The 107,962-nt window shown below is 36.4% G+C and overlaps 11 protein-coding genes across 12 annotated transcripts; 4 read left to right on the top strand and 7 right to left on the bottom strand.

Annotated features, from left to right (window-relative positions):
• Positions 1 to 1,459: 1,459 nt before the first annotated feature.
• On the bottom strand, positions 1,460 to 2,095 carry LOC110629312 (anther-specific protein BCP1). Its single transcript, XM_021776218.2, has one exon. It carries the CDS (start codon positions 1,958 to 1,960, stop codon positions 1,655 to 1,657), a length of 306 nt encoding a protein of 101 aa, XP_021631910.1. The 5' UTR covers positions 1,961 to 2,095; the 3' UTR covers positions 1,460 to 1,654.
• A 1,211-nt stretch (positions 2,096 to 3,306) lies between these two features.
• LOC110629861 (T-complex protein 1 subunit epsilon) lies at positions 3,307 to 8,188 on the top strand. Its single transcript, XM_021777030.2, has 9 exons — positions 3,307 to 3,725; positions 4,394 to 4,712; positions 5,473 to 5,821; positions 5,970 to 6,102; positions 6,211 to 6,263; positions 6,587 to 6,689; positions 7,337 to 7,503; positions 7,599 to 7,712; positions 7,827 to 8,188. Exons 1-9 carry the CDS (start codon positions 3,527 to 3,529, stop codon positions 7,995 to 7,997), a joined length of 1,608 nt encoding a protein of 535 aa, XP_021632722.1. The 5' UTR covers positions 3,307 to 3,526; the 3' UTR covers positions 7,998 to 8,188.
• Positions 8,189 to 9,666: 1,478 nt separating this feature from the next.
• On the bottom strand, positions 9,667 to 12,000 carry LOC110629863 (probable pectate lyase 5). The gene is made up of 4 exons (XM_021777031.2): positions 11,834 to 12,000; positions 10,988 to 11,728; positions 10,337 to 10,475; positions 9,667 to 10,249 (listed from the first exon to the last, which is right to left on the bottom strand). Exons 1-4 carry the CDS (start codon positions 11,947 to 11,949, stop codon positions 10,028 to 10,030), a joined length of 1,218 nt encoding a protein of 405 aa, XP_021632723.1. The 5' UTR covers positions 11,950 to 12,000; the 3' UTR covers positions 9,667 to 10,027.
• A 4,396-nt stretch (positions 12,001 to 16,396) lies between these two features.
• Positions 16,397 to 20,443, bottom strand: LOC110629860 (ultraviolet-B receptor UVR8). Its single transcript, XM_021777029.2, has 7 exons — positions 20,125 to 20,443; positions 19,242 to 19,281; positions 18,825 to 19,106; positions 18,377 to 18,726; positions 17,868 to 18,269; positions 17,214 to 17,607; positions 16,397 to 16,887 (listed from the first exon to the last, which is right to left on the bottom strand). Exons 3-7 carry the CDS (start codon positions 19,047 to 19,049, stop codon positions 16,645 to 16,647), a joined length of 1,614 nt encoding a protein of 537 aa, XP_021632721.1. The 5' UTR covers positions 19,050 to 19,106; positions 19,242 to 19,281; positions 20,125 to 20,443; the 3' UTR covers positions 16,397 to 16,644.
• Positions 20,444 to 24,536: 4,093 nt separating this feature from the next.
• Positions 24,537 to 29,650, bottom strand: LOC110630387 (ALBINO3-like protein 1, chloroplastic). Of its 2 annotated transcripts, XM_021777863.2 has the most exons (11): positions 29,092 to 29,648; positions 28,888 to 28,998; positions 28,733 to 28,807; positions 28,489 to 28,549; positions 27,876 to 27,949; positions 27,660 to 27,764; positions 27,120 to 27,227; positions 26,532 to 26,635; positions 26,156 to 26,389; positions 25,728 to 26,079; positions 24,537 to 25,001 (listed from the first exon to the last, which is right to left on the bottom strand). In XM_021777863.2, the coding sequence occupies exons 1-11, from the start codon at positions 29,443 to 29,445 to the stop codon at positions 24,921 to 24,923; spliced, it is 1,659 nt and encodes a 552-aa protein (XP_021633555.1). In that variant the 5' UTR covers positions 29,446 to 29,648; the 3' UTR covers positions 24,537 to 24,920. The 2 variants fall into 2 exon arrangements, with proteins under 2 accessions (XP_021633555.1, XP_043805396.1); XM_043949461.1 differs by lacking the exon at positions 27,120 to 27,227 and having other exon boundaries at positions 29,092 to 29,650.
• A 1,082-nt stretch (positions 29,651 to 30,732) lies between these two features.
• Positions 30,733 to 31,544, top strand: LOC110630388 (photosystem II core complex proteins psbY, chloroplastic). Its single transcript, XM_021777864.2, has one exon. The coding sequence runs from the start codon at positions 30,859 to 30,861 to the stop codon at positions 31,438 to 31,440; it is 582 nt and encodes a 193-aa protein (XP_021633556.1). The 5' UTR covers positions 30,733 to 30,858; the 3' UTR covers positions 31,441 to 31,544.
• A 523-nt stretch (positions 31,545 to 32,067) lies between these two features.
• On the bottom strand, positions 32,068 to 37,126 carry LOC110630386. Its single transcript, XM_021777862.2, has 7 exons — positions 36,816 to 37,126; positions 36,541 to 36,608; positions 35,018 to 36,383; positions 34,573 to 34,863; positions 32,914 to 34,422; positions 32,600 to 32,654; positions 32,068 to 32,476 (listed from the first exon to the last, which is right to left on the bottom strand). Exons 1-7 carry the CDS (start codon positions 36,943 to 36,945, stop codon positions 32,335 to 32,337), a joined length of 3,561 nt encoding a protein of 1,186 aa, XP_021633554.1. The 5' UTR covers positions 36,946 to 37,126; the 3' UTR covers positions 32,068 to 32,334.
• Positions 37,127 to 39,306: 2,180 nt separating this feature from the next.
• On the bottom strand, positions 39,307 to 42,718 carry LOC110630445 (very-long-chain 3-oxoacyl-CoA reductase 1). The gene is made up of 3 exons (XM_021777952.2): positions 41,763 to 42,718; positions 41,576 to 41,645; positions 39,307 to 39,865 (listed from the first exon to the last, which is right to left on the bottom strand). Exons 1-3 carry the CDS (start codon positions 42,398 to 42,400, stop codon positions 39,611 to 39,613), a joined length of 963 nt encoding a protein of 320 aa, XP_021633644.1. The 5' UTR covers positions 42,401 to 42,718; the 3' UTR covers positions 39,307 to 39,610.
• An 11,034-nt stretch (positions 42,719 to 53,752) lies between these two features.
• On the top strand, positions 53,753 to 54,943 carry LOC110630074 (eukaryotic translation initiation factor 4 gamma-like). The gene has a single exon (XM_021777388.2). The coding sequence runs from the start codon at positions 53,753 to 53,755 to the stop codon at positions 54,941 to 54,943; it is 1,191 nt and encodes a 396-aa protein (XP_021633080.2).
• Positions 54,944 to 59,657: 4,714 nt separating this feature from the next.
• LOC110608376 (pinin) lies at positions 59,658 to 60,776 on the bottom strand. Its single transcript, XM_021747597.2, has one exon. It carries the CDS (start codon positions 60,774 to 60,776, stop codon positions 59,658 to 59,660), a length of 1,119 nt encoding a protein of 372 aa, XP_021603289.2.
• Positions 60,777 to 66,321: 5,545 nt separating this feature from the next.
• On the top strand, positions 66,322 to 67,230 carry LOC110630487 (eukaryotic translation initiation factor 4 gamma-like). Its single transcript, XM_021778004.2, has one exon. It carries the CDS (start codon positions 66,322 to 66,324, stop codon positions 67,228 to 67,230), a length of 909 nt encoding a protein of 302 aa, XP_021633696.1.
• The last annotated feature ends 40,732 nt before the right edge of the window (positions 67,231 to 107,962 follow it).

The raw sequence follows: 107,962 nt of genomic DNA, 5'->3' as shown, positions 1-107,962 counted from the left end.
AGATTTTAGAGAAATGTCTTTTTCTTGTGCATTCTCTGATCATTGTATATATATGCTGATTTTAAAATCAATATACTTCTTTTTTTTTTTTTATGTTGCTGAGTTTGCGATCTCACAATCGTGGGAAATTATTTTTGAAGCTATCTAAAATATAAATATGATTGCAAGTAAGATTCATGTTGAGATTAGGTTTTGAATCAAACTAATAAAAAATCAAATAACTTATACATGATAAAACTAATGTATTTTGGTTAAGTTTGATTTATTCGTTATTTACTAAAATATTTAGTCGCCTATGCATTGTTAACGTTTAACAAGTAAAAACATCAATCCACAAGTTTGTTTCATATAAAATATCTTTTAGGAAATATTTTTTATTTTTTTATTTTGAGATAAGAAAATTTAATTAGTAAAAAATAATTTTTGATTAAAGAAAAATTAAATTATTTTAAAAAAGAGATTTTTTTTTCTTTTTAATAGAAAAAGTTATTTTATTAATTTTAAAATTTTACCGATATTTTTATATATAAATTTATTAAAAAATATTTTCTTTGAAAAATGCTTTTCCTTTTTCTTTTTTTACTGCAAACAGAGCCTAAATATTTGCATTTCAACGATCAATAAAATTTAAACAGAATAAGTGTATAACAACCAAAATAAGTTTAAAAAAGGAAAAAAGATAGCGGGGCGATCAACTGAATCCAACCCCCAAATAAACCTTAACAAATAAAACCTAGACCTTGCTAAATAAGTTCAATTCACAATCCCAATTTAACATCTTAATTTGAAAGCTGAAAGGCTCATCGATTCATCACTCTGCTAACATACATTGTTCGATTGGGCAACATGATGAAATCTAAACTGCATCTGAGGATGTGATGGCGAGCGGATCAATGGAGCAAAAGGCCTACAAGTGGAAGAAGAACAAGAGTACAAAAAGAGCGAAGAGGCGCAACAGCAGTGCCAAAGAATGAGAGAAGAGATTCAGAGAACGACGTTAGGCTTTAACTGCTATACATGATGTTGGATTCGTTTTTACTTGGCTCTGGCTCAAGCTTCAAGTTTCAGCTCAGGTTCTTAGGATTTTTGGTTTTTACCATAAAAAATTCGAATCAAATCGAAATCTAAGTCACTGATTCACCAAAATTAAACTGAATTATATAATTAAGTTCAATTTTAACCTAAAACTAGTCGCCCTAGCTATGATCAACAGAGCATTTCATGGCAACTCAAGACTTATTGCTTAGGATGAATTTTTTTATGCAAAATAAAAAAGTTGTACCTGTTTGGTTGCTGAGAAATTAACCCATAAAATTCCTCAAGGAAGAGAAACAGAGAAAGAGCAAATCAAATTGGTGTATGTAAGATTTTTCACTTAATCACAATCTGTTCATTTCTATTCCTTTTTCTTACTCATGGAAAATGATAATAATAGAAAAAATAAAAACATAGCTTTGGATTGTAGCAAATAAATCAAAAGAGAAATCGAATTCCTTTATTCAGATGACTCCATGAATCTGGAGACTTGATCCCAAGTTACAATAACAAACAAAATCATAAAATCAACAAACATGAATTTTAGTTTTTTTTCTTTAACATAACAAAAGATAATAAATGCATATAAATATATATTTAAATTATTGAAAAAAAAAGCTTAGATGAAGTAGGCACCAACAGCTGCAACTCCAGCAATAGCAGAGACATGAAGGGCAGTGGCTCCACTGGCAGGTGCTTCAGCAGTAGGGCTAGTAGTTGATGAGGTTGCTGCAGTACTGCCTGCTGGTCCAGAGGCAGCCTCACCAGCAGCAGCACCTGGTGCACCTGCTGCATCTGCAGCGCCAGCGGTATCATTGGCGGCAGGTGCAGCGGCGGTGGTTGCTGCGGTGGCTGGTTCTGCTGCTGATACCACTCCAACAAGGGCAACAAGGAGAAGGGCAACGATGATAGCCTTGCTTGCCATTTTTCTGAAAAGGAGGGTTTTTTACTTTTTTTGGGAAAGGGTTTTTGGTGTTTTAAAGAACTTTATTCGAGGAAGCAAAAGCTCCTGATATACAAGATAAAACACAGCAAAAGAAGAAGGCGCTGATGAAGAATACGGAGATTACAAGAGTTTATATAGTAGTTTTGGCTATGGAGGAATGGACGAGAATGAGCTAAAAAGGTGGCAAGCTTTTCTCCCTGTAAGTTGGGATCACCTTAAGAATCACTAAATCAAGCTAATTTTACTTAATTTAGTTATTTTCAATTTAGTTATAATTTAAATAATTTTCACTTTTTTTAGTAAATTTTTCTCCAACTTCAATTATATTTAATTATAGCCCACTAATTAGTTATTTCCTTGTTAATAAAAAAAAAAACCTTTTCTTCAATGTTATTATGCTATTATTTTATTTTTTAATCACTTAATTATTTTTAGGATTAATAAACATTGCAAATTATACAATTAATTAATAAAAATAATTTAATTTTTCTTTTATGTAATTTATGTTGATATTTTATTTTTCTTTAATCACTAAAAAATAATGTCATATTATTGTTAAAAAAAGAAAGTTATTTGTTGTATTAATTAATGTCATACTATTTAATAATTAATTAATATTTATAATTCGTCAAATCTTGACATAGTTAATAGTTATTATAAATAAAAGATTACTTAACTTTAAATTTTTGCAGAAAAACAATTTTCAAACAAAAAATTAAAAAAAAAGAAGATAAATATTGTACAGAGAAATAGTAGTTCTAAAATATCTTATAAAATATTCAAAAAATCTCTCAAAATCTCTCCTTTTTCATATAATTTTTGCTAAAAAGTTTTAGTTTTTTTTCCCTAAAAACTATGTAAGTAGTAATTCTTATAATTTTTATTAAATTTAAATTGAATGATTAGATTGGTGATTCCAATTTCAAAATAATCTTGTCATATAATAAGGTGATTTTATTATGGACTTTATTATGAATTTACGTATAAAAAATAAAAAAATAATATGGTTTAATTAATATCGTCACAAATTAATTAAAAATTATTACTAATAAAGGTGAAAATTATTATAAGTAATTTAATTAGGAAAATTTTGAAAATTTTTTTAAATAAAACTAATACTTTAGATTTAAATTTACTAGAGATAAACTGAAATATTAAATTAAAAATAATATAAATAATATATATTACTATCGTTAAGTCATAATTTTATGAAAATATTTAGATTTTAAAATCTGGGCATTTCCGCTTTTGTTTAACATATTGGATTGAAACGGGCCTTTTCAATAGGCAATCTATCCAAAGTCCAAAGCCCAACTCAGCAGAAAGGGAGGCAGGCGCGTTCAAATGACTACAGAGTTAGGGCTTTGAGAACCCAGATCGAGCGATCGACTGAGCGATCCAGCTACTGCTGTAACACTGCTAGTAGTCCCTGTCACTGGAGCTTCTACACTCTTCCTTCATTTCCACATTCCGATTCCTCTGATTGCAGAGTTTGTGAGCCAAGTAGAGAAAAATCAGTGAAGAGAAGATCAGAATCCAAGAGAAATGGCGTTAGCCTTCGATGAGTTCGGAAGGCCATTCATTATATTAAAAGAGCAGGAGCAGAAGACTCGATTGCGAGGTTTAGATGCTCAAAAAGCTAACATTTCAGCTGGACGAACTGTTGCTCGCATCCTTCGTACCTCTCTTGGCCCCAAGGGCATGGACAAGATGCTTCAGAGTCCTGACGGCGACGTCACCATCAGTTTGTTCCCCTCTCTCTCAGTCTCTTGCTTTTACTTGATTTATATATATATATATATATATATATATATATATATATATATATATATATATATATATATCTTTCTCTTTTTATATTTTGATTTTGTGAAGTTCATAGTTGGTATTTTGATTGTTTAGGTTGCGTTTTGATCTGGTGTTAGTTGCATTTTCCATTTTTTTGGTTGGATGCACGAGTAGGGTTTATATAATGGACTCGTTTGATGAAGTATTATAACTGGTACATATTTACCATCTGCAATTCGAACTTCATAAAGAGGAGGATTTATCGTCTTTGATTAGAAGGTTACTATCATTGAGATCATTAAGCAGCTTGTGTTATTCATCATAGACATGCCTGAGATTAATCCTCTTATGTGCCTGGTGACTGCTATACTAGGATTACACTGCGCGGTCTTTGACTTGGAAGCTAGAACTTGACTTGAAAAAATGAGACTTATTGGGTCTTCTGAAAATAAGTTCGCATAACTTGTTATTCCTGGGAATGGGGAGGGGACATCCTGTGTTTGCTTATGCTATTACATGTCAGCATATGTTGCATATTGTGTATTAAGTAATTTTAAATTGGTGAGATTGATTGTCTACTAGGGTTCTGCATTGATGTGTGTTTTTATTTGCTTGTTTTTTCAGCAAATGATGGTGCTACGATCTTGGAGCAGATGGATGTGGACAATCAGATTGCCAAGCTGATGGTTGAGCTTTCTCGGAGTCAGGATTATGAAATTGGTGATGGAACAACTGGTGTTGTTGTTGTGGCTGGAGCACTTTTGGAGCAGGCTGAGAAGCTTTTAGAACGTGGAATTCATCCTATTAGAATAGCAGAGGGCTATGAGATGGCTTCTAGAATAGCTGTTGAACATTTGGAGCATATAGCACAGAAGTTTGATTTTGGAGTGACGAATCTAGAGCCATTAATTCAAACTTGCATGACCACTCTGTCCTCAAAGATGTAACTTTGTTTCTATTATTTTTTGTTATTACTTTTACTGGAAGTATACTTATTTTCATTTGTCATTTTGTCAATTGATCGTTTCTTAGCATTACAAGTAGCTTGTCATATTGGATGTCTTTTGGTTCCAATGCTACGCTGTACTCCGAAGCTGTCCATTTTTCTTTGTAGTTCAAAGTTCGTTTCTGTGTGTTCAAATTTTGTTGTACATGTGTTTGTTACCATGCAATAAACAAGTCAAGTCTTTTAATATGGTGCTTAACAATATGATTTTATTGCATGTAAATCGTATAGTTTTCTGTATCTGCACAATTTATAATATCTTGTAATATGGTGCTTAACAATATGATTTTATACTTCTACTACAAATCACTGTTGTTGCCTGCTAATGTCACTGCCAAATGTTTACCATGAAGTGAACTTAGAATTGGAGATTCCTGATAGATGCAAACCTAGTGAGGTTGATCCATTCGAATTATCTTAATGGGTTTGAAAGCCTATTTCATACCTTTGAAATTTTGCTTTTGTATTAACCTAGATAATGTCTCCGGAAATTCAAGTTATAAACTTCCCTAGCTTTCATTTTTCTTATTGAATTTTACATATTAGAAGGGTTATTGCTAATGTGTAGCTGAATTTAGGGTGTTTAAAATGAAGTGCTTTTCTAAATCCACACTCTAGATCTTTTCTTACTTTTGATGTGTATATGTCTTTCATGATCTCTGTTGTAATTTTAAAGCTTTTCTTTCTTTATTTGCAGTGTGAATAGATGCAAGCGCAGCTTGGCTGAGATTTCCGTCAAAGCAGTTATTGCCGTTGCAGATTTAGAGAGAAAGGATGTTAATTTGGATTTGATAAAAGTTGAAGGGAAAGTAGGAGGCAAATTGGAAGACACTGAACTAATATATGGAATAGTAGTCGACAAGGATATGAGTCATCCACAGATGCCAAAACAAATTGAAGATGCAAAAATTGCTATCTTGACTTGCCCATTTGAACCACCTAAGCCCAAGACTAAACATAAGGTGGATATTGATACAGTGGAAAAGTTTCAGACTCTGCGTAAGCAAGAACAACAGTATTTTGATGACATGGTTCAGAAATGCAAGGTTGTTTTTCCACTATTCAATCACCATAAAACTTGATGCAATTATACTATTGATGGGACTTGTTTTATTTTGTTGGAACTACTGGACAGTTGTTTGCAATCTGTCTATCTTGTTTACATCTTTTCCTTTCCATTAAATTTGAGTACAGGATGTTGGTGCTACCTTGGTTATATGTCAATGGGGGTTCGATGATGAGGCAAATCATTTATTAATGCACAGGAACTTGCCTGCAGTTAGATGGGTTGGTGGTGTGGAGTTAGAGCTGATAGCAATAGCCACAGGTTTGCGTCCCTTCAGCTTATAGACAAAGTTCTCAGCATAATCAGTTGCTACAGGGATCTAAATGGTTATCGGCAAAATGATGGTGCATTGATATCTTGTCTTTGTAGGTGGAAGAATAGTTCCGCGGTTCCAGGAGTTAACACCTGAAAAGCTGGGCAAGGTAATTTTTCTAATTGCCATTTTCCTTTCCATTTTTAATTTTAAATTGGCTGGATAGGCATGTAATGACATTTTATATATTATTAACCTATAGCTTTAAGAGGATGCCATGAGTTTTCTTATTTGGAATAAATATTCAGAACATAGTTATATTTATTTATTCACTGTGGTTCTAGAAAAAAATATTTAGGAAATTAAAAATTTTCATTTTATATTCTCTGCATTCTGAGATTATGCATTATTCATGCACAGTTGTACACTAGTTCTCTTTAGATTGCAATCCTTACCTGGTACTTTTTTTTTACCACATTTTATATGGTGAAGGCTGGTTTGGTCCGAGAAAAGTCCTTTGGGACAACAAAAGATCGAATGCTTTACATTGAACACTGTGCAAATTCAAGGGCTGTTACCATATTCATTCGGGGAGGTAGATTTATTTTCTCCTTGCCTTTTCTTTATTGCTATTGATTTGGTTTAATTTGTAGTGTTATAGTGATTGATGAGGCTTTGAGTTACCCTTCCAAGTTATAGTTGCATATGATTCAAGCTACTTGTAAATATTTTATTTTAATATCAGTTAGTTTCTGAAGGACGAGCTCCATGTGAGTCATTTGATCGCAAGAGATATCCATGAGGTTTGTCTGTTTGAGATGTAATCACCTAGATGATAGCATAATGCAAAACTGTTACTTTTAGTGCAATGCAGCACACTTGCATTTGAAAATACCTTCCATGCTCTTAAGAATTTGTTGGTGTTGTACTATCCAAATGGAAAGAAGGAAATTATTGCTGCTGTCTAAGTGATAGCACTACTGGTGGACTCGCAAGTTTCAATTGCCAGTTGGAATATAATTGCTTAGTAATATAACTTGTATTACTTTCATTGTGACAAGAAATGCATTTTTTGTTGCTTCTGTTTTATGTTTTGGCTCTGCAAAAAGTTTACACAAGAAAGGAACAGAAGGATAGGGAAACTTTTGACTAACTAGAAAGAATGCTAATGTGATAGATGACTGTGGTCTTTAAAGTTATTCGATTGATCTTACACAAGGCTCTGGTGCTTGGTGATATCAGGAAACAAAATGATTATAGAAGAGACAAAAAGAAGCATCCATGATGCTCTGTGTGTGGCCAGGAACCTTATTCGCAACAATTCTATTGTATATGGTGGTGGCTCAGCTGAGATTTCTTGCTCAATTGCAGTAGAGGCTGCTGCTGATAGATATCCTGGAGTTGAGCAGGTGTGAATTTTTTTAAAAAAATTTTATTCCTCTTTTTCCTCCAGGTTTCTCTTTTACTGTGAATACTAGTGATGTTTACTTCTTTTTATCTGCAGTATGCCATCAGGGCTTTTGCAGATGCTTTGGATTCCATCCCAATGGCACTTGCTGAAAATAGTGGCCTTCAACCTATTGAGACGCTATCTGCTGTGAAATCTCAGCAAATTAAGGTAAATGGAATATGGTAACTGATTTTATCCTTGATTATTACTTCAGTCTCCTATCATGTTGTCCACCGATCCATACTAACTATTTTAATTTTCATTTTTCTAATAAATATACAGGAGAATAATCCTCATTGTGGAATAGATTGCAATGATATTGGCACAAATGACATGAGTGAACAAAATGTCTTCGAGACCCTGATAGGGAAGCAACAGCAGATTTTGCTTGCAACACAAGTAGTCAAAATGATATTAAAAATTGACGATGTCATCTCACCTTCTGATTATTGAGTTGTGATCTTTATGATCTTTGTTTTATTGCACTGCTTAACCAACATTGGAACTCATAATACATTGTTGGCTTGATTGGTATGATGAGTCTCTTGAAGATGTTCATTTTATGGGAGCTTGTTTTAGCTTATAAATTTTGTACTGGCGTTCATTGGATATGTGGTATGAAAATTCTTACGTAGTTGAACTCATTACTGATTTGATGTGTTATAATCATGCATCTATGAAATGCATCCATCTTCCTCTCTGCACTTGTTTTAAATGCGTTTTGCAAATACTAGGGCCACATGTTTTGGATAGGGGGAAAAATAATTTCTAAGCAGAGGATTGTATTTATTGATTTTGGTTTGGTAGGAGATGCCTGTCGAGAAAAATAGCTAGCCTATTCAGGCCCAGAGTGGTTCATATACTTGAATCATTATAGGCAGCATTGATTGTGGAGCGTTGAAAGTTCTTTCTTTTCTTTAACTGGCTAGAAAGGGATAATTTAAGCAATGCACTTTTTAGCTCATTGATCATAATTAAAGTACATGGTACAAATGCATCTGTTAAGAAAACCCTTCGGCTACAGTATGCAGGCTGTTCTAATGTGGTTGGTTTGTTCCTACAGTAGTGACAAACTGGCAATACTGCTATTCCCTGTCCTTTATCTTTAACATAGACTGAAGAGTAGGAAAAGGGGTTTATGAAAGAAGACAGAAATGTGTACTTCAGAGAGTGTTATTAGGTGCATGTGTACCATGTTTTACATGGGTTGAACTCCATAATTTAAGTGGGATTCACCCTTAGATGAGTTTAGAACATATATTTTCACTCAATTTGTGCACTCTTTTCATTTGACAGACGTGTTTAGTATATTATTAATTTTATTTCCAATGTTCCGTTACCTTCGCGTATAGCTTTATACTTTAACTTTTTAAGCTGCTGTTAGCTGTGGCTTCCACAAATTCGTACATTTTTTTAATCGTTATTTCCCTTCAATAAATGCAGATCCTACTTTGTAGTTGTAGATATGTGATATTTAAAGAGTTATATTCTTTTCTAGCTGTTCTTCTCTTGTATTTGTCCAGTAAAAAATAGTCTGCGATGAAGTGCTAATTGCAATGGGCAGGATGATGGGACTTGTGAAAGCGGCTGGTATTAACATTGGCTCCTTGTGCGCTTATTTCATATTGTATTGATACAGGCATGGGTATGATCTTATAATTATTTAAAATCAAATGAAATCAAATGCTCTCTTATGGCTTTACCTTTATTATTGCACAAACTTTTTTATCAATAGTCATTCAATTTTAACATTGACAATTGATTGAAAAGACCATCAATTAAAATGGATTTTGGCAATTTTTTTTTTTTTTAGTTAAACCATCTGACATTGGAAATTTGCGTCGTTGATTTGCGGGTAAGTTTATTAAGGTGAGTATCTCTTTTAAATTCAGAATTTAATGGAGAATATTATTTGTTTGATTTTTTTTTCCCCTCTTCTGTAAGGGGTAGTCTGTCATTTATTACAATAGCAATTGTCGGGACAAGAGCCTTAATAATGGAAGCATTGAATGTTATGAGATGGGTGAATGGTCGGATAGAAATGTGACCCTCCCTTTTGAAACAAGAGACATAAGCATTGGATACCATTGCTACTAACAGACACAAGTTTCAAGCACTCCCCTAAGAGAAAATGGTTCCATTAATGAAGGTACCAAAGGCATTTTGTTATAAATTTTGTTACTGTTTCAGTACATGCTTATTGTATCATCCATGTACCATGTGACCATATGGCCCCTCACCTTGACAGAAACTATTTGCCAATATACTTCAATTTTCTCATAAAACCATAGTTGTTAAATTCATTTAAAATTTACTTCTAACTAATTAAAAGTGTTATAGAAGAAGATGACCCTAATTCCCCATGTGCTCACAATTGTCTTTATTATCTTCTTTTTTACCCTTCTATTTTTATCCTCTTACCCTTTCTTAGATGCTTACCCATTCCTGGTGACCAATCTTGGGCTTCTAAGCCTGGCCACTGATCAACAACGTTTACCCTTTTTGCAAAAAAGTGCACCTGCTTCTGCTGTGATTGAACCCACTAAGGAAGATGGTCTTGCACCCAAGCTAGATGCTCTAGCATAACTTGAAGAAGCTCCAGCTCCTGATGATGTAAAGAATGCACCATTTAGCATCAAATCCCCTTCAGACCTCCAATTCCAGTGCTTCCACTCACTCTCTGGTGCATCTTCATGTTTAGTCACCTGAAATTTTAGTAAACTTTTTTTTTAAAGGTTAAATGGTACTATTCTGGCCCATGGATTAGAAATCAAATCATTTAATTTTCCCACCTCTTTGCTGAATCTATCATTAGGAGCAACAAATCTGTTTCCTTGGCTATTTATTGTAGGAGCAGCACTCCCCCCAATTGCGTACATTTCCCAATGGGTGTAGTCATTGTTCACCACATGAAAATACCCATGTCTGCACCTGCAATTTTAGGTTTTAAAAAATAAAAATTATTATTTAGTCTTTATTATATTAAAAAATTCATTAGTTAACTTTTTTTATTTTAAAAAATATATTAAAATATCTCTGAAATTTTAAAAATTCTACTAATTAATTGTTTTATTAAATTTCTCTATTAAATTTAGCTATTAAATATTGTGAAAAATTTAAAATACTTTAAATATAAATAAATTAATTAATAGGCATTTTTATAATACTGTGGAATCAACTAATGAGTTTTATTATAATAAACAGGCTAAATAGTAAAATACTTATTGATTAAAACTAATGAACATATTAATTAGAAATTTTTTAAAATTTCAGAAATATTTTAATATATTTTTTAAAATTAAAAATTAACAAATAAATTTTTTATACCATATAAACTACCTAATAAATTTCTTTTTTAAAAAATATCTTAAGAATCATAATCACAGAACCAAAAAAAAAAAAAAAGAAAAGAAAAAAAAAAGGTATTGAATTGGACATTTTACCTTGGCATTCTCTGCACAAGCCCTTCTCCAAAATGGTTGAAAGCAATTGTGACCTGCATATTCTTATCTCGAGTATAGCCATCACTATGACCCAAAAGCATAACCTTGTTATGATGAGTCATATAATTATTAGAAATAGTAATAGCTGTGGAACCATGGATGGCATCAATCAACCCATCATTGCAATTAGACAAAGTACAATGATCAATCCACACATGACTCCCTCCAAAGATGGACACTCCATCACCGTCCGATTCAGTTCTCCACCCATAATGGCCTGGGGAGTCCCTCACATAAGTATTCCCTCCTTGCTTACAATCATGTATGTTTAAACCATGGATGATAATATTAGTCACATACTGTATAGTGATGCATGGACCACCAGCAATGTGAACACTAGCTCCTCTTCCATCAATGGTCTTGAAAGAGTTCATTATGAGCTCTTCCTTGAGCTTGATCACCATGTCGCCGGCGAAAATTATCCAGAGAGGCTCATCTTGGATGACACCATATCTTAAAGTTCCTGGTTTGGGATTCACAGGATCATCATCACCTGAATCTGTAACAATGTATATCTTACCATCTCTTCCTCCAATGGCGTGCTTGCCAAATCCAATTCCACAATCTGCTAATCTCTGCCTGTTTTTCTCCCATTTGGGATCACATCTCCAGCAATCATCTATTGGATTCCCTGTTCCACAGGAGAGAAACCCCAGATTCCTCCTGGAAGCATTGATCCTCCTGAAACAAACAAACAACACAAAAAAGAGAATGCATCACTAGAAATCCGAACTGGAGACCTTGCATTTTTAAACTTATTGGTGTAAGAGAAGTGTGTGCATATACCTGTGTACTTCTTGTACTAGTAGTTCAGGATCCTGAACTGGGGAGGAAGAAGAAGAAATGAAGCTTGCAGCTAGTGCTAGCAGAAAAAGACTTGAAAGAGAGATTGGGATTGTCATTGGCTTGATCCCTTAGCGTGTAGGATGAAGAAATGGGCAGTGGATATAAAGAAGGTGGGGAAAGTAAATGCAATTTATATAATATACCGGAAGCAGCACGTGCTACGTTGAGATGATATTTTCTATTAATTATATTATGATATATAATAAAAATAATTTAATAGGTTAATATTTATTTAATATATTTTAATAATAAAATAATAAATATTGATAGAAAGTAATACATCATTTATATCAATAAGTAGTAAATAATCCCTGAGTATACAAAGGGAATGGACTACTGATATCAGTTGGTTAATCACGTTATCATATGTAGGCCATCTTTATTGTTCTGCTAAAACGGTCCCAATCTGTTAGTTTCGACAGTTGAGGAAAACTCTCTTCTTCTTCTTCTTTCTTTCTTTCTTTCTTTTTTTTTTTTTTTTTTTTTTAATTTCCTATTTTGTGATAAGTATGGCAATAATAATAATGAGTGGTTAGTATTGTATGTTGAGTATTTGTGAAATATGAGGTAATATGAATAGCGTTGTAAAGTAATAAAAGTAAGATAGTTATGTAAAATATATTAAATGATAAAATTCTCATTCAAATCGTAAAAAATGAAATAAATGATAATATCTTTTTTCTTTTTTCTTTTTATCTTCAAGGTCCAAAAGCTATGGCGGTAGATTGTAGATTTTTTTTTTTTTTTTTAAAAAAAGATAATTATATAATTATTTTTCTCTAAAAAGTGAAAATATAAATTTGAATTTTATTAAGGTATGAAGCCTTTAGAAATTCCTACAAAAGTTTTTAGTTTCAAATGGGAAAAAATTATTGGAGTGAATTTATTACCGTGGGAGAGGATAAAGTGAGTAATCGGATAAAAAAATAAGGGTAAACTGTAGTTTAGTCCCTCTGGTTTAGTGAAATGCAACCTTTCGTCCCTCTGTTTTAAAAAACCTTCAATTTAGTCACTGTGATTTTTAAAAATTATGCCATTAGTCCCTCCCGTTAGATTTTCAGTTAAATCACCGTTAATTTTAGTTAAAAAGACTAAAATACCCATTATCTCTCCTTCCTCTTCCTCCTCCTCTGCTTCTTCTTCTCCTTCCCGATCTTTTTCTTCTTCTTCTTCTTCTTCTTCTTCTTCTTCTTCTTCTCCGATCTCCTTCTTCTCCTCTTTTCCGATCTCCTTCTTCTTCTTCTTCTTCTTCTTCTTCTTCTTCTTCTTCTTCTTCTTCTTCTTCCCGACCTCCTCCTCCTCCTCCTCCTCCTCCTCCTCCTCCTCCTCCTCCTCAAATAAGCTAATGAAAGCAACAACCTAACGGGAGAAGAAGAAGAAGAAGAGGAAGAGGAAGGAGAGAGAATGGGTATTTTTGTCTTTTAATTAAAATTAACGGTGATTTAACTGAAAATCTAACGGGAGGGACCAATGGCATAGTTTTTAAAAATCACAGTGACTAAATTGAAGGTTTTTTAAAACAGAGGGACGAAATGTTGCATTTCACTAAATCAGAGGGACTAAACTACAGTTTACCCAAAAAATAATCGCTCTTGCATAATTTATATATCTATTTTTTATATATTAATTAATATTTTTTTTATATCATAATTTTTATTTTTTTAATTATTATTTAATTTTTTTAATTTATAATAATATATAAATCCACTATTATAAATTTATTTTATTATTTTTTACTATTTAATATTCTACACCTTTTATAATTTTTATTCACTTTTTTAATTATTTTAAAATTATTATTTAATTTTTTTATATTATAATAATATATAAATTGAACATTATAATTTTATTTAATTTTATCTTATTATATTTTTAAAAAACTTTTCAAAAAGTATTTTTTAATATTTAATAAAATTTAATATCTATATAATTAGTATAATTAAAAAATTAATAAAAAAATAATTTTTTTAATATTTATGAAAAAATAAAATAGATAAAAATTATGAGAAAAAGAAGTAAAAAATATATATAATCGGAAAATTAATAAAAAAATTTATTTTTAAATATATATAAAATATTAAAGTGGATAAAAATTATAAAATAGAGGGATATAATATATTTAATTTTACTATTGTTTTAGTTTCATAATTTTTTATCAATTTTTCTTTTTCTAATAATTTTAAAATTATTATTTACAGTGGACTGCTATAATTTTATTTAATTTTTAAAAATTTTTTTAAAATATTTTTTAATCTTCAATAAAATTTAATCTATTTAAAATGAATATAATTAAAAATTTAATAGTTATATTTTTTAATATGAGTAAAAAAGCAACACATAATTTTTTATTAAGTATTATTTTTTAAATTTAAATTTAAATTATTTTTTTTAATATTTAGTTCATTTATTATAACAATGATTTTATTGTTTGAATAAATTTAATGTTTTTATTTTATAATAAATATGGATATAATTAAAAGATTATAGAAAACAAATTACCATTTAATTTTGAAAAATTAAAAAAACTATTACTTAATTTTGATTTTAAAAAAATATTAAAATATTTTAAAATTTTAAAAATTTAATAATTAATTTTTTTAATTTGATCGTTAAATATTTTATTATTTAATTTTTATAATTTTAAAAAATGTATTAGTTAATTTTTTAAATTTTTGGAAAATTTATTAATTAATTTTTTCTAATAAAAAGTATTTGAAAATTTTATTATAATAATTAATGATTAAAATTAATTGAAAATTAATTAGTATATTTTTTAAAATATTAAAAATTTAAAAAATTAATTAATAAATTTTTTTATATTATAAAAAAAATAAATAATAATTTAGTAAAAAATTATGAGAGGATGAAATTGTTATATTAATGGTTATCACTTTTTTAGAAAGTGGAAATTGTATTAATGGCTACAAGTAGGTCTACTATAAATAGCAAAAATAATATTCTTTAGTCGTAAATCAATAAAGAATTTGTTTTAGTTTTTCTATGAGGATTTTTTTTTTCTTTTTTAACTATCACTTTGCTCAAAAACATTTTAAATTAAATTAAGCTTATTGAATAAAAATTCCACACGTTTACATTCCTTCACATTTTGTAATCAAAATTATAATTAAAATTAAAATTAAAATTACACCGACATTTTTCTAATATGACAGTTGGGGTTGAAAATGAAGTCACCACTCGCCATCTCCTTTTCTTATCAATATTCTTTTTTTTTTTTTTTCTCTCTCTCTCTCTTTCTCCTTTCCATAGAATAATTGCAGAAAAATCATAGAATAAAACGATTTTAATATATATATATATATATAATTAAAAAAATTATATTATTGTTGATACTAAAAATATTTATGAAAAAAATTAAATTAAATTTTATTTTATTTGAAATGAGGAAATAATAAATTTGATGTGGGTAGTAGGTCCATCAGTCCACATGCAATGTAGTTAATATTCTAAAAATAGCACCAAATGTTTATCTTACATTCACACTATAATTTCTTAATATATGGCTTCAAATGTGTATATGCCTATTTATTGTTCTTCACATCCAAATTTATTATTTTTATTCCTTATTTCATATATTTATAATAATTTATTATTATTAAATTCAACGATTCCTACGATTCATAATTATATTAAACCACCAAAATTTAACTATATAATATCATATTAAATTTAAATCAGACATAATTCACTCTCTTCTATTTCTCTTCTTTTCTCTATCTATCTATTGTGAAGATAGGAGAAAGAGAAAATGAGATAAAATTAATTGTTAATAATTATAAAAATAAAATATAACTGTAAATAATTATAATACCCAAAACTAAATAATAACTTATCTAATAAACTAATACAAAAACTTAGGGAAAAGCCTAAGTATGTAATGAAAATAAAATTATAACACTAGGGTTGGTTTGTTTTGTAAAAATAATTTATATTTAGAAAATATTTTTTAGAATAATTTTAATTTTTTATCGAGATAATTTATTTTTATTATTTTAATATCTTTATAACTAAATTAAATAAAAAATAATTTTAGATTATTTTTTAATTTTTTTAAATAATGTTTTAAAAAAGATGATCTTCTCAATGGCGACATTAACAGCAATGTCAAACAGGCCTTACGGTTACTAGCTGAAACACAAGGGATCAGGTTTTCCAAAATCGCCAATGCTTTTAGCTTCAGAAAATTTGGGTTATGCTCATATCTAGGGTTTGCAGGGCCAGGAAAAGGGAGAATAAAAAAAAGGAAAAGAAAAGAAGAGAAGAGAATGTCCCAATAGAAATTGTAAATTTGGACCCTGACTGTAGCTCTCTGAAAAAAGATTAAAGAAAAAATCAGAAAGACCATCAGGACAAATGTTTTTCTCCTCCTTAAGAGATAAGGTCAGAGGTGAACCTAATGGTGGAGACCACAGATAAAGGGGTTGGCATCTAAGAAGCCTATTAGTGAAAGTCATCAGTCAGCAGCCAAAATGGGTATGGGCTGAATTAGGAATCCAAATCATCATAATTAAGTTATTAATGAACCTTAAACAAATGTATGAACTATGAACAACTGCATGGCCCAATCACTCACCATTGTTTACTTAAGAAATCAAGTCAGGTATGCAGGCTGAGGTTGGGCCTTTGCTACCTAAAAGCTTTTAAATCTTAACAATTGTTTCTGTTTTTTTCTATGTACACAATAAACAAGGAAATCTAGACACCAAATGCTCATGCTGACACAATTTTAATGGCTAAATTAGACCAATATCAACCATTTCTGGATTCCCTCTTTCAGTCTGGCTGTTCACCAGTTCTATACCCAGCTGCCCTTTGTCTCCTGCTCCAAATGCATACAGTTTCCCTGATTCAGTAAGTGCAAATGTGTGAGCATTCCAGTATATGGAATTGGTCAGGCTGATCTGCACAACTGGCTCCTTCACCTCTTTGAGTGATGTTACTAATTGTGGGCTCAACACGTTAGCATGCCTATTTCCCTGAAAAAAAAAAAAAATCACCCAGATTTGAACATGCTTCAGTAATTTAATCATAACTCAACATCAATTTTCATCAGTTCGCTATGTTATGAAACATAATCATCAATCTCTTGTTTCTGGGAAGTAAACAACTGTTAGTCTTAATCTCAGCAGAGAAGACACAAAATTGAATGAAAACAGTTAAATGCCCCCAGTAGAACAGCAAGTTCATGCTAAAGGAACACATAAAAGATGAGATGCAATTCTTTTCATAATTTGTTTCCACTAAATTGAAGAGCACATAAATTAATATACAAAACAAGGAACCATGGAGGGGAAGACCAGACCTGTCCATCAGCAACAACTGCGGCTGCATTATGTCCAAGACTAGCTGATTCCCCACAACCGAATGAGTATACATCACCCTCATCAGAAACAACAAAGGTTGTGTAATCCCCCGTAGCAACATGAACAGCTTTGACGTTGCCTAATGCTTCCACAACCTTAGGAACTGATTCACACTCTTCATTCCCATGACCCAAGCACCCATAACGTCCCCAACCCCACGTGCAAACCCGTCCATCTCGCCCTACCACAGCAGCATGCCAAGCACCAGCTGCAACCACTGTAGGCTGAAGGTTCAAAAGTTGAAATTGTTCAATCAATCGAGGATACTTCTCATCGGTTCTTGATCCATGCCCAAGCTTCCCACCCAAGCCACATCCAACAGAGTACACTGACCTGATACACATAAAGAAGAATAGCACATTGCTCAGAAACAACATCCATAACCCATTAATTAGTAATCATGGTCATGAAGCCGCATAAGTTAGTTGCCAGAAGATATCAATTGCAGAACTGTCTCAAAGATTCTAACTGCAATATCACATTCACTTTTATGCCTGATTAAAATGCAACTGTCAGAAGATTTTTCTTCCCTTTTTTTTTCTCTGATATATCTTGGAATGTTTTCTTAAGGTAAAACAGATGGAGCAACTCACATGCCACTAGGTTGGCAAGCCAGAGCAAGAAGGTAACAGTATCCAGCTGCAATCTGTACCACCGGTATATTCTCAAGTGCCCCCAACAAAGGATGAGGTTCCACATCATTTGACTCTGTCTGGTGACCAAGTTTGGCATCACTGCCCCAAGAAAATGTGTAAACCCTGCCTTCTCTGGACAATACAGCAGTGAAGAAATTTCCTATTGCAGCTTGGACCACAAATATGTTTTTCAAAGATTCAACCAGTTGTGGAGTTGTAACCAATTTAGCTCCTTGAACTCCATACTCAGCTTCACCGAAGGAGTCCTTTCCAAAGGCATACACCTGTCCAGCATCACTAATTAGCATTGTCCTGCCAGGTCCAGCAGCTGCTTGGATAATACGAATGCCTTGCAGGGATCTGCAACATAGCGAAGTTCCATTAACTCTCTCTAGACAACCATCTCCCTTTGCTTTTTCCTGCATTCACAATATCCGGTCTTAAGTAATGATCATAGAATTAGCAACCTGATTTGTCGAGGTCGCCATTCCTCTTCAGTTGTGCCATGACCAAGTTGTCCTGAGTTATTAGAGCCAAAGGAGTACACTACACCCTTAGATGTCACAGCAATACTATGACCAGGTCCTGCTATTGCCTGGGACTTCTCCCTCCTGCAACATGCTTCTCCAGCTAGTAAAAATCTGAGAACTAGTTTCCACGAGCCCCCACATCTTTGCTTCAAATCTTGACGTTCTTCAGGAGTCATAGGCTTAAAAATAGCTCTCTTTTGGCACATATCCAGAGCCGCAAGCTCCGAAATGGACAATTCATAGTCAGGGGAAAAGTTTGCAGGCTGCCTAAAGAATGAACATGTTGCCTGCAGTAAACACATTCAAAATAAAATCAGCAGCATTATCAATTCTAGCGATAAAAAATAGTTTCAGAATTAAGAATTATTGCAAAAAGGGCACTTGCCTCTAGTTTTGCAAGATCTTGAGGATCCAAATTGCAAGCAGTAAGCACATGGAGGACAATGGATGGGTTGGCAGCCAAAGGGAATTCTCCAGGAGTGGACTCCCCAAAACAATGGCGTTGATTCCGTTGAAACGTAGACACAGGAGCAGCAACAATGGCAGTAATGGGCTGGTCGGTTATGTTATGATATTGTATACTTGAGGTTCCACTCGTTGTGGCATCCATGGGCACTGCTTAAATTAGTGCAGTGCCCAAATTTGGCAGAGAATATAATCAAAGTTGCTGGATGGTTAATAGAAAAACAGAAACCAAACTGTATTAGTCTCTCCAATGATCCAGCATATCACCTAAAGTTTACAAGTTCACAATAGACATTAGCTTTATATAGCAAATCCAATCTTGGTCCAAAGCATCTACCTTAAATAATGCACTAATCACCAAGCTTCAATTCTCAAACCTACAGGCAAAAACAAGATCATAAAATCTCCATACAAGGCAGGAAGTTGAAAGCAAATTGAAATATCTGGAAAAAAAAATCAACTCAAATAACGAACAAAAGATGTTTGAAGGTATCAACTGAGTAGGTATAGATAAAGGGCAACACTTAAGCAAACTAATGAATTAGATAATGTACCAAAAGGACAAGCAAAAAAGATAGAACTCAGAGAAGCAAAAGGGTAACCCAATGGTCAAATATTAAGCTTGCCAAAGCAATTTAGATCATTAATTGAATGGGTGACGAAATGGAAACCTACAGAAACACGTAATTGAGTAACAAAACTCCGGAAACGAAACGATTCAAGGGATACTCGAAAATGAAAACTTAGAAGAGAAGAGTACTATTCTTGGCTGAAAGGATATTCCACACCCAAAAGAAACCCAGAAAATAAGGAATTCCAACATCAAAAGAGAAACTTCTGTTCACGTAAACTCAACAAAACAAGCCAAAAAAAATTAATTAATTAAAGTCCCTTGTCAACCGATCAAAAGTGATCGGCGCAAGCAAAATTAGAATCCATAGTTTCAGAACCCAGAAACAGAGGATGTGATTATCAACACTCCACCAAAGATAATGAAAAATTTTCAGCTTTTTAACAGACCCAGATCATAAAAACAACATCAGATGATACAAATGAGGAGTACACTTGACCATGAACAACCAAACGAAGCAGAAGAGAATCCAACCCAGAAGGCAGGGGAAAAAAAAACAGAACACAAAAAAACATGCTTAAACAGCTTTATCATTTGTACATTTTGATCGTGACAGATCGTGATATAACAATTAAGAAACGAAGATTACACATGATAAAGGCCCGTGATTGCTCAAAACCCATCTGCATCTGTCAATAATTGAAGAGAAATTCAAGGATTCTTAGACAAAACATTAATATTTGGATCAAATTGGAGAGCAGAAAGTGAGTTTTCTTATCAAAGATTGCTCTGCTCAAACCACGAGTGAAAGAAAATAGAAAAATATTGAAAACTGGGTCTATTTTGAAGGTAATTATAAGAGAAAGCTGAGAAAAGGAAGGGAATTTTCTTTTTTTCTTCTGTTGAAGAACAGTGAATGATAGAGAAGGAGGGTGAGGAAGAGAAAGAGAAAGAGAGAGAGAAGGTGAGTCTCCCTTTGATTTATATCTATACATCTTATAAAGAGATGAGGTGTCTCTTAGGTGGTGAAAATTACATGCACTCGTTCCAATTGCAATTTAAATTAATTCATTAATATTTAATTAAAATTAAAATTTTTAAATATTTAAATAGTATTTTAATTTGATTTCAATATAAAAAATATTAAATACTCCTAAATTTTAATTAAATTTAAGTAAGCTGATAAATTAATCATTATGTATCTAGTGATGCAGTAAATGGATTTTAAAATTCTTTTTCTTAAAAATTATTTTCTTTATTATTTATAAAAATATAAATAATCAAATAATTTTATACACTTTAATTGTATTAAAACAATAAAAAATAAATAAATAATATTTTCATAAAATTACATTATTATGTAGAATTTATTTATTTATTTTATTTATTTTAAGAAATTAGTGAAGTTAGTCAACTTTGTTAGAGATGCAAATGTTGAAATGATGTGCTTGCTGAATCATTAAAAATTGATAGTGACAATTGAAATGTTATTGCTTAAATAGATTGCCCTAATTTTTGTGATTTGGGCCAATTGCCTTTTTTTCCCATAAAGTTGATTACTTTTGATTTCAAGAAAGACAGGTATAAGAATAATCTTTAATTTACTGATATTAAAATTATTTATAAATTTTAAAATTTAAATTCTAAACTAAAAAATAAATAAAGAAAAAATTTTATTTTGATTTTTGGTTCCACATAGAAAGGAATATAAATGAGTGTTTGAAAAATGAAAAAGAATAAAGTAGAAAAAAATATTCTTGGATATTCCTTTATTTATTTATTTTTTAAATTTAACAAAGTGAAGACATCTTGCACCACAATTAAAATTACAATTATATCAATTTTTAATTTAAAATAATTGAATTCTTTCTTTTTCATGTTTATAGACATAAAAATTAATAAAAATTTTTGAATTCTTACTTTAGATTTCAAATGAAATAAACATTTCTTTTGATTCTTTGATATTTAAGTCTTTTTTAGAAATGTGTAATCGTTGAAAAATTTATATATGAAATTTTCTTTCTTCGTAGTTAAGGGAAATGAGGTATATTTCGAGATTCAGAAAAAATAGAATTTTCAACGGTTGAGTAAGCTTGATCCTTGAACAAGACTTTCTTCTCTCTCTTATTCCCTTTCTCTTACTTGCTAGTGACACTAATGATTTTTCCACTACAATGATGTTCATTTCTGTCAGACAGGTCCGTATATACAGAAGTGTCAGTTTTTTCACCAACGTCAAATGGCCATTTAATTTTTTTCAGTGCGCATGCGAAAAATGGTTACGAAAAGACTGAACCGATTTATTTATCATCATGTTTGGTCCCTAGAATTAAATGCGATCCCGTCCGCTGAGCATTTAGTGGCTCAAATCTGGATTGATGGACAAGTCTGCCTAAAGTTATTTTGAGATATGGGCTTGATCTATTCTTGCAGACCCTACCTCGATTTAAGAGAGAGTGAGAGAGCCGATGATTATCACGAGAATTGAGAAATTTTTTGTGGGTTTTATTTTTATTTTAATAACATAAACATAAATAAATATTTATTTTCTTACCAAAATGGAAAAAATAAAAAAATCCATCATTGACTCTCATTCCATTTGGAAGTGAGGCTGAGAGATTAGTACTCTTCTTAGGAAAACAATATATTTATTTAAAAATAAGGAAAACAATTTATATATCTTAAATTTTTATAATTAAAATATAAAATATTTAATTGTTAATAAATTTTAAAATCTTTAATACTCATTCTGTCTCATGAAAATATAGTTAAAATAAAAAATGTTATATTATTTTTTAAAATATAATACTTACTCATATTTTTCTATTATTTAATTATTTTTTAGCTAATGACTTATATTTTTCAATGGATATTGAATAGGGGTAAATTAGTAGATTAATAAATAAATAATCATTCATTCAAGAATAAATTTTAATATAGATTATGAAAAATGTTTGGAACATTGAAACAATAGAGAAGCGGGTTATGGAGTCATCTCCATCTTCCATTATTTGCGAGATTTCTAATACGTTAATTAGGAAACCAGTTTTTGAATAGTCTAGCAGGACGAATTATATTCGGTTTAAATTAAAAAATTTATCAAATTGAATTAATTTAGAAAGTTAAATTTAATTTTATTTATTTTGATTTGATTTAATTTTTAATTTTAAAAATTTTAATTTAATTTTATTTTATTAAAAAAAATTGAAAAAACTAAATCGAATCAATTAGTAATAATAATATATTATTTTCAATAATAATATAGAGATTAAATTATATTAAAATTAAAATATTTTAATTAAATTTTAAAATATTAAAAATAAAGAGTAAAAAATAAAAAATTTATTAAAAATTCAAACCGAATTAAACTGAATTAGACCAATTTAATTTAATTCAATTTTTGATCAAAATCAATTCGATTCAATTTTTATAAATACTAAAATTTCAGTCAGAATCAAATCTATCGAATACTCACCCTAAATCAAACATCAACCTCATGTCTCCGTGGGGAAAACTTTATTTTATTTTTATTATTTTTTAATTTGATATCTTTGTGCAAATCCAATAAAGAGGCTCAATAAAGTTGTTCTTTCTTCCCCACCATACACCCTTTTATTTTACTCAACCCCTCTTCACATCATTAAAAAATTCATTTATTTATTTATAATATATTAGAATTTGGAAGTTTCACAAATAAGATAAACATTGGATTCATGACATGGCGACAAAACAATGAAAAACATGGAATTCATTATCTTATATTATCAAAGATTAAAAAAAATAAAACATAATAATAATTTATAATGGTTTAATGTCAAAATTTTGTACCCAAATCATCAGAAAGATTGGGTCTCATTGGATTCTGTAAGGACTATTTACATACACATCCAACAAATGAACCAAAATGATATCCTACCATGATGGCTCACCAAGTAGCAGAATGCTTGGAGCTTACTTAACCAGCATGTCTACCAACATTTGAAGATCAAAAGGACACTGAACTCTCAGTCCAAAGTCTTTTATAAATTGGGTGTCTGCCTGTCTCATTATTGTAGACAAACAACCCATTTGCATGTTCTCAACCATACACAATACACATTATTCATCTAGCTTGGATTGAATTCGAGACTTCACAGTCTTGAATATAATTATACAAGTGAAAGAGATATGCACAGAAGCAAGCAATGATCCATGTTCCAGGTCAACCTAGTCAAGGAATGAGAGACATGCCACAATTGGGTCAACCCAATGGTGAGCACTAATAATTGTTCAGATGATCATTTGTCATCTCAGCATATAAATTAACCATTTCTAATTCAATCTCAAAGCTCATGCTGCAACTTCATTATTACTTTACTACTCTCCTCATAATGACATCGACCACGACTATAGATCCAAACAACACATTGGTTTTTGTGAATTTTGATTTTGGATCATATTGGTACCCTGCTATGCAGTTGGTTTGAATGAACTTGTACGAAATAGTTTGGAATTGAACTGATTAAGAATTTGAGTTAGACTTATGGTTATCTGATTTTAAATTATTAGCTGAATTCTCTCTCTTTCTGGACCTTGTAAAATGCATCATTGCATTGTTAAGAAAAAAAATAAAAGGTAGATATACTTTTAAGACTGATGCCTTTTAATTTAGTGATTGTAAAATATGTACAAGTTGAGTTGCAACGTGTACGCCACGACATTCAAAGCATACTTACCTGTACCTCTCAATTTAATCCAAAAAAAAAAAAAGATTTAAATAGTGTCTTTTTCAAGTACATTGCCAGAGGTGAAAATAATAACACCAACCAAAGCCTAGCCCTGTCTATCTTCCTTAAACAAGTTATTGTTGTATTCGTTACATAATGAATATTTAGTGATCGATGGCCTTTCTCCACATAGGCTGTTTTATTCGGCAACAATTTTAAAATTAATATTTAGTGATCGAAACAGTGATTTATAAAAAATTATTTCTTGTTAATTAACCATTACTTAAATAAATATCCACTCCACTGTTAAAACAGCTAATATTGCTGAATAGATTCATCCTTTTCTAGTAAAAGATGAAAAGAAAAAAAAAGATTTACTCCTCTTTTTCTACTTGTACAGTGTATTTTTGCTTCCAAGAACCTGCAAGTATACAAAATTGACATTGACACGGATCACTTAAAACAAAAAAGTGCAATGGCTCATGTGATGCTCCAAATTTCTATTGATTTCACCATTCCAACCCAATACCAGTGCTGTACACCCAATTCGCCTCAGAGACCTCAACAATCAGAAATAAACATCAGTACAAGACATGCAAGTGGAGGCTGCTTGCTCACGTGCTACTTTTTACAAGACAACACAAATCTTGCTCTCCACATTCAACTTAACAGGTCAGCAATCCTGCCAGTTAACCTTGCTTAATTTGGAGTACCAATATAGCCGCATACATTTGTTTCATCACTCCCTTGTGGCTTGATGCATGTCGTCTTCCGAAAGTTTGCTTTCTTTTGTCATGCTACCATGCACTTCAGCTACTTCCTGAATGTTATAAATTGGCAATGAGAAGTAGCAAAGAAATTATTAAACCTTCATTACTTGAAACTCTGAAATTAAATGTAGGACACAATTTATACTTCCCGTATCAAATTCTCAAAATATAACTAAAACAAATTTCAATACTAAAGGATCCATGCATTAGCTGCCAATGCTTGGAGGTCAATTTTATTTCTCATGCCTATTGTGGACCTGAAAACTATCAGCTCTGGTCTCAATATGCATCAATGATCAAACAAGGCGCCACCAATACTGACAGGTCTCACTGCATTTCTACATGCATTTTTGCCACATAATGAAGAAACTAGATCCCATATCAATGAGATTGATAATGTCCACACTTCAAAGATCAAAATAGAGTTGCTACAAGAAACAGAAATCCACTAGCCATGCATAAGTATTAGAAAAAATCCACCACAGCCTGAGTCAACCTCCCTGTCCTTTGCACATGTGAACTAACCTAAGTTTATTCATGACCAATTTTCATGGATGCTCAACAGGAAGAATTTCCAGCCAATCACATCTTTTCTGCTTACTCATTCAACAAAACTAGTAAATTACAAAGCACCATGAAAGAACAAAGAACAATTAAGTACTGCACGGAGCAAGACAACAATATGAATTTATAGTGCAGTTACAAAATTGATCTTAAGGCTATCAAACAAGGAAGAATATGCCAGTTCCATGTCATAAGCATCGCTATAGTTGTACCTTTTGTTTATTTTCAAAGGACTGTTGTTCAACCCTTCCAGAGGCCTCAGAATTGGAAACTTCACCTTTTTCCAAACTCTGCAATGAAGTTGTCTTTTCATCTTTCTTAAGATTCTGCCCAGATAAATCACCATTTACTACTCCAACAGTGGAGGAATTGCTAATGCTGTTTGCGGACTTCTCATCGACTGCATCTGAACCAGCCATAGTTGCCCCATTTTCTCTGTCCGATTCATCTTTAGGACTACCATTTGCTATTGGACTTCTTCTTGCAGCAGCCTCTTCAGCTTTCTTCTTCTCTCCTTCTCTTTGTAGTCTTCTTTTGGCCTCTTGCTCCTTTAGCTGTTTAAATCTGATGAAAAGAAAGGTTAGACCACAAACAACCATGATTGGTGGAAAATATAGCAAAGATTGCAAAACTGAAAAACCTTTCGCCCGGACGTAGCCCTTCTGGTGTCAAATTTTCAATTTGTCCAGCCTTAGGTTTTGTGGAATCCTCTGGTGTCAATTTTTCAACTTCTCCAGTCTTCATCTTTGTGGAATTTATTTCAGAAACTGTCTTCTGAATCCATAGTTGGTCTTCTTGGCTCACAGGATTCTTTGCACCTCCCAACTTCTGAAGCCACACCTGTTGTACTGTACTCAATATGTTATTTGTGAACCTGCACAATATCACACAAAAGTTCTAAAAATATATATTGAAAAATGTGGTAGGAAACAATTCCTAAAAATGAGAATGCCACACAAAGTATTCAAATGGAGATGACTCTGTTCGTAGAATCGAAGGGATTTACATCTGCTCACCAATATAGGCTTAGACCAGAAGGAACTGAAAGAGCAAAATAACCAATCATTAGTGGAAGGATCTTTGTTATTGCTTGAGAACTCTTCATGCTTGGATCATTAGTCTGCAAATAATAACAAATGTTAAAAGATGAAAGAGCAGTGGATTCTGGCAGCAAACTAATATTTTCAAACCTAGGTCTAAAGTTTACTCTACGATTGAGAAACTCAAAGAAAAAGAGAAACAAGTAGGCAAAACTAGACACATTTTCTATTTTCTTACCCAAAACTCATTCCAACCTGAGGTTTTAGCTCATGGTTTTTAGCACCAACCAAGTACCACATTAGAAAAGTTTACTACAGTAGTATTCAGTTGTGACACAAATGACTGCACCAGTTTAGCCGTCTAGTGACTTGACATGCATAGGCTTGATGCCTCTATAAAAGTTTCAAATTGTTAAAGAGTTGCTATGGTTCAACAAATGGCATTTTCACAAATAAGGCAAAATTGGAAGAAAAAAAAATCAACAGACTTGATCTAGTTCAGCAAATTAGTTAAGCTAGACACTGTTATATAGGGGAGCCATCCACATTTGCGAAATGACCGACCTGTGATGATTGCATGATTTGAACAGAGATGTATTGTGAAACAACCAGCAACACTGGCAAGACAAGATACGCCAAGGTATCAGGCCACCCAAGGGGTGGATGCCCATCCTGAGGGGGAAAAACATAAAACCATCAAGATTCAGTTCCACAATTCCAGGAGAAGAACCATCAGACATGATAACTCAACTCGAATTTAATTTATTACTTTTTACAAAACAAGGAGAAGAAATAAAAGTGGTGAATCCTAAGTAAAATACTAGAAATATCTGAAAGAAAAGAAATATATAGCCAAAAAATAAAAGAAATAGAAAAGAAAAAAAAGCAACTCTCTGCAACTGCATTACTTGATTAAATACACATCCACATTAAGAAGAGAATGATAGAATCAAAAGACCTTTAATACATAATGAATGATGGTTCAACTTATTCCTCTTATATAAGGAGCAACAACATGCTTGCAATAAATTATAATATCCACAAGTTCTAACAGATCTTTTTTTTTTCCCAAAAAAAGAATCCAGAATGAACCAAGGAACTCACAACAAAAGGGAAGAGCCAAGAGATGCCACTGCCATTTTGACGAGCAGCAATTGTAGTTGGACCAGCAAGGGATGGTATCCAAAAGAAGCCCTCAGTAAGAAGTCCCTTCATATCAGACACAGACATTCATTTAGAAGAGACAAATAAATTAAATGCCTAAGAGCCAAAATCAACGAGACAGAAACAATTAATGAATGAATAAGAAAAGAATGCTACCTCATCTGCTACATTTGAAAGGGCTCTATATAGTCCAATCCAGACTGGTATTGTGGCAAGAGTAGGTAGGCATCCTGTCAACAGAAGTAAAAATACATTAGAGAGACTAATAGTTTAGATTGAGAGGAAAAAAAATATCAAATAAATCCATTAATTCTACATTTATAGTCAAGATAAATTGCAGAAAGTGAATAGATAAAAAAGAATGAATCTATTGCGTAGAATTCTTCCTTTCTGTAATTTGTCCAAATAGAACATTTTTTTCACTATTCAGATGCTACAAAGAAATAGGAAAAGGTTCCAAGAAGAGCCTCAAAAAGAACCAGTAGTACCATCTAGGTGGCATGGGCAAAAGTCCCAGTTATATATTAAAAAAATTTGAAAACCAGTTCTCAGAACTTTGTATGTGCAACAAAACAAATAAGCTGAAGCTGATAACCTGTATTTGGAAGATTGCTTAACTTCACAGAGAAGAGGGATTGTTTATAAATGCTTGATGTTTTCAGCAAGCTAATCAATAGTTGTAAACATATGAATTCTTATCCAAACTCAAATACTCAATAAAGCATATCACTAAGAGACTATCAAATCTATAATAATCAAATAGAAGCACCTGCAAATGGATTTATGCCAGCTAGTTTATACAATCTGGCTGTTTCAAGTTGAATTCTCTCCTGAAGAAAAATACAAGCAATAAACTTGGTCAATGAAAAGGAAGAAGTTCAAAAGCTATAGAATTGCTGTTAGTTGTACTTCTTACTCACAATGAATAATCCAATATAATTCATTATTTGCATTACTGAAACAATTAAGTACGGAGTTGATTCAAAATTTTAGTACCGAGAACAAACATTCACCTGATCTCCAGCATACCGTTGCTGAATAGCCTTTATCTGAGGCTGCAATGATCGCATTGCCATTGCAGATTCTACCTGTTCAAAACAAATTTACAAACATATACAAAACTCTTCCCACTAAAACTGAAAAGAAAAGATTCAATATTGACACAAACCTGCTTCTTAGTCAAAGGAAAAGTGACAGCTTTAACAAGAACAGTTAAGAGTATAATAGCGAACCCATAAGCATAAGGAACATGCAAAGCAGATAACCCATCTTCTAAGACCTGAAATGGATTTGAAATACACAGCCATTTTAACTAGAGGATTCCTTGACCCAACAAAATTATACAAAAAAGTGAAAAGCGAAAAAAACAAACCTTTAAAACACTTTCCATGTAATAGGTAATACCAGAGAGCCAATCATTGTTCTGTTCGGTTGTAGTGGTAACTATATCCGAATTTGAGACAACTGCATCAGCAATTGTATAAAGAATACTCCCAGCTCCACCAAAAAAATCCTTAATCACCCCTTCCCCTGCGCCATCCAGCTCCGGAAACAGACCAGGTTTGAACCAGAAACGAGCGACGCAGGTCGACCCACGAAGAAAGGGTTTGTGTGTAGATAAGGAAGCGAATTGGGTGCGGGAAAGAAGAAGGTTTGAGGTTCTGGTTCGATCAGAAAAGGGGGAGAAGACGAGGTTTGGTAACGAAGAAGGCAGAGAAGTGGACATTTGGAATTTACTACAGTAATTTTGAAGGTGAAGGGGTGAGGTATTGATGAAAAAGACACGGCTTAAGATTGTCGAGGAAGAGTCTATGGCAGAAGAGTGGGCGTCTTCAGTAGAGGAAACTCGGGGAAGGAGGAGGAGACGGAGGCTTCCACCTCTGGAATTGGGAGTTTAAGAAATATGGCACGTTTCTATCCATTTTAATTATCCGTTTTTCACGTGACCTTTTTCAATAAAAATTGCGTCTGCATCTACCTCTTTTTCTGAATTTTAAATAAAATGAATTTATTTTTTGTTTTTAATTCCAGAGTCAATAATGTTGAGGGCAAGTTGTAGTATATTTTTTTATAAATAAAATATTATTATAATTAAATATATCAAATTTATTTTTAAATAAAATTTTAATATATTTAAAAATTATTTTCTCACTACCAACTTCAACAATAATGATAAATATACAGTTGAAGATTACAAAAGCCTCATTAGTATATTAAAAAGAATATGGTAAAAATATTTATTAAAAACACTTACAATAGTTTTGTTGAAATAATTTCAAACGAAAATTTAAATTAATTTTTGTAAGTTTATTGAACAAACATAAAATGAGATCTGGGCCTTAGGTTCCTACTAATACTTCCATGTTATGTGGGTTTCAGACAGCTTGCCCAAATATTTTTTGTCTTCTCATGTGCAGAAGTAAAGCAAGAAAGCCTAAAACTAAAATATGTATGAAGTGATCATCCAATAAGAAGCCCATCTTTTCACAATCCCACTAATAAAACATTAACATTAATCCTATTACCTTAGGAATCCCAAAATGAATACATTAAAAAGAAAATTTACATTATTAATAGATCTCTTATTTTTTAAAAATATATTAAAATATTTTAATATTTTAAAATATCTATTAATTATTTTTTAAAATTTATTGAAAATAAACTAATCATAGGTTTTTTATAAAATTAAAATATTAACTAATGAAATTTTCTAAATTATAAAAATTAAATAATAAACTATTTAATGATAAAGTTAACAGAAGTACTAATGAATATATTTTTAAAAAATTAAAGATATTTTAATATATTTTATAAAATTAAAAAATTAATTAGTGAATTTTTTTATAATATAAAAATTAAATAGTTATTTTTTTAAAAAATAATCCTAAAATCAAAGGACTGTAGTCTTTGTCCTACAAATAGGAAAAGTGATAAGAAATTGAAAATGTGAGGTTCATATCTTACCATTACCACTTAATGGATAAGAGAAGAATCTAGAAAACACAATTCCATTGGCCCTCATTTCTCTGTCTTGTCTTCACAATCTTACCAAAAATTTCCCATCATTACAACAATCTAGTAAACACAGAGGCTGCTCAAGATCCTAATCACCCAAGAAAGAATCATCATTCATCAATCCATGGCAGCAACTATGGCTACAATGGCAATGCTCAACGCCAAATGCTTGAGCATTAACTCAACAAAAAACAAGCCATCCACAAAACCCATTTCTCTTCTCTCCATGCAAAATCTCCCCAAAGGTCTAACAATCTCAAAACCAGCAGATAACACAGCTCTTGCAGGAACCGCCATTGCTGGAGCTATCTTCTCTACACTGAGCTCATGTGATCCTGCTTTGGCTGCACAACAAATAGCAGAAATAGCAGCAGAAGGGGACAACCGTGGCACAGCACTCTTGCTTCCCATTATACCAGCCATAGCTTGGGTGCTGTTCAATATTCTGCAACCAGCGCTTAACCAACTGAACCGCATGAGGGAGACAAAGGGGGTGATAATTGGGGTTGGGCTTGGTGGGTTGGCTGCATCAGGTTTGATGTTAGCCCCAGATGCATCAGCTGGTGAAATTGCCATGATTGCTGATGCAACTAGTGATAATAGAGGTCAGCTTCTGTTGTTTGTAGTTGCTCCTGCTATTCTTTGGGTTCTCTACAATATTCTACAGCCTGCTTTGAATCAACTCAACAGGATGAGGTCTGAGTGAGAAATTCATTTGGTTGAGGTGTAATGGCAGAAAAAAAAAAGTTTACTTGTAAATTGTAATTGCACCTTATGTTAATGAAACTCTCTTACTCCCTTTGGCTTTAATTTTATTTTATTTTTCCTCTTGTTGATTTTCTTTAATTTTAATTTTCTTGTAAATTAAATCTTTATAAATTATATTACCTCCAGGATTTATAAACAAGAGTGATTGAGTTTTCTCTAGCACTAACTCTAGGAAGAAGCTAGATAGGACGGATAGAAATTATCAATTCCACCAATTAATTATTCATACCAATATGTTAAATTCATTGCTAAATGGATATATATTGTCAATATAAATATTATTTTGGAAAAACTATTTTACATTTAATAATTTTTTCATTAAAAATTTGAGGATCAAACCATATTTCTTTTCCGATTAATCTGTTGCAGATCTTTTTTAGTTTCTATTGATGAAAACAATTTAAGCTTAGTAACTGTAAAATAAAATATAAATAAATAAAATTACTATTATAATTGAGTGGACTTGGAATTATCAGCTAGCTAGGGATTTCCATTTTGCAATAATAATTATAAGAAAAGGAAAAATAAAAACTCATTAGCATTTGCAATGGGTAACATACAAAGGAAAAAGAAAATTGCTGTAAACTTATTTTCATATAAAAACTATTTAAACTATTATGTACGATCTTAGCTCATAATATCCAGTTACCCACAACTAAAAAAGTCAAAAGTCAAAAGAATTCACTTTGGAGTTTAGACCTTGTTTAGTTGGAACAACTCAGTTAGAAAATTTAAAATTTCTAAAAAGTATGAAAATTGTTTTATTTGATTGACATTTCTTCTTGACTTTTCGGGAAGTAACTTAACTTAAAAGATGATGAATGACTTGTGATTAAGGGTTTGTTTGACCTTCAGGGGCTAAATCAAGAGGCTGGCTTTCTATGTCCTCAAGTTGTGATTGAGAAGCAGTTAGCTTGGCCTTCTTGTATCTGCTTGAACTTCTAAGAATTGCATCCAAGGACATGCCAGAAGAGCTGCTTCAATCAAAGGCAAGGGATAAAGTTAAGAGAGTGATGATCATATTGAAAAAAGACATCAATGTCTGCACTTATGTTTTCGAATGATAATGATAAAAGAAGGAATCTGTTCTCACTTACAATGGTTTTGAGAATACTTTTCCACCTCCCTCCTTTCCTTTCCAGCTGTGACGTCCTAAGGAAAATTTCAATTTCAATGAAAACTCAGCACATTATTTATTTCAAAAAAGTGAAAAACAAAACATCCAACGCTAGTAATAATACTGCAATATACACATCCAAACAAAGTTTAAGCACTAAATTAAGAAAACAAACATCTGTTACATGCTCGCTCATTCTAGACAGCCACAACAATGCAAAAGCGCAAGTGATCTGACAATAGTGATTCACTCAACTACAGCAGGTCTAATAAGTCCATAGTTATTTGAGATTACCATTTTGGGATAAGTTAAAATCTGCATTGCTCTCTCCATCCGAATAATCAGAAGAAAATGAATCATCTGATGGGGTTCTGGTGCTGGCATCTGAATTATCAGCCTCATTTGAAGAAGCCTCATTACTATCATCATTGAATATTGAACCTGATACTCCAATTAAGCTCTTCTTATGATGCGAGTTATCCACAACTTCCCCACCATTAGTCGTGGATGTTTTTTTACTATTCATAGGATTGTCATCCTCCCGTGATTGACAGCCTTTAACTCTTCTAGTCAGAAAACTTGTGGTTTTATTACTTTCCAAACTAGAATTTGATGCAGCTCTTTTACACTTTGCATGGGCACTGGTCCCAGAGGGCTTGACAGCAAGAGATCTAGCTTCTTCATGAAAATTATTAAACTTGTCAGGCATGCTAGATGGCAGAGCTTTTACCAGACTATCAGAAGCATTCAAAGGCTCCTTGTTTGGTTGACTTGTGATCTTTTCAGACTTTGAATTTGGAAATGAACTCTGAACCTCTATAGTATTGGAGTTGTCAGCTTGAGGCTTTGCTCCAACTCCATGGTTATCCTTTAACCTCTGTGAACACTGCAAGTCAGGTAAGGGACCACGAGATTGTGCATAATGCTTCTTTTTGTTCTTCCTAGCTTTCATCTTACCATCTAATATCTTTGTTTCAGTTGCTCTGTCAAGAAGCACTTCAGCAGAACCAACAATTTCATGGCTATGTTGGCTAGGCACAAAGTAATGATTAAAGTTGATCCTGTTACTTTCACAGGAAACTTCCTTATAATTAGTAGCTTCATTTGCATCGCCACTTTCAGAGGGATAAACATTGACAACAGCTCCGAGGCACTTTCCCTCTCTTTTGCTTTCCTCTCCGTGAGGTTTGACTTGGGATGGTCGAGTACTGAGAGGATCATTTTCAACCCTAATATCCTTTTCACCCTCCAGATTGAATCCATTTAATTGAATTATGGAATCTGCATTCGTCAATTTGGCTTGTTTGGTCGTCTTACCTACCTCCTCCACGTTATCAGCCGATGGTGCAGGTTCATCACCAACATTCACATTATCTTTTTTTGATTCTGTAAAATTCTTTGCATTTAAACATTGATTCTCACTAGTTTTCTTTCTTGATTTTGCATTCATATTTTCAGAATCCACTTCCCCTTTCCTGATCCGCTGCACTGATTCCACCGCATTCTGGATTACATCATCAATTTCCTTATCCATAGCCAAAAAGGAAGTACTAATTGTATCTTTTTCTGATGCTTCTTTCCTGTCATTTGAAGGTATCTTGGTTTCCCGTTTATTACCAATATTGTCAAAGTTATCTCCATTGGCAGTTTTATTAGGCTCAGTTGGAGATGTGGACAGTGCTCCACTCACTAGGTCCTTTGTTTTTTTGGACTTCTTCCTTCTCTTTGATGATTTTTTAATATTCACAGTTTCACAATGTCCGCCTTCCACATTGTTGGCTTCTCTGTTGCTTATATCAAATTCTACAAAAGATCACAAGAAGTCAAGAAATCAGCCATAGATGTCTTCTCCTCTCTTTAGCCTTTGTTTCATATCAATGGTGAAAGGAAGTAAACTAAAATAAGAAATGACCAACTGTAGAAATTTGCATACACATAATCCATGGCACTCACCTTGGGAAGAGGGCCTCATGTTTGCTTCTGGGAAAAATTTAACATGCTTTTCTTTCATAGAGATCACGCCAGGATCAGAATTTATTACACCCTGCATGTGTTTTCCATGGACAAGTTCTGCATCAAATGCTTCACCTAAATCCTTGGGGTCCCCACAATTCTTTTCTCCAACACTCACTATGTCCTTTGCTCTTTTGGACTTCTTTCTTTTCTTTGATGATTTTGAAGGATCCACAGTTTCACGATGTCTGCCTTCCACATTGCTGGCTTCTCTGTTGCTTATATCAAATTCTACAAAAGATCACAAGAATATCAACCATAGATGTCTGCTTATCTCTTTTGCCTTTGTTTCATGCTTCATAGTAATGATAAATGGAAGAAAAGACTAAAATAAGAAATGAGCAACCGTGAAAATTTGCATACACATTCAATCCATGGCACTCACCTTCAGAAGAGGCCCTAATGTTTACTTCTTGCAAAAGATTACCAGGCTTTTCTTTCAAAGAGACCACACCGGCCTCAGAACTTATCACACCCTGGACGTGTTTTCCATGGACAAGTTCTACATCAAATTCTTCATCCAATTCCTTGGGGTCTCCACAATTCTCTTCCCCAACAATTTCTCCAGAAGAAGGAACTGGAGCAATTTCTTGATTAAGAGTATTTGATGATTTCTTTTTCTTCTTCCCCTTCTCATTTGTTGGATTGACTGACCGCAAATGGACAACTTCAGGAGTATCAGCAGATGAGGCATCTAAAACGCTATCTATATTTTTCAGTTTGCCCACAAGGGAGTGCTCAGAGATCGTGGCAGTCTCAAGCATCTTTTTATTAGAATCAGAAATCAAAGTTTGATCATCTTTCAGCAAATCTTTATCTCTTTTTTTTTCCTCTTGAAATTTTCGCTTTTTCTTTGCTGCTGGCTTTGATTGTGAAGTATCTTCGACTGATCTAAAACACTGAACCTCAATGCCAGTTTTCCTCGATTTGTCATTTTGTCTTTCATCAGGTTTCTCTAGCATTCCAGTCCCCTCACTCAGAACAGTTGCACTTGGCATTACAGAATCTGTCACCTTATTGGCATCAGAATAGGAAACCATTCTTGGTATATTCTCATTTTCTGTCACTTTATCCTGTGAAATAACTATTGTCTCTCGCTGTGGCTCATTCTCACCAGGTTGAGATAACGAAGCATTGGTTTCTACTAAAGCAAGGTCAGGTATGGCAAGTTTACTTCTTTTTCTACTTTTACGTTTCTTCTTTGTATGAGATCCAGTTTCTAAAACACTTTCTGGCAGTAAGCTGTCCTGCACATCATCAATTCCAGCCTTAGGGCTGCTTTCCCTGCCTCCAGTTGGCGTTTTCTCGTTCTCATTATCACACCGTTCTCCTTTCTCCTGTGTGTGAGGATCTGGCCTATTGTCGATGTCTGCAGATTTAGCTTTTCCCTTATCGTCACCCGTATGTTCAATTCCTATCTCTAATTCCTTTAAAAACTCCCCACCCGTAACATCCAAATCTAAATGATCAGCAACAATGGATTTTTGATCCCAAGGTTTATCCATATCATTGGACAACTGTTCAGGATGAGCATCAAGGAGAAGCTTAACCCCGTGAGAATAACCAGTACTGTTGATACCCATGCAAGCAACCACGTTGTTAGAATACATATTGAGGCAATGCTGATTATCATCATGCTGCTTTGCAGTAGAAGCATCAACGCTAATGAACCAGCTTTTATTAACTCCACGAAAAGCACTTTTCACCAACATGGAATCTGATAAATGATAATAAAAACCCCTCTTTTTTACCTGAAGTTGAGAAAACATAGAAAATATTGCCCAGATGATTGACATATTAAAATATAAATAAAGTGACAACTAAAGACGCCAGTGAGCTTTAGCTCATATACAGGAGGTATTTTGATTGTGCCTTAGTCGAACCCTAACAAAAAAGAGTACACTATACCTTTAAAGAATGGATTTTAATCTCCCCAAATTGAGGAAAGCAGAGTGGGTGTTCGTGCATTATCTTCTCTGCACAATAAAACCACAAACAAATCATCACAAAATAAATAAGAACAAATTCGCACTTCAAAGTAGAATCCAGATTGTTGAAGGCATTACAATATACATAAACAAATAATTTGTTTCAAAAAAAAAAAAAAACAAAGTGAAGCTTTATGAGAATTTCAAGGAGTAAAATCTTAAAAAATCATATAAATAAAAGGGATGATTGATTACGCTTGAGATCGGAGACGGTGTCGGTGCTGGAGACCATAGTGGCCAAGTGAGTATCGAGGTCGGTATCTATGAACACGGACCGGTACGGCATCGTTTCATCGTAGTTGGAAGCTGTACTCGGTTTCTCCATTGATATGCCTCAGGTACTCACTGCGTTTAAAGAGTTGATGGGGTTTTAGGTTTTAACGTTTGGGGGTTGTGTACGGCGAAGATGCCCCCCGGTTAACTTTCTTCAAATTTCAATGGCGGCACGCAGCGGTAATGGGAAGAAAAAGAAAAAAGAAAATCTAAACGACATCGGTTGGTGTGAATTCTACATTAACAGTCGCGCCCTCGGTATAAATGATCAGGTGAGCTGCTGGCTACGTAAGATTAGAAAAAATTAATATTTAGTTCCTTTGCTATTAAAAATTTATTAATCGATACATTAATTTTTAAAAATATATTAAATATTTTTAAAAATTTTTAAAATTTTAAAATTTTATTAATTTTAATTATAAATATTTATTACATAACTTTTATAATATAAAAATTATTAATTATTTTATTAATTTTATAACACTTATAAATTAAATTTAGTGGTAAATATATATAAGTAAATTTAAAAAAATTTAAATTTTATTTTTTTAATTTTTAATTTTTATTTAAAAAATTAAAAATATTTTAATATATTTTTAAATAAAAAACAAACTAATAAATTTCATTACTCCACAACAGTCAAATATTGTTTTTCCTTATATTAAACTTTAAACGGTTTCCTGTTTGACTAGTAATTAAAAAAGAAATTATATGAACCATTTTTTATTATTAATTAAATTTGCTTCTGTTAAGGGTATTACAGAATTATTTTTTAAAAAATTAAATGTAAAAAGTTAGTTTAAAAAAATGTGCACTCGAAAATAAAATCATTTAAAAAATAAAATTTAATTTCAAGACTCGAAATAGAGAATATATACTTCAAATCACTTTAGAAAAAAAAAATCTTAGTCTACATAAACTTACCTAATAATAATTATAAGTACAAAGAAAAGAATCTCTCAAGTCTTGAAATTCAGAATTTTCTTTAAAAAAAAATCTTAAATGTTTTTTTTTACTAATGCACAAAAAATACATTTAACAAGTTTTTTCTCTTTTATTTTTTCTCCTCATGTTTGGATACACAGAAAATAAAAAGAGTGCAAAAGGAAAATAAAAACATTTCCTTTCTCCATATTTTCTCCCTCTTGCCTTTCTCTTTTTCCCACTGTTTTTGTTTGAAAATAGTATAAGATGCAGCTTAGAAAGTGATTAAGATATACCATTTTTAATTTTTATTTGTTGAGTAGGGAATATCTATTTTAATTATAAAAACAACAAAGCATCAATTTATTTGTTTAGTATTAACATCTTTATATATAAATTTATTAATATATTTTATTTTTTAAATTAAAATTAAACAATGAAAATATTTCATAAAAAATATTTTTTATATTCATATTATTTTATAAAACAAACGGGTTATTTCCATTTGTAATGTTCATTTAATACCGTCGATTAGTACCAAAAACTATCATTTAATAATACTTTTTTCCATTAAAATTGTAGTTTTCATACTCTCTTATTCTATAAAAATATTTTTTATCCATTTTAAATTATAAATTAATTTCATTTTTGAAATGGTAATTTATTATTAATTCCTTGATATATCTTTATTTAATATGTATTAAAAAAATAAAATTTATTAATTACTAAGTATAATTTAATAATAGAGTAATATAAGTGAAGAGTATTCTAGAAAATACAATATAAAATTTATTATTTTAATCGTATTAACTATATTTTTTTATCTTAAAAAAAATCTATTTTTATAAGATGAAAGAAGTATTATTAGAAAGGTAAATTATTATACGTACTTAAATTTTTTAAAAATTTATTAATTTGTCTCTATTTTAAAATTACTCGATTAAAACACTTTAATATTTTAAGACATCAAACTCTTTAATCCTTCTATTAAAAATTTATTAATCACTTTAAATATTTATATCATTTAGTTGCTTTAATTTTTAATATTTTTATTATTTAATTCTTTTAATTTTTAATTTTATAAAATATAAAATATTATAATTAAATAATTTTGAAATATATATGAAATTCAGGATCTAATAGCAATTCTTACTTAATAGCTACACTATAATAAGTGCATATTTGCGACCATTAGAAACCCTTTCTTATCCCATCCATTTGCCATTTTAGAAATTTGAGAAAGCATTTTGTTTCAACTTTATCCTTGGATTATTATTATTCCCAATACATTTTTTTCTTAGTAGTTATTAATATTTACCTTTTTGAAAATTAGAAAAAAAAAATGCCAAGAACCCCCATAATCATTCAGTACACATGCCAAGCAAACACCTGATGCTTTTCAATCAAAACAACCCCCGCAGGCTGCAAGAAGCATGATACTTCCTGTTTAAGACAGACTTGTAGCTCTTCTAAATTGCATGAAGAATGATTGGAGACATGGAAAATGCATGGATTTCAGGTTGTTCCAACAGCATTTTGTTACAAAGACTCAACTTTTCAATCTCACACCAATTGAACGATGTCTTGAGAATTCCAAGGCCCCCAAGAACTTAAATTCAAGACAATAAAGGCATGTTAATTTTCTCCAACTTCTCAGCAAGTGTACACCCAAAAGGAAGAAAGTGGTTTTTAATAGTAAAATGCAAAAGAAAATGTAAGAAAATGACACAGAAGATTAAATTCTATGAGTTCAATCCAACACCCTGACTGAACTAATAAAAAGAGTGTAATGTTTACTCCTTCTTCCTAGAATCCTTCTGTTGTCCTCTCTTTCGTATCCCAAGGCAAAAGTGGAGTCGCCACGCATCGATAATGGATTCCGGCAATGCATATAACAAACCCCAGAGAAGAGAATGGGGCCAGTAAGGTGTGCAACGAGGCTCATACCCTATCCAACGTAAACCTGCCCGAGCATAGCCATCTGTTGATGGGACGAAGAAGGAAGATCTCCTGATTGATGCCATCTTTGTTGCCACATAGAGGGGAACCTGGATCAAGAAATTCTTTGGTTGATTAGAACAATACTCAGAAAAGGAAATTGAACAGTAGCAGAGAGGTTCATGTGCTCAAACCAAATAACTGATACACACATCTTATTCAGAAGCGGAAGCTAAATGCTTTCAATATTTATAGACATTGATAGACTACAAATACGGTGCTATACCTTCACCAACAAGTTAACAAAAATAGAAAATCTTGTATGCATCATCAGGAAGGATATGATCAGCAACCTATCTTTTTGACCTTTTCATCATAGAATTCATTTCATCTATGTTTACCATATCATTCACACTAGCAGTTGACAAAAAGGGAGGAATTATGGTTCAAATTGCTAGGTAAGAGGAAAGATATCCAAAAGAAAAGGGAAAAAAGAAAGTTCCATTGATGAATAAGCTATCATATTGAAATCAAATAAGAGACCGATATTACTTTAAGAGGTGAAATGGGATAATAGAGTCTCTTCTCCATTGACTAGAGGTGTATTAACTAGAGGTGTCGAGTTCGAATCCTTGGTATGGAGCACCTTTAAAATTTCGGAGGGAGTGCTTAAACCCCTTTAATGGGCATGTCTGACGTGATTCCGGATTAGTGAACTAGTGGGTTTTGGATACGGATAGTATATACCCAAAAAAATAAGGGCCCATTATGACATCCATCACTTCAGCATGTAGTAGATTGCGTTGTCAAAAGAGCATCAGCCCATCATATGCAGATGACAAAAGGAAGTAAAAAGACTAGTTTCCCAGTACATTTGCTATGGTTGTTGTAAGGTATTTGGTATTATTAATGCTAAAAAGATAAGCCCTTAACTAACAGCTATAATTAAGAAATTCCATCATTAGACTCATGTTTTAAATGTAAATTATGCCTTGGAGAAAAGAAAAAAATAAAATCAATATGAACGTCTCATACTAAATCGGGTTTTGATTAGACCGACTCTTCTTTCTTATTGAAGAAACATAGGTTTTGCAAACAAAGAGCAAAGGTAAAATATCTGCCCTGTTTCTATCAATCCATGTTACAGGTGGTGAGAAGTTTCTTTCAGAGGCTAATCTTGAATAAACATAGGGCCTATTGAAGTTAAAATATCAAAAGAATGACAAGAGTACTTATAGACGCCATCTTTTCCAACCATTTTTATCCAAACTTGTAACTTTTTTTTTTCACAAATTTCCCTTATAAAAGCAAACATTAATATTTCATTCTCATTCGATAGGAGCTATTAAAAGAAAACTAAACCACAATTAAGTCATGCGAGAATTTAAGACATTCTTCTTATAGTCTCTTACACTGATCTAAAAAATAATAAAACATAGACACCCATGTAACCATTATAATTAAGAAATCCCATTATTTAGAAACCTGGTTGACATGTAAATTATTGTATTTGATGCAAGAAACTAATAAAACCAATATGGAATTCTAATTAGCAACTGAGAATTTGATCAGAACAATTTTGCTTTCCCACTGAAGAAACATATATTGTGTGAAAGAGAAAAAAAAAAGAGACAAAAGTATCTGCTACTTTTATGCAACCTTCTCACAAATTTCCCATGTAAATGGCAATTATCAAAATCCATTCTCATTTAGATATGAGCTATTCATATCAAGTATAAAGAAAACTCAGGAAATTATAATCATCTCTTCATTATTCAAAGAATGAAACTACAAAATATTCTGGAACTAAAACACAGTACCTGACACTGAACATCAATCCCACTTTTCTTGTATTCAACATAAAGGCATCTGGAGAACTGATCTATATACCTGTAAACAAGCAAAAACAACTGCTTAGACCATTAAAAGACCTCAAGATTAACATACTCAAATCTATAGTGAAGCACTTAAATCACTGGGAAAGATAAAAAAATTTCAAATGCTTACGCTTTGGTGGCAGCATAAACCGCATAGAGAGGATCAGAAGGAATGACAATGGCTGCACCAGAACCAATATTAACTATAGCACCCTTCTTCCTCTTCAGCATCCCAGGCAAAACAGCTTTTGTAACTTTAGTAGTGCCTTCTACATTTACCTTAATCAAGTTCTTCAATAACTCTTCGTCCACCTCGTGGAAAAATCTGGCGTAGGGATATGAAACTCCAACGTTATTAATCAAGACACCAACATCCAATCCTTCAATAGTCTCCTGAATTTTCCTAATACCCTCATCAATATCGCCACTGAAATCAACAACAACGGACTTGATTTGGACCTTGCCATATTTGGACTGAATAGAATCCGAAACGTCCTTGAGCTTATCAGGATTTCGACCAACCAAAACCAGATTCATACCCTTTCGAGCCAATTGAAAAGCAAAACCTTTGCCAATACCATCAGTAGGTCCAGTTACGAGAGCCCATGATCCATATTTCTTCAGATTTTTAGCAGGTCTGAGGAAATTAACGTAAACCCATTTGAGGAAAGCGAAGAAGAATTTCAGAAGTGATAAAGAACCGATAGTGAATAGCACAAGAAGCCAGGAAGGCTGATCCTTGAGCTTATCTACAAAACAATGCTCCATTTTTGTAGAAGACCAAGCGTTTTCTTTGATTTAAAATGAAAAGAAAGAGATCTGAGAAGTGGGTTTTGCTCAAGAGAGACTAATATAGACAAAAAAAATATTCGTGTTCCTATTCCAAAATTTGATAGTTAAGATTGGTGGGAATGGGGGACAATTGACTACTCAGGGCGGAGTTAACAAAGAAAACAGAGGATGAAGTGAAGCAGAGAAACTGTTGAGGATGGGAGATTTATTATGATGTGAAATGGGCAGAGCTTGGGAAGTAGATGAGCTGAAAACCACCCCATTTAACTATTAATGACAACAGCCATAACAGATCATAAGAATTTCCATTTACTCAACCTTACTTCTGCTTTTGCTTTGACCCTGATTTATTATTTAGTAGCTCTAGAAATTTATTAGCTGATTTTTTTAATTTAAAAAGTTATATATTACAATATTTTTAATGTATTAAAAAATTTATTAATTTAAATTATTTAATTTTTATAATAATTTATCTTTTAATTTTATAAAAAATATATCAATTAATCTCTCCATAAAAAAATATTTTTAAATTTTTATAATATTTAATAATTAAATAAATTAATATTTTTTTTAAATTATATTTATAATTATTTTATATATGAATTTTTTAACTTTATAATTTAATTTGTATTTAATATATTGAGGTTAAAAAATTTAATTAAAAAATAAAATATATTAATAAATTTATATATAAAATTATTAGTAAGATTTTTAAATATTCTAAATATTAATAAATATGAAAAATATTTTATGTAAATCGAATAAATATTAACTTTGAAAATAATTAAATTAAATTTATATATTTATACACTTAAATTAATTTTATAATATTTACATAAATATTTAATATAACGGATATTAAGCTATTAAGCTTATATCATATGTAATCAATTCTTCTGTATTCTGATTTATCTATCATTTTAAAAATTGAAGTTTTATTTTTTTTTTTAACTCTAACACTGTTTATCATTATTTTCAATACACTTATCTCTTAGTTGATTATTAATATTTATCTATTAAGAATTAAAAAAAAATACAAATAAAAGCATAAGAGAAAAGCGTTGCGAGCAAGGACCAGAGACACGAGAAGGCCATCAATCTTCGATTGTCTTTTGGGATTTTTCTTAATTTTTCTTAGTTCTTGTTTTAATTTTCTTGTTTTACTTTCTTTTTATTTTTTCTTTAGTTCATTTGTATTTCTTCCCTGCTTTCTAACAAGAATCGCTTTCATCCTCCCTAATTAACCCTCACAGAAATGCTCAGCCGTATTTTTTTCTGTTTACTTTTTGTTTCTCATTTTTTTTGTAGGTCATGTTGTTCGTAGCGAGAGTTGTTCTCTGAATCTAAGTGAAAGCTAACGACTTTACTTTCATCCGTGGAAGAAATTTTTTTTTACTGATGTCGTCGGAATCACTGAAACCATATCGATGTGTCCTGTAATTACGCTCCTTTTGGCTTCGATGATGGCTGAACTCCACGACACCTTTTTTTCTCTGTGTCTTGAATCGTTACTCGTTCAGCTAAATCTATCTCCGTTTTAGATTTGGTTTCATGTAAACTTATTTTTTATATTTTTTGTCTTCTTCTTGATGCTACTATACTTTTAATTATGGTATACTCTTTTTCGCTTTTAGTTTGATCGGTGTCTCAAGCAGTAAGATGATGGCACATACGGAATTGCTGTACCGATCTAATCTAATTTGATTCAGGTTTGAATAAAAAATTTTAGATTGAAACTTCTAGGTGTGAGTTTGTATGCTAGGTTTTCTCTTGTTTTATTGGAATTGTTTAGCTTGTTCTTTTTATAGTTTATGGTTGGATTTCTAACTTTTTTTTTTTTTTTTATGTTGATTCTATTGGGTCTTAATAAATGTAAGGGTGTTGTATTGTTAAAAAAAAAATCAATTATATATTTTTTAATAAAAAATAGGTTATCCAATTATTTTCTTAATTTTCATATGAAAACCTCAAAAGGCATTAGGTGATTTTTTTTCTAGAACACAGAAAGGATAATTTTATTTATTTAGAAATGGGAATTTGATAAATAGGTTAATTATTAATCCTTTAATTCTAGTTAATTTTATACAAAAAAGAATTTTTTTAAAAAATTTACATGTAAATAGGACTAATTAAATTAAATAGTAATAACGATTTAATTGATTATATAATTTAATAATAACTTATTAAAATAAAAAAAATTATTAATAAATAATTGTATTTTTTAAAAATTTAAATATTTATCAATTAATTAAATATAAAAGATATAAAAGAGGGAGATAGGATTGATGGAGGGATTGGTAATTTAGAGATACGTTATAGCAAGATAGAGATATTTTTTCCGAAACAAAATTAAAATTGAGTGTTTATTGAAACAAATTAAATTTGAATAGTAGAAATACAATAGATTTTAAATATTGAATAATTATATCTAAAATTAAAATTAAACTCAAAATTTAAGTTGTATTATTTTAAAGACAAATCACTTTTCAAATTTTTAAAATTTTTATTAAAAGTCATTTAAAGCCAATTAAATAAAAAGGTCTATTTACCCTTTAAACTATTAAAAATAGTTAAAAAAATTTAAAATTTAATATCATTAAATTTTCATAAAAAAACAGTAAAATACTTAATAAATATCATAATAGTCGGTTAAATTTTGAAATAAATAATTTCAATATTATATTTTAATTATTTAATTTATAAATAATTAATATTAATTTATATTGTTGAATTCTAATAAAATTTTTAAGAGTTTAAGGAGCGGTAATTTGTTTATTTTAAATTAAAAACTTAACACTTTTATAAATTTAAGTTAAACTCAAAATTTAAATTTTATTATTTTAACTTAAAAACTTACAATTTCATATATAACTTTGTTGAATTAGAAAAAAATATCAATAAATTTTAATTTATTGATATTAAAAGTCATCAATTATACCGAAATAATTGGAAAAAAAAAAACAGAAAAAAAGCAACTTTGGCAATCTTTTAAATGTTTATTGCTACTTTCAAGGCTCGTTTTGATTGCATTACTTCTGGCACACCAAACAAATGACTTTCATTTACTGCAACACAAGGGAAAAAATGTGCGCCCAGCCACGCAGTCACCCACCAACTTCTTTTTGCATTTAGAACATGGAAAATTTTATTTGCATAAATTTAGTTAATTTATTAATTTTAAAAAATATATTAAAATATTTTTAAAATTTTTTAAAAATTATACTAATTATTTATTTTATTAATTTTATTTATTAAATATTTTATTATTTAGTTTTTAAAATTTAAAAAATTAATTAATTAATTTTTAATTTTATAAAAATATTTACTAATTGATCTATCCGCATTGAAAATATTTTAAATTTTTTATGACATTTAACTATTCAAATCAATGTTAAGACTCATTAATCGTATTTGAACATTATTTTAAAGATTTATTTTACAATCAACTAAATATTTATTTTTAATTTATAATTCAGTATAAAATATATTAAGAGAAAGAAATAAAATAAAAAACGTAATTTTATTGAAGATATATATTATTTATAGTAAAAAATTAATTATCAAGTAAACTACTGTAAAAATTTTAAGTTAATATAATAAAATTATAACTCTCATATTTAATATTAGATTTTAATCTCAAATTTATACCATTAATAAATCTTATAAATAAAATTTTAATAATTATAAAATTTTATAAAATAAAATAATTATATTTAAAATTTAAAAAATTAAAAATAAATATTTTTTTAAATATAAATATATTTTTACAACAATAATAAATTTTTAATAATATAAAAATTAAATAATAATTTTCTCTTAAAACATTAACCAGTTTTAGATGGATGTATGGCCCTGGCCCACTTCCTGCCTTTCTTTTTAACTTGTTCATCCTTTTGGCATCTAATAGTTAAATTCCTAGTAGTATTAGCCTTCATAAGGAGATTTAGACTCTTCTAGTATTAGCCTGCGACAGAAGATTTAGACCCCAGCCATATGCTTTTAATAACTCCTTCCCAAGTTTAAATAACACACATGATTTCTTGAATTGACAATTTGCATTGAATATAATCATTGAGATTCTGACTTATAATATGGTACTACGACACAAACACAAACATAAATCATTATATCATCAGGTTGGAGAATTGCTTTTAAATATAAAATAATAATTTATTTATTTTTTATAATAGATAAAAAATATAGTTAAAATTATATTATTAAATATAAAATAAAATTTTTATTAATATATATTATTATATAAAATAAAAAAATCATTTTAAATTATTATCAAATTTTTACTTAAATAATATTAAGACAATAATTTTAGTGTTGCATAAATTTTCAAATGTATTAGTTTAGTGGAAGATGAGAAATAAATAAATAATTTTGTTTATTATTATTATTATTTTTTTTTATTGAAGGTGTTGTATTAAAGAAAGGGCATATAGTCCAAAATACATCAACCAGACCTAAAACAGAAGGCTAGTGGTTCAATTAGATATAAGACCTAAGATCAACCCAAGGGCCAAGCCCACAACATAAAAACAACTCAGCTCAACTAGCAAAAGCCTAACTTGCATGGAGAGAGGACGAAAACTCTGGAATGTCGCCGCAGCTTGGATTTGCTGGAGGAGCTAGCATAGTCATCAGAAGGGAAGAAACATAAACATTGAAGCCAAAATGACCGAAAACACCCAGAGATCCTCTCAAATGAGGAGCCACAGAAGCCAAACAATAACAAAGCACAACTAGAAAACTTTATCCACACTGAGGAACGGAATGCAAGAAGAGCTCTTCGGCGAAATCTATAGTCATAGAGTGTCGACAGTCTATCAAGAGAAAACGGTTAAAAGTCCCGAGGTTCACTGCATTAAGACTAAATAAAGGATCCTTCACGAGGTTGCTACTAATCTGAAACCTAATGAGGCGCATGCAGACAAAGCAGAGGTGAAAGGCAAAGGAAATGAAAAACAAGTCGCAGGGGCAAGGAACGGTAGTACTCAGATGATAGAGCAACACAGACAAGTCGCAGAGAAGAGAGAGAGTCAAGAGAAAAAGAAGAGATAAGGAGCTACGCAAAGCAAGGAATGATAATACCTATCTCTCTCTCTTATTATTTCCTTTGACTGATGTTTAGATGTTCATCCACATTTCATCGCAATCACATTTTCAACTAGATAATTAAAAGATGCACTTCTCCTTGGCTCTTAAGGCGTCCTCCTTTCAGTCCCTAGTTGCGATGCCGAGATAATATTGAAACAGAAACCGATTTAGTAGATCATCAGGCAATGCCTGGAGAATCAATAGATGAAGCGAACTAAAAATAATAAAAAATATTAATAAATTAAAAAAGAACAAAAATAAAATTATAGATCTCCGGAAACCTCAAGTACTGCTGCTCAGAAGCAAAGAAGCCCAAGCTCGGACAACACGATCACACTCTCGTGCTTCTCTCTTTTCTCTTTCTCTCTTTCTTTCTCCCTTCTTTTTTCGCACTTCAAACTATATATATATATGGTTGCCTTTTACGTGAAATCCTTAATCAAATAAAAATTGTGTGCACGGATTGTGAGTTTCATTGTTTATAAAAAAAAATTTATGTAAAAAGTTTTTGCAATGAAAATAATTTTTTAAAGAATAACTTATTTTCTATAATTTTGTTGTAATGTCCAAAATTAATTATATTAATAAATTTATATATAATAATATTAATAAATTTTTTAAAATTAAGAAAATAATTTAACTTTTCCTTTTTACTAATTTTTTGGGTACCTAAAATAAAAAAAATATAGAAAAATTTAAAAATATTTTTTATAAACTCTTTGAAAAGACCATTGATTAGGGGTGAGCATTCGGTCGGTTCGGTTTAAAACCGAACCAAACTGAATAAACCGAAAATCAAAATTTGAGTGTTTATGAAAACCGAATCGAATCGGTTTTGGTCAGAAACCGAATCGAACTGAACCGGTCTGATTCGATTCAGTTCGGTTCTGTTTGATCGGTTTTGATTTTTAATAATTTTTTATTTTTTACACTTTATTTTTAATATTTTAAAATTTAATTAAAATATTTTAATTTTAATATGATTTAATTTCTATATATTATTGAAAAAACATATTATTATTACTAATCGGTTCGGTTCGGTTTTTTCAGTTTTTTTCTGATCAAAACCGAACCGAACCGAAATAACCAAAATTTTTGAAATTAAAAACCAAACCGAACTGAAATATATAAAAAACCGAACTAAATTTTTAAATCAATTCGGTTCGATCAATTTTTTCGATTTGAACCGAATACTGCTCACCCCTACCATTGATAGTCCATCAACTACGATTTCAATTAGTTTTAATTTAAAGTTTTTTCTTATAGTTGATAGCAGTTGAAACTTATTTTCTTATTTAGATATTATTATATGTCCTTTTCAATATGTACTAATTTTTTTTACGATGCACATGATTTATATTTATTATTATAATTGTGATTTATTTTTTATATATATTTTTATTTTTTTATATATAATAAAATGTAATATTTGTTAATAGCTAATTTTATAATGTATTATTATTATAATCTAAAATAAATTAAAATATCATTATATTTTAAAACATTTATTTTTAATTTAAGCTAAACTTAATTTTTCATTCTCATAATTGTAAATTGCTTTATATTTCTTTATATATATATACACACACTGTTACAATATTATATAGTCATAATTTAAATTTATTTTACTGTAAATACTTTAATGTAATTTGAAAATTAATATTAATTTTTCAGATAAATTTTAAAAGATTATGTAACCTATAAAAGAGATACTACTCTAAAATGATAAAAATAATAGTATGTTCTACATGTATAGAAAGTTTCTTCCTCATATTCAAGCGCTCTCCAAGACAACTTGAGCACCTTTCCAGACAAGCTATTTTTCATTTAAGCAATATAAGAGTATATTTCCGACGACGCAAGAGTACCATTCAGGCAATCTATTGTCCACTTATACAACATAAAATCGTCTTTAGACGATATAAGAGTGCCTTTCAAACAATTTATTACCCACTTAGATGAAATAAAAGCACTCTTAAGCGATACAACAACATCTTTAGGTGACGTAAAAGTATCTTTTGTACAAATTATTATCTACATTAGAAAATATAATAGCGTCCTTTAAACAAGCTATTGCCCACTTAGGCAATGTAAGAAAGCTCTTAGATTACGTAAGAATGTCTTTCAAGGTAAATTATTGCCTATTTGAGCGACATAAGAGTATCATTTCAAGCATAATATTTAGGGGTGAGCATTTGGTCGGTTCGGTTCAAAACCGAACCGAACTGAATAAACCGAAAACCGAAATTTGAGTGTTTATGAAAACCGAGCCGAATCGATTTTGGTCAGAAACTGAATCGAACCGAACCGGTCAGATTCGGTTCGATTCGGTTCTGTTTGATTGGTTTCGATTTTTAATAATTTTTTTTATTTTTTACACTTTATTTTTAATATTTTAAAATTTAATTAAAATATTTTAATCTTAATATGATTTAATTTCTATATATTATTGAAAAATATATTATTATTACTAATCGGTTCGGTTCGGTTTTTTCGATTTTTTTCTGATCAAAACCGAATCGAACCGAAATAACTAAAATTTTTAAAATTAAAAACCGAACCGAAATATATAAAAAACCGAACCAAATTTTCAAATCGATTCGGTTCGGTCAGTTTTTTCGGTCCCCTAATAATATTGGCCACTTAGACGATTTAGAGCACTCTTTTAAGTGGCTTTCCACCTAACTCAGGTGCCTTAAAACACCCACTCATGCAGCTTTCAGCTCACTTTAGGAGGTAATAAATCATTATTTACATTTTGCGGAGACAATGATAGACAATATCCCACTTTAATTTTCAGAGAAAAAATTTACTTAAAATCCTTAGAGCAATATTTTAACTAAAGTTTTTTTTTTTAAATTATAACTCTCCTAAATTATTTGATTTGTAAAAAATATTTTAAAGTAATTCAAATTTTAAATGACAAATTGTCAAAATATGATATATAGCTTTTTTTTTATTTTAATTATAACTCTCCTAAATTATTTGATTTGTAAAAAATGTTTTAAAGTAATTCAAATTTTAAATGGCTAGATTGCCAAAATCTGAAATATAGCTTTTGATATTCAAATTAAAGATTGGATCAACATGGGGAGGACTATATCAATAACTCAGAATCACATCTATTATTCAGATATTTGAATATATATTATTCATATCAGAATATTATTCTTATTTGATAGGATTCTATATTCTATCGTATCTAAGATTTCACATTCTATTTTAAATATAATTTCATAATCTCATACATTCTTAATAGTATTCAAATTCTTCTCATACACTATTTAAAGAGCTCATGACCCATATATAAGTATGCTACCCTCTACGATAGTTAATTTTATAATTTATTCGTCACACATATTGATTTAAGTATTAAAATATTCTCTCATAATTTATACTCTCATATCCGAAAGAATATTTAAACAATAAAAAATAACTTTTATCACTCTTTTGCTTTTGGTGAATTGTTTACTATTTATCCTTCTCAACTTCATCCACTTTTAAATATTATTTTATAGAAAAGTAATAAAGTATTATGATAAAATATTTTCAATTTCTTATTAAATTAGGTTTAAATGAATCAAATTGAGTAATGTAATTTTTAAAAATTGTAAAAAATGGTTAAAGTTAAAGAATACAATCTTTTTTATTTATATCAATTTTGTATTATTTAAATTTATATAACATGATAAACAATGAAAAAAAAGATTTTTTTAAATAATTTTTAAAAGAAAAATACGTTACTTATAAATATAATTTGATTTATAAGAGTTCATTTTTAATTAATAATAAAGTATATTTTATTAATAAATTTGTTTTTTCATAAAAATAGAATTTATATTCAAATATGAAATAATTATACTCAATTAAATTAAATAATAATAAATTATTTTCTTTTTTGTTTTTCAGTCCATCTAACTATCAATCTAAGTATGTTGAAATCTCATATATATTTTTTATTTATAAAATTATTTTTTTTAAAAAATAAAATTTATATTCAAATAGGATATTTCTATCTGATTAAATTAAATTAAATATTTTTAAATAATAATAAATTATTTTCTTCTTTTTTAACCAATAAAAGTTATTTAAAAATTTAATTAAAAAATAAAAAATTATGGACTAAATTTTTTAATTCTTAGTAAACTTAATTACTTGATTTTCTTTGCTCTTTGACTAAACTAAATTGAAATTGAAATTATTAAATCAATTAATTAAGAAAAAAATTAAAATAAGTTAAATTAAAGTTTCATGTGCATCTCTCAATTTTATTTTATCATCAAAATATTTCTCAATTTTAAAAATAATTTTATATTTATCCCTCAACTTTAAGAGTGATTTCATATTTATCCCTTAATTTTATTTTGTCATCAAAATATCTTTTAAGCTTAATTTTGTCTAAAAAAGTCCTCTTTAACTTGCAATAGTAGGTTTCAGGTTGGAAATAATGACATTATCTTTTTCTATCTTTTTTTTTTTATTTCTCCAGTATTTTTATAATTAAATAGATAAAATATTATATTATATTTACTAATAAAATTCATTATGATTAATTATTATTTTTAATATTAAAATAAAATGCTATAGCTTTTATATTAATTTATTAATATTTTACATAATATTTTAACTAAAATTTTTAATATTTAAATAAATTAATATTAATAACCTTAATTAAAATATTACATACATAAATAAATAATATAAAAAACCATAAAAATAAAAGAAAAGAAGAGAAAAAAAGTAATTTCAATAATTTTAATCTGCAAATTTACTATTACAAATAATAGAGATTTTTGCTGAGACAAAATTACAATTAGAGGATATTTTGATGAGAAAATGAAGTTGAGCGATAAGCACAAAACTGAGTGATTGTTGAATTTGCTTTTTCGCCGTAATGGATAATCAAATTCAAAACTTTAAAATTGGCTTAAAAACTAAAATTTATTTATTAAATTGTTTAAAATATCAAATTTTTTAAATTTAAATTTATTTCTAAATTATTATTAAAAAACCAAATAACATCACTCGTCAAGATTTCACATTATAATTATAATCTATTTAGTTTATTTAGTCTTATTTAAGTTTATTAACTTTTTGATAATAGTTTAAAATTAAATTTAATTCAGAAAATGAAAAAATTATTTTGTATAATTGTCAATTTAATATGTTTCCCTTTAAAATAATTGATAAAATTATTACAAATTATTTTAAATTTATTTGCTATTTATTATTTTAATATTTTTATAAATAGAATTTAGTAAATTTATTTTTAAATTATTTTTTAAATACTCTTTAATGAAAACAAACCATTAGTAATTCGATAACAAAGCAAATTAAGGTTTCTTTTTTCTTAATAGATATATGCATTATTGCCCTGAATAAGTGATTAGTCCATGAAAAATGTAATGAAATAGAACAGGTTGTAAATTTGATTAAGATCAAGGTCGTATGGCTCTAAAAATAAATATATGTTAAGCCATTAGATTACAAGTTGAAATTCTTAATGGCTCTAGAAGCTAAAGAATGAGCAACTTTATTTTAATTTTTTTAAGTGGTTGAAAGAAATTATGATACATGATTGAAAAACCTTTAAATATCGATGAAAATATTATGACACATTAAAGTGCACATATGTTTTTTCGTGTCAACAATATTATTATGTTAAAAATTAACATTAATATATTATTGATAATATTATTGTTTAAATTACAATTACAAATAAAATATTAATGTATATAGCTACTAGAATTTTCATATAATCTTCTTTTGGAGATGAAAAAAATTATTAGAGACCGATAGTATTTTTTTTTTCTAAATAGCAACATTATTATAACACTAGGAAGTATAGAGTATAAAGAGTACATATGAGTTCAAATAAGGAAAAAGAAAAGTAATAAAATTAGTGTTGAACGTTCAAATCTTGTTACCACATTGAAAGGAAAAATCTTTGAATGCTGTAGAATTAAGCATTGTAGATAATTTTAGTTAAGATTTTAAAGGCATACCGAGTCATGTGAAGAATTAAAAAGTAGAGATTTACTCCCTAATTTAGCTCACTAAATCTCCTCAAATCATGGATCTTAGCTTTCTAATCTTAGTATCAAGAGAAGTATAAAAGCTACAGAGATTTGCATGTTTATTCATCAACTCAAAAATAAATATCTTCAAAACCCAAAAAGAGGATAAAACAAAGGGAAAAACCAAAATCTATCACTTAGTTATAAGATGAAGAAATTTGAGTTTTCCGTCTGCTATATTTCACTATTGATTATGTTCTCCTCCTTTTCTGTTGCGCATATTAATTCAGCACCTTCTAGTCCTGCAAGTGCTTTTGGTCCTGCAGGTGCTTCTAGTCTTGCAGGTGCTTCTGGTCCTGCAAGCGCTTCTAGTTCTGATTTTGTAAGTGCTTCTGGTCCTGCAGGTGCTTCCGATTTTGCAAGTGCTTCTGGTCCTGCAGGTGCTTCCGATTTTGCAAGTGCTTCTGGTCCTGCAGGTGCTTCCGATTTTGCAAGTGCTTCTGGTCCTGCAGGTGCTTCCGATTTTGCAAGTGCTTCTGGTCCTGCAGGTGCTTCCGATTTTGCAAGTGCTTCTGGTCCTGCAGGTGCTTCCGATTTTGCAAGTGCTTCTGGTCCTGCAGGTGCTTCCGATTTTGCAAGTGCTTCTGGTCCTGCAGGTGCTTCCGATTTTGCAAGTGCTTCTGGTCCTGCAGGTGCTTCCGATTTTGCAAGTGCTTCTGGTCCTGCAGGTGCTTCCGATTTTGCAAGTGCTTCTAGTTCTAGTCCTGCAAGTGCTTCTGTTCCTGTAAGTGCTTCTGATTTTGCAAGTGCTTCTAGTCCTGCAAGTGCTTCTGGTTCTACAGGTGCTTTTGATTCTGCAAGTGCTTTTGGTCCTGCAAGTGCTTCTAGTCCTACAAGTGCTTCTGGTGTCGCTGCTCCCAGCGAGAAAGAAACCAAGATAAAATGTCCCTTTGCAGCCAAGAGAGAGGCTGAAGCCAAGAAAAAGGCTGAGAAAGAGGCTGAAGACAAGAAAGAAGCTGAGAAAGAGGATGAAGACAAGAAAGAAGCTAAGAAAGAGGATGAAGACGAGAAAGAATCTAAGAGCGAAGTCGATAAAGCGAAAGAAGCCGTGAAAGAAGCAAAGAAAGAAGTTGAGAAAGCGAAAGACGCCCATAAAGAAGCCAAGAAAGAAGCTGAGAAAGCGAAAGACGCCGTGAAAGAAGCCAAGCAAGAAGTTAAGAAAGAGAAAGAAGCCGAGAAAGAAGCCAAAAAACAAGCTAAGAAAGAGAAAGAAGCCGAGAAAAAAGCCGAGAAAGAAGCCAAAAAACAAGCTAAGAAAGAGAAAGAAGCCAAGGAAGAAGCTAAGAAAGAAGCTAAGAAAGAGAAAGAAGAAGAGAAAGAAGCTAAGAAAGAAGCTTAAAAAGAAGCTAAGAAAGAAGTCTCTGCACCCAGCAAGAAATAAGCTAAGAGCGATGCCTCAACATGTCCTTAGCTCTTAAGAATTTCTATTTAGTCAACCTTATTATTTTTTTCTTTGAAAATGATTTTATTATATGAAATTTATTATTTAATCACTATATATTATGAAAAAACCCATTAATTGATTCTTTAATTTTAAAAAATAAATTAAAATATCAAAAATCTAATAGTTAATCCTTTCATTAGTTTTAATGGTTAAATATTTTATTATTTAATTTTTATAATTTAAAAAATTTATTAGTTGATCTTTTAATTTTATAAGAAATTTATTAATAGTGGTTCAACATTAAAGGTATTTCAAAATTTTTTTTAATATTTAATGATTAAAATTAATAGAGGACTAATTAATTAATAAATTTTTAAAATGTAAGAGATATTTTAATATATTTTTTAAAATTGAGATATTAATTAATGAGTTTTTTCAGGAATTAATTATAATTTTCTTTTGTTATTATTTTTTTTATAGTAAATAATTTTTTAATTTAAACATTAAGATAATTAAAAAATGTTCAGAATTAAGATATTTGTTATTTTGTGTTTCAAATTGATAGACAGAGAAAAAAGTTACCATTTTCTGGATGATTATATGGTTTGTTAATTTTTGCCTCATCTATCAAATTTATACCAAAAAATTTAGATTTAAAATATTTATAACCCTTTTTAATATATATAACATTTAAAATTATTCACACTTAAATTTGTAAGCTTAGATATTCAATTTATGGGTTAAATAGACCAACGTATGATTTAATTTGAAAAATGATATATTTAAATTAAATTGATTAATTTTTAAATTTTTATTTGAAATTAAATAAATACGTATATTTAAAAAATAACATACCCACAAAAAATTCAAAATAATAATAATTAATTGAATTCAAATTTGTTTGATCTCCCATTTATTTTTTTTAAGTGTTTACTCCCTTAGATATGTTTTGAGTGATTTATTTATTTGTTAATAAGGCTATAGAAATTTGAAAGATTATATAATAATAAGACTATTTATTTGTTGAAAATAATTTACATTTAAAAAATAATTATCACACAACATATTTTAAGTGGAAAATATTTTTTAATAAAATATTTAAGTATTTTACTAATTTTCTAAATTATATTAACAGTAGTTTTATGAAGAATTTTTTTTATTGTGAATTATAAGAATAAAAAGTTATATGAAATGGTAGGCGATCTAGAGAATAATAGGATTTTCAGTATGTGTGTGTAGGCTTGGTCCGCCTAGAAGGCGTGTCTCCTCTTTTATTCTTTTTCCTTTTGTCTGCTAGTGACGTGCTGTCACACCGATCCATTCGTACAGATATTTCAGAGGTACTCTCCATATTCTCTTTTGTGCGTAAGCAGGTAGGGCTGCGAGGTGACTGAGCCTGTGAATTCCCATCATATCACATCACCGGACTGGTTTTCTTTCCACTAGGTCTAGATTCGTACTGGACTCAGCTTATTAAGCATGCCCGGATCAAGGCTAAAATGGTGGTCCAGCTGCTCAGAAAAGGCTTTCAGGGCTTTGGATCAGTATTATGTTCTCAGATCCGACCTTTCTACTACTACTAGTGAAACTCGGTGATTATCAATAGATTTTTTTTTCTAAGGTAGAAAATTGTGCACTCTCTGTGATTAAATATGCTAACAGATTGATAATTAGTTTTAATATTATATCTGGATGGTAAATTGGGTCATAACTAATTTTGAGATGAAAAAATACAATGTGGATGTCAGAATTTATAAGCAAGAGGTGTAGGTTTGTTTTGCAGCTTTGATTAGAGATAATTCTAGATGATTTTGTGGTGGGTTGATTAGTGATTGGGCGGGCGTTATGGCTCTCAGACAGATTTTAAGCTGGTTAAAAGACTAAGATATAATAATATTAATATTAAAATTGATGTTAAGGGTGATAAATATTTTTAAATTCTACGAACATGTTTGGTCTCGATTTAGAAAAATTATTAATAATTATAAAATTCTCTATTCACACCAATCTAATAGACCTTAACATGGATTCTAACTAAAATTAATAAGAAAAATTACTTTTTAGTCCCTAAGGTTTAACGTAATTAACACTTCTGTCCCTCTATTTTGGCGACCCAACACTTAAGTCCCTCACTTTCTCTTCCGTCCAAATTCGTAGTCCTTCCGTCCATTTAAACCGTTTGGTCAAAGAGTCAAAAGTGAGAGGTGATAATTTTTTCCAGAAATACCATTCTCTTAATGTGAAATTCCTTTTTTTTTTTTTTTCTCTTTCATGTTTTCTCCAGTTGAAGAAGAAGAAGAAGAAGAAGAAGAAGAAGAAGAAGAAGAAGAAGAAGAAGAAGTTGCAGAAAGGAGGGTAGGAAGAAGAAGAAGAAGAAAGAAGAAGAAAGAAGAAGAAGTTGCAGAAAAGGGTAGGAAGAAGAAGGAGAAGAAGAAGAAGAGGCATTTGGGTTTGGATTTAGTGAGGGTTAATTTTGTCAATTCACGTGTCCCAAACGGCTATTTTGGACGGAAGGACTACGAATTTGGACAGAAAATAAAGTGAGGGACTTAAGTGTTGGGTCGCCAAAATAGAGGGACAGAAGTGTTAATTACGTTAAAGTTCAGGGACTAAAAAGTAATTTTTCCAAATTAATATGATTGCTTATCTTATATCGTGACTAGTTATAAGTTATATTTATTTGGGAGATTTAATGTTTTTTAAATTTTATATATAATTTTTTATTGTTTGATAACGTTTCTGATTTTATAATTTTTTATTAATATATTGAGATTTAAAAAATATTTTTAAAAAGTAAATGGTTATTATACTAAATATCTACTCAGATTTATACATTTATTACATAAATTTAAATTAATTTTATATAAATACCTATATAAATATTTAAAATAACAGTGTCTCTTATTGGATTAAGCTTGTATCATATGTAATCAATTCTTTTTATCCTCATTTATTTATCATTTTAAAGATTGAAATTTTATTTTATTTTTCTACTCTAACACTGTCTATCATTATTCTGAATACATTTATCTCTTAGTCAATTTTAATATTTATCGGTTAGAAATTAAAGAAAAAGAATATATAAAGAGGAACACAAGAATATAAAGGAAGTTTAACTCAAAATACATAACTATACACGTAAGGCTTAAGGTCCAAGACCAACCCAACCTAGACCCGGGTAGGTCAATCGGAAGCATAACTCGACAAAGCCAACAAGAAACAGCAAAAGCCGCTGCCACCAAAAGTTCGATCCGAGTACTTTGTGCTGGTAGCATAGCAACCTTCATCTTCAGAAAAAGAAAAAAAATAGTTAGAACATGGAAAGGCATTGGGATCCAAAAGACGTAAGAAAACAAAGCCAACAAATTAGAGATGCCTCTTCCCAAAAAGAAGATCTGCATGCAAGGTGTCACGGGCTTAATGATTCCAACCCCGAAAATCACTTAAGCCGTGCGGCACTTAGCTTAGTCTGTCGAGCTAAGTCAGCCTAACCTCACAATCAAGCAGCGAAAAGTAATTGAAGGGTTGTGAAGAGCTCGGCCAGCTTCTTGTGGGATGAAGGAAGCTAAACTAGCTAGAAGGGAAGAGAATTGGGGAAAATGGCTCTTATATTACACTTGGGAAAATTTACAAGGCAAGAATACAAGAAAGCTCACAAATGTACCACAAAGTGTGTACAAGATGTCCCAAAGGCTATTTTGGTGTTGGAAGCTTCCACTCTTTAGTTGCTTCTTAAGTTACATGTTGCCAATGGGGGTATTTATAGGCAAATGAGGGTGCTCAACCGACCTAATCACGTGGTTGGTGTTTTTCCACGTGTCTGCCCTTGTTTAGGCGGTTTGGGAGCAATCTGGGACGTTCTGAAATTTTCTGGCAGATTCTGGCAATGAACCTCGTTTTGGCGTGCTACGGGCCCGTGCGCCCCGCGCCCGCCTGCGCCTCTCTGCCCGCGCCTGGCAGCTTCCAGCAGCGCCAGGAGAATCCTCGAAGCTTCTGGAATTCTCGCGCGTCTTCCAGCCCGCGTGAACCTCGTTTCCCCGCGCGGCCAACCAGCATCGTCCCACGCGTGCGGCCCACCAGCTCGCCCCATCTGCGCGCTCGGCCCACCAGCCTCGCGCGGCCTGCCAGCGTGCCCGCTGAACCTCATCTGCGTCTGGACATCTCCGGATGCCCCTGGAACCTTCTCGAATGTTCCAGCCCCATTGAACCTCCTTCCATCTGGCGATGCCCCCTGGCTTCCAGCACCTTCCCCCATGCTGGGCTGGCCCAATTGCACCCCGTTGGGCCTGCCACTCGCCAGATTGCCTCCATTGCCTTCGCCAGCCCGTCTGGCCTGCTGGGCTCCACGCCTGGCCCAGTCCCCCAGTGAACCTCGCTTGCTAGCCCTCCTGGCCCGCAAGTCTGCCTGTTTTCCCCAACAGTGCCAGTCACCTCTGGCACCCACGGGCCCGTTCACCCTGTCTGCTGGCCAATCTGCCCCAGTTGGCATTTTTCCCCTGCAACCAGCAGTACAAGCCCGTTGAACCTCATTTGGGCTGCCACACAGGCCCAAATGCAGAATTGGCTCTAACAACCCGTAAAGCCAATTTTCCTTCCAATTTTGGGGGTCCTTGGTCCTAACACCTTTGGACCGTGACATTCTCCCCCACTCATACCCGCGACGCCCTCGTCACGTCCTCTTCGCTTGCCCAACACCACTTGAGCAAACTTCAGACCTCTTCGCATCTCCCTTGTGCGAAGTTGTGGAGGACCCCTCCGTATGTCCACCTACATACGAAGTGTTGCCTTCAGCCTTGTCCTCTAGTGCACTAGTAGCATTCCCCTTGTCTTTGTGGCTAGGTGACTTTGCCATCCCCTCGGCTTTGCACCTACTTTTGCTCCCCCTTGAGCGTCGTCGTCTACGCCTCCCTTGCTTCGGCGAAACCACTTCCCTCGGACTTTCAGCTACTTTGGACCCCTCGTCCATGGCACCATCCACCTTTTCCCTTGGTGGTAGCTCCTTCGGCAACTCCATACCCTTTTGGTCTCCACATTCCCCTAGGTCCTTCTCCAAACACGAAGATGAAGATGAAGATGAAGATGATGAAGAAGATGATGAGGTACCTGCTTCCTCATCTTGCTCCTCCAAAGTTTCCATCCGTCCAAGTGCTCCACGCACTTGTAAAGAACCCAAGTGTGCCACCCTTGGCTCCAACGGAGTCTCCTTGTTGCTTTGCTCCCTTACAACAAGCTCACTCCTCCTTGGGCATTCACCACTTCTATGAGGACCTTTGCAAAAATAACACATTCGCAAAGATCTACTCTCCTTCGGGACTTCCTCCTTGCCTAGTAGAGGGATGGATGAAGTGGACTCACAATCCCTATCTTTCCTCAAATTCTCCACCTCACCCTTCATCCTTCTCAACTCCTCTACTAATTTCCCAAGTTCACCCCTCAACAATACATTCTCTTCCTTAAGTGCGGCAATTTCACTAAGGAGGGAGGATTTCGAAGACTCACCTTCTTTGACCACCTTGTCGATGGCTTCATTTAGCGCCCCTTGCATCTCCTCGCGAACCTCGTCCATGCTAGACTCAAGTTCCTCAAGGTGGGACTCTATCTCCTCGAAGCATTGATCATCATCGATAAGTCGCAATTGCACCCTTGCGAGCTCGACCTCAAAGTCCCCTAGCTCCGCTCTCCCTTGGCTAGGTTTCTTTGGCTCCAACTTCCTCCTTAGGTCACCATGCTCCTTCCCTTTTGGAGCACCCAAGCCAACCGCCACAACTTCCTTTGTCGGGCTTGACATCGTTGGCAAAATTTGCTTCCTTCTAATGAAAACCTCCTTTCTTCCAAAAACGGGTGGGGGAACCAAGTACTCCTCTCTACTTGGTTGCGGGTAAAATTCTGCTGATTTTGGCCTCTCACAGAAAGAACCTCACTGCACTACCCCTGTAGGCAGTTTTGAACCTCACTGGTTACTCTTCCAGCACACAGATTTTCCTCCCCTGAAAATCTGTCACCAATGCCCAGAAATCACCCTCACAATTCTGGACAGGCTATCCTTGCTGGACTGTTCTTCTGCAGCCAAAAATCGCCCTTGCCGAAACTGCTCAGCAACTTGCCCAGAAACTGGCAGAAATATCCTCAGTTCCTGCCAAACCAGCACCCCAATAATTCTGGCAGACTCTTGCCCAGAATTAGCTGGAAATAACCTCAGAAAGGCAAGCTGACCCTCACTGAAGCAGGAATACCAACCTCTGGTATTTCGGCAACTCCAATTGCAGCAGCAATAAACCTCACTGTATTCTACTGCTGGCCAACCAGAACCAGGCAGAATTTGCCTCCAACGGCTCTGATACCACTTGTCACGGACTAAGTGTTTCAATACCCGAAACTCACTTAAACCGTGCGGCACTTAGCTCCCCTAGCTAAGTTCAGCCTTACTCCTTGCTCAAAATAAGAGCAATTGGGTGATTGTGGCAACGGAAGCTTAGTTGTGTGAGAAAAGTGTTGGCTAAGCTCAAAGGAGAATGATGATGGAAGGAAGAAATTTGTATTGCTCAAAGAAAGCTTTACAAGGCTTTGTACACTCTTTGGTATCTCACTTGCTCCCTTTCTTACTTCTTCTATGTTCTATGTACAAATGAATTGCCTAAGTGGCTATTTATAGGCATCCCACCTCCTTAATGTGAGGTGGAGATGCATTCTCCAACATGTGGCTAGGATTGACTCTCTAGAACATTCAGGGACTTAAATGTAATTTCACACCCTGTAGAGAATTCTGGACATGGTGGCTGAGTTGCCTGTGGGACCCATTTTGCTGGGTTGAATCTGCTGGCCAACCAGATTCTGGAAGGTTCTGGGCTGTTCTGGCCAATTCTGGCCAATTCTGGGCGCTACTGGCCCGTTCTAGTGCCTTCTGGAATTTTCGTAGGCCAACCAGAACATCCTGGCAGCTTCCCGCGCGCCCCAGCTGCCTCTGGAAGCTTTGGGCGCCTTCCAGCCCGTTCCGCCGATTGACCCTCGTCTGGCACAGATCCGTAGGCCAACCAGTCTTCCATAGGCCAACCGTATCCATAGGCCAACCGGCTTCGTAGGCCAACTGTATCCGTAGGCCAACCAGCTTCGTAGGCCAACCGTATCCGTAGGCCAACCAGCTTCATAGGCCAATCGTATCCGTAGGCCAACCAGCTCCGCTGGCCAACCACGCTCCGCTGGCCAACCACGCCCGCTGGCCAACCACGCTCCGCTGGCCAACCACGAATCTGCCAACTGCCCGTTGGCCAGCCAACTGCCTGCCCCGCAGCTGCTGCCACCAATCGCCCCTTGGCACTCCATAGGGCTGTCCCACCATTCTTCCTTCACAAAATTCTTTGGATTTTAGGGAGGCATGGGAAGAGTCGTGACATTCTCCCCCAGCTATTCTCGTGACGCCCTCGTCGCGTCTCCACGAAGTCGCACCTTCGACCTCCATGGTCTACTCTCCCATGGTGCAGATGGAGAACGTCCTTCAGAATTTACCTCCCTTGGAGAATCGTCATCCACTCTATGATTCCCCACACAAGTCCTCACGAACCACTTGACATCCATCACCATGTGATGCCAATAGAACTCACGTCCAAGCATTGCCATCATCTTCCTTACACTTGGACGGCCACCAATCATGAAGTCATGACACCACCTCATGACTTCTTCACGAAGCTTGCCCCATCTAGGCACAAAGATGCTGCCACGCCTCGTCTTGATGAGCCCATTATCAACCACAAACTTCCTTGTTACCCCATCGCGAGCCAACCTCACCAGTTGCTTGGCTTGCCCATCACGCATCGTTGCCTCTTTGATGCGCCTTAACAAGGAATACTTTGGACCCATCGCGTCGACAGTCATCCTCACTCTCTTCTTCATCTCATCATGCCCTTTACTTCTCCTAGGTGGCAATGGCTCCTTGGGCAACTCCTTTGGACTTACTACTTGTAAACTAGAGAGTGTGCTAGTGGCACCCTTCCCTCTTGCCAAGTTTATGGCCTTCAAAGTGTTTCCATCAGCTAAGCACATATCATTGGCATAGGGGAGAAGAACTGCCTTCACCTTATCCATGAAATCCATGCCTAGCACACAAGAGTGATCATCCAAATCAATAATGTAGAAGTCCAAAGTTCCAGTCCACTCACCTATCTTTACTTGGACATTCCTTGCAACTCCATATGTCGGGGTTGGAAAAGAGTTGACAACCTTCAACCAACCCTCATCGCCTTGCCTTTGTCCCCTTTCTGATATTCAGTCAAGGACTCGGCAATAGAAATGGCAGTGGCAAGATCTTGGGCTCCACGCCTTTCAATCTCAAGCCTTGCCCAATGCTGCAACCCATCCATAAAAGCAAAGAGTGCTTCACTATCAGGATAGCCAGGGATTTCAAGAATTACCTCGGTGAACTCTTTCACATAATCTCGAATCGTCCCTCGTTGAGTAAGCCTCCTTAGCCTTGCTCGTGCCTCATGAGCAGCATTCACTGGGTAGAATTGCCTCTTCAATTCTCTCTTGAAATCATCCCATGTCTCCAATGTGCAAGTGCCTTTCTCGATGTCAGCTTCTCTCCTTCGCCACCAAACCATGGCGGTGTCAGCCAAATACAGTGGGGCATGATCAATCTTCCTAGCATCTTCCACAATTCCTAGGGCCTTGAAATATTGCTCCAAGCTCCATAGGAAATTGTCTATCTCCTTCGCATTACGCGTCCCCCTGAACGCTTGTGGTTTAGGCACTTCCACTCGTGCCATAGGAGCCCCCGAAGTGGATGGTGTGGCTGCCATACCACCTTGGACTACCACGGAGCGCAACAATGCCAATTGCTCCTCGAGCTCCTTCATCCTCCCCATCATCCTATCCATTTCCGCCCTTAGGAAATGGTTCTCCTCTTTAATGGCAGCATTCTCCTCGGAATGGGCATCCCTAAGTGACCCCATCTCACTTGCTAGCTTATCGACGGCAGAGTCGAGGGCACCTAGCATCTCCTCACGGAACTCTTCCATCCCATTGCCAAGTTCCTCGATGCGGGTGTCAACTTCCTCGAACTTCTCCTCTTCCTCGATCAAGACTAGCTCCACCTTCGCAAGACGGGTCTCCAAATCACCGAGCTCCTCCCTAGCTCGTGTAGGCTCCCTCGATTTGCCCCTTCCTTTCCTTTTGCCGCCGCCTTGCTCCTCCACCATTGGAGCAACTCCCCCAGCAATCACCTCGCTTGGATCGGATATCTTCTACCCAATCAAGCAAACCAACGCTCTGATACCACTTGTCACGGGCTTAATGATTCCAACCCCGAAAATCACTTAAGCCGTGCGGCACTCAGCTCAGTCCGTCGAGCTAAGTCAGCCTAACCTCACAATCACGCAGTGGAAAGTAATTGAAGGGTTGTGAAGAGCTCGGCCAGCTTCTTGTGGGATGAAGGAAGCTAAACTAGCTAAACTAGCTAGAAGGGAAGAGAATTGGGGAAAATGGCTCTTATATTACACTTGGGAAAATTTACAAGGCAAGAATACAAGAAAGCTCACAAATGTACCACAAAGTGTGTACAAGATGTCCCAAAGGCTATTTTGGTGTTGGAAGCTTCCACTCTTTAGTTGCTTCTTAAGTTACATGTTGCCAATGGGGGTATTTATAGGCAAATGAGGGTGCTCAACCGACCTAATCACGTGGTTGGTGTTTTTCCACGTGTCTGCCCTTGTTTAGGCGGTTTGGGAGCAATCTGGGACGTTCTGAAATTTTCTGGCAGATTCTGGCAATGAACCTCGTTTTGGCGTGCTACGGGCCCGTGCGCCCCGCGCCCGCCTGCGCCTCTCTGCCCGCGCCTGGCAGCTTCCAGCAGCGCCAGGAGAATCCTCGAAGCTTCTGGAATTCTCGCGCGTCTTCCAGCCCGCGTGAACCTCGTTTCCCCGCGCGGCCAACCAGCATCGTCCCACGCGTGCGGCCCACCAGCTCGCCCCATCTGCGCGCTCGGCCCACCAGCCTCGCGCGGCCTGCCAGCGTGCCCGCTGAACCTCATCTGCGTCTGGACATCTCCGGATGCCCCTGGAACCTTCTCGAATGTTCCAGCCCCATTGAACCTCCTTCCATCTGGCGATGCCCCCTGGCTTCCAGCACCTTCCCCCGTGCTGGGCTGGCCCAATTGCACCCCGTTGGGCCTGCCACTCGCCAGATTGCCTCCATTGCCTTCGCCAGCCCGTCTGGCCTGCTGGGCTCCATGCCTGGCCCAGTCCCCCAGTGAACCTCGCTTGCTAGCCCTCCTGGCCCGCAAGTCTGCCTGTTTTCCCCAACAGTGCCAGTCACCTCTGGCACCCACGGGCCCGTTCACCCTGTCTGCTGGCCAATCTGCCCCAGTTGGCATTTTTCCCCTGCAACCAGTAGTACAAGCCCGTTGAACCTCATTTGGGCTGCCACACAGGCCCAAATGCAGAATTGGCTCTAACAACCCGTAAAGCCAATTTTCCTTTCAATTTTGGGGGTCCTTGGTCCTAACACCTTTGGACCGTGACAAAGGTCTTGGAAAAGGAGAAGTCATCAACATGTCAGGCCAATAGAGAGACGACATATCCAACAACATTAATAAGAGTGAAGATAGGGATCCTCTTCGGCAACTCACTCATGCCTTTCAGAACCTCTGATTCTCGCAAGTTTCTAATTGATAATTGCATGCAATTGTTGACTCTTAATAACAACTGAGGAGTAAGATCTGAGCCTCAGCCACCTAGAAAACCAAAGAAAATACGTAAAGGGAAGAAGAAAACAACCTATCTAATTAAGAATAGCACTCAAAGATCAACATAAATCTATAAGAAAAAATAATAAAACTCAAAATAAAAAAAATTTACAGCCCACTTGAAGCGGGGAAGAGTAAACCACGACTGAGGAGCTCCTGATATGGTAAAATTTTACATATTTACCCATATAATTTTGGAATCACATCTATCTATTTTGATTGATTTTCATGAATTTTATTAGATTTTTATATTTAATTTTAAAACTTTTAGTTTTAGCTATTATTTGATGCTTTCACTTGATTTATATTATTTGTACAGGTCAAAACAAATTAAAAAATGAAAAAATATTTTATAAAGAAATTTGAGAAAATTTGGAAATATTTTTAAGAAACGGATAAAAATAGAGATTTACTTCCTAATTTAGCTCACCAAGTCTCCTCAAATCATGGATCTTAGCTTTCTAATCTTAGTATCAAGAGAAATATAAAAGCTGCAGAGGTTTGCATGTTTATTCATCAACTCAAAAATAAATATCTTCAAAACCCAAAAAGAGGATAAAACAAAGGGAAAAACCAAAATCTATCACTTAGTTATAAGATGAAGAAATTTGAGTTTTCCGTCTGCTATATTTCACTATTGATTATGTTCTCCTCCTTTTCTGTTGCGCATATTAATTCAGAACCTTCTAGTCCTGCAAGTGCTTTTGGTCCTGCAGGTGCTTCTAGTCTTGCAGGTGCTTCTGGTCCTGCAAGCGCTTCTAGTTCTGATTTTGTAAGTGCTTCTGGTCCTGCAGATGCTTCCGATTTTGCAAGTGCTTCTGGTCCTGCAGGTGCTTCCGATTTTGCAAGTGCTTCTGGTCCTGCAGGTGCTTCCGATTTTGCAAGTGCTTCTAGTCCTGTAGGTGCTTCTGATTTTGCAAGTGCTTCTAGTTCTAGTCCTGCAAGTGCTTCTGTTCCTGTAAGTGCTTCTGATTTTGCAAGTGCTTCTAGTCCTGCAAGTGCTTCTGGTTCTACAGGTGCTTTTGATTCTGCAAGTGCTTTTGGTCCTGCAAGTGCTTCTAGTCCTACAAGTGCTTCTGGTGTCGCTGCTCCCAGCGAGAAAGAAACCAAGATAAAATGTCCCTTTGCAGCCAAGAGAGAGGCTGAAGCCAAGAAAAAGGCTGAGAAAGAGGCTGAAGACAAGAAAGAAGCTGAGAAAGGGGATGAAGACAAGAAAGAAGCTGAGAAAGAGGATGAAGACGAGAAAGAATCTAAGAGCGAAGTCGATAAAGCGAAAGACGCCCATAAAGAAGCCAAGAAAGAAGTTGAGAAAGCCAAAGACGCCCATAAAGAAGCCAAGAAAGAAGTTGAGAAAGCCAAAGACGCCCATAAAGAAGCCAAGAAAGAAGTTGAGAAAGCCAAAGACGCCGTGGAAGAAGCCAAGAAAGAAGCCAAAAAACAAGCTAAGAAAGAGAAAGAAGCCAAGGAAGAAGCCAAGAAAGAAGCTAAGAAAGAGAAAGAAGACTAGAAAGAGAAAGAAGCTAAGAAAGAAGCCTAAAAAGAAGCTAAGAAAGAACTCTCTACACCCAGCAAGAAATAAGCTAAGAGCGGTGCCTCAGCATGTCCTTAGCTCTTAAGAATTTCTATTTAGTCAACCTTATTATTGTTTTTCTTTGAAAATGATTTTATCATAAGAAATTTATTATTTAATCATGTATTACGAGGAAACTGTTAATTGATTCCTTGATTTTAAAAAATAAATTAAAATATTAAAAATTTAATAGTTAATTTTTTTATTAGTTTTAACGGTTAAATATTTTATTATTTAATTTTTATAATTTAAAAAATTATTAGTTAATTTTTTAATTTTATAAAAAATTTATTTATAGTCCTTTTCAGTAAGGGTATTTCAGATTTTTTTTAATATTTAATAATTAAAATTAATAGTGAATTAATTAATTAATAGACTTTTAAAATATAAAAGATATTTTAATATATTTTTTAAAATTGAAATATTAATTAATGAGTTTTTTTGAGATTAATGGTAATTTTTTTGTTATTATTTTTTTATGGTAAATAATTTTTTAATTTAAACATTAAGATAATTAAAAAATGTTCAGAATTAAGGTATTTGTTATTTTGTGTTTCAAATTGAGAGAATGGAAAAAAAGTTACCATTTTCTGGATGATTATATGGTTTGTAAATTTTTGCCTCATCTATCAAATTTATACCAAAACATTTAGATTTAAAATATTTATAATCCTTTTTAATATATATAACGTTTAAAATTATTCACACTCAAATTTGTAAGCTTAGATATTCAATTTATGGGTTAAATAGACCAAACGTATGGTTTAATTTGAAAAATGATATATTTAAATTAAATTGATTATTTTTTTTTGAAAGCAAGATTAAATTGATTAATTTTTAAATTTTCATTTGAAATTAAATAAATATATATATTTAAAAAATAATTGTTGTCCTTTAAAGCAACCCAAGAGCGGTGAATTGGGTTTATAAAAAATTTAAAGGCAAAAACACAAATTAGAAGGTAATAAGGATGGAGATAGTCAACACAAGAATTAGAGATTCAACTATTTCAAGCCTACATCCTCTTCTCAAGACCCTCCTTGAGAGTTCAACTCTACTATAAAATTTTCTTTGGGTGAAGATTAAAACCCCTTACAATTTTAGAGTAAGCCTTTGCTCTTAACAATTCTCTTTTTCACTCAAGAGCAATCTTTTGCTCAATACCACACCCACTACAATAGAATTACTCAACAACCTTCACTCACTCTTAAAAAACTAACAAATTACAACTCAAGACAAGTTTTCAAGAAATTAATGCTTTGGCTTAAGATTTTGAGAAAGAGAGAGTGAAAAATGCTTTGATCACAATAATTGTAAGCTTAGATGGTTGTTGTAATCTTTTCAGATAAAAAACACGTTATATTTATAGTTCAGTCATAAATATGGCTATTGGGGATGCATTAAATGCAAATAGAGCCATTTATATACAGAAATAACCGTTATATCGTGCTCAGAAAAACTCAGGTTTAGCGGCCTAAGATTAAGGTTCGGCGGCCTAACCATTTGAGGTGAAAGAAATCATCCTTATAAAGAGACTTTCGGCAATGTTCGGCGGCCGAACATGGGACTTTCATCTCTGTCCCTCACTTTCGGAACCGAAATTTTGACTTAGGGGCACATTGAAAACTCACTTTCGGCGGCCGAAAGTCAATGTTCGGCTGCCGAACATAAGAGACTTTCGTCTTTGTCCCTCACTTTCGAAAGCCGAACATTTGGCTTTAGGGGCACAAAAAATAATTCTTTAATTCTTTGAAAAATCATAACTTAGGCTATGAAACTCCGTTTTTCAATCCGTTTGAATTTTTGCAATCTATATTTTTGGATCTTTTATTTTGATAAAAAAATTTTAAAATCACTAATTTTGGAAAATTTCATTTTGGTCCCTCAAAGTGAATTACTTAAAACTTGGCCATATTTATAATCTTTTAGGGTTAAAAGAAACCTTGAGCCATCACAATTAATTAATTCAAATTCACAAACCATAAATCGACAATGCATAAACAAACAAATTACTTTATGATCCCTTTCTTGTGGTAAACTTTCAAAATTTGCATTTTCACTTTTGAGACTGAAGTAATTTCATTCATTTTAGTAAAAGACCTACAAACTCAACACAAACACTTCTGAAGATAGTTAGTAGCACACCAATTCTTTATTAATCATCAAAATAAGGATTAGAACATTTAGGTCCAACAATCTCCCCCTTTTTGATGATGACAAACAATTGGTAAATAATAAGATAACAATCATAAGTATAGTATGTGCATTTTAAAAATTACTCCATCTTAATATGCTCCCTCTTTCAAAAATACTTTATGCCATATTTAAAATTTGAAAAGACACATAAGGGGGGTTTTGACTCAATGCAATGAGATACAATGGATCCTATATGAATGAATGAGCCCAAAAAAAATGCATCTCAAGAAGAGCTATCATTATACACAATATTCACAATTTAGGAGAGAGAAAAATATTTAATCCAAAAGAGTCAAATAAATATCAAGAAACCAACAAGGTCCTCATAAGCATCATCCAATATCCATAAATATCATCTAAAATGTATAAACATCATCTAAATGGTACATATCTCCCCTTTTGACATCATAAAAAACAAATGTACTAAAATACCAAAATACCAAAAGGGGAATAACAAGAGCATACAAGCAAAATAAACAAAAAAAAAGACAATATAGCATATCACTGAGGAGGCTGAGGAGGTGGCACTCCAGACGACTACTGAAGAAAGTACAAAATCTGTCTCTGCTGCTCTATGAGGGTCTGCTGCTTGTTAGTGAGTCGTCCCAATTGCTGCTCCATCTGAGTCTAGCGATCAGACATGTGAGCAACCTACAGCTCCAGACGACCCATGGCATCATAAAGATCAAATGTAGTTCGGAAAGATGTACCCTACTCGGTAGACTGCCCTGTACTAGCATCTCCTCTAGGAGCCTGCTCTGTCTCTAAATCAGTAGGAGAACCATCATCTGACTCCTCCTCATCATCAGAACCATTGTGCGTCTGCGCTGATGCTCGTGCTCTACGTGCTGTAAAATCTCTCCTAGAATTATAAAATTCATTGCCTCTCCTAGTAAGACCCATATGGAGGAGAGTAGCCTCAGTGTAGGGGGTGTACTCACTAGATAAGGGTAAGGCAGACTCGGTGTTTGGGTCAACCCCTAGGGCTCGGAGAAGAAAGGTAAGATGACGACCAAAGGAGAGACAACCTCTACTCAGCCTAAGAGAGTCTGCTATGGTATGAATCATAATAAGTGGCAGGTTAAGAGCTCGACCCTCTAGTAGACAGGACACCACAAACATATCAGAGTAGGAGAGAGCAGTCCTATGACCTGCTCGTGGGAGAACCTCATAGGTGACAATGTGATGTACGACTTTAGGTAGGGTAGTGATGTTACAGGTCATAAGCCTAGATGGCTGCTCACACTCGGCATCTCCTGAAATAACCTGAGTCTGGTGAAGGAAAGAGACCTCACTAGTGATCCACTTATGAGTAATGGAGACAACAGCCCCAGAGTTACGGATACCCAGGTGCTGAGCAATGATGTCAGGAGTGAGGTAAACTAGCTGACCATTAACAAAACTGACCAGGTGGGAGGAGAGTGACGTGTGAAAGTGTGTAGGTTACCATAAAACTCCCTAACTAACCTAGGGTGAGTGTCTGAGGGAGTGATCAGAAGATGCTCCCAACTTTGGACAATAAAGGGCTGAAGGAATCCATAAGAACTAAATAATTGAATACTGCTAGGATGAACGGTTCTCCCAGGATGAACAAATCTGAGAGAAAATGGCTGAAAGGCAGGGTCCTCCTCTCTGACTATGGGGAACTCAAAGGGTGGAGAGGCAGGAGGGTCTGGAGAGGGGGACCTAGAAGCCTCGACTTACCTACTAGACTGACCTCTAAAGTATGGGTGTCTACGGGCTGATTGTTTTCTTCCCATTCTTAAACAGACAACAGCTAAAGAGGCATATGAAAAAAGAGACAATGACAAAAACAGAAAAGCTACCCATAAGCAACAAATTACCGCAAAACTCAACCCATAAACAACACAATACCACAAAATAGTCAAATAACTATTATTGCACTAGGGGTGAGCACATTTCGGTTTGAACCGAAATAACCGACCGAACCGATTTAATTTAATAATTTGGTTCGGTTTTAAAATAAAATCGGTTCGGTTCGGTTTTAATTTTTAAAAATTTTGGGTTGGTCGGTTCGGTTCGGTTTTGGAGTCAAAATAGTTCGGTCGAACCGAACCGACCGAATTTAATCTTAAAACGCAGCGTTTTATTATAGGGTTATATCAATTCAGTTCACTTCCCATCCCACGTCCTTCTTCACGCGGCGCACACGATACCTTCATCTCTCTCAGACCAAATCCCTAATCTCCATCCTTCGCGTCTTCATCTTTCTTCAGGTCCCGTAGCCACAGCCACCCACCCCAGTCGCCAGTCCCACAGCCACCCACCGGCCACCCACCCTGCCACCCACTCGCCAAAGCCAGTCTCTTCTCTCCATCCGTTGCCGCTTCAGTCCCGCAGCTATGGCCACCCACCCACCCAATCGCCAGTCCCACAGCCACCCACCGGCTTCCCACCCTGCCACCCACTCGCCAAAGCCAGAGTCTCTTCTCTCCATCCTTCGCGTGTCTCTCTCACGGCCATCGCTCGCGTCTCTCTCTCGTAGCCGTCGCTCGCGAGACTCTTTTCACTGTAAGTTTTGATATTGTTTTGATGTTGTTTTGATAAGCCAACAGTGGCAGATGATTCCAAGCAACCCATGTGGAATTGTTCCCTTTATTTTCCACTGTTCTCCTATTCGTTGCTCTGCTGCAACTCTAGTTTTCAGGCACTTTTTATGAGAAAATTCTGCCCAAGTTTTGTTGGATTTTAGTTTACAATCATGTGGGACGGTGGGAGTCTGAGAGTGAATCTGTTGTTGGTCGAGATTATGGTAATGGAGTTCTTAGCTCAAGCAAGCATGGCGTCAAGACCGATGGGTTTGAGCTCAGGGGCCAGTCATGGTGTGTTTGCTAAATGAAATTAAAAGTTCTGTTCTTTTTCAAGTTTTGGTTTGTTTTTGCTAATAGTTTAGCTTCTAATCATTCTTCTGTCAGGTATGTTGCAATTGATATTCCAAGTGATCTTTTAGTTCAAATTGGAGTTGTATATTTCCACTTGCATAAGGTAGTCATTTTACTTCTCTCAAGCTCCAAATTCAAACTTCAATGGCAGAAAAATTAGTTCTTGATTTATATTGACTACCCATTTTCTCCATTTCTGTTATTACACAAGTATCCTCTGCTTTCTCGGTGTGGAAAAATGAACAGATTAATATATGAATCACGCGACCCAGACCTGAGTGAATCCAGGTTAGAAGTTGTTGGTTAATTTGGATTTTATGATTAATTGATTGGATTTTATGATTAATTAAATATATTAGGTTTAAATCAATTCTTATTAGGCTTAAATTATAATATAATTCAATGAAATTAGAAAAAAAAAGCTCAAAAACTGATTTCGAACCGAACCGAACCGAACCAGTTCGGTTCGGTTCGATTCGGTTTTCTGTCTTATTTGGTTCGGTTCGGTTTACATTTTGAAACAATTCGATTAAATCGGTTTTGGCCGGTTTGATTCAGTACCGAACGGAACCAACCGATGCACACCCCTGTATTGCACCATACCCATATTCATAAACAGAAATAATTCCAAACTAAACTAAGTTTTGATTGCTTCATAATTTGCAAAAAGAAAATATTTGTAAAACAAAATAAATCAGATAAAATAACCCAACTAACAATATGTATATATAAAGAGAGCAACAAAAATTACCCAGCAGATTTTATATGCCCATATCAACAATTTCATAAAAAACACAACCCTAAGCAGATTAGAGAGCTAAAAAAAAGATTAAATCAAAAGAAAATAAAGTAAAAAGCAAAAAAAATAGAGAGAGAAAGTTTACATACCCAAACTTAAAACGCTCCAAATAGGTTCCTTGAGGAGAAAAGAGAGTGTTTTTGTGCGCTTAAGTGAAGAAAAAGAGTAAAAATGGAGGTTTTTGAGGGAAAAATGCCTCAAAATAGTCGATTTTTGAGAGGGAGACGAAGAGAGCTTCGGGGAGAGAGAGAAAGTCGCACGAGGAAGATGAAAAAGACGATAAGCTGTCGCAGGGGGTTTTTAAAAACACACAGTTTCAGCGGCCGAACTAAGCTTCGGCGGCCGAAGCTGGACAATGTTTGGCGGCTGAACTTAATCTTCGACGGCCGAAATGAAGAGAAGAAAAAGAGAAAGAATTTTCCGCTTTTCATATTGCCCTTGAAACATAAGGTTAGGAGGCCGAATATGCCTCCGAACCTGAAATTTTTAGCTTTCCCTCTATATATATATATATATATATATATATATATATATATATATATATATATATATAATTTAAATTAAATAAAATACCATTTAGAAAGAATTTAAGGTGTTTTGAAAAAGGGAATTAAATCATTGAAGAGAATAAACAATTTAAAATGACATTTTTATTTACTATTCATTTAGGTATGCAAAAACATGATAAAATTACATTTTTTTAAAACAATCAAAACTATATCAAACAATTTGACAAACTTTCAAAAAGATAAATAAATAAAGAAAAAAATATATAAAAAAAATATACACTCAACAAGCAACACCATATAGTATTCCCAATTCCCTTTTAATGAAATTAAATATTTCTTCATTTAAAGGTTTAGTAAAAATATCAGCTAATTGATTGTTTGTATCCACAAATTCAAGAATAATATCACCATTTAACACGTGATCACGAATGAAATGATGTCTAATATCAATATGCTTAGTTCTAGAATGTTGAATGGGGTTCTTGGTTAGATTGATTGCACTTGTATTATCATATTTAATAGGAATGTGATCAAGGGATACTTCAAAGTCTCTTAATTATTGCTTAATTTAAAGGATTTGACTACAACAAAGACCCACCGCCATATATTCGGCTTCAGCGGTTGAAAGTGCAACCGAATTTTGTTTCTTGCTACACCAAGAAACAAGAGATTGTCCTAGAAGTTGACAAATACCTGAGATACTTTTCCTATCAAGAATGCTTCCGGCAAAGTCGGCATCGAGTAGGAACATAAACTAAAGGATGTATTTCTAGGATACTATAACCCCAAATGCAATGAATTAACCATTTAAATGTCTAAGAATGCGTTTAACGGCATGGAAATGAGACTCTTTAGGACATGAATGAAAATGTGCACATAAGCATATGAAAAACATAATATCCGGTCTAGATGCGGTGAGGTATAAAAGGCTTCCGATTATACCTCTATAGAGCTTTTCATCAATTGGTTCACCCTTTTCATCCTTGTCAAGCTTGGTGTTTGTGCTCATTGGAGTTCTACTAGGCTTGCTATTCTCCATTCCAAACCTTTTGATTAGCTCCTTTGTGTATTTGGCTTGGTTGATGAAGATGCCATCCTTAGCTTGTTTGATTTGAAGCCCAAGGAAGAATTTGAGTTCTTGTATCATGCTCATCTCAAACTCGCTTTTCATAACCCTTGTGATGCATCACCAATTATTTGGTCCTTGGGGTGATACTTCTTGTAGGTCCAATCCTTTGGCAAGTCATGTTGAGCTCCTTGACTTTGTGTAATTTGCATTTGTTGCTCTTGGAGTCCAACCTCATCTTCCTTTGCCTCTATTGAATCCTCTTTGGGTTGACTTTGATCTCCATGAGGTTGAGGATCTTCAATAGTCAATTCATCAAGATTATCAACAAGATCATTGATAGAGAATATTTTAGTCCATATTATCATAATCTTATTGATGTTTATTTACACCTTTTCTCCCTAATTTTGTGATTTTAATCATGTTTTGCAGATATTAGGTGTAAAGAGACAATCTGGAGAAAATGCTCTTAAAACTGCCAAAAAGTGCCAAATAAGGAAAGTTTTCAGAAAATGAAAGTCTTCAAATAAGGAAAGTGTAGAAGCAAAAGAAAATGAGGAAAGCTCAGTCAGAAGATTATTTGAAATTCAAAATGCAGATCTTTCTTTCCTTATTCAAAGATGAGCACACACTGCAGCAGTCAAATCTTCCTATTTAGGTAGCAAGATTTCAAGGAGATGCACTTGCCTCTTCCACATTCAGCATTCAAAATTCAAACGAAGGCTCCACCTAAAAAGAAAAGACTGGACATATATTTTTCCACTTCTGCACATTAATGACTGCACGCTCTCTTTCCTCTTCTATAGTCCATGCGCACGCCACTTGCCTCCTGAAGCCAAGGCGCGCGTCCTTCCTTTTCTGAAAGCCTTGGGACGTGCCTCTTTCCTTCTGAAGCTCAAGCCACACATCCTTCCTCTTCTGAAAGCATTAATGCACGATTCTTTCCTCTTCTGAAGACAAGTTGCGCGTCTCCTTCCCTCTGGTGAGCTTGCAACGCGATACTTTCCTCTTTTGCAAATACTTGGGCAGCAAGTTGTACATGGGCAGCATCTTGGGCAGCCTCTTCACTAATTAGGAAGCAAGGGAGACCTAGGGCAGCATCTAATCCTATTTAAAGAGAGCACAAGGCCAGCCGCACGACTTTTCTACCTCTTTCCACGTTTTTGCAACTCCTTTGGCGCAAGACTCTCATCCGGCTCCATCTTCTTCTACCTTTCTTTTATTTTTGGTTTTGGTTTAGCTATGAGTGGCTGAAACCTTTTTATCTAGTTGAAGATTGGTTGAAACTAAGGTTGTTTTATGGATTGTGAGATCTAAACACACATTGTTTGTCTTTTGGTTATTCAATATTCATACAATTCATGCTTGAAATCTATTATTACTTTGTTGTTTTGATCAAATTAGCCACTTGATTCTTGATTGCAAGGTAATTAATTGTTAGTTTGGATAATTTTTAGTCCGTAATTGCTGGAATTATTCAAACATAAGAACACTTGGTGTAACAACTAAGGAATTGTATGATCTAGCAACATCTCATGCGTTTGAGTAGTTAGGATTGGATCTCTCTCTTTCTTCATGTAATTAACAATTGTTTTGATGCCTAAGGCCCAAGGACGTTCCTTGGCAATTTGTTAATTAGTAATTAATTAGAGGACGTTCCCTAATTGATTTAATCATAAGGAGAGACATGGTGGTGAGAAGCATCTTCCATCTCCATAACTAATCTATTGAATTAATCTAAGGAACATAAGCTTCAATGATCAATCCAAACAACCAAAGTTGTAACGACCCGGAAATCCGACCCGTCACCGGCGCTAGGATCCAGATCGGCTTAAGGCCGCCGGGACCCGTAGCAAGCCTACATACCTCCTGTAAACCTGTGGAATCCCATACATAACAACATATACATGATCTGTAAAAATTTTTCTTTTCTCTTATCCAAGCAAAACCTGTGCATGCACAAAATCATACATAAACCCCACACTGGAGTCCTCATCAAATACTCCAATGGGGTATCATCATCATACATATCAGCTTGGATAATCATGGTCATTAACATCATTACTCATTAAACACTCTGTACATAATGGGGATTCACACACCTCTAGGTCAAGCACTACTATAATCCTCAATACATCATCAAATCATTCATTACATTACATGGTCATAAATACTCATTACATCATGTTCATGTCCACTACTATCTATTACAACATACATGACTTAACTTCACTCTAGCCGACTTCCTGATCTATCCTGTACCTGCAACTCTGGGGATAAAGGGAGTGGGGTGAGCTACTAGAGCCCAGTGAGCAGAACAATAAAACATCAATTTAAATCATGCTTTCATGTATGCGCCATAACACAAACATTTCACAACAAGGATGAACTTGTCACCATTTAGCCCCTATCTTTCTTACTTATACATGCCGGGGGCGTAGAGCCGTAGCAGGCACACCCGGACCTCCATAATCTGTCATAGTGCCAGGGGCGTAGAGCCGTAGCAGGCACACCTGGACTCACATAGGCTATCATGACATACAAGGACTAATGGATCATTCAACATTCATCCACATCAACAACAAAGTATGCAATGCAACATATTCGTGAATTCTAATGCAAACAACCTAATATATCTCATGGCATTCATGATGCGTGAATCATGCTAAAACATTTCATTAATTTGCTTTAAAACTTAAAGTTTATTCCACTCACCTCTGGCTAGCTCTGAAGAGACTCTGAAGCAGCTGGCTCACTGCTGGGGGTCTCGGTTCCTCGGGTCCGAACCTACACAGGTGGACTCAAATGAGGGACCAAACATACATGAATCTGACTCTAAAATACTCCCCAAAAACCCCCTAAAACATCCTGAAAACATCACATGAAAACATGCAAGAAATGGCTGAACAGGGCACTTTCGGCGGCAGGTTCGGCGGCCGAAAGTCCCTGTGCAGCCGAAAGTCATGCAGGTTCGGCGGCACTTTCGGCGGCCGAACCTCCCAGACAGAGACGAAACTTGAGTTTCGGGGGCAGGCTTCGGCAGCCGAAACTGCCTCCACAAGGGGGTTCGGCGGCCGAAAGTCACTTCGGCGGCCGAACCTGAGTTTCTGCCGAAGGGCAGAAACTTGGCTCCCTTGTGTCCACAGCCTCCAAAACGCCTCAAAACATGCATAAACTTGTTTCTACACATGCATACACATCATACATCACACCTAGGGGTCTCAAACTATAATATACCCCAACTACAACACTTCAAACAATACATTTCCAACATACATTGTTCAAATCACAACATAAACCCATAAACCTAACAACAAGCCTAAACATGCATTCTACCCCATCAACTTGCATAAAACTTTCATAAAACATAAGAGAAGCATAGATCGAAGCTTACCTCTTGAAGATCGAGAGGAAGAACGACCCTAGCTCGGAAAATGGAGGGATTTAGCTCCAAGACTTCCAAGCTCCAAACTTGCTTAACAACACTCAAAAACTTTTGTGGAACCTTAAAACTCAAAGAAAATGGTGGTGATTGAAGAAAAACACAAGATTTGGGAGAGGGAGGTCGGAAGCTTGCTGTGGCTGAAAATGGGAGAAAACTCTCCCATTTCGGCTAAGTGCCCCTTTTATAGGTGGCTGGCCAGGCCACGTTCGGGGGCCGAAAGTGCCTCCGTATGCATGCAAGGTTCGGCGGCCGAACTTGGAGTTCGGCGGCCGAACCTGCATTTCCCTCACTCAAAATTTTCGGGCGCCTAAAGTCCCTCCGAAAGCATGCATGTTCGGCGGCCGAACTTCGAAGTTCGGCGGCCGAACCTAGGTTTTCCTCCAGAGATTTTTCATGCAAAAACTCATTTAATTTCTTACTTAAAAACATGAAATACATGAAAACATTTCATAAAATCATAGTTTTACCCTTCTAGGGGTTTCCGACATCCGAGGTCCCACCGGACGGTAGGGATTCCGATATCGGAGTCTAGCCGGGTATTACATTCTCCCCCCTTAAGAACTTTCGTCCCCGAATGTTCCTCAACTAACATACAAAGCATGGCATCAATCATAACATACAACATAGCATACAATATATCATACATGCAACACATAGAACAACTAACACTCACCTCAAAACAGATGGGGGTATTGCTGGAGCATGGACTCCCGTGTCTCCCAGGTGCATTCTTCAATATTGTGGTGGTTCCAAAGGACTTTCACCATCGGGATTTCCTTGTTCCTCAGCTTTCTGATCTGAGTGTCTAGGATCCGCACCGGCTGTTCTACATAGGTGAGATCCTCATGGATCTCCATATCAGGCTCACTAAGAACCTTTCCAGGATCCGACACGAACTTTCGTAACAGAGAAACATGGAAAACCGGATGGATTCTCTCCATCGAAGCAGGCAAGTCTAGCTTGTACGACACGTTACCGACCCTCTGAAGCACCTCGAAAGGACCGATGTACCGTGGAGCTAACTTACCCTTCTTCCCGAACCGAACCACTCCTTTCATAGGAGACACCTTGAACAAAACCAAATCCCCCTCCTGAAACTCTAGCTGTCTTCTGCGGATATCTGCATAACTCTTCTGCCGACTAGCAGCAGTCTTGATCCTCTCTCTGATTATGGGTACCACCCTGCTGGTAAGCTCTACTAACTCCGGACCCGCAAGAGTCCTCTCTCCTACTTCCTCCCAGCAGATAGGTGATCTGCACTTCCTCCCATACAAAGCTTCATATGGAGCCATCCCTATGCTAGGATGATAGCTGTTATTGTAGGCAAACTCCACCAAAGGTAGATGCTGCCTCCAAGAACCGCTAAAATCTAGCACACACATTCTGAGCATATCCTCTATTGTCTGGATGGTCCTCTCTGACTGTCCGTCTGTCTGTGGGTGGAAGGCAGTACTGAAGTCTAATCTGGTACCCATAGCGTTCTGCAGACTCTGCCAAAACCTGGAGGTGAACTGGGGCCCTCTATCTGACACTATAGATACCGGGACCCCATGCAGTCTGACAATCTCATCTACGTACACCTGCGCCAATTTGTCCACAGAGTAACCACTCCTGACAGGGATGAAGTGAGCAGATTTGGTGAGTCTGTCCACAATCACCCATATGGAGTCCAATCTGTTGGACGTCGCCGGTAACCCCACTACGAAGTCCATAGCTATATTCTCCCATTTCCACTCTGGAATCGGTAGTGGATTCAACATTCCAGCCGGCTTCTGATGCTCTAGTTTCACCCTCTGACACACATCGCAGGCTGACACGAACAGTGCCACGTCCTTCTTCATAGCTGGCCACCAATACACTCTCTTCAGATCCTGATACATCTTGGTGGCTCCAGGGTGAACACTATACCTGGTATTATGGGCTTCCCCCATAATATCTCCCTTCAGACCAATGTCATCTGGCACACATAATCTGTTCCCGTAGCGGAGGATCCCCTTATCATCAAACCTGTACTCATTACTCTGGCCTGACTGAACCGTTCGGGCTATCCTGACCAACTCTGGGTCCTCATGCTGTTTCTGAGCTACCTGCTCCAGAAACACGGGTGTCACTCTCATTTGAGCCACTAAGGCACCTGTGCCAGACAACTCCAACTGTAATCCCTCACTCATAAGTCTGTGGAACTCCTTCACCACCGGCCTCCTCTCTGCTGAAATGTGGGATAGACTGCCGAGTGATTTCCGGCTTAGGGCGTTTGCCACAACATTCGCCTTACCCGGATGGTACTGAATCTTGCAATCATAGTCACTCAACAGCTCTACCCATCTCCTCTGCCTCAAGTTCAGTTCTCTCTGACTCAGGATGTACTGCAGGCTCTTATGGTCTGTGAAGATCTCACACTTTACCCCATAAAGGTAATGCCTCCACATCTTGAGTGCAAAGATCACTGCTGCCATCTCTAGGTCATGTGTGGGGTAATTCAGCTCATGCTTCTTCAGCTGCCTAGAAGCATAAGCGATCACCCTCTCATTTTGCATTAGCACACAACCCAGTCCCACACGGGACGCATCACAATATACTGAGAAGTCATCATCACTTTTTGGCAGAGCTAACACCGGTGCTGAAGTCAACCTCCTCTTAAGCTCCTCAAAGCTTTCCTCACACTGATCGGTCCATATGAACTTCTGATTCTTCTTTGTCAATTTGGTCATAGGAGCAGCAATCTTTGAGAAGTCCTGAACGAACCTCCTGTAGTAACCTGCTAAACCCAGAAAACTCTTGATCTCGGTCACTGTGGTGGGTCTAGGCCAGTTAGCTACAGCCTCTACCTTCTTGGGGTCTACTTCAATACCCTGATCTGACACAATGTGCCCCAAGAATGAAATGCTCCTAAGCCAAAACTCACACTTGGAGAACTTGGCATACAAGCCATGCTCTCTCAAGGTCTGCAAAACTGTCCTCAGGTGATGGGCATGCTCCTCTGCATTTCTGGAATACACTAAGATATCATCTATGAAGACAATAACGAAGTGATCCAGATACTGACTGAATACTCTGTTCATGAGGTCCATGAATGCTGCAGGGGCGTTGGTCAACCCAAACGGCATCACAAGGAACTCATAGTGCCCATACCTGGTCCTGAAAGCTGTCTTCGGCACATCTTCATTCCTTATCCTCAACTGATGGTACCCTGATCTCAGATCTATTTTGGAGAAACAACCTGCTCCTGCTAGCTGGTCGAATAGATCGTCGATCCTCGGCAAAGGGTACTTGTTCTTGGTAGTGACCTTGTTCAACTGTCTGCAGTCGATACAAAGTCTGAGGGATCCATCCTTCTTCCTCACAAACAAAACCGGAGCACCCCAAGGTGAAGTACTCGGTCGGATGAAACCCTTATCTACCAGCTCTTGCAACTGTTCCTTCAATTCTTTCAATTCAGCTGGTGCCATCCTGTAGGGAGGGATAGAGATCGGTCTGGTACCAGGCATTAACTCAATCTCGAACTCTATCTCCCTAGCAGGTGGTAACCCTGGCAGCTCGTCTGGGAAAACATCTAAGAACTCACTCACCACAGGCACTGAGGCGGGCTCTCTGACATGACTATCTAACTCCCTCACATGAGCTAGAAACCCCTGACATCCCCTCCTAAGCAACCTACGAGCCTGAAGAGCTGAGATCAGACCTCTAGGTGTACCCCTCTTGTCTCCTCTGAAGACGACCTCTGACCCATCCTGATCTCTGAATCTGACTACCTTGTCTCTACAGTCCAAGGTAGCACCATGGGTCGATAACCAATCCATCCCTAGAATGACGTCAAAATCTGTCAAATCTAGAACCACGAGGTCGGCGGAAAGGCATCTTCCCTCTATGAAAACTGGACTACATTGGCAGACTGCCTCTGCCACTGACGGGTCACACTTGGGTCCACTGACCCATAGGGGACACTCTAACCCAGAGACCATCAATCCTACCCTCTCCACGACTCTCGGAGCAACAAAAGAATGAGATGCACCCGGGTCCATTAAGGCATACACATCAGAACAACCAATGATGAGATTACCTGCCACCACAGTGTTGGATGTGTTGGCCTCCTGCTGAGTCATAGTGAAGATCCGTGCCGGAGCTGATGGACCTTCACCTCTGTATCCTGCTGATGAAGAGGCTGACCCTCTCCCTCTGCCTCTGCCACTGGCCTGTGTTGCGGCTGGAGCTACTGGCTGCACCACACTGCCGGAGGCTGTCTGCTGAGACGGTGCTGCAAAGGCTGCTCTAGGACAATCTCGAGCCAAATGACCCGCCTGTCCGCACCTGAAACATGTGTTTGTCCCTGCCAGACATACTCCCTTGTGTGGTCTCCCACATCTCATACATGCTGTAACCTCTGCGCCAGAGCTTGAGCCACTGCCTAAACCCAGACCTGACTTGATCTTGTTCCAGAACTTATTCTTCTTAGATTTTCTGTGACCTCTGTCCCACTTCTTACTGCCTGCAACTGCTGCACTCAGAGAAGAAGAGTCTAACCTTTCCCCACCTGGGGTCTTGGAACCAGAAGACTGTGCCACTGACTGTTTTACCTTCCCCTCAACGATAGCACTAGCCTCCATTCTCCTAGCCATATCCACTATGGCATGGAAACTCTCCCTCTCTGCTGACTGTATCAAAGAGGAATACCTGGAGTGTAGCCTCATAATATATCTCCTTGACTTCTTTTGATCTGTGTCCAAATTCTGCCCAGCATATGGCAACAACTCCAGGAACCTGTCTGTGTACTCCTCCACACTCATCTGTTCAGTCTGCCTCAACTGTTCGAATTCTATCATCTTCTGCTCTCTAGAGCTCTCAGGGAAAGCCCATCCTGCAAACTCATTTGCGAACTCCTCCCAGGACTGTAACGACCCCAAAATGGACCGTCACCGGCGCTAGGATTCAGGTCGGCTTAAGGCCGCCAGAACCCGTAGCAAGCCTGTTATACTCTCTGTGTACCTGTAAATCTCATACATGATCATACATTTTCTGTGAAAATAAAAACTCTTTTCTGAACCAAGGCTTAACCTGTGCATGCACTATCTCTGTACTCTGTACTCATGTACTCTGTACTCTGTATCCCTGACTAGAGCTTGCTCTAGATGGGTTAACTCATACCTGTTAAGCCTAGTTTTCACATACAAGAAAACATACATACATATACAGATCATGTACAAAACATACATCACTAGGTCAAGCAACAACTATTACATCTCTTTAATATTACATGTCCACTCTAAGCTATTACAGATCTCTTTACTTTTCTTGTACTCTGCTGGACTGTCCCTGTACACTGTACACTGAACCTGCAAAACTGGGGTTAAGGGAGTGGGATGAGCTCTATAGCCCAGTGAGTAGAACAGGAAAACATCTCAGTAAAATATGATCTCATGGAATGCACCATATCACAGACAAGCCACATCAAGAGTAAACCTGTCACCACATAGTCCCAGTAACTCTGTGCCAGGGCGTAGAATCGAGCACCTGGTCTTCCTGTCATATATGTATATGTGTATATAACACCTGTGTACTTACCATTGCCAGGGCGTAGTCAAAGGCTCCTGGACTTTACTATATACCTGCCAGGGCGTAGTCAAAGGCTCCTGGACTTCTCTATACCTGCCAGGGCGTAGTCAAAGGCTTCTGGACTTCCTGTCTGAGACTATTGGATCATTCAGCATTCACTCACATCACCAAATAATGATGCAATGCAACAGATTCGTGATTACTAATGCAAGCAACCTATGGCATAAACATGATGCATGAGATATGCTAAAAACAGTTTGTGGTTCAATTAAAAGTCATAAGTTTAGTTCCACTCACCTCTGGCTATCTGGACTGACTGACTCTGCAGGCTCTGAACCTCTGGAGCAGTACTCATTGCTGCTCTCTCTGGTTCCTCTGGTCTGTACCTATACAGATGGACGCAAATGAGGGACCAAACAAGCGTAGAAATATCTCTCTTAAACTTCCCCAAGAATCCCCTTAAACTCACTCAACTATTCATACAAAGCATGCAAAAGAAAAGCTGGACAGGACACTTTCGGCGGCAGGTTCGGCGGCCGAATGTCCTCTCCAGAGACGAAACTCAAGCACCTTCGGCGGCACCTTCGGCGGCCGAATCCCCCAAACAGAGCCGAACATGCAAAAACACTCAGGGGCAAGCTGTGGCAACCAAGCCACCATGCAAGAGGTTCGGCGGCCGAATGAACCTTCGGCTGCCGAACCTGAGTTCATCCAGAACTCAGCTTTAACGGCAAACCATCTTCTCCTTCCCTTCAACCACTCAAACCATATATACTCAAACTCCTCAACACACATATACTCACGTATATGATCACAGGGGTCCAAAACTATCTAATAACCCCAAACAACAAAGCAAACATAACACAGAAACATGTATTCATGCATATATCCGCAAACCTCCCATTTAAAACCTAAACATGCATCTCTCTCTTCACAACTCCCATAAAACCTTCAGAAAACATATAAAAACATAGTCAAAACATCACTTACCTCCTGGTGAGTGATCTAAACAAAGGAAAACGGATCAACTCTCTTCACCCTCACTAACTCTCCAAAGCTCACTTTTTTTTTTTATTCAAAACCTTCAAAACTTGGTAAACGAGCAAACTCCTGCATGAGCTGCTCAAACTTAGCAAATAAAGCATAGGAGACGTGACCAAACGTCTGGCAACAAATTGGACATAACACCTGTCCACAATGCTGACTAAGGATACCCAACAGCTGGCTGGCCAACTCAGTTTCGGCTGCCGAATTGCATGCAAAACCATGCAACATTCGGGGGCCGAACCTGAACTTCGGAAGCCAAACATTGGGCACTTTAGGCGGCCGAACTTATCTTCGGCGGCCGAACTTGGCTCCTCTGCCTTAGTCCATTTCAACTCAAAACTCACTTCTATTACTCTAACACATCAACACAAATCACACTACTTTAGTAAACCATAACCTGATTTCTAGAATTCCGTCACCCCGGATTCCACCAACTAACAGGAATTCCGGTGCCGGACTCTAGCCGGATATTACAAGGACATACTGTCCGCTCTCGGGTCCACATAGTTCTTAAACCAACCACGCGCCTTCTTGCACTCCAGTGTGAACCCAGCCATCTGAATGGCTCTACTGTCATCAGCCCCTATCTCATCTGTAATAGTCTTGACCCTGCTCAGATACTCAAATGGGTCATCGCCTGCTCTGTACTGAGGAGCACCCAACTTCATGTAATCGGTCATCTTGACCTTGCTCCCTCCAGATGAGGTAGGTTTGGGTACTTGTGTTTCCGGGACAGTAGGTACTGGTGGTGGTGGAGGTGCAACATCCCCTGGGTTAGGGTTTGCTGTACTGGTATAGGGAGGTGGAGGTGGGTACATGGGGTACTGAGAGTATGGTGGGTAGTAAGGTGGGTATGGCATATGTGAAGGATAAGGGCTAAAACTGGGGTAATCCGATGTACCTCCCATCGAATACCCTGGATGGTGTGAATAGGGTGGGTAGTGATGTGGCTGGACATAACTCGAGGCCTGAGTGCCTCCTTCTGATTCTCCCATGCCCTCTTCCGGTATGCTCACACCGAGACTGCCATCCCTCCTCTGATCTACTTCCATATCCTCAGACATTCCTCCCTGCACTGTTCCCCTTACCGATCTGCTTCTACCCAGATCCAAAGACCTTCTAGGGTCTCTAGCTACTCTGTCTCTGTTGGACCTACTGGACATTGCCCTAGGCAATGCTGGAGGACGGGCATCAGCGCCCTCGTCCTGAGGTGGCACTCCAGTCAATCGTGCAGATCGACGAGTTCCTCTCATTCTATCTTCTGAAAAAACAGCACATAGTATAAGCAATCATTAGCATCATATAGTTCATGTGGAAACACATGAACCCTCATCACATACATAGCATCATATCATAGCATTTATGCACATGCATATCATCATGGCATATCATATCATCATATAGACAGGACTCTACATCCTATCCTAGTGGACATGATTTTCCTAGTGTGCTTGACCTTCTAGAACATCTATGAGCCCGACACACTAGGTCCGACCATACGAACCTAGGGCTCTGATACCACTCTGTAACGACCCGGAAATCCGACCAGTCACCGGCGCTAGGATCCAGATCGGCTTAAGGCCGCCGGGACCCGTAGCAAGCCTACATACCTCCTGTAAACCTGTGGAATCCCATACATAACAACATATACATGATCTGTAAAAATTTTTCTTTTCTCTTATCCAAGCAAAACCTGTGCATGCACAAAATCATACATAAACCCCACACTGGAGTCCTCATCAAATACTCCAATGGGGTATCATCATCATACATATCAGCTTGGATAATCATGGTCATTAACATCATTACTCATTAAACACTCTGTACATAATGGGGATTCACACACCTCTAGGTCAAGCACTACTATAATCCTCAATACATCATCAAATCATTCATTACATTACATGGTCATAAATACTCATTACATCATGTTCATGTCCACTACTATCTATTACAACATACATGACTTAACTTCACTCTAGCCGACTTCCTGATCTATCCTGTACCTGCAACTCTGGGGATAAAGGGAGTGGGGTGAGCTACTAGAGCCCAGTGAGCAGAACAATAAAACATCAATTTAAATCATGCTTTCATGTATGCGCCATAACACAAACATTTCACAACAAGGATGAACTTGTCACCATTTAGCCCCTATCTTTCTTACTTATACATGCCGGGGGCGTAGAGCCGTAGCAGGCACACCCGGACCTCCATAATCTGTCATAGTGCCAGGGGCGTAGAGCCGTAGCAGGCACACCTGGACTCACATAGGCTATCATGACATACAAGGACTAATGGATCATTCAACATTCATCCACATCAACAACAAAGTATGCAATGCAACATATTCGTGAATTCTAATGCAAACAACCTAATATATCTCATGGCATTCATGATGCGTGAATCATGCTAAAACATTTCATTAATTTGCTTTAAAACTTAAAGTTTATTCCACTCACCTCTGGCTAGCTCTGAAGAGACTCTGAAGCAGCTGGCTCACTGCTGGGGGTCTCGGTTCCTCGGGTCCGAACCTACACAGGTGGACTCAAATGAGGGACCAAACATACATGAATCTGACTCTAAAATACTCCCCAAAAACCCCCTAAAACATCCTGAAAACATCACATGAAAACATGCAAGAAATGGCTGAACAGGGCACTTTCGGCGGCAGGTTCGGCGGCCGAAAGTCCCTGTGCAGCCGAAAGTCATGCAGGTTCGGCGGCACTTTCGGCGGCCGAACCTCCCAGACAGAGACGAAACTTGAGTTTCGGGGGCAGGCTTCGGCAGCCGAAACTGCCTCCACAAGGGGGTTCGGCGGCCGAAAGTCACTTCGGCGGCCGAACCTGAGTTTCTGCCGAAGGGCAGAAACTTGGCTCCCTTGTGTCCACAGCCTCCAAAACGCCTCAAAACATGCATAAACTTGTTTCTACACATGCATACACATCATACATCACACCTAGGGGTCTCAAACTATAATATACCCCAACTACAACACTTCAAACAATACATTTCCAACATACATTGTTCAAATCACAACATAAACCCATAAACCTAACAACAAGCCTAAACATGCATTCTACCCCATCAACTTGCATAAAACTTTCATAAAACATAAGAGAAGCATAGATCGAAGCTTACCTCTTGAAGATCGAGAGGAAGAACGACCCTAGCTCGGAAAATGGAGGGATTTAGCTCCAAGACTTCCAAGCTCCAAACTTGCTTAACAACACTCAAAAACTTTTGTGGAACCTTAAAACTCAAAGAAAATGGTGGTGATTGAAGAAAAACACAAGATTTGGGAGAGGGAGGTCGGAAGCTTGCTGTGGCTGAAAATGGGAGAAAACTCTCCCATTTCGGCTAAGTGCCCCTTTTATAGGTGGCTGGCCAGGCCACGTTCGGGGGCCGAAAGTGCCTCCGTATGCATGCAAGGTTCGGCGGCCGAACTTGGAGTTCGGCGGCCGAACCTGCATTTCCCTCACTCAAAATTTTCGGGCGCCTAAAGTCCCTCCGAAAGCATGCATGTTCGGCGGCCGAACTTCGAAGTTCGGCGGCCGAACCTAGGTTTTCCTCCAGAGATTTTTCATGCAAAAACTCATTTAATTTCTTACTTAAAAACATGAAATACATGAAAACATTTCATAAAATCATAGTTTTACCCTTCTAGAGGTTTCCGACATCCGAGGTCCCACCGGACGGTAGGGATTCCGATATCGGAGTCTAGCCGGGTATTACAAAAGTGGATCCATCTCTTCAACTAGAACTTTTTCATATTTGATTTCATCTTATTTTTATTATTCTCTTATTTAATTGCTTTCAGTAGTTGTTAAATCAAATCAATCTCAAAACCCCCCATTTTACTTTTATTGCACTTTGTTTTTATTCCGCTTTCAGTTACTTGCTTTCAGTTGTGCTTTCAGTTAATTCTCTTGGTCTCGTTGAGAAAAATAGATAAGTTTCCAATTCTCTATGGATTCGATCCTTTACCACTCTCTGTAGTAGTAATATTGTTGATAACTGGAAAGGTTATTTTTTACCAGCTTCGACAACCGCGAGTCAAAAATTGGTGTCGTTGCCGGGGAATTGTTCTAACTTGTTTATTTTTCTTTTATGACCAGATTTGAACGTAGGGACACTCTGCCTTATGATCTGGAGATTGAACGCCCTCTCAGAAGACTAGGAAAGCAAGTAGTTCCACCTGAAGGAGCTCCCAACGCAGCTGAAGAGCCATCTTGCGCAGAACCTTCTGCAACACATTCGGCCGCCGAACTTCATAAATGTTCAACCGCCGAACCTTCCCTTCTCCAGTCGCCGAACTTCGCACCAATGGCTGAACCTAATGCACAACCTGCTGTTCACAATGGACATGCTGTCTATCAGGAAATAATACGCCAAAATCCAGCCATGAGAGCTCCAATGCCAAGAGAAAGAACCATGAGAGAATTGGCAACACCTGTAGGTGATCAAGCACCACTTTGCATCACCTATCCATCTTTGACAGTTCCCTTTGAACTGAAAACAGGTTTGATCCATCTTCTCCCTAAATTTAGAGGTTTGCAAAATGAAAATCCACACAAGCACTTGAAAGAGTTCAATATTGTCTGTTCATCTATGGGACCTCAAGGTATTTCGAAAGATCATTTTAAGTTAAGAGCTTTTCCTTTGTCATTAGATGACTATGCTAAGGATTGGTTATTTTATTTGCCACCTGGATCTATTACTTCTTAGGATGATATGGTTATAACTTTTCTGAACAAATATTTCCCAACATCTAAAGCCATTGGCATAATAAGAGAAATCACTAGCATAAGACAGAAACCAACTGAGGACTTATATGATTATTGGGAAAGGTTTGAAAGACTGTGTACAGGTTTTCCACAACATGATATGTCAGACAAGTCCCTCATAGAGTTCTTCTATGGAGGATTGCTCTCATCAGAAAAGAAGTTCATTGATGTAGCTTGTGGAGGATCCATTGCAGACAAGACACCTAGGGAGATGAGAGAGCCGATCTCAACACTTGCAGCCTCATCTAGGCAATATGGAGAAGAAAAGAAACTGTAGAGAGGAGTCAATGAGGTAAGTTCACCTTCTATTTCTGAACTGACATCTGTTATGAAAGATTTTTCCATAGGACTGGTTCAACAGATTCAAGCATCCCAGCCGCCTAGGCCATGTGGGATCTATGCATATGTAGGACACCCAACTGATTAGTGTCCTACACTCCAAGAAGACAACCATCAAGTGAATGCCATTGGAGGATACAACAGCCAGGTAAGGCATGATCCATACTCTAACACTTACAATCCAGGTTGGAGAGATCACCCCAATTTTAGTTATGGAAGGGCCAACAACAATCAGAATTATCAGAACTATCAAAGGAACCAAGCCCAACCAGCACCTCCAAATCCCAACCAACACCTTGAAAAGATGATGGAGTCCATGTCAAGTGCTATACAAAGTCTCAATCAGCGCATAGACCAACTGACCGCATCCAGGAGCAATTCTAAAACCCAAGGTAAGCTCCCTTCTCAAACTGAAACTAATCCCAGACAGAATGTGAGTGCCATTACCTTGAGAAGTGGAAAAGAACTTCAAAATGCTAGTTATGAGCAAGAGAAGCAAGTTGCACAAGAACCAATTGGTTCGGAAGCCTCTTCAGCGCATTCTGAAGGGCCAATTGCGCAAAGGCAAGCCTCTGCAGAGCCTCCAGCGCAATCTGAAGCCATTCCTGCCCACAAAGCTGATCAAAAGGTACATTTTCACATTCCACCTCCTTTTCCAAAGAGATTTGAAAGAACACAAAAAGAAAAGGAAGAAAAGGAGATCTTTGAGACTTTCAGAAAGGTGGAGATCAACATACCTCTGCTAGATGCTGTCAAGCAGATACCCAGGTATGCAAAATTTCTGAAAGAGTTGTGTACCAACAGAAGAAAGCTTACTGAGAGAGAGAAAGTAAGTGTAGGTGAAGTAGTTACTGCTGTAATTAAAAGAGAGCATCCCTACTAAATGCAAAGATAAAGGTATGTTTGCTATTTCTTGCAAGATTGGGAATGTTGGCATTAAGAAAGTTATGTGTGATCTTGGTGCATCCATAAATGTTATGCCTCTTTCCATCTATAAGTCTCTGAATGCATGTGCACTAAAAGAAACAAGAGTTGTGATTCAATTAGCTGATAGATCTGTGGTATATCCCATAGGTGTTCTAGAAGATGTGTTAGTTCAAGTAGATGAACTTGTCTTTCCTGCAGATTTTTATGTGATTGATACTAAGGAAGATAGTTGCAATACTAGTTCTGACATCCTTCTCGGACGTTCTTTCTTGAGTACTGCTAGGACTAAGATTGATGTACATGATGGTACTTTGACTATGGAGTTTGAAGGGGAAGTCATTAAATTTAATGTCTATGATGCTATGAAATATCCACATGATATGTCCCCTGTTTATGGTCTTGAATTATTGACTGCTTGAGCTAGGAAATGTTTGATGAGAATCAAGATTGTATTCTGAACAATGATTTTTGCAGGAATGAAAGCCAGAAAGAGCCACAGCTAAAAGAGACTGTTTGTAGCATCCAACAGGTAGTCTGCAGTCCAGCGCAGAATGAAGGAAACTCTGTTGCACCACTTCAGGAAGGCCTTGCGCAGACAGAAGCCATGACCTTTCGGCCGCCGAACTCTACCATCTTTCGACCGCCGAACCTTTCACCTCAGCCCCCATCACAAACTGAGACCAGCTCCAGTGCAGTTATTCATCCTTTAGCCCAGGCGAGCTCTTCCAGTCCGCCTCCCTTTCAGTCAGATCTTGCGCAGAAGGAGACTTCTGAAACCATTTCTGCGCAGACATCTTTGCAACACCTTTCAGAATCTGAAGAATGTAAGAATGGCCTCCTTGAACAAATCTTCCTTGCCCAATCTGATGAACCATGGTACGCAGACATGGTGAACTACCTAGCCACAGGTAACTTGCCTTCTGACATGCCAAAGCACACCAAGGACAAGATAAAGAAAGATGCCAAATACTATGTTTAGGATGAGCCATATCTGTGGAAACATTGTGCCGACCAAATGATAAGGAGATGTATTCCAGACCAAGAAATAGCTTCTGTGCTTACTTTTTGTCATTCATATAGTTGTGGTGGACATTTTGGTCCAAGAAAGACTGCTCATAAGATACTTGAAAGTGGCCTATTTTGGCCCACTATTTTTTGAGATGCTTTTCTGTTTTGCAGATCATGTGCTAGATGCCAACAAACAGGAAATTTGAGCAATAGAAATCAAATGCCACAGAACCCCATCATGGTCTCTGAGGTATTTGATGTTTGAGGCATAGACTTCATGGGCCCATTTCCACCATCCTTTGGGTACACCTGCATCATCCTTGCAGTGGATTATGTATCCAAGTGGGTGGAAGCTAGGGCAACAAAAACTGATGATGCAAAGGCAGTAGTTGACTTTGTGAAGACCAACATCTTTGCTAGACATGGAGTACCTAAAGCGATCATCAGTGATAGAGGGACTCATTTTTGCAATAAGGTGGTGGAAAACCTTCTCAGAAAGCACAATGTCATCCACAGGACATCCACAGCCTACCACCCTCATATGAATGGGCAAGCTGAAGTGTCCAACAGAGAAATCAAGGCCATCCTAGAGAAAACAGTGTCTCCTAACCGAAAGGACTGGAGTGCAAGATTCGAAGATGCTTTATGGACCTACAGAACAGCTTACAAGACTCTCATAGGTATGTCTCCTTATAGATTGGTCTATGGAAAAGCTTGTCACCTTTCAGTTGAGCTTGAACACAAGGCCTATTGGGCTGTAAAGAGTTGCAACATGGACCTTAAGGAAGCTGGCCACCATCGCAAATTACAATTACAAGAGCTAGAAGAGATAAGAAGAGATGCATATGAGACTTCTTAGAACTACAAAGCAAAAACCAAATCCTCCCATGACAGTCAGATTTCAAGAAAACAATTTGAGGTTGGTGATAAAGTCTTACTCTTTGACTCTCGTTTGAAATTGTTTCCAGGAAAGCTATGGTCTAGGTGGATTGGACCATTCATTGTAGAGCATGCCTACCCATATGGAGCTGTAGACATTCACAGTGTAGAAACAGGAAAAATCTTCAAGGTGAATGGCCATCGTCTGAAACCTTTCTATGAAGGATTTGTAGTGCAAGTGGTGAAAGAAATTCCACTACAACAACCATCTTAGTCTACCTAGTGATCACACCATGCACACCACATCCCAGGGGAGTACTCAGTTTCCTTTGTTCTTTTATCTTTTATACATTGAGGACAATGCATGATTTAGGTGTGGGGGTGCATACCTCTCTTCTTCTTCTCTTCTCCTACATACCTCTCTTCTTCTTCTCTTCTCCTTCTCTTTCTTCTTCCCCTTTCAGTTTTTCAAATTTATATGGTTTTTAGACTACAAAATTTTTTTTTTCTTTTTCCTTTCAGATTTGCGAAAATTTTTCCCTTTCCTTTCAGTTCATGCGATTTTAGTTCTTTTTGTTTTCTGTTAGTTTGTTTTCATTTTTGCTTTCAATAACACACACACAACCACAACCTTCTTCTTCTTTTTGATTTGCTCTACTCAAACTGATGAACTATGTTGAATGAGTTTTTCTTTCCATGACCATGTGATAAATCTTTAAACTTATGTTGAATCAATTGCAGTGAGTTATATTCATATTTGAGAATTGCCTTTTGAATTGAATCTTTGAGCTTGCCATGGTGAAAAATATATTGATGACCCTCATTAGAGAGAATAAATTGAAATTTGTGTGAATGAACTTAATATGACTTGTTTTAGCAATTAGTGTTGATTTGCCCAAATCGTTGAGAGAAAGAAATTCAACAAAGGCTTAGACTTCAAAAGCACAAATTGAAAAAAACTGTTCCAATGGTCAAAAGACTATGAACAGAGCTAGTAGCCACTTGGACAGGTGACCAACTGAGTAACTGGGGGTGGGTATCACAAATATGTACCTTCACGTCAAAAGGTTGGTGATTTTTTCAAGCAAGATTAAAGTGCAAAAAGGCTGAATAAAGTACTTCAAGGTAAGGGCAAGTCACTCTGAAAGCTAGAAAAAGTCTTAATTGAACAAAAATATGTGCATGTGTAATCTCTCTTGAGGAAAACAAATCCTAGCCATGGTAAGTAAAAGGAAACAAGGAAAGAAGGTGAGTAATCTTCATGCATATATTCTTCACTGCAATGATTCAAAATAAGGGTCTAGAGTAAGAGTTTAAGTGGTAATAAGGATCTAGAGCAAAGAAGGCTTAAGTGCTAATAAGGATCTAGAGCAAAGAAGGCTTAAGTGCTAATAAGGATCTAGAGCAAAGAAGGCTTATTTGACTATGTTTATTTACTTGAGGACAAGCAAAAAGTTAGGTGTGGGGGTATTTGATAGAGCATATTTCAGTCCATATTATCATAATCTTATTGATGTTTATTTACACCTTTTCTACCTAATTTGGTGGTTTTAATTATGTTTTCCAGATATTAGGTGTAAAGAGACAATCTGGAGAAAATGCTCTTAAAACTGCCAAAAAGTGCCAAATAAGGAAAGTTTTCAAATAAGGAAAGTTTTCAAATAAGGAAAGTTTTCAGAAAAGGAAAGTCTTCAAATAAGGAAAGTGTAGAAGCAAAAGCAAATAAGGAAAGCTCAGTTAGAAGATTATTTGAAATTCAAAATGCAGATCTTTCTTCCTTATTCAAAGATGAGCACACACTGCAGTAGTCAAATCTTCCTATTTAGGCAGTAAGATTTCAAGGAGATGCACTTGCCTCTTCCACATTCAGCATTCAAAATTCAAATGAAGGCTCCACCTAAAAAGGAAAGACTAAACATATATCTTTCCACTTCTGTACATTAAAGACTGCACGCTCTCCTTCCTCTTTTGCAGTCCATGTGCACGCCACTTGCCTCCTGAAGCTAAGGCGTGCGTCCTTCCTCTTCTGAAAGCCTTGGGACGTGCCTTTTTCCTTCTGAAGCTCAAGCCACGCATCCTTCCTCTTCTGAAAGCATTAATGCATGATTCTTTCCTCTTCTGAAGACAAGCCGTGCGTCTCCTTCCCTCTGGTGAGCTTGCAATGCGATACTTTCCTCTTTTGAGTTCTCATGTGGCCATTTCTCCCTTGTTTATTAAAAGCATGTGAGCAAGAGATATGATGAGAGTGGTGATTGCATGAACTAGAGATGTGTGTTCTATAATGATCATTTCTTTTATATGCAGATCGCCTAGGTGTGTGTCTTATACTAGTATTGTAATTAGTGGATTGGTGTACATGTGCCTTCCTTATAGGTGTATTTCTTATAGGTGCATTCCTTATAGACATATTACTACTAGAAGCTTTAGGTATATTTCCATTAGAGCTAGATACCTTAGGTTCATTTAAGTTAGTAGCTTTAATAAAAACCGTGTTAGAAGAATTTGTTTGAATTGATTTATCATAGCCAAGGCCATACTTGATGCTAGGAGAACTTTGAGAGTTTAATATTTCATCAAGTTTGTCCTTGCCTTCTAAAAATTTTGAAAGAGAATTTTTCAACTCAAGGATTTCATTTTTCAGATTTTTATTTTCTAATGAGAGCTCATCTAAGGATTTTTGTAAAGGATCATTTGAGGGTAAAGGTTCCTTAGGTGATTTCTCACTTTTCCTTTTTAAGCTAGCTAACTCATATTTCAAAATTTTATTTTTCTTATGACTCTTTTCAAGTTCATCATTCATCAATTTTAAAGCACCAACAAGTTCATCATAAGAAAATTCAACAACATTATTATATAAGGTAGTGTTGTCAAGAGTGGTTACCTCATCGAAGCTTTCCTCTAGAGCCATGAAGCACATGTTGGCAATTTCATCACCAACATCCTCCTCTTCGGTATCATTTGACTCATCCCATGTTGCTTTGAAGGCCTTCTTCTTGAACTTTTTGATAGGCTTCTTCAACTTGGGACAATCCACTTTGTAGTGACCCGGCTTATTGTGCTCATAACAAATGACTACTTCCTTTTTGCTTGATTCACCTTTTTCCTTTCTAAAATTCTTTCTTGGGATGAACCTTTTATTTTTGAGAAGCAACTTCCTTATTCTCCTAGTCACCAAGGCTAATTCTTCCTCACTTATTTCTTCTTCTTCCTCACTAGTATCTTCGGAGGCTACCCTTAGAGCAATGTTCTTTTTCACTTTGCTAGGTTCCTCCACTTGCTCTCTCTTTAAAGTCATCTCATAATCAATGAGGTTTTCCAAAAGTTCATCCAGTTGCACTTTGCTCAAATCTTTGGCATCCTTTAAAGAGGTTACTTTTGGTAGCCATTCTTTAGGTAGACATCTAAGGATTTTCTTCACCAATTCTTCATTTGTAAATGTCTTTCCAAGAGATTTCATCCCTCCAATGATCTCAATGAACCTATCATACATTTGGCTAATAGTTTCATCGGATTTCATTTTGAACAACTCATATTGGTAGATGAGGGATTCCATCTTGTTTTATTTGACTTGATTGGTTCCTTCATGAGTGACAACCAAAGCATCCCAAATTTCCTTTGCGGTAGACTTCATATATACTTTGTTGTACTCACTTCTACTAAGAGCACAAAAAAAGATGTGAATGGCTTTGTCATTAAGGGCTACCCTTCTCTTCTCTAGTTCACTCCATTCACTCTTAGGTTTTTGCTCTTGGTTTCCATCTATCACTCTTGTGGGAAAGAAAGGACCATTCTCTACAATATCCCACAAATAAACTCCTTTCAATTTGAGGAAATAATACATTCTATTTTTTCAATATAGAAAGTCATTTCCATCAAAGAAAGGTTGTAACACCCAGCTAAGCTCCGGCATCGGAATTTCGACCTTCTGGCGGGATCTCCGTTGGAATCCGGAATCCCGAGGTTGGAATCCCTTTGAAGGGTGAAAATAAGAGTTTTTATAAATGTTTTCATGAGTTTTAAGGTTTTAAGAAAGAAAGAAAAAAGTTTTGAAGAAAAATGCCTTGGAAGGAAAACCCAGATTCGGCCGCCGAACCTCATGTTCGGCCGCCGAACATGGTGCTGCTGTGGGAGCTCTTCGGCCCCCGAAGGTGGTCTGGCCAGCCATCTATAAGAGGCCTCCAGTTCGAAAATGGGAGAGTTTCTCTCTCCATTTTCGGTCAAAGGTGAGTTCTTGCCCTTCCATGGTTGATTTGGTTGTTTTTCTTCAAATCCTTCAAAATCTTGATGTGTTTTCTCTTGTTTTGGAGATTTTAAGCTTAAATCTAAAGTTTTGAAGCTTGGAGACCTCCGGAGACCGTTTCCTCCTCATCTCCAAGTTTGGGTCACATCTACCTTCGATCTTCAAGAGGTAAGTGTTTTAGGGTTTATGTTAGAGTTTATGTTAAATGTGTGCTCTATGTGTTGTTTATGTTGATGTTTGTTGGAGTTTAGGCTAGTTTTATGCCCTTTATGCTTGAAAAATGAGTGAAAATGCATGATCATGTATGGGATTGTATCAAGTTTACAGGATGTATAGTAGGCTAGCTACAGGTCCCGGTGACCTTAAGTCGATCTGGATCCCAGCGCCGGTAGCGGTCCGATTTTCGGGTCGTTACATAGTGGTATCAGAGCCCTAGGTTCATATGGTCGGACCTATAGAGTGTTGGGCTCATAGATGTCATAGAAGGGAAAGCACAATACGAAAAATCATATCCACTAGGATAGGATGTAGAGTCCTGTCTTAATGATGATGTGAAATGCCATGATAGTATGCATGTGCATTAATAATATGCTATGTATGATGTGGGTTCATGTGTATCAACATGAACCATATGTTGCTAATGTTTATGTGTTGAATGTTGTTTTCCAGAAGCAGGATGCGAGGCTCACGTCGATCCGCACGATTGACAGGAGCTCCACCTCAGAAGGAGGGTATGGATGCCCTTCCCCCTGCTCTGCCAAGGGCAAAGTCAAGTAGATCAAGTAGAGAAGGAACATCAAGGGACCCTAGAAGGTCTTTTGATGTAAATAGGAGGAGAACATATCCGGGAAGGATGTATGTGGATGTGAGGGGATCAGTGGAGGAAGACCAGAGAAGAGATGGAAGTTTGGGTGTGGGTATGTCAGAAGAGGGTATGGGAGAATCACAAGCAGGCGCTCAGGCCTCAGGCTATGTTTATCCACCCCAATACCAGCCCTATACACAGGGACTACGGTATCCGATGGGAGGTACATCGGATTACTCTAGCTATAACCCATATCCTTCCTTGATGTCCTATCCTCCCTTTTACCCACCATATCCCCAGTATCCCATGTTTTCATCCCCACCCTTCTATCCAAATCCAACAAACCCTAACCAAAGGAATGCTGCACCTCCTCCTCCACCAGCAGAACCAGTTGTTCCTGAAAGCCAAACATCCAAACCTAACTCATCAGTTGGGAGCAAGGTGAAGATGATAGATTATTTGAAGTTGGATGCTCCCAAGTACAAAACAGGTGATGATCCGTTTGAGTATCTCAAGACGGTAAAGATGATAACTGACGAGTTGGGAGCTAGTGACAGTAGAGCCATTCAGATGGCGGGGTTCACATTGAAATGCAAGAAAGCAAAGGAGTGGTTTAAAAACTATGTGGACCTAAGGCTGGATAGCCTATCTTGGGAGGAGTTTGCAGGATGGGCTTTCCCTGATAGTTCAAGGGAGCTGAAGGTTATAGAGTTCGAGCAGCTGCGATAGACAGAGGACATGAGTGCAGATGAGTACACGGATAAATTTCTGGAGTTGCTGCAGTTTGTGGGTCAGGCGTATGATACTGATCAGAAAAAGGCCAGGAGGTATACCATGAGACTCCACTCTAGATATTCCTCCCTGATCCTAGTAGCAGAGAGGGAGAGTTGCCACACCATAGTGGATGCAACCAGGAAGATGGAGGCTAGTGCCATCATCCAAGGAACAGTGAAACAGCAGGTGGCACAACCCTTGGGTTCCAAGACCCCAAGTTCAGGAAAGTTTGATCTCTCTTCTCTAAGTGCAGCTGTAATACCCGGCTAGACTTCGGTATCAGAATTTCTACCGTCCGGTGGAATCTCGGATGTCGGAGACCTCTAGAAGGGTAAAACCATGTTTTCATGAAATGTTTTAATGTTTTTGATGATTTTGAATGAAAAGGAAATGAGTTTTTGAATAAAAACAACCTTGGAGGAAAGCTCAGGTTCGGCCGCCGAACCTCAAGTTCGGCCGCCGAACATGCATGCGTTGCGGGTGTGCTTTAGGCCCCCGAAAGCATAAGTGAGGAAAGTCCAGGTTCGGCCGCCGAACCTCAAGTCTGGCCGCCGAACATGGCATGCATGCGGAGGCACATTCGGCCCCCGAACGTGGCCTGGCCAGCCACTATAAAAGGGTCCTTTAGCCGAAAACGGGAGAGTTTTTCTCCATTTTCGGCCAAGGTGAGGTCTCCGCCGCTCCTCACCGATCTTTGATGTTTTTCCTCTAAATCTTTCAAGTTTTTCATTTGTTTTAACTTCGTTTTGAAGATTTGAGCTTTTGAGCAAAGTTTTGGAGCTTGGAGGTTCAAGAACCCAACCTCTCCCACCTTCGAGTTTTAGGTCGTCTCTCTCTCGATCTTCAAGAGGTAAGAGCCGATCTTAAGCTCATTGTATGTTTTAAATAAGTTTTATGCAAGATCTATGGGGTAGAAATGCATGTGTAGGCTTTTAGTGAGTTTTGATGATTTTTGAGTTTATGGACAATGTGGCTTGCAAATGCTTGTGTATGTGTGTTGTAGTTGGGGTTTAAGTTAGTTTGAGACCCCTAGGAGCTTGTGTGCATGTTTTGGTTGAGCTAAATGCATGATGGTATGAATTTGAGGCGGTTATGCATGTTTGAACCAAGTTTCTGCCCTTTGGGAGAAACCAGGTTCGGCAGCCGAAGGGACTTTCGGCCGCCGAACCCTCTTGTGGAGGCAGCCTTCGGCTGCCGAAGCTTGCCCCCGAAAGAGGACTTTCGCCTTTGTCTGGGAGTTTCGGCCGCCGAAAGTGCCGCCGAACATGCATGAGTTTCGTCTCTGTCTGGGAGTTTCGGCCGCCGAAGGTGCCGCCGAACCTGCCTGACTTTCGGCTCTGGAGGGACTTTCGGCCGCCGAACCTGCCGCCGAAAGTGCCCTGTCTAGCCTTCCTTTGCATGTTCTTGCATGGATGTTTTGAGATGTTTTAGGGGGTTTTTGGGGGATGTTTTCAGAGTCATGTTATAGTATGTTGGTCCCTCATTTGAGTCCACCTGTGTAGGTTTGGACCCGAGGAACCGAGGACCTCAGCAGTGAGTCAGCTGCTTCAGTCAGTGTCAGAGCTAGCCAGAGGTGAGTGGAATGACTCTTATGCTTTTAAATAAATCAATTTTGAGCATGTTCATGCATCACGAATGCCATGTGATATATTAGGATGCTTGCATTAGAAATCACGAAAATGTTGCATTGCATAATATGTTGTTGATGTGGATGAATGTTGAATGATCCATTAGCCCTCATATGTTATGACATGATGATATGATATGAAAGTCCAGGTGTGGCCTGCACCACGCCCCTGGCACTATGTAAGAGAAAGACCGGATGTGGCCTGCACTACGCCCCCGGCATCATGGATTATGTATGTTATGTTATGTTATGTATAAGAGAAAGACCAAGTGTGGCCTGCACTACGCCCCTGGCATGATTGGAATATGTAGAGGGCTAAATGGTGACAAGTTCATCCTTGATATGATTAATTGTGATGTGATGCATTTCATGTTATCATATATTTTAAATGCTTTACTATTCTGCTCACTGGGCTCTAGTAGCTCACCCCTCTCCCAAATTCCCCAGGTTTGCAGGTACGGGTTAGACAGAGAAGTCAAGAAGAGTAATGAAGTCTTATGTATGTAATAGTTAGAAAGTGGACATGACAGATTGTATAATGATGTATAGATATGTAATGTAATGATATTGAGGTTAGAAGTGTGCTTGACCATAGTTTAATGTAATCCCTTTTGAAACATGATCTTAATGTTATTGATGTTCATGTTTAGCCAACTCAACTCTTGTTATGCCACCCATTGGGGGCTTTGATGAGACCCCACAGAGGGGTCAAGTTTATGATTATGTTCAGTGCATGCACAGGTTGAGTATGGTGATTGATAGAATGTATGAAAGAAAAGTTTTAAATTTTTATGTATAATTGTTGATCATGTATGGGATTAAACAGGTTTACAGGTTGCATGTCAGGCTTGCTACAGGTCCCGGCGGCCTTAAGCCGATCTGGATCCTAGCGCCGGTAGCGGTCCGATTTTCGGGTCGTTACAGCAGCAGCCTCAGGTAGCAAAAAGTGGAGCGAAGCCAAGCCCAAGAAAAATAAGTTCTTGAACCGGTTGAAGTCTGGTCTGGGAATAGGTGGTGGTTCGAGCTCTGGTTCGGATAGCTCCGAATGTATAAGGTGTGGTAAGCCGCACAAGGGGGTTTGTCGGTTTGGGGCTACAACCTGCTTCAGATATGGACAGGAGGGACACATGGCACGTGAGTGTCCCACTGCAACCTTGTTGGCTCAGTCCCAGCAGACAGCGTCAGGCAGTGTGACTCAACCAGCAGCTCCAGCCATGTCACAGGGTAGAGGGCGAGGTAGAAGGAGAGGGACAGCCTCTTCTTCAGTAGGTTCCCACGGAAAAGGTCCATCAGGTCCAGCACGGATCTTCACTGTGACTCAGCAGGAGGCTAACACATCGAACACGGTGGTGTCAGGTAATCTCACTATTGGATGTTCTGATGTGTATGCTCTTATGGACCCTGGTGCTTCTCATTCTTTTGTTGCTCTGAGAGCCGCAGGTAGAGTGGGTTTGATAGCTTCTGGGTTAGAGTGTCCCCTTTGGGTCAGTGGGCCCAAGTGTGATCCATCTATGGCAGAGTCAGTCTGCCGGTTTAGTCCAGTTTTTGTTGAGGGTAGATGCCTTCCAACTGACCTTGTGATTCTAGATTTGACTGATTTTGATGTCATTCTAGGGATGGATTTGCTATCTACTCATGGTGCTACTTTGGACTGCAGAGACAAGGTAATCAGGTTCAGAGATCAGGATGGGTCAGAGGTTGTCTTCAGGGGAGACAGGAGGGGTATGCCTAGAGGTTTGATATCAGCCCTACAGGCTCATAGGTAGCTCATGAGGGGTTGTCAGGGATTTTTAGCTCATGTCAGAGAGCTCAACAGTCAGGTTAGGGAACCAGCCTCAGTGCCCATAGTCAGAGAGTTTCTAGATGTTTTCCTAGACGAACTGCCAGGTTTACCACCTGCTAGGGAGATAGAGTTTGAAATTGAAGTGATGCCTAGAACCAGACCAATCTCTATTCCTCCCTACAGGATGGCACCTGCAGAGTTGAAGGAGTTGAAGGATCAGTTGCAAGAGTTGGTAGATAAGGGTTTCATCCGACCTAGTACCTCACCTTGGGGTGCATCGATTTTGTTTGTGAAAAAGAAGTATGGATCCCTAAGACTTTGTATCGACTACAGGCAGTTGAACAAAGTCACTACCAAGAACAAGTATCTGTTACCTAGGATTGATGATCTATTTGACCAGCTAGCAGGAGCAGGTTGTTTTTCCAAGATAGATCTGAGATCCGGGTATTGTTAGTTGAGGGTCAGAGAAGAAGATGTGCCGAAGATAGCTTTCAGGACCAGATATGGGCACTATAGTTCCTTGTGATGCCGTTCGGGCTGACCAATGCTCCTGCAGCATTCATGGATCTCATGAACAGAGTTTTTAGCCAGTTTCTGGATCACTTTGTTATTGTCTTCATTGATGATATCTTAGTGTATTCCAAAAATGCAGAGGAGCATGCCCATTATCTAAGGATTGTGTTGCAGACCCTGAGAGAACATGGCTTGTATGCCAAGTTCTCCAAATGTGAGTTCTGATTGAGGAGCATCTCTTTCTTGGGGCATGTGGTGTCAGAAAAAGGAATTGAAGTGGACCCCAAGAAAGTTGAAGCTGTAGCTAACTGGTCCAGACCCACTACAGTGACAGAGATCAAAAGCATTTTGGGTTTGGCATGTTACTACAGGAGATTTGTTCAAGACTTCTCGAAAATTGCTGCTCCTATGACCAGGTTGACCAAGAAAAACTAGAAGTTTGTCTGGACGGATCAATGTGAAGAAAGTTTTGAAGAGCTGAAGAGAAGGTTGACGTCAGCACCGGTGTTAGCTCTACCTACAAGTGATGAGGATTTCACAGTGTTTTGTGATGCATCCAGAGTGGGACTAGGTTGTGTGTTGATGCAGAATGAAAGGGTAATTGCTTATGCTTCTAGGCAGTTGAAGAAGCATGAGTTGAATTATCCTACACATGATCTAGAGATGGCAGTTGTGATCTTTGCACTCAAGATATGGAGGCATTACCTGTATGGGGTAAAATGTGAGATCTTCACAGATCATAAAAGCTTGCAGTACATCTTGAGTCAGAAAGAGTTGAATTTGAGGCAGAGAAGATGGGTAGAACTGTTTAGTGACTATGATTGCAAGATATAGTACCATCCGGGTAAGGCAAATGTTGTGGCAGATGCTCTTAGTCGGAAATCACTTGGCAGTTTATCCCAAATCACTGCAGAGAGGAGACCGGTGGTGAGGGAATTTTACAAGCTCATTAATGAAGGGTTACAGCTAGAGTTGTCTGGTACGGGTGCATTAATGGCCCAAATGAGAGTGACACCTGTGTTCCTAGAGCAGGTGGTGCAGAAACAGCATGAGGACCCCAAGTTGGTAAAGATAGCAAGAGCAGTTCAAGCAGGCAAGAATGATGAGTTCTGATTCGACAATAAGGGGATCCTTCGCTATGGAAACAGGTTATGTGTACCAGATGACGTAAGTTTGAAGGGAGACATTATGAGAGAAGCTTATAATGCCAGGTATAGTGTTCACCCTGGAGACATCAAGATGTATCAAGACCTGAAGAGAGTTTATTGGTGGCTAGCTATGAAGAGAGAGGTGGCACAGTTTGTGTCCGCTTGTGAAGTATGTCAGAGGGTGAAGCTGGAACATCAGAAGCCAGCTGGAATGCTTAACCCACTACCGATTCCAGAGTGGAAATGGGAAAATGTGGCAATGGACTTCGTGGTGGGGCTACCAGCAACGTCCAATAGACTAGACTCCATATGGGTAGTGGTGGACAGATTGACCAAATCTGCTCACTTTATCCCGGTCAGGAGTGGCTACTCTGTGGACAAATTGGCGCAGGTGTATGTTGAAGAAGTTGTAAGGCTACCTGGGGCTCTCGTTTCAATAGTGTCAGATAGGGGACCCCAATTCACCTCCAGGTTTTGGCGGAGTCTGCAGAATGCTATAGGCACAAGGTTGGATTTCAGCACTGCTTTCCATCCACAGACTAACGGACAGTCAGAGAGGACCATCCAGACTATAGAAGATATGCTCAGAATGTGTGTGCTAGATTTTGGCTGTTCTTGGAGGTAACATCTACCATTGGTGGAGTTTGCCTACAATAACAGCTATCATGCTAGCATAGGGATGGCTCCTTACGAAGCCTTATATGGGAGGAAGTGCCGATCACCTGTCTGCTGGGAAGAAGTGGGAGAACGGGCTTTAGCAGGGCCAGAGTTAGTAGAGATCTGACTCGCGGGTGTCAAAGCCGATCAAAATAACCTTCCTGATTACCAACAATTTTACAACTGTAGATAGTGATGAAAGGATCGAATCCACAGGGAATTGAAAACTTACCTATTTTTCTTATCAAGACCAAGAGAACACACTGAAAGCAAATAAACTGAAAGCAACGTAAACTGAAAGCAACGTAAACTGAAAGCAAAAGAAAGATTAACTGCAAGTAAAGTAAACAAGCGGGGTTTTGAGATTGATTCAAGAGATCTAAAACTGAAAGTAATAAAAGAAGACAAATAATTAAATTAAAAGAGATCAATAATGAGAAAGCTCTAGTTGAAGAATCAGATTCACTTTAGTTGTTGGGATTGATCATTGACACTATGTTTCTTTGGTTGTTTCAATAGATTAGTTATGGAGATGGAAGACGCTTCTCACCACCATGTCTCTCCTTAAGATTAAGCCAATTAGGGAACGTCCTCTAATTAATCACTAATCAACAAGTTGCCAGGAACGTCCTTGGGCCTCAGGCAACAAACAACTGTCAATTGCGTTAAGAAATAGAGAGATCCAATCCTAGCTACCCAAACGTATGGTGACAACGCGAGATCATGCAATTTCCTTAGTTTTTAGACCAAGTGTTCTTGTATTTGAACAATCCAAACAATTTCGGGCTTAAAATTATCCAAACTAACAATATATTACCTTGCAATCAAGAATCAAGTGGCCACTTTGATCAAAGTAACAAAGCAATAATAGAATCAAGCATGAAATTGCACAAATATTGAATTAACCAAAGACAACAATGTATGTTCAGATCTCATAATCCATAAATCAATCAAAGTTTCACCTAATCTTCAACTAGAATAAAAGGTTTCAGCTTCTCATGGCTGAACCAAAATAGAAAATAAAAGAAAAGAAAGAAAAAGAAGAGGAAGGAACCGATTGGAGAGCTCGGAGAATCTTGCGCTCTTATTGGCCGAATGGGGAATTGAAGTCCAAGTGGTGTGTGGCTGGTTAAGGGGTGTTTAAATAGAGTTTAGATGATGCCCTAATGGCTGCCCAAGTCTTGCCCACGTGCTGCCCAAGTTGCTGCCCAGATTTTGCACATTAAGGAGGTGGAGCGCCAATTGGGAGAAAGGTGGACCAAGCTTGTGCGGCAGCCTTTGGAAGTGTAACGACCCCAAAATGGACCGTCACCGGCGCTAGGATTCAGGTCGGCTTAAGGCCGCCAGAACCTGTAGCAAGCCTGCTATACTCTCTGTGTACCTGTAAACTCATACATGATCATACATTTTCTGTGAAAATAAAAACTCTTTTCTGAACCAAGGCTTAACCTGTGCATGCACTATCTCTGTACTCTGTACTCTGTACTCTGTACCCCTGACTAGAGCTTGCTCTAGATGGGTTAACTCATACCTGTTAAGCCTGGTTTTTCACATACAGCAAAACACATATACATATACAAATCATGTACAAAACATACATCACTAAGTCAAGCACATTTCTAACTTTATACACAACTATTACATCTCTTAAATATTACATGTCCACTCTAAGCTATTACAAATCTCTTTACTCTTTCTGTACTCTGCTGGACTGTCCCTGTATACTGAACCTGCATGTAACGACCCGGAAATCCGGACCGCTACCGGCGCTAGGATCCAGATCGGCATAAGGCCGCCGGGACCCGTAGCAAGCCTACTATGCATCCTGTACAGTCGGTATAATCCCAAAACATGAACAATCATTTCCATGAAACATTTATTACTTTACCTTTAACCAGCTTGACCTGTGTATGCACTATGACTGAACTCATAGAACCCCTAGGGTCAGCATACTCTATGTCAAACTCGGTCTAAAACATACATCCACACAAAAATAAAACTCATGAACAAAGGGATTATCCAACTCGGGCCAAGCACAATACTATAACTCCCAAAAACAACATCTAATGCATACATAGATAGTTTATGACCCACATGGGCCAAAACCATCAAAACAAACCAAATCTCACATACTCTCTCCCAATCATGCATACTCTCTCCCACATGTTCAAGGGGCTTGGGAACTAACTTAAACCCCAACACAAACATCACAAGAACATACATTTTCATACATTGGGCATAAAACCCACATAAACCCTAACATGCATATCTACCCATAAAACTCCCATAAACTCACTTAAAACTTCATTAAAACAGTAGAGAAGCAAGGATCTACACTTACCTCTTGAAGATCGAGGGTTGGTGTGACCCAAAGCTTGAGGTATGAAGGACCCAAGCTCTACAAGTCTCCAAGCTCTCAAAACCTTGATCAAAACTTCAAAACTTCAAAACAAATGGTAGATCTCATGAAAACTTGAAGGATGGGTAGAGAAAAACATGAAAACGACCAAAGGAGGACCAAAACTCACCTGAGCTCGAGAATGGGGAGAAAACTCGCCCATTTTCGGTCTGAGGGGCTTTTATAGGTGGCCAGCCAAAACTCCTTCGGCGGCCTAACGTGCATGCAAAACACCCCCATGTTCGGAGGCCGAACTTGAGGTTCGGCGGCCGAACCTGGTTTGTTCTAACATAGCTTTCGGAGGCCAAAAGCGCTCCCAAAACCAACTCATGTTCGGCGGCCGAACTTCACTTTCGGCGGCCGAACCTGGCAAAAACCTCCTTAGTCTTTTCTTTTCAAAACTCCCTTCTTTTTCATTTAAAACCATGAAATCAGTAAAATCATTTTAGAAAATCACATTTTACCCCTCTAGAAGACTCTGACATCATCAAAATTCCATATTCCAACGGAGATTCCGCCGGAAGGTAGGGATTCCGATGCCGGAATCTAGCCGGGTATTACATTCTTCCCCCCTTTAAGAACATTCGTCCTCGAATGTTCAAACAAACAAACATGCATCAAGCATACATCGGCAAGCAAGCAACAAGCAAGCAAAACCTAAAAAAAACCTATCTTCAAAAAGAGAGACACGGTCATTGCTGGAGTATAAACTCTCGGTCTCCCCGGTGAACTTTTCATCTTAAGGTGATTCTAAGGGACTTTCACCATCGGGATTTCCTTGTTTCCACACTTTCTGACTTGTGTGTCTGCAGTCCGTACCAGCTGCTCAACATAGGAGAGATCCTTTATGATCTCCACCTCTGGTTCTTTCCAGAACCTCACTCGGACTCGACACTAACTCATATACCGTGGAAACATGGAAAAACGAGTGGATCTCTTCCATCAAAGTGGGCAAATCTAACTCGTGGGATACATTCCCAAATCCTTTGCAGGATTCCAAAGGGTCCAATGTATCTGAGAGCTAATTTACCTTTTCGCCCATAGCGAATCACCCTCTCTTTAGGAGACACCTCCAGCAAACCTCGACTTCCTCGAGAACCTCAACACGCTTCCGCCGTGCACTCTGACAAAACTCTTCTTCCCTTCTGAAACTCTACATGCCTTTTGCGGACAACTTCATACTCTCCTGCTGACTCACAGCAGTTCTGATTCTTCTCATCTTCTGACTATGCAGCTCTCACTCCTTTTCTCTGCCTCTGATTCTCCTCTCTT

This window comes from Manihot esculenta, chromosome 13, assembly GCF_001659605.2.
Source record: "Manihot esculenta cultivar AM560-2 chromosome 13, M.esculenta_v8, whole genome shotgun sequence".
In the NCBI taxonomy this organism is placed as follows: domain Eukaryota; kingdom Viridiplantae; phylum Streptophyta; class Magnoliopsida; order Malpighiales; family Euphorbiaceae; genus Manihot; species Manihot esculenta.
Note: the sequence above shows the minus strand (reverse complement) of the source record. Positions and strands in the feature narration are given on the sequence as shown.

Excerpts from the sequence above, each read along its gene's own strand:
- LOC110629312 (XM_021776218.2), bottom strand. The coding sequence starts at position 1,960 with ATGGCAAGCAAGGCTATCATCGTTGCCCTTCTCCTTGTTGCCCTTGTT.
- LOC110629861 (XM_021777030.2), top strand. The coding sequence starts at position 3,527 with ATGGCGTTAGCCTTCGATGAGTTCGGAAGGCCATTCATTATATTAAAA. Across the intron at positions 6,103-6,210 it reads GCTGATAGCAATAGCCACAG|GTGGAAGAATAGTTCCGCGG; the intron begins GTTTGCGTCCCT and ends TTGTCTTTGTAG. Across the intron at positions 6,690-7,336 it reads TACCATATTCATTCGGGGAG|GAAACAAAATGATTATAGAA; the intron begins GTAGATTTATTT and ends TGGTGATATCAG.
- LOC110629863 (XM_021777031.2), bottom strand. The coding sequence starts at position 11,949 with ATGACAATCCCAATCTCTCTTTCAAGTCTTTTTCTGCTAGCACTAGCT. Across the intron at positions 11,729-11,833 it reads CTAGTACAAGAAGTACACAG|GAGGATCAATGCTTCCAGGA; the intron begins GTATATGCACAC and ends TGTTTGTTTCAG. Across the intron at positions 10,250-10,336 it reads ATGATAGATTCAGCAAAGAG|GTGACTAAACATGAAGATGC; the intron begins GTGGGAAAATTA and ends CTAAAATTTCAG.
- LOC110629860 (XM_021777029.2), bottom strand. The coding sequence starts at position 19,049 with ATGGATGCCACAACGAGTGGAACCTCAAGTATACAATATCATAACATA. Across the intron at positions 17,608-17,867 it reads GCTTGCCAACCTAGTGGCAT|GTCAGTGTACTCTGTTGGAT; the intron begins GTGAGTTGCTCC and ends TATGTGTATCAG. Across the intron at positions 16,888-17,213 it reads CAGTTGTTGCTGATGGACAG|GGAAATAGGCATGCTAACGT; the intron begins GTCTGGTCTTCC and ends TTTTTTTTTCAG.
- LOC110630387 (XM_021777863.2), bottom strand. The coding sequence starts at position 29,445 with ATGTCCACTTCTCTGCCTTCTTCGTTACCAAACCTCGTCTTCTCCCCC. Across the intron at positions 28,999-29,091 it reads ACATGGAAAGTGTTTTAAAG|GTCTTAGAAGATGGGTTATC; the intron begins GTTTGTTTTTTT and ends AATCCATTTCAG. Across the intron at positions 26,636-27,119 it reads AAATCATGCAATCATCACAG|ACTAATGATCCAAGCATGAA; the intron begins GTCGGTCATTTC and ends TATTATTTGCAG.
- LOC110630388 (XM_021777864.2), top strand. The coding sequence starts at position 30,859 with ATGGCAGCAACTATGGCTACAATGGCAATGCTCAACGCCAAATGCTTG.
- LOC110630386 (XM_021777862.2), bottom strand. The coding sequence starts at position 36,945 with ATGGAGAAACCGAGTACAGCTTCCAACTACGATGAAACGATGCCGTAC. Across the intron at positions 36,609-36,815 it reads CACCGTCTCCGATCTCAAGC|AGAAGATAATGCACGAACAC; the intron begins GTAATCAATCAT and ends TTTATTGTGCAG. Across the intron at positions 34,864-35,017 it reads CATTAGGGCCTCTTCTGAAG|AATTTGATATAAGCAACAGA; the intron begins GTGAGTGCCATG and ends GATCTTTTGTAG.
- LOC110630445 (XM_021777952.2), bottom strand. The coding sequence starts at position 42,400 with ATGGAGCATTGTTTTGTAGATAAGCTCAAGGATCAGCCTTCCTGGCTT. Across the intron at positions 41,646-41,762 it reads GTTTATGCTGCCACCAAAGC|GTATATAGATCAGTTCTCCA; the intron begins GTAAGCATTTGA and ends GCTTGTTTACAG. Across the intron at positions 39,866-41,575 it reads GGATTGATGTTCAGTGTCAG|GTTCCCCTCTATGTGGCAAC; the intron begins GTACTGTGTTTT and ends TTCTTGATCCAG.
- LOC110630074 (XM_021777388.2), top strand. The coding sequence starts at position 53,753 with ATGAAGAAATTTGAGTTTTCCGTCTGCTATATTTCACTATTGATTATG.
- LOC110608376 (XM_021747597.2), bottom strand. The coding sequence starts at position 60,776 with ATGTCAAGCCCGACAAAGGAAGTTGTGGCGGTTGGCTTGGGTGCTCCA.
- LOC110630487 (XM_021778004.2), top strand. The coding sequence starts at position 66,322 with ATGAAGAAATTTGAGTTTTCCGTCTGCTATATTTCACTATTGATTATG.